Source organism: Acomys minous, assembly GCF_964271855.1.
Source record: "Acomys minous genome assembly, chromosome: 2".
Classification (NCBI taxonomy): domain Eukaryota; kingdom Metazoa; phylum Chordata; class Mammalia; order Rodentia; family Muridae; genus Acomys; species Acomys minous.
The window spans coordinates 405,925-550,103 of record NC_140484.1 but is presented as its reverse complement, the minus strand read 5'-3'; the positions used below and the strand labels follow the sequence as shown (position 1 = coordinate 550,103).

The window sequence follows — 144,179 nt, the reverse complement described above, 5'->3', positions numbered from 1 at the left end:
GGTGTTTTGCCTATATGAATGTCTCTGTTCTTGTGTCTGGATCCCCTAGAACTGGAGCTATGGACAGTTTTTCCCCCAGATGCTTTGTGGGTGCTGAGCATTGAACCTGGGTCCTCTGGAAGAGCAATCAGTGCTTTTAACCACTGAGCCATCTCTCCATCCCACTTTCTTAGTTTTCAACCTCAAAGTCCCCATTTTTCCCCCTAAAGCCCAGCAGATTATATCGAGTATCCCATCTGAAGACCGTGGACCATCACACCCCTGCGAGAGCATGAGACAAATCATGATTTCTGTGGACGATCTGAAACAGCCCTTGAAGTCAAGAAAAACTATGTGGTTTTTCATATACTAAAATTTCACACACAAGCACTAGGACCTGAGTTCAAATCCCCAGCACCCACATAGAAATCCAGACATGGCAGTGTGTACCTGAGGCTTGTAATCCCAGTGCGGGCATGCAGACAGGAAAATACCTGGGGCATTGTGGGAAGAGAGGCCTGTGACAGCAGGAATCTGTTTATGTGGGGAACATATTCTCAAGCCGAGGTGTGAGTGGAGAGGTTCTTTGGGCTGCCCTCTAGTCCCTCATGCTAGTGCCCCTAGCATCCATGATTCTATTCCTTAGCTCCATCCTGGTGTGGCCTTTCCTCTGTGGCTGTCATCTCCCCTATGGATCTTCGGAAAAGAGTCCTTGAGCACGCCTGTTTGGAGCTTTAAAAATCATATATTCCTTGGAATCCTCATATATGAATACAACGTATCTTAGTCATATGCATCTCCACTACCCCATCAGGGATTTTCTTAAAGCAGATTAACCAAGGTAGGAAGACCCGCCCTAAATGTGGGTGGTGCCATTTCTTGAGCTGGGACCTGACTAAATAAAAGAAAGAGAGCTGGGCACTAGCATTCATGTCTGCTTCCTGACTGGGTGCCATGTGACATCAGCTGCCTCAAGATCCGGCCACCATGGACTGTAACACTAAAACAACCCTTTCCTTACTTTAAGTTGCTTTTTCCAGGTTATTTTATTAAGGAAACAGGAAAAGAAACTAACAGACATACACCAACAAAATCAAAGAAGAGAGGAAGCAGGAAGGGAGGAAGGAAAAATAAGGAAAGGTGAGAGAGACAGTGAAAGAAGGAAAAGGGGGAAAAGGTAGGAAGGGAGAAAGGGATGAGGGAGAGGAAAGGAGAAAACAAGAAAAAGAGGCTTAAAAATCTGTTCATGCACTGGGTGGTGGTGCACACTTTAATCTGAGCACTTGGGAGGCAGAGGCAGGTGGATCTCTGTGAGTTCAAGGCCAGCCTGGTCTACAGAGTGAGCCCAGGACAGCCAGGACTACGCAGAGAAACTCCGCCCCCCCCCCCCCCCCCCCCCCCCCCCCCCCGTGCTGCACTTCAAATTGATCTCTGATTTGTCACTTTGTCTGCTCCTCAGTTAGATGTCATTGTTTGGGATTAAAGGTGTGTGCTACGGGCGTGTCTGTATTCCAGCCGGATCACACAAACCTAGGTCTTTGGATGTGATCCCTTGCCGTAGCATCCATGTTGCTAAATTAAAATTGCTCTACATCTTGGTAGTGTTATATTTACAGACAGGAGGGGAAAAAAAGTTTCTAATTTGCACAAGACACCCTTTCACTGGAGTGGTGCTGAATCTGAGCGAGAAAAAGCATTTCACACCCAGGGCTGGGGGTGTAGCTCAACTGACAGAGCACATGCCTAGCATGCATGGAGTTTTAGGTTCGATCCCCAGCACTGCACAAACCAGGTGTAATGGCTCTTGCCTCCTCTAATCCCAGGACTGAGAAAGTGGAGGCAGGAGGATTACAGGTTCAAGGACATCTTCATCTACATGGCCTGAGGTTACCCTGGGATACCTGAGCTACCTGAGACCCTATCTTTTTTTATTATTTAATTAATTTATTAGATCACAACTCAATCATTATCCCATCACATGCATCCTCCCGTTCCTCCCTCCCTCCCGCTTTCACGCTATTCCCCTCCCCTAGGTCTGAGATCCTATCTTTTTAACAAGTGTTTTACAATCATTGAAACTGACAGACTATATGGTGGTTTGTTTGTTTGTTTTTAATGTTGTCTTTTTCTTTAACATTAAGTCTCTTGCAGCTGGGTGCAGTGGCACATACCTTTAATCCCAGCACTAGGGAGGCAGAGGCAGACAGAGCTCTGTGAGTTTGAGGCCAGTCTGATTTACAAAGCGAGTCCAGGATAGCCAAGGCTACACAGAGAAATTCTATCTTGAAAAAAAAAAAAACAACTTATATCTGCATATTAGCCCAACGGGCATGTCCCACGAAAGCCTTCACTTACCAGGAAACTGCGACAGAGGAGAGGACATTCTAGTGGAACTCTAGATGAGAGAATCATGGGAGAAAGGCAAAGTAGAAGGACCCAGAGGGTCCTAGAAGCCTACAAGTAGAACATTATGATAGGCAGATTTGGGCACAGGGGTCCCGCTCAAACTAAGGCACCAGCCAAGGACAATATAGGTGGTAAACCTTAAGCCCCTACCCAGATCTAGCCAATGGACAGAACACTCTCCACAGTAGAGTGGAGAGTGGGATATTACTTTCTCACATACTCTGGTGCCTCACCTTTGACCATGTCCCCTGGAGGGGGAGACCTGGTGGCACTCAGAGGAAGGACAGCAGGTTACCAAGAAGAGACTTGATACCCTATGATCATATAGAGGGGGAAGTAATCCCCCTCAGGAACAGTCATAGGGGAGGGGAATAAGGGGAAATAGGGAGGGAGGGAAGAATGGGAGGATACAAGGGAAGGGATAACCATTGAGATGTAACAAGAATAAATTAATAAAGGAGGAAAAAAAACAAACAAAAAATATAAACAAACAAACAAAACACCTCTTGTATAACCATTTAGGAAAAGAGTGTCTGAGGCCAAAGATTGACAATTGAACTTCCTCTTGGATGCATGGTGACTTAGGATTTCTATTGCTGTGATAAAATACCATGACCAAAAGCAATTTGGAGAGAAAGGGTTTATTTCAGTCTGTACGCTACCATCCAGGGAAATCAGGGCAGGAACTGAAGCAGAGGCCATGGCAGGGGAGGCGGTTACTGCTCACTGACTTGCCCAGCCTGCTTTCTTAAAGCACCCAGGGCTACCAGCCCATGGATGTCACTGCCTACAGTGAGCCGGCCTCTCCCACATCAATCGTCACTCAAGAAAACGCACCACAGGCCTGCCAATTTGGTGGAGGCATTTTCTCAATTGAGGTTCTTTCTTCCCAAAATGACTCTGTGTCAAGTTGACATAAAACTAGCCAGCACACATGGCGATGTTGTTCAGCTGAGGTCTAATATTAGCACTTTCTCTTTCACCTACTTCCCACTCGGTTTGGGTAAAGCAACACGGGGAAAATTCAATGACGTTTTGAAGTAGGTGCACATATGCTGTTGAACAAGGCTGGCAAACAGCACCATCTTGGGGTGGCTCAAGTTACTGTTTCAGTAGCTGGCACATGACAGCCCAGGTCTCTGCTGGGAAAGGCAGACTAGGTGTGTCTGTGCATGACATTTAGCAGAGGACAGTTCTAACACACAAATGGAAGGCGGTATTATGGTATGCTGAGTGGGATCTGTGTGTCCAGGGCTTGGGCCTCAGACCGTGACACCATCGGCAGGTGGAAGAAACTTTAGAAATGAGATGTATGTAGCAAGGGGTCTTTTGGGTGTGTACCTTACAGGGGAAAGGAAGATCTCAGCAGCCTCTCCTCTTTCTCTCGGTTCCCTTTCCTGGCCTTGAAGGGAATGGTTTTACTTTATCACACATCTTCTCCGTGACACTTTACTTCATCACAGGCCCAGAAGTGACTGGGCCCCACCGATCATGAACTAGCACCTCCAAAACCAGCCAAATGGAATCTTTTCTCTTTATTAGTTGATTGTGTCAATGTTGTTACAGTGTGTAACGAAAAGCTGGTGTGTCCGTTATTTCTGTCATTGCTGTGACCAGATGCCAGGTGGGAAGCAAGCTAAGGGAGGAAGGGTTTATTTAGACTCAGCGTTGAGGAGATACTGCAGCATGGCAGAGAGACTGGACAGGAAGTGGGCTTGGCTGTGAAGCCTTAAGGCCCAGCCCAGGGAGGAGGGACCCACTTCTCCTAAAGATCCCAGTCTTCAAAAACAGCAAAGCCAGCTGAGGGCTCACTGTCACAGACACATAAGCCTGTGGGTGACATTTCACACCCATACCACAATAGCCAGTGATGCCCAGTGAGTTCCATTTCTTTTGCTACCAAGAATTCTCACAGAGCCTGCCCCAAAGTGTAGCCTCCGATGCTTGCTTCCCTGCTTTGCTTGTCAGATAAGCCCGGGGCTCGGCTGCCTCCCCTGTCTTCACCTTTGCTCACTGCATCTCGCAGCATCTGTCACTTTTTTGAAAGCAGTGTACTTGAGTCCTGACTCTACAGGAACTTCCTTCTGATGCTGCTGTGTGGTGCCACCATACCCCTCCCACGCACGCATGCACACACATACACGCATGCACACACACACACACACACACACACACACACACACACACACACACCAGTGACTGCTCTCATTCTCAAAAGTCTTTCCTTCCCTCACCGCCCTTGTCCTTGAACTTGACACCACCTCCTTTGCTTGGGCCTCCAATTTCTCTTTGACAGTCTCTGCCCACCTCCACCTACAGGTGGGACTGTGCTCATGAAACAGACACCATTCCCAAGGCCCTGTCAGCCCCAGCCTGTGCCTCTGTGTCACACACCTACCAGGTGACATCCATCATTTATCTCCCAAAGCAGGCTGCCACTGATGATTAAGGACAAAGGAAGCTGGCAGGCTGAGTTCAGGTGCCACCAGAGACAGTTTGGGTGACTCTCAGCACTGTGGTTCTGAATATAGGAGCCAGGAGCCAGGCAGTGAGAACCACTGCCGTGTGGAACCTCCCTGACTCCCCAGGGCTTGTCCTGTGGCCGGCTTTTCCACTTCCAGTGTGTGCACGTGTGGCGGTAACAAGTGTGAATTCATAAAAGAGTAACAGGAACACATAAGGATCCCAACCCTAGGGAGAAAGGACCAGGCCACTGTCACTCCTTCTCCAGGTAGCATCCATGCACGCACACCCTGCGGGCGGGGTTAGGAAGATGGCGCAAGGTCTCTCTCTCTCTTGTCACTTCCTCCTTGGTTCTTCTACCCCGAGATGGGCCAGAAGGGGAAGCCGGGCATGGTGGGTATGACTGTTATCTCTGTGTGCCCAAGAAGGAAAATGGGACCAAGTCTCACATAGCAGAAACCCTAACATGGCCTTGTGATAAAGACTGACATCTGATGTCACTCCCTAGGCAGGGATCCAGAGACAAAACATGGTCCCTTGATGTGGCCAGGTGAGGAAGTGGGGAAGAATGAGGGAGCGAGGTGAAACCGTGAGTTAGAAAAGACGGAGAGGCTAGGGCTAGTCCTAGAGGGAGTAAGCAAATGAGCAGGGACAAACACGGAGGGGAGTAGGTTTCGCGGATGGCTCCTCATCTACTCCTAGTGGTTTGTATGTGCCACCAAATTCAGGGAGGCCAGAGCTGGCCGCACATGAGGTCGTTCATACAAGCAGATGTTGTCTGGCGGAGGACTGCGCCAACCCACAACTAGCTCCTCGGAACAGCACCCAGGCAAAGGGAATCACTCTAGGCGTCCTCATCAGCCAGCATCGGTCCTGGCCGGGTTTTCGTCAATTTGAAACAAGCTAAAGCTATTTCGGCAGAAGAACTTCAGTTGAGAAATGCTCCCACCAGATTGCCTGTAGGTGATTCTGTACGGCATCTTCTTGATTAATGACTGATGTGAGGGGGTCCAGCCCACTGTAGATGGTGGTGCCTGTGGGCAGGTGGTCCAAAGTTGTTTAAGAAAGAGGCTGAGTAGCTGGGCGTGGTGGCGCAGGCCTTTATTCCCAGCACTTGGGAGGCAGAGGCAGGCAGATCGCTGTGAGTTCGAGGCCAGCCTGGTCTACAGAGTGAGTCCAGGACAGCCAAGGCTACACAGAGAAACCCTGTCTCAAAAGACCAAAAAAAGAAGAAGAAGAAGAAGAAGAAGAAGAAGAAGAAGAAGAAGAAGAAGAAGAAGAAGAAGAAGAAGAAGAAGAAGCTGGGTTAGCCATGAGGAGCAAGCCAGCAAGCAGCACTCCTCTACGGTTTCTGCTTAGGTTCCTGCCCTGAGTTACTGTTCTGACTTCCCTCGGTGATGGAGTGTGGCCTGAGAGCTGTACGCCGAAATAAACTCTTTCCTCCCCAAGTTGCTTTTGGTAATAGTATTTTAGCACAGCAGGGGAAACCCTAAGTAAGGCAATATGATTGGAGCCAGGCTCCTGTGTGGTTCTCAATATCCCTAAGGCTTCCCAGCCATAAAATTATTTTGTGCTACTCCATAACTGTAATCTTGCTACTGTTATGAATCATAAATGCAAATATATGATATCTGATATGTGACCTGAGTGGGGGGGTCACAACTCAAAGGTCGAGAACCAGTGCTCTAGACAAATTATTTCATATCTTTAAACCTCAGAACTTCTTTTGTCTGTAAAAATAGGATGTGAAACTCCCAAGGTCCTCTGGTACTTGATAGAACGTGTGTCAGTTGTTCCATCCGCTGCCTGGAGTATGGCCGGTGCTCATAGCACATAATAGGCTCCAATGGTTTGTGGTTAATCGCCACCACGGAAAATTCCAGGTGGGACTTCCAGGGGCTTGACCCTTGACTTTCAGAGGAGGAGGGAGACAAGGAGACATGGCTGCTGACACATAAGTACCCTCTAGCCTTTCCCTGACGTCACGGCACACACGTAGTTAGCTGTAGACTCTTCAAAGGCCTGCAACCAGATTGCCAGGCTTTTTGTTCCCTCTGGGAGGCGGAAGCACTAAGATGTCCATAGAAATCTCTGCGCTGCCGGACCTGGGAGCAGGCAGGAGGCATAACCGCTACCTCTTCCATCTACTACCCAAGGTTAGATGCCTGTGGCAGTCCTAGCGCTGCCTGGGCCTCCTCTCAGCCAGTGTCCTGACACCATTGGTGATGCCAGCCATAAGGCTGAGGCCAAGCCCTGCTCCTCACAGCCTTGCTGCTTGACCAGGTCACCCAGCCCTGGGTTGGCCCAGCAAGGACAAGATTCCTGTTTCCTTTCCACGCCTGCTGTTCCATTCATCACTCCACAGGCACTTGGCCTCGCTCAGATTTTCCTGTTTGGATAGATGTCACCTAGAGCCCCGTGTTCTTCTAGCCCTTTCCGGGCTCCCAGCCGCTGCTGCAAATGGTGGGTCCTGACAGCGGTCATTTGAGTGGCCTTGCTGAGACTGTGCCTGACTATACCTCTGCCCTCTCCCCCTTGTTACCTGGTATGACTATGGCCTGTCTTTTGACTTAAACTTGTCCCCCTTCTCTTCCCATACTCCTTCAGAGACTGCACACTGTGGCTGAGTACCTGGACAAAGTCTTGGTCACCACTTACTGCGGTCAGAGAGGAGCTAAAAGGAAACAGAGAGGACAAGAGGCTTGTGTCCCTTTGGTGAAAGTGCTGTTCGGGGTGGGGGTGGGGATCAGATTCAGTACAATACAAACATGACCCCCCCAAAAAAAAATAAAAGAAAAATAAAAAAGTGCATCTGTGTGCTGGACCGATGCTCAGCTCTTCCAATAGCAGCCTAGACTTTGGTTTCTAGCCACAGCTGATGGCTCACAGTGATCTAAACTGCAGGGAGATCCAACTCCTCTGGCCTCTGTGGGCGCCCACATGCATACGTAGAGAGACACACAGAGACACACACATGTACACAAAGCCAAAAATCAAAAACATTTTAGATTTATTATTCTGTGTATGAGCATCTTGCCTGAATGTATGTATTTGTACCTTGGGGGTGCTCGGTGCCCACGGAGAGCAGAAGAGGGCATTGGGTCCCCTGGAACTAGGGTTGCAGATGGCTGTGAGCTACCACGTGGGTGTCGAGAACTGAACCCAGACCCTCTGCACAACAAAACAGACAACAGACACAGATGCTCTTAACCCTGAGCTATCCCTCCAGCCCCTGAAATAAATGTTTGGAGAGAAAGAGAGAGAGAGAGAGAGAGAGAGAGAGAGAGAGAGAGAGAGAGAGAGAGAGAGAGAGATTGATTGATCCTGGCTGACTTCCAGGTTCAGATAACCTCCAGTAACTTTGGGTTCACTTCATTCTTGAAGCATCATCTGGATTTCCTTATCTGAGAATCTGCCAAATTTGGGGAATCTCCCCACAAGCAGCTCAGAAGTGACACAGGGGTCATTTCAAAGGTGAAGATTCAGTCTGGTCACTAGGAAGAGAAATATCTTTTCTAAGACACAGGAATGTTGAACCTCAAGAACACTACACATTTCCATCCAAAGGAGTAGGCTGAAGGAAAACCTGTTTTCTGTCAGGAAGAGACACATGGGCCAGTACCTACGGAAGGTGAGGCAGACTATTTTCATTAAAATTAGAGGCTCAGCTTCTAGCATTTCCTCTTCACTAGGCTGGGTCACAGGCTAAACGGCTGGGTGGGATTCTGAAATGATCAGCTTGGTTCTGTGAATGGCTGTTTGCCATGGCAACAGGCACTGTGCAGCAATTCTGAGCCTGCTCTAATAGGCGCCTGCTCTGACTGGCAGCTGCTGCCCAGGGACAGCTCAAAGCTCTTAACTGCAGGAACAGGCTGTTTCCAGGACGCCTCCTGGGATCCTGGACTGGAGAAAAGCCCCACACTCCTATCTCTCTCCTCAGGGTCCACTTTCCCTCCAGACAGCGTTCTTTTCTCCCGTCTTAGATCAGCGGACAGTGGGTGCGGAAAAGCAAACAAACTGGGCACAAAATCTGTCCAGAGCCACCTCACAGATTCCCTGGCCTCGGGTTCAGCCAGCAGAAGGCAGCAAGCTGGAAAATGTTATGTCTTTCTCCCTCCTTGCTGAGCCTCCAAGCATGGCTGCTTCTCCTAAGAGGTTCGCCCGGCCATGTATCTTTACATCCAATGCACTGGCAGCTTGAGCAGTGACAAAAACTGACAGGCTTTCCAGGGAGCAGTGGGAGGCCGCACTAGGTCTCCCTCTGGTGGTGGCGACCAGAATCCACCCCAGGCTCTCCTCCCTCCCATGTTGCTGAGATAGACATCTCTGTAGCTCACGACCCTCCCCACCCCGCAATCCCCACCCTAACACCAGGAGGCTTCCCAGATGTCAGCTTGCTCTGGAGATGGGTCTCCACTCAAGGGAACTCCCCGCTCAGCGATCCTTCCTGACAGCTCAGACTGGATGACCTTCTCACTCCATGTTGGAACTCCCTATTTTAGTTGTAAAATTATTGTAAAATTCCATGAGTGGTGAGGGTGAGAGGGCGGTGGTTATAAGCAATAGAATTGTATTTCCTGTAGCCTGGAAGCTAGAGTTCAGTCAAGCTCCTGAGAGTTCTGTCTGATGAGGGACTTCCTGCCTAGTGCTGACATTGCAGAAACTGGTCAGGGGTCTCTCTTGGGTCCTTTTATGTGGGGGGCTAAGGCTCCGCACCTATGACCAAATTACCTCTTCTCTCCTTGGGTTGAGGATTTCAGCACAGGAGTTTAGTTAGGGGTGAGAGACAGGCGTGTTCAGGACTCACTGGTGCTCCCAGTTCTGTGTACTGCTGTTTTTTTCTTTCCCTTCCCATACACATTCCTGCCATCATTGTTCAAGCTTAAAAGGCAATGGAAAGGAACCTAAGATTCAGACATTTCAACATATCTGATAAGAATCCAAAAGCCCTACCGAGACAGAGCTCTGCCTTATCAAAGAGACTTATCAAACAAGAAGGCTCAACGGGCAGAGAAGCACGTGCCACCAAGCCTGACATTGATCTCTAGGACCCACAAGGTGGCAGGAGAGAACTGACACCTGCAAGTTGACCTCTGACCTCTACATGCATGCTGTGACATGCCCTTACAAACGAATAAATGCCAAAACCACACACACACACACAGTGATACTCAAGGCTAGAATGTCTGTGACCTTGAGTTTAATTTCATCAGCACTCCTCTCTCATCTCTAAATCTAAAGAATACACCTCATTAATCTCCTTATAGAGCTACTGAGATGGTTCCGTTGATACAGTACTTGCCTTGTAAACACTGAGTTTGATCCCCAAAATCATGTTTTAAAAAAAAAAACAGGAATGGTGAATGATTACAATCCTGGCCCTGGGAAGGCACAGACAGGCAGGTCCTTGGCCAGCCAGCCCAGCCTACGTGGCAAGGGTCAGGATAGTGAGAGACCCTGTCTCAAAACATGGGGACTAAAAAGATGGCTCAGAAGGCAAAAGGACTTACTGTTCTATGAGAGGAGTGGAGTTCAGATGCCAGAACTCAGCTCTGGTCAGCTCACAAATGCCTCTAACTTCAGCTCTGAGAGACCTGGTAGCTGCCTCTGACCTTCATGGGCATCTCCATACACATGTGCACATACACAGTCACACGTAAAACAAGGAAGAGTCTGAAAACAACACCCCCGAGGTATTCTCTGACCTCCACATGCAGGACACACCTACACATGTGCAACCAAGAGATATTTCCTGAATCATCAAGAGGCAGGAAGGCCTTGGTAAAGCTAGGCAAGTGATATTAGCCACCTGAGCCCACTGTGGTGGCTGAAAGCTGTTTAAAAAAAGAAAACAGTAAAAAATAAATAAATAATAAGAAATTTAGTAATTTAAGAGTATTTGGCCCACACTGGGAAACTTGCCATGGTCAGGGCATCTTGTGGCTTACTTGGCCTCTTTCCTCTACTGCCCTGTGCCCACGCCTTCCTAGGAGCATTTTCACCCTCCGTTAGGCACCATCTGGAGGTGGTGTTGGAAGGCTGGAGAGCAGCCAGGAGCTGGCACAAACTGAGAGCAAAGATTATGGGCCTATGTGCTGGGCCTGCTCAGGGGACCTTGGCTCTCTCCTGATTTGATGGCTGGAGAAGACGCCAGCTGCATGAAGAGTGGCCTCCCAGAACTGACAGATGGGCAGCCCCGGGAGAAGCCACACGGCAGGGCTTGTTCTTAAATGCAGCTCATTAGATTTTACCCACAAGATGCTGCCGCCTTGACAGAGACACACCTGTCCCCAGCAGGAGCGACCCACAGTGGACTTCAGTGGGGGAGCAGAGTGCTGAGGCTTATCTCCCAGCCCTCAGCCCCTCTTTTCTTTTGGGGTGACCTCAGAGAAAACCTGAAGAGCATGTTGGCTACCGCACTAAGCCATGGAGCTTCATTTCCCAGCCTCCCCAGGGGGAAGTGGAGCAGCCAAGGCAGAAGCGAGGCCAGGTTTCTCTTCTGGCAGAGGCTGGACTCAGAAAACAACCACACCAGAGACCAAATAGCAAGCACTTTAGGCACTGTAAACCAAGACCCAACACATGAATACAGTGTCAGGATTTGAAATATTGAAAACATAACCATTTAAAACTTGTGAAAGCCATTCATAGGGTATATAGACAGCAGCCCACAGTTTTCCAAGTCCTGGGCTTTTCCTGGGTCAAGATGCTGTCAGAAAAGCACCTGTGGATCTTCTCTGAAGCTGTGCTCTCTCAAATGGGCACTATGAGGTCCTCTGGGGAGACCTGTGCACACCAGCCTCTGTCACAACACATGCGTTACTTCTCAATGCTGTGACTAAATGCCCAACCAGACAGTTTCACGGTAGAGAACCCATCAGTGGGACCAGAACCCCCTAAGTCTCAAACTGCAGAAATGAGTAAAAGGGTACATACAGCACAGGAGCCTCCAGCTGTGCTCAGTCTTGCTGTTGCCTCAACAGCTGTTACATGCTTCCAGATCTTCTGGTCAGTGCTATGCCCGCCCAGTTATCTTGGCATGACTCCACAGCCATTGGGAACTACTCCTAGGTGGGCCCCAGGCCCTAAGCCAGCCACATGTGCAGCCACTTAACGCTGTTCTGGGACTCTTGCCTACTAAATATTGTTACTCAGCCTTCCCATTCTTAGGAAAAACAGCACAAAGAGGCTTGAGTGAGACACCAGGTAAGCCGGCCAGAAATCTTGCCAGGGAGGCTCGGAGCCAGTCCCTCACCTCACTCAGCGCCATCATCCCCCTGTGAAAGGTGTGGCCACATGCCCAGCCCATGCTGCTTGTAGAAGTGGTTCAATTATACCCTGGCTCTGAGGTTATCCTCAGTGTCCTCTTAGGAAATTCACACATAAAATGCAGTGCAGAAACAGCCAGAGGTGTGGATGCATGAACAAAGGTTGCAGATGGTTGTGTATGTGGAAAAAAAGAACCGAGTAGCAGCATGAATTCATCACTGTTTTCATCACTGCTCTATTGTTGTGAAGAGACATCATGTCCAAAGCAGCTCTTATAAAAGGGAGCATTTACCTGCGGGCTGGCTTACAGTGTCAGAGGCTTCGTCTATTATCATGATGGCAGCAGGAAGCAGCTGAGAGCTATAACCTTATGTGAAAGCACAAAGAGGGGGTGGGCGAGAAGACTGGATCTGGCATTGGCTTTTGAAACCTCAAAGCCCACCCCCCAGTGACACGCTTTCTCCAACAAGGCCACACCTCCTAATCCTTTTCAAATAGTGCCACTCCCTTGTGACTACACATTCAAATATCCGAGCCCACGGGGTTGGGGGCATTATTAGTCAAACCGTCACAATTGCTCTCTGCTCCCCCAACTGCAGCTCCTACCATCACGACTTCCCTCACAACCGGACCATGCCTTAAACTGTAAGGCAGAACAGGCCTTTTCTCCCCTTAGGTTGCCCCTGTCAGAATGCCGCCATCACAGCATCAGAAAAAGTAACTAAAACAGAAGTGGTCGCTGGAAGAGTTGTAGGGTGAGAAAAACCTCTGACCTGCCACACGGTGAGACATCGAGACAACTGTTTCCAGGTGTCTTTACAGTCTGTTCCATGGCTGGCTGTGCGTGGACACCACTCTGTGGCTGTGTCTGGGCAAAGGCCTTCCTACCAGCCTAGCAGGAGGAATGCATGACCCAGTCCAGACTCTTCCTGAGACTCCTGTGACATGCCTAAGGTAACCCTCAAAACTTGACTGTGTGAGAGGATCTGCTCATTATTAACCACTTCTGCTGCCCGAGTGAAGCCTGGAGCTCGGAAGCATTTCAGAAGGCTTTTCCTGAAAAGGCACACAGAAGGGTTTTCACAGCAGCCTCGCTTACAACAGCCCAAACCACAGCTCAAATGTCTGCGAGCAGGAGGGAAAGCTGGCAGAGCACTCCCTCAGTAAAATGTCACTCCATACTGAGAATGAGCCTTTGGCATGCAGAACATCAGGGGTGTGCTTTGCCACCTTAAAAAGTGAGATTGGGAAGATTCATTCACTGTCCACCGAAGCCTGGATACTTCAGTCTCCGTGTACTTCTCTCTTAAGCCTCAATTAAAAGCGCATTATTCTCAGGCTGGTGAGACGGTTCAGTAGATAAAGGCATCTGCCACCCAGCCAGTGATAATTCACGTTTAATCCCTGGAATCCATATCACGGAGGGAGAGGACTATGGGGAGAGCTCCCTATAAGAGGATGGATGCTCTGGCCTCCACACGCATGCAACCACATGTACACAACTGCTGTAAAAACTTAAATGGGTTATTCTTTTTTAAAAAAATATGCTGTTAAGAGTTATTAAAGGAAGAGAACATCAGAACAACCCAAAAGGCATCCCTGCTGTGGTACTTGTCTCCAAGCAGAGTGACCAGACTGGAACAGGGCTGTAAGACCAGCCTTTGGTCACCTCTACTTCTGCCACTGGCCCAGGATGACTGGGGGTCTGGGCTTGGGAAGGAAGCAGTGTGCTGAAGCACCCGCCTTACCAGGAGTCGGCAGAACTGGGGAGATGTGTTCCCAGCCCATAACCAGGCAGCTGACAAACAACTACAGCTCCAGTTCCTGGGGGACCCAAAACCTTCTTCATACGTGTAGTAAACATAAACTCAAACAAGGAGAAACGCACACACTGTGTGTGTGTGTGTGTGTGTGTGTGTGTGTGTGTGTGTGTGTGTGGTGTGTGTGGGGGGAGGTGGTTGGTTTGCCCACATGTATGTCTGTGTACCATACGTATGCCTGTTCCCACAGAGGCCAGAAGAGGGCATCAGATCCCCCTGGAAGTGCAGATACAGATAAGCGTGAGCTGGCATGTGGGTTATGGGAATTTAACCCAGATCCTCTGGGTGAACATCTCTCCAGCCCCTACACATAAATTTTAAATCCTGGAAGTTGTTATCTAATTTGAATATTAAATGTTCCCACAGTCTTGAGTATTGAAAACTTCTTCTAGATATGATGGTGGGAAGATGGCGGAGACCTCAGGAGATGGGGTGCAGCTGAAGGAGTGGGGGCCACGAAGAGACTGACTTTTGGGGGTTGTAAAGAAGACCCTCTGCCTTACAATTCTGCTGCCATGATCTGACCAAGAACACAGGGCCAAGCAACCAAAGACTGACCTCTCTAAAAAAAGCAACCAAAATAAGTCTTCCATCATCATTTATAGTTTCTGTGTATGTTTGTTCATATAAAGCTGACTGACACGCGTCTCACATAACAAGAAGCACGTGGTGGGAGACTCAGGTGGGATCACATATCCATGATGCAATGGGGCTACTCTGGGCGTTTATTTCATTGGTCTGTTCTCTTGGGTTTAAGACAGCTGTTGCAGGCATCATTCCCCCACAAAACACTTGCATGCCTGACATGGAGAGAAACGCTTTCTCACCTGAATCAAGTTCTTCAAAGTACCATTGGCCAGAAATGGGTCACATGTCCAATCCTAAGGCAATCCTTGGCAAAGGAGGGATACCTGAGCCAGAGTTTACCCCATGCCCACCACACACACCAGGTACAATCGCCCTATACCAGACCACAGTTTGGAGTAAAGATGGTGGGAGTGACGTTGTGGTAGAAACCAATGGACATGTCAGACTTTATTGGAATTTTTTGCTTTTTAGACTCTAAATATGTCTAACTAGAGTGATTATACTGTCAAAACAAGTGAGTCATCATGCCCTTCTGACTGGAGTCTGGCGAATTAACGCTTCCATCCAAATTCCCAGGATACACAGATGAATGGACAGGACAAGGCAACGAAAACTCAGGCTGTCCTTGGAATGGCGGGTTGTTATTGTAGCAGGAGCTGAGAAACTGTGGTCACAGAGAGGAGCTGGGCTGGGGCTCCTTGCGTAAAGATTTTGTAATTAATGACTTTTATTCACCCACTCTGTGATGAGCACTCTGCTAAGACACAAAAGAAACAGTTCATAAAACACCTAGAGGAAAAACAAATTGGATTTTTCAAATGCTTCATGCATGGCTCCAACAGGGATGGGATGAGATTCTTCCTCTGGCTCAGCTGAGCACTGAAATGGTTCAGAAGCCTTAATGACAACAGAGCAGGAATAGGGAAATGGCAGCAGTTCAACTCTAGGTGAGTTAAAGCTCTGGTCCTCCAGTACTTCATTTATAAAATCAGCTTTGGTGATGGTGACAATGTTGGTGATTGATAATGATGGTGGTGGTGATGATGGTGGTGATGGTTGTGGTGATGATGGTGGTGGTGGTGATGATGGTGGTGGTGATGGTGGTGATGGTTGTGGTGATGATGGTGGTGGTGATCATGGTGGTGGTGATGGTGGTGGTGGTGGTGATGATGATGGTGGTGATGGTGATGATAGTGGTGGTGGTGATGGTGGTGATGATGGTGGTGGTGATGGTGGTGGTGGTGGTGATGGTGATGATGGTGGTGGTGGTGATGGTGGTGATGGTGGTGGTGATGATGGTGGTGGTGGTGATGATGGTGGTGGTGGTAGTGGTGGTGGTGGTGATGATGGTGGTGATGATGGTGGTGGTGATGGTGATGGTGGTGGTGGTGGTGGTGATGATGGTGGTGGTGATGATGGTGGTGGTGATGGTGATGATGGTGGTGGTGGTGATGGTGGTGATGGTGGTGGTGATGATGGTGGTGGTGATGGTGGTGGTGGTGATGGTGGTGGTGGTGGTGGTGGTGGTGATGGTGGCAATCATAAAGATGATGACAATGATCATGATTAACAATGCTTGGAATGATGACAGTGCTGATGACAATAATGTAATGATACTAGCACACCGAGTCTGCTGTGTGCTGTGCATTGGTACACTGGTAAGATGTTTTTAATTGCCTCAAGAACTATAAGCCACTTACCTTTAACAAATGAGGCAACATCTCACTTAATCCAGACTAGCCTCATATTCTTTGTGTGTTTGTTTGTTTTTTCTGTGTAGCCTTGGCTGACCTAGACTCACTTTGTAGACCAGGCTGGCCTCAAACTCACAGTGATCTGCCTGCCTCTGCCTCTCAAGTGCTGGCATTAAAGGCAAGCACCACCACACCTGGATTTAGCCTCATATTCTTGAGATAGCAAGTTTGTGCTACGATGCCAGTAAACTAGTTGCTTTTATTATTGCCATGTAACAGACACAACAACTGAGTTTAGCAAGGATCTTGGCTTGGATCATTTGCTATGAGCTACTTATGTGTCCCCTATCCTCAGCTCAACATCTGTATATTGAAGCCCTTATCCCCAGTGTGACTAATTCAAGACACAGCCTATGACATACTTAAGGTTATATAAAGTTGTAAGTGTAGGGCTCCAACTCAGTGTGCTTGGTATCCTTAAAAAAAGAGGAAGAGCCGCCGGAGAGATGGTTCAGTGGGTAAGAGTACTGACTGCTCTTGTAGAGGACCCAGATTTGACTCCCAGCACCCACATGGCAGCCTATAACTATCTGCAACTCTGGTCCCAAGGGACACAATGCTCTCTCCTGGCATCCACAGACACTGTGCACATATGATACACAGCTATCCACACAAGCAAAATGCCTATACACATATTTTTTTTAATTAAGAGGAAGAAACAACAGGAGAAGAAACATGTGTAGCTGTAGCAAGGTGACAGCCATCTGCAAGACAGAGATGTCAGAAGCAACCAATCCTGCCTACATTTCACCTTGGGCACCCTCAATATTTGTATGGAAGCTCCAGTTGACAAAAAAACCCAATGATAGAGCCAACATTAGAAGCAGATACCTGGGTCATGGTCATATTCCTAGAGACTTCATCATCTACAATGCAGGCCTTTGTTTGCAGGGATGAGGAGTAGGTATCTTTATGACTTGGGTAGGTGCGAAGCATTCAGATGGCCACTTCTCATCCCATTCCCTCCTTCCTTTATATGACGGGTAATAATCTATTCAGAAGTAGCCAAGGTCCATGTTTTGGATAGAAGTGGTCCCAGGGAAATAATGAGAGCAGTGGGTGGCTAGAACCATCTGGGTAATTTGCAGGGCTGGGTCGTGCCTCAAATGGCTGCAGGCACAGAAGAGATCTCAACAAGACATGGGCAACACTCTTACCATCTGCTCCCCATGAAGAGTCTTGGATACCATTCCAAGCAAACGGCTCTGAGTTTCACTCCTGCCTTCCTCGAGGTGTTGGGGCCTTGGGCAAGTCAATTCTGCCTCTGAGCCTGTCTCTCCATCTGCCACACAAAGAGAAGCATCTGACTCTGCAGGCCAGTGAGGATGAGAGCAAGTTGCTCCGTTAGAAGCTGTTTCACAGATGACCCCAGGGACCACCTAAATCTCCTTAATAGCATCAAAGCAAAAGTCATAGCTACAAATCCCCTAGCAGGCACCTCCAGTCCTTTCTGGAAAGAGCTAGGTATAAATTATATATCGCAGCTTCCTGGGTCAGCTGCAATTCTGGATCTTGCCCACCCACAGCTGGATCTCCTTGGAATGCTGTTCGTGGCTCTGGGGTCTCTACCTCTTGTTCCAGACCTCCTCCCCAAAGAACAAATGCTCCTTGCTCTAGTACTGGGAGAATGTCCTCCCATTGGCCACCAAGGCTTAGAACCCCAACACTTGAGCCCTACCCCCAAATCCACTGAGTATGCCCACTGTATCTGCTCCATCCTAGGGCAAAAACTCCATATCAGAAAATCCAGGAAGAGAAGCAGAATTTCTTTCCTTTCCTTTCTTTTTTTTTTTTTTTAGGGTTTTTGAGATAGTCCTGGCTGTCCTGGACTCACTTTTGTAGACCAGGCTGGCCTCAAACTCACAGCGGTCCACCTGCCTCTGTCCCCCGAGTGCTGGGATTAAAGGTGTACAATGCCACTGCCCAGCAGGTTGTGACAGTGAAGACTTCCTTAAATTTTATGCCTTGGACACCTTGATTACTTCAGTCCCACTCTAAAAAATGTGTACAGGTGACCTTGAGAGACATGAGAGATATGAAAAGGCTTTAATCACCTAACATTGGCCTTAGCCTCTAGAAGAATAGAAAGCAAGAATCAGTCTAGAGGAAGCACAGTTTCTGGCACCAACATGGTCTTCTCTGGGCATGTGCTCTCATCTTAAAAGCTCATAAGATTGGTCGCTCCTTACTATATCCATCACAGAACTATACGGAACCAAACAAGATATCAGAGGGAAAGGCTTCGTAGAACACTGTGGGCTCAACAACTCAAAAGGTGATGTTTATGAGAAAGGTTGCTACCTCTGAGTCCACTCACCACAGCCCAGCCTTGCTCCTGGCAAGGTTGAAGACACTCGAGCTGTTCAGGTCTCCATTAAAAACAGTCAGATGCCACTCTTGCTTCATATCTTTGTATTTGAAGTAAAGAAAATAAAGTTACCCAACATGAGAACTGCTGATGAGCTGCTCAATGGTAGGACACATCCATCTCTCTTCCAATCTAGTTTTTAAACCACTGCTACAAATTACCCATCACCACTGTCATTGAATGAAATTTTAAGAAAATTTAGGAAACAGCTCTGATTTTAATCAATGTTTGCCTTGACATAAATAAAGAGGCTCCTCTTTTGCCTGTCTCTAATCAGGAGTGTTAATTATCTCAGTTACACACTAGCAAATTAATTATGAGCTACTGAAGTTAAAGGAGGTCATTTGTTAAGGAAAACTGATCACGTATTGTTAACTCTGGGGGATTAAATGGAAAACCACTGTTAGGAAATGGTTTTAACAATCAGACCCAATATTTGATTTGTGCTATTGCCCAGTGGACAGGATGCATAACAAAGCCCTCCTCCTCCTCCTCCTCCTCCTCTTCTTCCTCCTCCTCCTCCTCCTCCATTCCACAGATCACAGAGGGCATCACTCTGGAACAGCATTTACATGCTGGGTTGTGAGACCTGACAGACAGTAACTCTAGAAATTCCCTTTCTTGGTATGCGTGTATTGATTGAGCTGGGGAGAATTTATTTGAGTGCATGAAAAAGACAGTTGAAGGGCTCAGGCAGTAACACGTTTGCCTTGAAAGCATAAAAGCCTGAGTTCAATTCCCCCAGTGCCACATGAAAAAGCTGGATACTGTGCTGTGTGCTTATAATCACCAACACGGGGGAGATGGAGACAAGCATTCCTGGGGCGCACTGGCCTACCAGTCTAGTCAAATCAGCAATTCCAAGCCAGTCTCAACCAGTAAAACAAGGTGATGTCATACTAAAGAATGACATAAAGACCGGCCTCTGGCTTCCACATGTACATGCACACACGTGCAGGCACAACTACAAAACACACAAACACATACTTGTGTTCATATATATGCCAAAAGATGGAAAGTGCACACAGAGAGTAAGTCAGGATGGAACACGAGCACCCTAGAACACACTGTAGCCTCCAGCCCAGCCCTAAGGCATGTATGAACCCAGCGTGGTGAGTGGAAACTGCCGTACTAGCTCAGGTTTCCAAAAGCTGAACCAGACACAGGATTTCTGGTTTAGCCAACAGCCTGTTATCCATTTGGGCGCACAAGGCAGCAGAGTTGAATGACATCTCTCCATGTCTCACAACATCATCTGTTGTGATGAGCCACGTCTGTGATGCAGAAAGAGGGGAGCAGATGCATTCTTCAGTGTGAATGTGTCCACGGATTCGACTGCCCTGCAGAGTCTTGCCTGCTGTGTCATCTTTCTCACTATTGTGATCGAATACCTGGAAGGTAAGAGTGAAAGTTCAGCTCTCAGCTGTGATGCATGTGTGGGTGCATGAGGCTTCTTGCTCAAGTCTGGGCAAATCAGAAAGAAAGAACAAGTCAGCAAGGGGGGCCAGGCTATCACCCTCAAGGCGTGTCCCCACTGACATACTTCCTCCAGTGAGACTCCACCTCCTAAAGGTCCCATGAGCTCCCGAAACAGCATCTTCCACCAGGAACTACGTGCTCAAACACATGGTGCGTATAAGGGGCATTTCACTGTTGAACCTCAAGGCCTGCCAATGCCCATCTTACTTGTTCTCAGTAGAACCTCCAGTTCAGTTAGAAAACTACAGGTGCCAACCAAGGACAATACGTGCAGTAAACATTGAATCCCTACCCAGATCTAGCCAATGGACAGGGCATTCTCCACAGTTGAGTGGAGAGTGGGGACTGACTTTCACATGAACTCTGGTGCCCCATATTTGATCACATCCCCTTATGGGGAGGCCCGGTGGCACTCAGGGGAAGGATAGCAGGCTACCAAGAAGAGACTTGATACCCTATGAGCATATACAGGGGGAGGAGGTCCCCCTCAGTCACAGTTATAGGGAAGGGGAGTAGAGGGAAAGCGGGAGGGAGGAATGGGAGAATACAAGGGATGGGATAACAATTGAGATGTAATATAAATGAATGAATGAGTGAATAAACAAATAAACTGTAAAAAAAAAAAAGAAAGAAAGAAAGAAAGAAAGAAAAGAAAAGAAAACTACAGATGTCCTGCTTTGACCTGAGCGATGACATCTCAGTCCTTGAAATATGGGCAGAGAAATGTAGCTAATTATGATTTCTGAAGAAAGTAGCTGATTTGTTTGTTTGTTTATGCTACCTTTTTCCCTGCCTGATTGTAGATGTAATGGCTGGAACTCTCACACTGCACAATTTGAGTAAGAGACAACCTTGAAGGTGAAAGCCACTCAGTCACTGATGTTAACAGTACAGAAAAAGAAAAACAGAACCCCCAGGGCTCCTGAGTGCTGTAGAGCCCTGTGCCAGCTGCACTTTCTTCAGCTGTGTTGCTGCATGGGAGGGAAAATACCTGATGTGATGTGTTTGCACCATGGCTCTTATTAGATGGTGTGGTGAGGCCCCTTGTTCTGCACTGAATGCTCTACGGCTCACACAATGAGGACCACCATCATCTGAGCAATGGCGGCAAGCATTTCCAAGAGACAACCGCTTATGAGGGGAAACTCTTGTGAAGGGGAAAATCCAGCCAGGGTGACCACCAAGTGCATTTTAGACATACTGGCCCTGCTATCCATCTTCAAATTGATTCAATAACATTCCGGCCCCTTTGGGGTTCTAACTCACCTTTGTGCTAGGAAAACAGACCTCCTTAGCCCTGGTGGATTGCTAGGGACTTGGCTTCCATCCATTGTGGTGGAGAAAGTGTGATAATTAGAGTAGCTCTGTCTGGGCATAGGGGTCTGTTCACATCGTGATGGATCAAGACGCAGAGAAAATGGAACCACAAGTGAGGCTGGGATATGATTGTTAGGGCCCGCGGGGCTGGAGTGTGATTGTTAGGGCCTGTGGGGCTGGGATATGATTGTTAGGGCCCGCGGGGCTGGGATGTGATTGTTAGGGCCCGCGGGGCTGGGATGTGATTGTTAGGGCCCGCGGGGCTGGAGTGTGATTGTTAGGGCCCGCGGGGCTGGAGTGTGATTGTTAGGGCCCGCGGGGATGGGATGTGATTGTTAGGGCCCGCGGGGCTGGAGTGTGATTGTTAGGGCCCGCGGGGCTGGAGTGTGATTGTTAGGGCCCGCGGGGCTGGAGTGTGATTGTTAGGGCCCGCGGGGCTGGAGTGTGATTGTTAGGGCCCGCGGGGCTGGAGTGTGATTGTTAGGGCCCGCGGGGCTGGAGTGTGATTGTTAGGGCCCGCGGGGCTGGAGTGTGATTGTTAGGGCCCGTGGGGCTGGGATGTGATTGTTAGGGCCCACGGGGCTGGAGTGTGATTGTTAGGGCCCGCGGGGCTGGAGTGTGATTGTTAGGGCCTGCGGGGCTGGAGTGTGACTGTTAGGGAGCAGCCTGAGGGTCCCACTTCTACTAGCCGTCCCTATAATACCCCAAGCAAGCCCCTCCTATTTGGTGACAAGGTGTTAAAATATGAACTTTGCCCCAGAAGCATTTTGGATGCAAATTTTAGCATTCTGCTCCAGCCTCCAAAGGTTCATGGCATCTCATACAAAAGGAGAAGAATAAAATTCAACCTCAAGAGACCCAGTAGTTTTGACAGTCCCAACACTTCAAAGTCCAAGGTTCAAAATCTCTTTGAACACCCACACCCACCTTGCCCAAAAATTTAAGAATACTTACGACCCTCTCCATATCCAATTCCATGTTACTCATTTCTCTCTGCTCTGTGTGTTTTGCTCTGGTTACTCAGTGTAAATCTGACTAAAAGCAGCAAGAAGCAACCATTCCACTGCTTGTCTGTTTTGCTGTCTTCAAATTTCTTTTGCCAAATAAATTAGTCCATTATTTTTAAACTCATCTTTACTCAGATTTTCCGTACAGGAGCAAAATGCAGCCATATTATTCGGCTGGATGAAATGGCTCTAGTTGATTCCAACTGGGACCGTTTCTCTCTGAAACCACCTGAGTGTGGTCTTTGCTATCTACAGTTCCACTGAGCCCCACCATAAAACGCCATTAATATCTTCTTAAAGCCCTCCAAACTCTTCCACAATCTGGTTCTGAAGGCCACGACCATATGGCCAGACACGTCACACAACAACCCCAGTCTTTGGTATCAATTTTCTGTATTAGTTACTTTTCTCATCGCTGTGACCAAATACAGAAGAGCAACTTAAGAAAGGAAGGCTTTATTTTGGCTCATGGTTTCAGGGAATCAAGTCATCATCAGTAAAGACATAGCAGCTGGAGTGGTTCCTCTGTGCTTGTGGAAACTCGCAGCACGGCTACTTCACATGTGGATAACGAAACAGAAAGGATAAGCCTGGAAATAAGCTACAATCCCCAAAGTCCCACAGCCAGGCCTAGGATAAACCTGGAGATAGGCTGGGCTACAATCCCCAAAGTCCCACAACCAGGCCTCACAACCTTCCAAAATAACACCACCAGTGGAGACCCAGGTATTTAAACAGATAGGCCTGGAGAGTTACACTTCAGCTCCAAACCATAATACTCATCTTCATCCAGATTTGATTTGAAAGCCCTCCATCCAAAGTGGGGCCATTGTGCTGCTCTCCTCAGACCCGCAGAGCTGCCCACACGACTCTGAGAACGAGGCCAGGAGAAAGATGGTTAGGAGCACCTGCTACTCACCATGGTAAAGAGGGGCTAGGAAAGCCTCGTGTCCAGCCGAGGCCTCAATGGTGACCTCACTCTTCCATGTCACATCAAGGAGAAACGTGGAGCCAAGAGTGACAGAGGAGTGTCCAGAGCCAGAGACCAGTCTAGATTCCTCTGGTCCCTCGTCACCTACCCTCACCTCAGGACACATTAATGAGCACCCTTAGTTACCCCTAAGTAACACAGGGCCTTGTTAACCCAAGGTTGGGAGCCTCTCCATGACACTTCTTCCCAGCTCACAGCATTACCTCAGCCATATTCTAGAAAGCCTGTCAACTAGACTGTGCATAAATCAAACTTTTCTAGTAGTTACATTAAGCAAGAGAAAATAGATTAAATTGATTTTTAACATTTTACTTAAATACACACTTTCAAAAATGGTGCCATTTGCTAACACCACTCTATATTTATCGTTAATGTCAGAGAGCATGGGTGCACATGTGGACACCAGAGGGTAATTTTTTGGACTTTATTCTCTCCTTCTGTCTTTATATAGATGACAGGGATTGAACTCCTGTTGTCAGGCTTGCATGGCAAGTGTTCGGTTTTTGTTTTTGCTTTTGTTTTAACCTGCTGAGCCATCTTGTCAAACCCAAATAGTGGCATTTTAACTCGTAACCTTATCAAAATATTGTGAGACATTTTTACATTACCTTTAAAGTCTGATATGTATTTTGTAGTTTCGGCACACCTCGGTTCTGACTGGCCACATTCCAATGCTTAACTAAAATACTTGTAGGAACACTGCACATGCTTTTTTTTTTTAAATACACTTTATGGAGACAAACACTCATTTACAAATCCCAGCCACATCTGAGAATGCCTTTTCCCCGCCTCCTCCCCATACCTGGAGGTGGAGTCTTTACAAAATTCCCCAAGTGTTTCTAAAAGAAATGTCGAAGTATATTTTAATACAGTGGGTCTCAAACTTCCTAACACTGTGACTCTTAAATACAGTCCCTCATGTTATGGGGACCCCAACCAATGAAACATTATTTTCATTGCTACTTAATAGCTGTAATTTTGCTACCGTTATGAATCATAATGTAAATATCTGATATTCAGGATATCTGATGTGTGACCTCCCAAAAGGGTTACAGCCCACAGGTTGAGAACCACTGTTTTAATGGGTTGATTTTTTTTTTCTTTCAAGACAGGGTTTTTCTATGTTATCTTGGCTGCTCCTGGACTCGATTTGTAGACCAGGCTGGCCTCAAACTCACAGCAATCCACCTGCCTCTGCCTCCCAGATGCTGGGATTAAAGGCGTGCACCACCACGCCCAGCTAATAGGTTGATTATTAAAGACAATTTTTGCTCTGCCAATTGTCTTAGCTGTATCCTTTGCTTGCTTTTAAGTATTTCTTTTATTTTTGTGTCTTACGTATGGGTATGAGTATGTGCACGAGTGGAGGGTCCCACAGAGTCAGAAGAGGGTATCAGATTCTCTGGACCTGAAGTTACATACAGTTGTGAGCCACCGGATGTGGCTGCTGGGAACCAAGCTGGATCCTCTGAAAGAGCAGTGTGGGCTTTAAACCACTGCACCATCTCTCCAGCCCCATCCTTTGCCTGTTCTAAAGACTGGAGTTTACTTTGTCCTCATTGAATTTATTAAATCTGTTAGTTCTTTGTTAGAAATTAAGCCTGTGCTTCTTTCTCTGTGTGTGGTACTCTGTGTCAGTCTGAGCCATTTTTAAACAGTCTAGTATGCCTGCCTCGCCGTTTATAGCATCTGGATTTCTTGACTTGCTGAAGAAGGCTTGCACCCCCCCCCCCCAAAGATGACAAAATACCAGCATATATTTTCTACAAAGACTATCCTGTTCCAGCTCTTGTTTCTTTAGTGCCATGTTCCATCTGAAGAGCATCGTCCTGTGCGTACAGCAATGAGATGCTAACCCTGATGCTTAGCTTGAGAGAAAGGACCTCTCCAGGAGACTGGAAACGATGAAAGAAGAGCTCTCCAGAAAGGACCAGAAACTACTGGTTCAGTGGCAAACGCAAAGGTACAGGAGGGAAGAGCTTCACTGGCTAAGCAGGGCAGGCAGAAGTCACAGCAATGACAGTGCCCAAGAGCCCAGCCTGAGACTCCTGGTACCGTCTCACCTCCCCTGTACCCACACCAGCCAGGAACTCAACCGAAGGCACATTTTTCTCGCCACTTGAAACTTTATCCCCAGTAAAATGGGGATCTGAACACCACCACATGGCATCGGAGTTGGGTCTAAACAGCTTCTCTGTGTCTTTGTTTCCTGTTCTCTGGAGGGTTCAGCCTGATGGGTCTGCTCTGATGATCACATCAGCCAATATTCAGGGGCTGCTGACACCTTTCCTGGCTTCGAGGTGCTGATCTGAAGTTCTCACCCTTGAAGTCAGAGGACACCTTGAGCTACAGTCATTTGAAGTCTTCTCTGAGCCAGACACCTACTCATCTAACATTGGAAGGGACCACGGGTGGGGCAAAGCTGCTTTAGGCAGGTGGAATTCTTACCTGAGCTATTGGACTCAAGGCCTACACCCTGGAAGCTCTAGTAAGGCAGGTTGGTTCATCTGTCTTCAATATTTAATAGGTCATTTTTTAAAAAAAGAAGGAAAACAAAAACAAGGTAATAATAGTAAAGAGCAGAAAGTGGAAATTTATTCAATATAGCCATATTAGGAGAAAGGGCAAAGGGGTCCAGTAACTCCTCACCCAAGTCCATCTTTAGAGTTCTGCCATGAGACCTATGTTTAAACGGAAGGCAAGAAATGTGCATAAACAGTTCAGTTTAAGTGTGGTCTACCCACCATCACTGTCTTGGCTCCAGTCTCGCCTGCAAAGTGATCGGATAAGTTGTCAGAACGGTGTAAAATCTCCTTCCAGGAGATAAGTTCCTCCTCTGTCTGGTACTAGGCCTTTCCTTCTCCCCATATGAAAATCTGAAGGAAATTCCAACTCCTTGGGGCCATCGTTTCAATAGTTTAACAGCCAAAGGGGAGCAAGTGTCTCTTTTGCATTATCACCATTCCTGCCAGGACAGTTATAGTCACCAAGAGTTTCTCTAAGAAAGTGACATTTGACCTAATGTCTGATTGGTAAAAAACACAAAGCTAGGGGAACCCTGTCTCCAGATGAGGGAACAGTTATGGTGTCCCTTAGACCAGGGAGTCCTGTCGCAGGTGGAAGTCCCATGGGCAAGTGAGCCAGACTGGCCAGGGTTCGGTGTAGCTGAGACTCTGCCTTAGAAGACAGTTGCCCAGAAGGAAAAATTACAACAAAAGGAGTGCACAGGAAGTCTGACTAGCTCAGCAGGAAGGTGAGATTGGAGCCAGAACTCTCCTTCTTCTGAGAGCTGTCCCCTTCAGGAGTCTGTGATAGCTCTCTCTCCCTTATTCGGGCTTTATTACTGCATTGTAACCACTTAGGTGCCGATTATAGCCAGACTTTCTTGGGCTACCAGTTCCCAGTGACATGAAGATATTATATATTTATTTCTTATGAAAGCTCGGCCTTAGCTTAGGCTTGTTCCCAGCCAGTTCTTGTCTTAAGTTATCCCATTTATACAATTCTACATTCTGCCACGTGGCCTGTTACCTCTCAATCTTAGTCCCAGCACTGTTTCTTCCTCCATGTCTGTCTGGAGACTCTTCTGCCTCTGATTTCTTCTCCCAGAGTTCCTGTCTCTGCCCAGAAGTCCCACTTTCCTGCCTTTGCTTCATTTTGTTTTATTTTCTTGTTTATTTTGAGACAGGGTTTCTCTGTTTAGCCTTGGATGTCCTGGATTCACTGTGTAGACCAGGCTGGCCTTGAACTCACAGCGATCCGCCTGCCTCTGCCTCCTAAGTGCTGGGATTAAGGGTGTGTGCCACCATGCCCAGTTTATGATGTTTTGGGTTTTTGTTTTGTTTTGTTTTCCTTTCCTGCCTTTGCTATCGGCCATTCTGTTCTTCACTAAGCCCCATCAGAAGGTGTTGGAGGGAGTGTTTACCAAATATGATGTAGCCAAAGAATAAAAATACCAAAGTCCAGCCTGTACCCAGCTCTCTGCAGGTACAGAAGTCGGCATTTGAATAATACAAAGACAACACTTATGCAATGTGTAGAAGACCAAACCCAGCACTGCATTGACACCAGCGACAAGACAGTGGCAACTTACGCCAGTAGAAATATCACAAGACAGACTACAAGACAGCCGGCCTTCTTTTATGAAGCAAGAAAACAGGCTATCAAAACACCCGTTGCTCTATTCCCTGTTCTTTGACATGAGCAGCTGCATACTGATGTAAGTTTACCCAGAAGATTAAAAATAATTTGCTAAGTAACAGTGGAGTTATTTCTGAGTGGCTTTGGTTATCACCGTGACATGCAGGAATCACATTCCCTGGGTAACTGCGAGGCACAGCTAGACAACAAAGAAGGTGCTGGAGACAAAACACACGTCAAGTAGACCTGTGCTATATTTCCATTAGGAGAAATCATAGCTTGGATTAGTGTGCTCTTTGTTGAAAAAAGTCTCTCTTTTATTTTGGTAAAGACGCATTAAATGCAGGGCCAGGAACTAGATGTTAATTCTTTGCAATGAAAACTAAAGACTATCCTGAGTCAGCAGTGAAGCTGGTTCTTTGGGGAAATTATAATGTTGAATTAAGACCCAGTTCCTGTCTTTGGGAGCTCAGAGTCTGTTGTGGAAGGTGAGGGGACAGATACATAAACAAGTATCTGATAGGAGGAAGCTCAACATCCCATGTACCCAGAGGAAGAAGGTTTTCAGAGAGGAAAGGCAAGATAGGGCTATGGAGCATGCAGTCTCTGAACTGGGGTTTAGTACAAATTTCTGGTTTGTTTATTTACTTGTTTGTTTGTTTTAAAATAATATATCAGAGAAGGGACTTGAAGATGTCCCAGTGGATAAAGTGCTTGTTAGGGAAACATGAAGACCTGAGTTTGATTCCTAGCATCATGTAAAAGAAGTCATGGGGCATGTCAGCAGTTCCGCAGTTGGGGAGAATAAACAGGAGAATCTCGGGAGCATGCTGGCCAACCAGTCTAGCCTAATTGGTGAGCTTCCAAGGCAATGAGAGACCTTGCCTCAAAAACTAAAGTGAAAAGCAACTGAGGCAGACATCTGACATCAACCTCTGGGATCCGTGCATACAGGCACATAGAGGTGCAAACACACAAGTACACACACACACACACACACACACACACACACACACACACACACACACATACACTCTGTCAGACGAAGCCAGGTACAAACTATGGCAACATACATTGCTAAACACTAGAACCAGAGCCAGAGGTGTCACAAGAAGGAATTCTGACTCAAGGATTCAAATTGATCCTGTTGTCACCTGGGTCCCCCAGAGAGCTTCTGGAACTACCCGCACCATAGTCTGCAAAGCTCCTACCCTAAATAGCCTGGGTTGAAGTGGCATAGTCACAGAGGTTGGAGCACCTAGGACGTGAGAAGGGGTTCTAACATGCAACCCCAAGCTACTCTCTAGCAAGACCTAAACTAGTAGTTGTCAGAGTAAAGGCCAGCATCACCTGGGGCTCAATGATAATCCAAATTCTCAGCCCACCACAGGGCTCCTGAATCAGAAACCTGGGATAGGGCAGAGGCAGGAAGGTGTAGCAAGCCCCCCAGATGACAGTGTAAAGGTCAGTCCTAAGATAATAAAATGCTGTCATTCACTGGACATTTGCTGTATGACTACTCCACACACTAACTCACTTTACTGACATTCTTTCAAGTAGATATTGTTATCACCCTACTGTACAGATGAAGAACTTGAGGCTCAAAACTATACGTCCTGCCAAGAGCCACACAACTAGTGCAGCTCCACAGCTGGAGCCAGGTCTCTCTGACATCACCTCAGGGTTGTTCTATTTTGCCCTGGGTCCTGGCTGAGCCGTAAATATTGTGTAGGTACCAGTATTGGTTAGAGCCTCATGCCTAGAGAGGATGTGAAAGCTTCCTGGTAGGAATAAAGTTTCCATTTGTGCCTGGAGTTCTCTCTGTATACGAATAAAGTGGTTAACTAGGAATAAATGCTAGTCCAGACTCTGCTGAGCCACCCCTAGCTCTTTAGAACTTAGGGGAACCACCTTCCTATGAGAAGAGTCTTTGTGGATTAAAACATCTCAAAAGATAAGCATGGAGACCACCAGGCAAATGTCGACATGACTTAACTCTGGCTGTGATCAAGCAGGAGAGCCAAGATTGAGGTAGTGAGTTCCAGGACAGCCAGAGTTACATAGTAAGACCCTGTCTCAAAAAAGGCCCAAATCGTGCTCGCACATATACTAAAATTAGAACAATACAGAGAAGATTAACATGGCCCCTGCACAAGGATGACACACAAATTCGTGAACCGTTCCATACTTTCAGAATTTTAAATGCACCAAGATAGGAAAAATGTTTTCTTCAAGGCTGTCAAGTACAAATAGCCAAATGTAACAATTATATAATCCCTGATTTTGTCATGGTTATTCTTGCTATAGGTAGTTTATTGTATATATGTGGAAAATATACAGGCTCAAATCATCATCATCATCCCCACCACCACTACCACCACCTTATAACACGAGTCTTTTCAGATAGAATTGAAGGGCATTTGAAGAGTGGTGTGAAAACCTAGTGCAGTGGAAACTTCCTAAAATAGAACCTAATGAAGTCTCCACATAATGAGATGGAGTCCCAAACAGTCATCTCTTGTCACCAAACAAAGCGTCCAGTACGGGGACTTGGTTACATCTAACTGAATTGCTGGCCAAAGGGCCCCCCTGGAAAGCCCCAAACAACCCAAGCCCTACTGCCAAGACAACAGGTTTCTCTCTACACACTGACCGCCAGGCTCCACTACTGAAGACAAAACCAACACAATTAATTTAACATGGAGAGGTCCAGCTAGTGCCTAAAAAAAACCCTTTACTCCTATATCCAACATCTTTGGTATGGAATGTACTCTGCAGGCTATCAAAAGAGAAACAGAAACACCAACCCAGCCACGAAACCTTTAGTCTATAATTCTGTCCTGCCTACACAATATGCTAGGGCAATGGTGACACAAATATTGTGGGAATAACCAACAAATGTCTTATTTGGTTTAAAGCCTGCTCTGTGAAAATAAACCCAAACCTGACACTGCTTGGGTGATCAAGAACCAGAGACTAGATAGCCCAGGGATCTGAGGTTTAAAAAAAAAGTGGTGATAAATGACTCCTAATGATATTCTGCTATACTCAAAAAACAGCACCTTATTTAGCCATCATCAGAGAAGTTTCCACAGCAAATGGGAACAATACAGAGAACCACACCAGGCATTATGCAGAGGAAGAAAGGGAAGGAGGGAGGGAGGGAGAGAAGAAGGGAGGGAGTGAGGGAGAGAAGAAGGGAGGGAGGAAGGGAGAGAGAGAGAGAGAGAGAGAGAGAGAGAGAGAGAGAGAGAGAGAGAGAAGAGAGAGAGAGCACACTTGGAACACACACATCTAAATGGAATGTCTCTATAAAATCCCTCCCCTCAGAGCTCAGGGAATCCCACAGAAGAGGAGCTGGAGGACACCAGGGGAACAAGGCCCTCTAAATCAACACAGCAAAGGTCACATGAACTCACAGAGGCGGAAGCAGCAAGCACAGAACCGACACATCTGTGTCCCATGTCCTCTGCATATCTATGATAGTTTTCAGTTTAGTATTTTCTTGGGATTCCTGAATGTGTAAATGAGTGGGTCTCTGATTCTCGTGCCTTCCCTTGGATCTTTTTTCCTTCTACTGATTTGCCATGTCCAGTTTTGATGTGATTGTCTTTGTTTTATCTTATTGCATTTTATGTTATTATGCTCTGCTATTGTCTCTTAGAAGCCTGTTCTTTTCTAATGAGAGGCATAAAGGAAATGGATCCAGATGTGGAGAGGAACTGGGAGGAACAGAGGGAAAGAAAACTGTAATCAGGATATATTGTATAAAAAAGAAATCTATTTTTAATAAAAATAAAAAATTAAAGAATGAAGGAAAATAAGTAAACAACATACAAGAAAATAAATAAATAAATAAATAAATAAATAGTATCTTTGTGTAACTCTAACCAAGCAAGAGAAAGACTTGTATGAAAAAAACTCCAGGTCTCTGAAGAAAGAATTTGAAGAAGATATCAAAAGATGGAAAGATCTCTATTGCTCGTGGATCAGGAGGATCAACATAATAAAAATTGGCCATCTTGACAAAAGCAACCTACAGATTCAATGCAATTCCTATCAAAATACTCACACAACTCTTTACAGGCTTTGAAAGATCAATTTTCAAATTCATATGGGAAAAAAAAAAAACAAGAATAGCTAAAACAATCCTGTACAATAAAAGATCTTCCGGAGAAATCTTCATCCCGGATCTCAAGCTGTACTATAGAGCAACTGCATAGTCCTGGCATAAAAATGAGCTGGTTGATCAACAGAATCGAATCAAAGACCTATAAATAAACTCGCATACCTATGGGCATCTTGTTTTTTTAAAAAGAAACCAAAACCATTCAATGGAAAGAAGATAGCATCTTCAACAAATTATGCTGGTCTAACTGGATGTCTACATGTGGAAAAATGCAAATAGATCCATATTTATTACCCTGCACAAAACTCAAGTCCAAGATGATTAAAGACCTCAACATGAAACCAGACATATTAAATTTGTTAGAAGAAAAAGTGAGCAACAGCCTTGAACTCCTTACACGGGAGACAACTTCCTGAACAGAACACCAACAGCTCAGGCTCTAAGATCAACAATTAGTAAATGGGAGCTCATGAAACTGAAAAGCTTCTGTAAGGCAAAGGACACCATCATCAGAACAAAACAACAGCTCACAGACTGGGAAAAGATCTTCACTAACCCTACATCTGACAGAGGGCTAATGGCAAAAATATATTGTACTTATGTGTAAAAATAAAAAACTATAAAAAATATAAATTAAAATTTAAAAATATAAATAAAGACATCAAGCTGGGCGGTGGTGGTGCACACCTTTAATCCCAGCACTTGGGAGGCAGAGGCATGCAGATCACTGTGGGTTCCAAGCCAGCCTGATCTACAAAGTGAGTCCAGGACAGCCAAGGCTACACAGAGAAACCCTGTCTTGAAAAACCAAAAATAAATAAATAAATAAATAAATTAAGAATAAATAAATAAATAAGAAATCAAGAAATTAAATACGAACAAACCAAACAATTCAATTAAAAAATGGGGTACAGAGTTAAACAGAAAATTCTCAACAGAGAACTATCAAACAGCCAAACACTTAAAGAAATCTTCACCGTCCCTAGTCATCAGGGAAATACTAATTAAAACAGCTCTGGGATTCTATCTTACACCTGTCAGGATGGCTATGATCAAAAACTTAAGTGACGGCACATGTTGGCGAGGATGTGGAGAAAGGGGAACATTCCTCCACTGTTGGTGGGAGTGCAAACTTGTAGAGCCACTCTGGAAACCAATCTGGCACTTTCTCAGAAAATGGAGAATAATTCTACCTTATAACCCAGCTATTCCACCCCTGGGCATGTACCCGAAAGATGCTCCACCATACAGCAAGGACATTTGTTCAGCTATGTTCATAGTAGCTTTATTTGTAATAGCCAGAATCTGGAAACAACCTAGATGTCCCTCAACCAAAGAATGGATAAAATGTGGTACATTTACACAATGCAATACTACTCAGATATTTAAAATGAAGAAATCTTGAAATCTGCAGGCAAATGGATGGAACTAGAAAAGATCATCCAGCGTGAGGTAACCCAGACCCTGAAAAACCTTCATGGTGTATACTCACTTACAAGTGGAAATTAGCCATTTAACTCAGGGGAGCCATACTACTATCCATAGACATAAAGAAGCTAAATAACAAGGAGGACCCTAGGCAGAAGGCTTGATTAGCATTCAGAAGGGCAGATAGAATAGACACCAGAAGCAGCTGAAGAGAAGGAACAGGATGGGAGCCCAACATAGAGGTCTCTGAAAGACTCCACCCTGCAGGGATCAAAACAGATGCTCACAGCCAAACTCTGGGCAGAGCACTGAGAGTCATATGGAAGAGTTGAGGGATAGAAGGACCCAGAAGGGACAGGAGCTCCATGAGGAGACCATCAAATCCAACAAATCTGGACCCAGAGGCCTGCACAAATGGTGAAGGGACAGGAGCTCCATGAGGAGACCATCAAATCCAACAAATCTGGACCCAGAGGCCTGCACAAATGGTTGTACCAACCAAGGACAATGCATGCAAAGAAACTCAACCCCCTGTTCATAGGTAGCCAATGGGCAGCCCATTCTCCACATGGATCCCCTAGTAAGAGGAGCAGGGACTACCTCTGACATGGACTGTGGTGCCCACAATTTGATCACTTCCCCTTGGATGCAGGCTATCCTAATGAGAATTGATAGGCTGGGATCAAATGGTAAGGGAAGAGGACCCCCTCCCCCATCAGAGGACCAGGGGAGGGAGAGAGGGCGAAGAGGGAAGCACTGTGGGAATGGGAGGATATGAGCGAGGGAGTGAACAACTTATAAAAAATTTTAAAAATTAAAAATTGAAGGAAAATAAACAATCTACAAGTAAATAATAAATAAATCTGATTAATGTCTACTCTGCAGGGTAGATAATTATCCCTAACAGGGATCAGAGAGTTAGATAGTTCTTTGCTCAAATTCTATCCACAGCCTACATTTTCTCAGACTACACTTATAAATGGCTTTGTTCTACAGGTGAACAAAGTTTTATGTGAAAGTAACGAAATAAGTTTCCAGAAGAAACAAACAAACACCTAAAGAGACAGCTCAGTGAGTAAAATGCTTACCATGCAAGTGTAAAGGACCTTAGTTCAAATCCCCAGAGCCCCCATAGCGTTGTCCATTGTAATATGTGTCCATGTTCTCAGCACTCCTACAAAGAAACAGGAGATGGAGACAGAGAATGCGCAGATGTTCACAGGCCAATAGGTCTGTATGGGCAGCCCTGACTCAAACAAATAGAAGGCGGAGACACCTGAAGCTGTCCTCTGTCCTCTACACACACATACACACTCACATGCACACATACAAACATAAGTGCATAGGCACACACTTGCACACAAAGATTATAAGATGACCACATCTGTGTTAAGCAATCTGAAAGTCTGGTTAACAAATTAGCACTTCCATGACTGTGGAGAAGCGGAATGTTGCGGGTTAAGGGCCAAAGCGTCATTGCCCTCTAGATCATCATTCATCATCGACCTCTTTGTGTGACTATTTCCTAAGATGAAATGAACCCTACTTATTCCAGACAGGGAGAAACAGGCCAAAATAAAAAAATGATTAGACCAAAGTCCGTCTTGACAAACCCTGAGTTTATTGAGCTTACTTGAAGAGTATGGGTAAAGGTTACTCACAGGAACACAGACACCCTCAGAGCAACTACACTACTGAAGTCTCACATGAATGAAAGACAGCCTCCTCATGGCTGCATCACATACAGCTGGACAAGAGGTGTAGACAGGAGTGGCTGGACTCCTGGTCAGCACTCCCTGACGCTTGCCACCCCTGCCACCTCTAGGAGGACATAAGCAGGCCCAACCTTGAAAGTCTTATGCAAGAAGTCACAGCTAATCTGATGAAGATGACAGTGGCTGCTGTGTCCAGAGAACAGCGTCCTATAAAAGTGACCTAGCATCCTGTAACTATCAGGTAAATCTTTTTTGCAATGTACAAAAAGATACCTTGATTTTTACCAACTCAAAGGCTAAGAATGTCATCAATCAGTGTTTAAAGCCTATAGCAGAGAATTGTCCTGCTTTGCAGTATGTCTACCAATATATCTGAAAAGTGCCTTGATATAAGACTTTTTGTTTTGATATTAGCCACGTAATACAGGATAACCAGACTACAAGACACAGACATAAAGAAGTTAAATAACAAGGAGGACCCTAGGGAGGATGCTTAATTCTCATTCAGAAGAGCAAACAGACACCAGAAGCAGTTGAAGGGAAGGAACAGGACAGAGCCTGCCATAGAGGTCTTCTGGAAGACTCTAACCAGGGGGCATCCAAGCAGATGCTGAGACTCACAGTCAAACTTCGAGGTAGAGCACAGGGAGGCTTATGAAAGAGTTGAAGGCCAGAAGGACATGGAGGGGACAGGAGCTCCACAAGGAGACCAATGGAGCCAACAAATCCAGGCATGGAATGGCAGGGCTGCAGAGACTCATGCACCAACCAAAGACCATGCATGGTGAGGACCTAGACCCTCTGCTCAGATGCAGTAGATAGGCAGCACAGCTCCTTGTGGGCCCCACAATACGGGAGTAGGGGCTGCCTCTGACATGGACTCTGGTGCCCACTTGTTGATCACTTCCTCCTGGCGGGGCAGCCTTGCCAGGTCACAGAGGAAGAGGATGCAGGCAGTCCAGATGAGACTTGATAGGCTGGGGTCAGATGATAGGGGAGAATGGCTTCCTTTTTCTGAGGACTAGGGGAGAGGGAGGGAGGGTGGGACCAGGAGGTGACAAGGGAGGGGCTACAATTGGGATGTAAAGTGAACAAACTTTTTTTAAAAGATTTTTTTTGTTTTGTAACTGTACAAATTTTATGAAACTGTTTCCATGTGGAGCATGGGATTGCGGAAACCTGAATCTGTGTTCCTGAGCCAGGGCCACTTGTATTTGCTAGACAGATAGTATAAACATCTGTCGTCAATGATCAGACAGCCAGTAGTTTACCTTTGTGATGCACACTTAGCTACATGCTGCAGCCTTCAGCATTACGTGGATAATCAAGCACGCTATGATGATAAAACCTTATAGACACTGAAAATCAATATTCAGATATTTATGTTACACAACATTCTTTTACTTTTCCTTCAGTTTTGTTTATTTAGAGACAAGCTATTACTATGTGGCCCAGGTTGGCCTCAAACTCATGAGTCCCTTGATTCAGACTCCCAAGAGCTGAGATTACGAGCATAAGCCACCACACTCAGTTTATGAACCATTTCGTATCCATAAAATCTTTCTTAGCTCAGGCTAACCTTGGCCCACAGGCCATGACATACTGAACCTTGCATTAACCCATCCACAAAGAACCAAGAGCCCAGGGGCTGGACCCCTCAAATCACTCTGTCCTTCCTCTTCTTGGTACTTGCCCAGCCCTAACCTCTTTGGTTCCTAGATTGACGCTAGTTCCTAGGACCAAAGACAGAGTCAGCACTGTCCTCTCACTCCCCTGGCGTAACAAGCCTCTCCCTGGAGGCCCACATGGCCCTTTCCCAGAGATCAGGTACCTCGATGATAACCCACATGGGAATTCAAAAGCAAGTATTGACTTCTCAAAGGGTCCTTGGGCTGGGCAAATGGCTCAGTGCATAGAGTATGTACCTAGCACTCATAAAGCCCTTGGTCCATCCCCAGTACCACATACCTTGAGATGTGGGCTTAAGAGTACATGCCTTCAGTCCCAGCACCTGGGAGACAGAGGCAGGAGGACCACGATGTCCAAGTTCTCCCTCAGTTCCACAATGAGTTCAAGGCCACCCTAGGCTACATGAGAGCCCATTTCAAAGAAGGAGGAAGAGAGAAAAGAAAAACCCAGCCTTGCTACCAGCTTGCAGCCCCTGGCCTAGCCACAGGTAATACTGCTAAGTCACCTCAAGTTGCACTGATGGGATGCTTTTTACAAATGGCCCTCTTTGCATTTCATCCTGATGTCCTCCTGACACCCAACTCTTTTCCAGTGGATTAGTTTTTAGCTGCCAGCCAGTTCTATAATCTTTATCCCCAGGGTCAAGTTCAAAGAGAATTCCAATGTGATTAAATAAACGTATGCAAGTCATAGATTTATGTACTACTGTGCTATTCTTTGTGATGTCGGCACTGGGGGCAGGGAGTCTTAAGAGCTCCAGAGGCTCTGTTGATTTCCTAAGATATTAACTCATCAGTCTCCACTGTGGATGAAAGCACATTGGGACATTTGAAATTCAAGTTACAGTGCTCTCAGTTGAAGAGGAGACCCGAACAGAGGATAACTAGCAAGAAAGGATGAATGCTGGCATGTGGCTCCTGGAGAGGGGTAGGTATTTCAGTCCATTGCCACTGTGAAATTGAACTGTAAATGGTACCTGGACCAGTGGGCAGGAACTGCCCCATGCAGGCAGTTAGTGGAAACCTGGAGAGGCTTTTCTTTTTCTTTTAACAAAGTACTTGAACAATTATCTCAGCATGCCCACAGAGCCAGGGACCAGCACTGGGCTACCCAGGCATTTAGAAGCAAAATAAATTCCTTGACAGCCTTTGTGAGCCAGATGTTCTGGTCCTGATTTGCCACTGGTAGAAAGCTTTATCTGGGGCCCAAAGTCCTCTGCAGCCACCCTGAAGCCTGCTCATGGGGTTCAAGTCACACCCCTTTCCCTGTGGAAGAGTCAATTGTCAGGAGGCATTATCACCACCTCACCTTCTACAAGCATGAACCCCATTTTACAGTTGACAAAACTGATGTTTGGGGGGCTACCAGGACAAAGCTAGGGGTAGAGTGAGTCATCTGACTGGATTCTTTCGTTTCACCACAGCAATAAGATGGACCCTTAGCATCCTGAAATAGTCTCAATCAAACCAGGCTCAAGCAAGCTTTGAGCGCAATCAAAATTCTCAGAGTGAGGATAGCCAGCAAGATGGCTCAGCGGGTACAGGCATTTGCTGCCCACCCTGAAAACTTGGGCTCAATCCCTGGAATCCACATGGTGGAAGGACAAGTAGGAGAAAATCAATTCCCACAAGCTGTCCTCTTTGATGTACACTGTGCCATGTGCAAGACCACCAGTATACAGGCATAAAAACAAATAATAAAGAAAATAAATAGTAAAAAAGAAATTTAGGATTAGAAAGAGGGATATGCAGTTAAGAGCTTATATTACTCTTCTAGAAGACCTGAATTCAGTTCAAAGCACTTTTGTCAGAAGGTTCACAATCACCCAACACTCCAGTTCTTGGGATCTGACACTTATTTCTGGTCTTTGAATGCAACCTCACATATATGGCATACCCATAGATAGATAGATAGATAGATAGATAGATAGATAGATAGGTAGATATATATGTATATTAAAATTAATAAATAAATTTACCAAAGATGGAGAAATAGATGGGCTTAGCCAAAAATAAAGAAATAGGAGGAAAAAGAAAACCAAAGCCAGCAAAGACTGGAGTCCCTCTCAGATCTATGCAGAGGCAAACAAGCGTGTCTGGTAACCTCACGTGTTTTTGCATGAAGGCCATGCTGTTCTGGAGAGGACCCAGGCCAAGGAAAGGCAGCCCAGGTGGAAGATGGTGGCCCAGGAAGCAGAACGTTAATAAGGAGAGAACTCAATGCAAAGACCTGTTATTTACGTTAGTTGCTTCCTGAGCTGGCCACTGTGGACTCATTGTGGGATTTTATAGGGAGCACAGGCCAGTAAGAGAAAAGTGGCTCAGTGTCTGCTCGTGAGCAGTTGGGTTGACCATAAGCCTAGGTCTCACCCTGTTGCTCTCTGCTATGACCTTGTGTACTTACCATTGTGGATAATAATTTTTCTGTTTTGGTGTTTCTAGACAGGGTTTCTCTGTAGCCCTGGCTGTCCTGGACTTACTTTTTATAGACCAGGCTGGTCTCGAACTCACAGAGATCCACGTGCCTCTGCCCTCCTAGTGCTGGGATTAAAGGTGTGTGCCACCACACCCGGCTATTATATTCTTTTTTAAAAGAATGATTCCATGATCAATCTTAGCTCCTCCCAAAGGAAAAAGCACATGAAGAAATCTATATATGAAGGAGTATATAGTAAAGACTATATACTAGTAAGATTCTGTAGGTGAATAAAATAACATTGTTTTCATTTGTTTTGGTTTCCAAACTCAAGAGACACATCAATATACCACACGTACAGCTTCGGTGAAATCCTAGCTCAGGGGTTAAGAGCATTCGCTGCTCTTGCAAAGGGTGTGGGTTCATTTCTAGTACCCACATGGTGACGGACAACCTCAAATCTAGTCCAGGGGATCCAGCACCCTCTTCTGGCCACTGTGAGAACTGCATGCACATGGTGTGCATACATTCATATAGACAAAACATGCATACATATTTTAAATAAAACAATTATATATGTATCACATATGTGGAAGTACTGAAAATCAAAAAATCACTTTGATTACATTTGTGAATGACAGTACTATTATGGATGTGTTTCTTTATAAACAAAGCCCTCATATTTACATACTTATCTCAGATGAATACCAAAATGTCTAAAAATAAAACGCATGTCAAGTATTTATGGGTGTCCAGTATTTATGGGTGTCCAAGGAGATCAGAAGAGCTGCTGAAACAGCAGGGGGTGAGTGTGGATCAGTTGCCAGCTGCCCAGCATGGATACCAGGAACTGAACTCAGGTCCTCTGGAAGAACAGCAGTCCATAACCAATCATTTGTATTTTTAAAAACAATTTATTAATGTATCTTATGTACATAGATACTTTGTTTGCATGTACATGTGTGTACCAGAATATTGCATCAGACAGTTGTGGGCTGTCATATGGGTGCTGGGAATTGAACTCTGGATCTTCAGAAGAGCAGTGAGTGTCCTTAACCACTGAGCCATCTCTCTAGCCCCTAAACATTTATTTTTATTTTATGTAAATTGGTGTTTTGACTGCATGTATACCTGTATGAAGGTGTCAGATCCCCCTGGAACAGGAGTTACAGGCAGTTGTGAGCTGCCATGTGGGTGTTGGGAATTGAACCCAGATCCTCTGGAAGACAATTCAGTGCGCTTAACCAGTGAGCCATCTCTCCATCTCCCCTAAACATTTTGTAAAGGAAGACTTGCAAATGGTCAGCAGATGTATGGACAATGCTCATGACCACGGATCCTCAGGGAAATGCAAATTATAACCACAACGTGACATCATTTCACACCTGCTGTATGGATGATTATGAAAAGGACAAAAAGGAGGTCCTGTTGAAGGTATACAAAAAATGGAACCCTTGTAAACTATGGAGGAGATTGTATATTTATACAGCCCTTACGGAAAACAATTTGGAAGGCCCTCCAAAAACCAAGAATACAATTCCCAAGTGGTTCATAAATTCTACTTCTAGGTATATAGCCGAAGAAATTGAGAGGGCAGCTGCACTTTCTTGTTCATTGGAATATTATTCACAATAACTAAACAGAGATGTACCCAAGACGCCCATCAATGTAGGAATGGATTTTTTGTTGTTTTGGTTTTGGTTTTTCAAGACAGGTTTTCTCTGTGTAGCCTTGGCTGTCCTGGACTAACTTTGTAGACCAGCCTGGCCTCGAATTCACAGCAATCCTCCTGTCTCTGCCTCCTGAGTGCTGGGATAAAAGGCGTGCGCCACCACCACCCAGTATGAATGGATTTTTTAAAAATGTGGCATATATACACAGCAGAATGTCAACCAGCATTCAGAAGGGACAGACTGTCATTTCCAACACCATAGAAGGGCACTGCACTAAGTGATATAATGCAGGGACAGAGACACAAATACTGCACAATGTCACTTAAATGTTGAATCTAAAGAACTTGAATCCATAGACGCAAAGGGCAGGATGATGGGTCCCAGAGGCTGAGGAAAGGGCAGATGTTTAGAAGGAGAAATATCAAAAGGATACAAATTGTCAGTAGGAAGGGAAAACAAGCTTAATAGATAATAATGCATTGTATATTTACAAATCGCTAAATTGTTCTGTGTTCTCCCACCAAAAAAAAAAAAGTGACAAGGATGGGGGCTGAAAGATAGCTCTATAGTCAGAGCACTCGTTTTGTGGTTGGCTTGGGTACTTACAAGGTGGCTCACAGCCATCTGTAACCCTGTTCTATGGGATCCGATGCCCTCTTCTGACTTCTGTGGGCACCAGGCACAAATGTGACTTATATACATACAAACAGGCAAAACACTCACACATAATTTCTTTTAATCTTTAAAAAATATGTGAGGCAATGTGCTTCTCAACTAACCTGATCTTATCATTCTACATGTTGTAAATACGTCAAAATATCATATTGTATCTTATAGACCTACAGACTTGTCAATTAAAACAAAAATAAGTAAAATTATATAAAATATTATTTAGAAATAAACAGTATGGAAGGAAACCTGATTGGTTAGGAGTTGATAACAAAAACATCAGATTCACTTTACTATCTTATATTTTACATATACTTAAATTTCTATTGTAAATAAGGCAGAAGAGAGGGTGACTAAGATGTCATACGTCGGTACCCAGGGCAGTGGGTGGCAGGTTAGTAAATCCCTAAAACCATTAGGACTTGGAAAACATAACATGGAATATTTTGTGAATCCCCCTGAAGTCTTCAGAGGTATGATGCTTTGTGACTCCTCAGACTTTTGATTCTACAACCAAACCCTAAATGTTGACCCCAAGAAGAAAGAACTCAGTAAGCTCTAATCTTCAGTGAGGGGTCATGGTGCCTGTAGACTCTAAGGTACCAAGGGACTCCTGGACAAAAGTGGCAGAGGCCTGGTGAGGAAAGACTTGATGTTTCTGGGCCCATCTTGAATTGCCTGTGTGACTTCGCTGAGGAGTTGGAAGTCCTACACGCAGGGGAATGCCAGGTTAAGTGGTATTATTTATGTTTATTCTTATATGTGCACAGACCAATGAAGGTAAAAAAGCCAGGTGGCTTATTATGACTCATGAAAAGGTAACAATGTCTTGAACCAACTGGAAAGGCTCGCAAGTACTCAATCCGTCAGCTTTCTGTGGGAAGAGACACCTAATGCCGCCTTCTACTTACAGTAATTTAAAACCAGCGTATTTCACTACTTCATGCCTGCGTAAAGTTCAGGGGGTCACAGAACATAGCCCCCCTCTTTCCTGAGGAAATATTCTTAATCCAGTTGTGCTCAACTTTTGGATAATATCAGAATCCTGAGTTGGAATTGCAGGTGTTGACAAGCTTCACACCAGACTTCTGAGGGCCAGCATAGGAGAACCACAGTCCTCAACAAACCCTTGGCCTTCCAGAACGTTCTGGTTTTCAAGATAAGGGGGGAGAGGCTTACTCCCTCCCTCCCCTTCCCACCGGTTCTAACTAAGGACATGCAAGACTGTTGGACCCTAGAGTCCAATTTGGGAAGGGGGTCCCCGTGAGAAACCACTCAAGTCACACAGGCTGGAGGTATATGTAAAATTTATTACTGACACATCAGAAGTCCCAATTGTCGATGTGTCAGGGTCCCTCAGCACTCGGGAGGTGAAGGACCCCAAGTAGCTGTTACAGGCTAGTTTTAAAGGCTAAAACCGCAAAGCAGGTGGGGTTGCTCATCAAGTTAGACCATATGGACATTAGGAGATCTGGCATTGGGAAGCTCCTTGTGGGGGCTTGGGTGTGGGTCTCTAGAGCGGTTACTGAAAGCCGTATGGGGACATCTGATATTTGGAAACTTACATGTAACTATTCTGGGAATGAGGGTGGAACTTTTGAAGTTAGCAATAACAAGAACTGGGAGAGGCGAGCAAGGCTGGACAAGCGAACAAGCATCTTGTATTTTACAATTTTACAGTTTCTCAAGACCACAGTGACCCTATCCTGTAAGGCAAATGCTTGCAATGTGCCTTCACAGTGCTTGTGATTCACAGAATAGACCGAAGAAGAAAGGTTCAAAAGATAAATACAGACCTAAAGATACAGGTTTAGGTTTACTTTTTTCATCACTGAGAAAGGTATTTGACAGAAGCAGCTTAAAGGAGAAGAGGTTTACGTTGGCTCATGGTTTGGGAGAGTTTCAGCTCACCATGCAGGTAGGCAAAGCGACAGGAGCCACTAATCCGTGCCTAGCTGGTGGGAGTATGTGGCCTCTCACATGGAGGCCAGATGGGGAAGCAAAGGAGACTGGAAGAAAATTTTGCCCAGCTAGAACCCTCAAGGGCCTGTTGTCAGGGAACCAAATACACCAGCCAGACTCACAAGCTCTTAAAACAGCGCCACCAGCTGGCGACTATATGCTTAAGCACATGCGCCATGGAGACATTTCATAGACAAACTGTGAAACTCATGCTTTGACTTTCCCTGTGATGATCTGACCAGCTCGCGTGGAGATTGCCATCTTTCCAATTGCTCTCTCTTCCTGTGGATCTAAGAAGAGGGAGGGCCAGGCCTGGCAGGTGGGGCTGGCTGCCTGGAGGACACCTTCTTTGAGCTCCAGACCTGGGGCAGAAAATAACCAAAGGAAAGAAGACCCACCCTGTGGCTAGCCCAACTCCACATACTCCCTTCCACCTTCCAGACTTTTCCATTTTCTTCAGAGCATCCCAGCCATCTCTACTCAGTCCTTCCCAGTCTCTCAACCTACTAATTCTTTTCCACCACTCGATTTCTTCTTTTCTTTTTAAAAATTTTATTTATTTTTATTTATTCACTTTACATCCCAATAGTAGTCCCCTTCGTCCTCTCCTACCAGTCCCTCCCTCCCTCCCTCCCTCCCTCCCTCCCTCCCTCCCTCCCTCCCTCCCTCTTGCCCCACTCCACCTCCCTAGCTCTCAGAAAAGAGGAGCCTCCCCCCCCTCCCAGCACATTAAGTCGCACCAGCACTGAGCACATCCTCTTCTGGTGGCCTGACACGGCAGCCCCAGCAGGGGGTAAGTGACTGAAAAACATGCAACAGAATCCTTGTCAGAAACAGCCCCAGCTGCCCTGACTAGGGGACCCACCTTGGGCTCCTCTTTGCCTCACCCTCCTCTTCTGCTTCATCTGGTCATCTGTCTATCCTACCACCCCTGCCTGGTCCACAAGCCTGGCCCCCTGGCCCCCTGCTCCTGTGGCTCCTTAGCCAGGAGCACCCTCTCTAGTCCATGGCCTCTTCTACCCTTCACAGAGTTTTCCTGGCACCTCCATCAAAATGAGCGTCTTTCTACCCAGTTCAGATCCGTTCTGTTATCAGCTCTGCACCATGCTGTCTGCATGTTGTTTTCCTACTAGACGGAATCTTCTTTCAGAAAATGCCTGGCTCCGTATGTATTTCATGATGGGTACTTACTTTGTTTGTTGACTGAACAAAGTGCCCTCTAATGTTTGGAAGATGAAATTTTGGTTTCTAAATAGGCCAGACACCACTAATGGCCAGTGTAGATAGGAAATCCTATCCTGGGTCATAAACTGTCTCCCAAGCAAAGGCTCACCTTCCTTAAGCAACTCAACTTCAGGCACTGGGGAGAGTGTCTAAGTCAGTTGCTATAGCAACATACAGTAGGCCAGGCAGCTTAGATACAACAGGAAGATGTTGCTTACAGACATAGAGGCTAGAGGCCCCAGATCAGGGCACCAGCATGCTTAGGTTCTTCAAGTGAAGGCATCCTTCTCGATTGCATAGTGAAGGCTTCTCCCTGAATTTTAACATGGTAAAGAGACAGTGAGAGAGAACTCTGGGTTCACAATGGATGCTGACCCATCCATGAAGTCTTCACCCGGCTAATTACCTCCCAAAGGCTCCACTTTCTAACTCTGTGTCACTGGTGCTATGACATCCACATGGAATGGGGGGGTCACTGGTGCTATGACATCCACATGGAATGGGGGGACCACAAACATTCTGCACATGGCACGGTAAAGATAGGAGAGCCTCTGTGCTACCCCATGAGCCCTCTTGACAATGGAGACTCCCTCTGAACTCTGAAAGAACTATGAAACTGCTATAGCCCCAGAGCCATGCTACTGTATAACACCTTTTTTTATTATTGTGACAGAATGCCTATGATAAATAATTTTAAAAGAGGAATAACAGTTCATATTGTTGAAGGTTTCAATCCATGGTTAGCTACTCCCAACCACTTTGGGCATGTGGTAAGATCATCACAGTAATCACGCAGAGTGAAGCAAAGCTGCCCACCTCACAGCAGCCAGGAATCAATGAGAGAATAAAAGGACATGGTTCCAAAACATGGAACGTTCCCCCTAGTGACCCACTTCTTCCAAACCTCCTAAACGTTCAACCATCTCCTGATAATGCTATCAGATGCCTATGAAGCCTTCAGTGTGAACTCTCACCAAGGAGATACTGGCCTCAAGTGGATACACACAGGCACAGCAGAGGTACAGTCTCTGCACCCATCAGTCCTGTAGAGGTCAAACCCCTATAGTCAGTCCACAGGCAGCAGGAGGCAGAGGGCTCTGCCCAGACTACACATCCAGCCAATCCTGGAGGAGACTGAACCAGCATGTCTTATTTCACATCCCAGTGAGTGACCAGGAAAGAGGTTCTATCCTTGGCCTTCATGGTCTCACATCTTAAAGAAATCACAACATAATTTGGGAGTAATGGGACCCATTCTATCACCCTGCAAGCCATAAATACTTTATGCATTTTCTCAAAAAAGATCCATTCCACAATGCTTGGTAAGATGCAAATTTTACCAACTCTTTGGTAGGAAGGCATTTTAGATTACATACCACAAGTAAAGCTTCATTTAAAAAAAAAATCACCGTTAACAATTCTCTGCCAGTGCCCTCCAGCCCTAGAGCTTGCTTGTCTCCTGTTAGGATCCATGTCCATTATGACCCTAAGGCCTCACATATTCTTGGTCCCTAGGGCAGCAATACTCAGAGGTGAGGCTTCTGAGAAACGATTGCATTATGGTGGTTCTGACCTAATCCATGGGTTAATCTACTGATGGTCTCATAATCTGGTGGCTTTAGGGGGTGATAGAAGCTAGGAGGTAGGGCTGAGCTGGTGGAAATAGGTCACCGGGGGTGTGCCCTGAGAAGGCTGTGTCTTATCCCTGCTTTCCCTGGTTCATGTTCTCTCTCTCTCTCTCTCTCTCTCTCTCTCTCTCTCTCTCTCTCTCTCCCTCCCTCCCTCCCTCCCTCCTTCCCTCCCTCCCTCCCTCCACCCTCCCCCTCTCCCTCTTGCTCCATCTTCCCCTCCCTCTCTCCCCTGTCTCTTGTCTGCCATAAGTTGTTCTATCACATGCTCCCTACCATAATATTTGTGTTCACTCAGGACCCAAAAGCCATGGAGCCAACTGACCTAGACAGAAACCTTTGATATTATGGTCCAAAATAAATCTATCCTCCTCTAAGTTGATGCCCTCAAATATTTTGTCATGGTGCATTAAGTCACTTCTCAAATTCTATCACCAGCGTGTGTGGTCCTTACCAGAGTCCCTAGTAAGCAGAAAGGGCACTAGTCATCTACTGCAGCTGACAGAACCGTGTGCTCACCCTCCAGCCACATCCCAGGTGTCTTACAATGTACTCTTCAATTCAACCCCTACCCCAAAAGTAGGTATCTTGGTGTGAGAAAGGATGTTATTAAGAGCACAAACTACTGTGTCATCTCCACAATGACACAGTAACAATATCATTGCTATTTCTTTCATGAATTGGGCACTTCTTTAGGCTCTGACGTGCACTGCCTCACAGGTTGCCTCCAGACCACCTGAAGTAGGTAGTTTTACTAATAAGATAACAAAGTCTAGTCCAGGAAAGGTTGAGCAGATACACCAAACACTAACAGAAGACAAATGTCCCGCTATTTTTGAATGAGCAAAGATTTGAGCAGCCATTTCTCAAAAGCATCAAGTGATCAATGAGCACAGGAATTTGTGCTCAAAGCATTAAGGTGATACAAATTAAAACAATGAAACGCCGCCTTAAACCCATTAGGATGGCTGTGACCTGAAAGAGCAATGCCAGTGAGGGTGTAGAAGATGTGGAAACCTCCTGCATCACTGGTGGCGCTGTAATGTGGTGCGGCCACTTGGTGAAGCAGTTAGGCAGCACCTCCACAAGCTAAACATAGTATTACCGTATGACTCAGTAAGTTTCATTTAAAGGCATGTGTGCTACAACATGGAAAACATACATGCAAAACCCAGTATCCACACTTTCATAGCAATACAACTCAAGACCAGAAACAACACACGAGCCCATGGAGAGACATGAGGCTGCATGAAAAGACAAAAGGCCCATTAATAGACTTTTACGCAGTGAAAATGAGGACCATGCTCCATGCTGTAGAACGAATAAGCCTCCAGAACACGATGCTAAACGGAGACTGTAAACACAAAAGGCTGCATAGAATGACATGACACGTCTGAAATAGATAAATAGAAATAGAAAACAAACCAGTGGCTGCTAGGGCTAAAGTGAGAGGCAGTGGGAAGTGTGTGCTGACGGGGTTTTATTTTTAGTGGTGATGAGATAATTTGAAATCAGATAGTGGTGGTAGTTGCAAAATTTTGTAGAGTATACCAAAAATTACCCAGCTGTATGCTTTCACAAGTGAATTTTGTTTTGTTTTTTTCAAGACAGAGTTTCTCTGTGTAGCCTTGGCTGTCCTGGACTTGCTTTGTAGACCAGGCTGGCCTTGAACTCACAGCGATCAGCCTGCCTCTGCCTCCCAAGTGCTGCGATTAAAGGCGTGCGCCACCACGCCTGGCTCTCAAGGGTGAATTTTGTAGTTTGCGAATTACATCTTTTTTTTTTTTTAAGTGGCTGATAAACACAGCGGCCAAAATGCTAAGTGAGCATTCAGGCGTCTGTCCTTCTCAGAGCTGGTCACAGTCAACCACTTATGAGGAATATTTTATTAACACAGTTTTGTGAGAGAGAAACTGGTTTGTTTGTTTTTTGTTTTGTTTTGTTTCTCAACACGGTTTCACAAAGCCCAGGCTCGCCTTGAACTTGCTGTGTAGCTAAAAATGACCTCCAACTGTTCTTCCTTTCAGCTTTACCTCCCAGGTGCTGGGACTGTAGGTGTGTGTCACCATGTCTGTCTGATTTATGTGGCACTAGGAACCAAACCTGATGATGCTTGTGTGCTGGGCAAGCAGTCCACACAGGAAGCTGCCTTTCCCCCACAGAAGCTGTCGTTCCTTCTTACCCCATGACTCTGGGAAGGAGCTCCTATACTTACAGCTAATTGCGTCAAAGCTGGGTCCGGAGCACCTACAGCCCGGTCAGAACTGGTTAGAACTTGTCAGAACTGGCTCAAGATGAGGGACCAGGCCAATCAGGTTCCCACTCTCCACATTCACCTTTTCTCTGGAATTTGAGACTGAGGATGAGGCATGGAAAGTCAGGGCCAAAGCAGAGCTGGGCCTGAGGACAGAGGACACGAGGAAGACCTGGATTCAAGTCAGCCTCCAGAGACAGAGAGCCAGCAAAACCCAGCAGCAACGAAGCAGCAATGACTGAGAAGCCAAGTGTGGAGCTAGAGGAGGAAGGAGAAGGCTGTAAGGGAGAGAGAGCCCCTCCTGGGGCGGGGGGCGGGGTGGTGGTGGGGTAGTGAGGGTCAGATGTGGTCCTTGTGCAGTCCTACTCTGCTGCTAGTATTCATAGAGCCCCAGCTGAGGTTCCCAGGAGCTCTTCATCTGGCTCCAGAGTGTTGGAGGTCGGTCTGATGTATTTTGGTGTTAATTACTGCTTGCTGTCTCTGCGACCCACCTGTACCTTGCCTAAGAGCCTAACCTGTTTGACCAATAAAAGGCCATCACACCTGGGCAGGGCAAATGGGCTAAGCGTGGCTAAGGCTCCAGGGCTGGGGGAGGAAGGAGACCAGAGGAGAAGGTTGCACAGTGATGTCTTAGGTGGAGGAGAAGCACATGGGCGGTGTGGATGGAACCTTGGCCCAGATAAAGAAGTGTTTGGGATTATGGGTGGGAGGTAGCTTGATAGAAATTATTAGAAGCAGATGGCATGGGATTGGGGCAGGATTCCATATCTGCCCCATTATGGGAAATAGTTTAAGGGATTAATATCTGCCCTGCCCCAGGTTAACTAAGGCTATTTTAAAATATAACAAGTGTCTGTGTCTTGATTGATTGCTAGCAGGTTAGAAAATACTGCCATAATAATAATTACAGGCCTAATAATAAACATTATTAGGTCATACTGGTAACTTAACTGCAACGCCAAAGCACACACCTGTTCTGTACTTGCGCTAGTGCAAACGGGATCTGCAGCCTGCACTGAAAAGAGCTCACCTAGGAACCACCCCCTTCCCACCAGCAGGCATTGGTAGCCTCCAACCTTGAGCTTCCTAAACTGGTGGTGCTGGGGAGACCCTCTTGGTGAGCCGGACCCCTTCACAGAGGACAGCAAATCACACAAGACATGGGAAAACAGCCAAGACAGCACGCGCAGCTGCCTAAAATTCAGGCTGAGCCCTGGGAGCAATAATTGGATGGGGGCTTTGGAACCTATGGGCCACGGCCTGCAGAGGGCAGGTGTCACCAGATGTAGGCTCTGGTTACCAGACGGGGGTGTGTTCCATACCTTCCCTTGGTTTTCTGACCCCATATGATTTAGTTGTTGCAATCCCTCCTCTGAGCAGAGAGTGAAAGCCAGTGTGGAATAACCACAGCAGTCAGATAGGACATCCCTAGGCTGACCTTGAACACATCCGTTTCCTTCAAAGTAGGAAGACATTTCATGTTTCACTGTTAATGAGAAGAGAGAAAGAACTGTTGCTGGAAATATTTACCTTCATCTCCTGTTCTGAGAGACTGGGAGATTTGTCGGCTTTGATCTCCTCTTGTTTAATTACCAGGAAATGGAGTCCGTCTGAGCCGGCAGGATCAGCAAGGCTCACTCTGCTGCAAAAGTGTGCAGTGGGGCACCCAGAAATCTGGCCTTTCATTTTCAAAGCTGAGCCAGCCCTAAGATGAAAGAGATTTTTGATAAAACGGTAGGGTCTTGGTTCTTCCGTCACGTCACCACCCACCTGAGGAAGGACCCACGCAGCTTACCCACACCAGGACTTACAAGCAGTCCCAGCACCCTGCACACCTGCCAACTTTGCCTTTACCAGTGGCTTCAGTGTCTGATTAGAACCTTCCAGCTATACTCTTAGGACCCCCTTCCTGAGCTTCCCCCACACAGCCCAGGCAGGAGTGGAAATACAATGCAGAAGATGGCTTTTCAGGGCCCAGGCTGCCTGGTATGAAGAGGCTGGGGTTTGACCTCTCAGAAAGTCAGGGATGCTGGGAACCATGGAAACAAGGACAGAAAGTATCTGGGGAGGGCACTGATGGGCATGTTTCAGAGCATCCATCCCTCCTTAATATGCTGATCTCTGAATGAGTGTTCAGCTAAAGACAGCCTAAAAGACTTAATGTGTGCCTTTATGGTTCTATGCACTGAGACACTTCCATAACCAGAATTGTGCTACTTAACAAAGGCACACGGGATGATGATGATGATGATGATGATGATGATGATGATGATGACGACGATGACCACTGTTTACTGAGCATTCACTCAGCCAAGTGCCATGTGACTTAATCCTCCCAAACACTTGGAGATCAATACTACCGTTATCCCTACCTGACAGATAAGGAGACCAAGACCAGAGAGGTTAAGTAACTCATTCAACTTCACATAGCTGCTAAGTGACAGAGCACAGCGTAAAGAATGCTATACTCCCCTTATGTTCCAACCAGAGAGAGAAGAAAAATCCTGCTGAAACAACAAAACACACCAATAAAAAGAACATGGCGCATACTTAAAATGCCCAGCTTTAGCAAAGAGTCAGAAACTTAAAGCCCTTGCACCAAACGCAGTGCACTGCCTGTTTCTGTCAATAAAGTTGGATTGGCACATAGCCACACTTATTTGTGACAGGTTGTCTAAAACCTCTTTTACAGAGACATATAAAATATTTATTCTCTGGCCCTTTAAATTTTGCCAAGCCTCTCTCTTATAGTGATCAATCAGCTGGGTTTGCCTGGGTCTGGCAGAGAGCTTGAAGCACAAGACTTCGTATTTTAAAAGCAGTGAAGGAAGGGCGGGACAAACAGATGTGTCATCCTTTCTGCCTGCGGGAGAGAGGCTGGATATAGAACTTGGATGTGCATGGTAGAACATCAAGAGCATTCCTGACAGAAAAGGCCAGTAGGAGTCTAGAAGAAGGCAAGCACAAGACAGTTAGTTGTGAGGGGTACAGTGCCTGCTGGGAAGCATCTACCAAAAACTCTACCAAAGTGACATTCATGCAACATTGGTGGCACCGCAAACTGGTCCCATCTGCTGGACATTCTGTAAATGCATGCCCAGATGTTGAGTGTTGAGGTGTATGTGCCTTTGGGGACGTGATTACACCAGCCTAAATCAATAGGACTGTGTTCCTCCATCACCCTGCTTTCTTGAGTAGGGCCTCGTGTAGCCCAAAATAGCCTCAAAGTCTTTGTAGCTGAGGATGACCTTCAAGTTTTGGCTCTCCTGCCTTTACCTCTTGAGTGCTGGGATTACAGATGTGCACCACCACTCAGCTCACGAAGTTCTGAGGGTCAAGCCCAAGCCCCCTGCATTCTAGGCAAGCACCCTGACAAATAAGTCCCTCCACAGCCCTACCCTTGCCTCTTGAAAGCTGACTTTGATGTTCTTCTCACCTTGATCACTTGATTTCAAATTCAGGTAAGCATTTTGACATGATCAAAATGATGTTGGCTGGCCTGACTCCTGCAGAAAACAAGATGGATGGCTCCTGAGGAACAACACCTATGTCTGACCTCTGGCCTCTTCGTGTACACACATGCACCTGCACACCCGTAAACATGTGCATACACACACACACACACACACACACACACACACATTTACACACATATACTGATGTTTAAGGTATAGATTATTTTTTGAAAACTTTGAGAGAGAAAACATCAACACTGATTTCTCTGAAGTCATGGATTCTTTATCCTATTCTGTATGGCTTGAATTGTAAAAATGTCTACATGCTGTCTTTACAAAAAACAAAATGGAAATGTCACCAAGGAAATGTATCTCTTTACATTTCCAAAGTGTGGCCTTCCCATCCTAGGAAAACCTCTCCCTCAATGGCCCTGCTATCAACCCTAGAATGGAATGCAACCTTGAGTTCCCCTTTGCACAGGCTCAGGAGATTTGATCCCATCTTAATTGGATCGAACGCATTCCATACAAACACTAGGGAAGAAATCCTCATTGCCGGGTGTGGTGGCGCACACCTTTAAGCCCAGCACTCGGGAGGCAGAGGCAGGAGGATCACTGTGAGTTTGAGGCCAGCCTGATCTACAAAGTGAGTCCAGGACAGCCAAGGCTACACAGAGAAACCATGTCTCAAAAAAAACCCCAAAATAAATAAATAATATTTATTTATACATACAAACACTAGGAAAGAAATCCTCTTTCCCAACTCTCTACAAACAAAGCAAGGAAATTAGCTGTGGAAACAACCCCAACTGTGTTTTTAGAAATCTTTCCATGCAAGTCATAATATTTTGGGAGTGATATTGACTTTAGAATATTTTAATAACTCTAGCACTGTGACTGGAAGTCCTTTGTAGCTGGTCTCAGGGGCCTTCCTGGGACGCTATACTTAATGAGGTTTATAATTCAATATAACTACATCTGCATCTTTAATTATGCCTAACATTTAATCTTCATTGCTCCACTTGAATTGGAAGAGCTAAAATTAGGCCTGCTGTAGTTTAATCTGATAATAAACATCCATGACATTTAGAGCAAAAATGTACTCATTTCATTAGAGTAGGTGACACATTTACCATTTGCCTGAGCTGAACAAACACTCTCACCACCCTCCTGGCTGTAGCAGAGATCACTGTTTTAAAGGATCTCCCTGTAGACTTCTGTACTCTGAGGTGGACAAGACCTTAGAGGTTAAGTATCCAACACTATCATTTTACAATTGAGGGCAGTGACTGAACTTTAAAGATGAAGCCACTGGTCTAAGGCGATATAGCCTTAGTTAGCAGGTAGATTGTATTACAGGAAATAAGATCCAGAATATATGTAGATGTGTGTGTATAAATTTTTCTTAAAAAATTGTATTTTTGAGACAATGTAGCTCTGGTTTATCTAGACCTTGCTATGTAGATCATGCTGGCTTAGAGCTCCCAGAGATCCACCTGTCTCTGCTAGGATCAAAGGCATACATCAGCATATCCAACAAGACCTTGAGTCTTTTTTTGGCCAATGTATCATTTGTATTTCTCTACTGTCACTATGGCACATATGGCCCAATAGAATCATATTTTGCTGGCCAAGCATCCGCCAGACATCACCATCTCCCTTTTCTTATGGAACACAGAAAAATGGCATCCAAGTATCTAAACTTGAGCTCTATAAACCATAGCAAAGTAGGGGGGGGTGTCCTCACTAAAAAAATAATATCTCTGTGAGCCAATCTCCCTGGACCCCCACCTCACCGCCATGTTAAGTTTCAAACCTGGGACAAATGACTGAGGTGCCTCTTTAAACATATCAAAGTGGACCTGGCCACCAAATTCTTCCTGCATCCCCCAAACCCTACCTATTACAAGGCCCTCCTGGCTGGCATACCCCACCCCTATACCACTAAACTCCCCAGACCAGGGGACTCGGCTGCTAATCTGACTATTTTGGTTGACCACTCTCTTTGTACCTTTGGGACTCCTGGCTGCTGTTCTCCCTTCTCCTCTGCCTCTCCCTACACGGCACAACTCAGTCTGATAATGACCACCCTGGATTCACCCACATGTCACTGACTCTATGCTTTCCCACAAATCTACAATAAACCTTCTCTTCCACCATTCCTAGGCACAGTCATGTTTCCTTTTTATTTTCCTTTTTATTTCCTTTTTTTTCTTCTTCATTCATTCCACACACCTCTTTTTTAAAAAAAAAAAATCATTAAGAAGGTTAAAGCTTTGGCCTGGATGGCTGCATGTCCAGGAGGAAGCAGAACTGGGTTTGGAGTTTTGTTTCTGTATGTGAGGAGCACAGTAAAGAAACCACCTAAAAGGCCACTCCACGTTTGAGGGGTGGGTTATTGTGGATGAGAGAGAGAGAGAGAGAGAGAGAGAGAGAGAGAGAGAGAGAGAGACAGACAGACAGACAGACAGACAGACAGAGAGAGAGAGAGAGACAGACAGACAGAGACAGAGACAGAGAGATGGAGAGGGGGGGGAGAGAGAGAGACAGAGAGACAGAGACACAGAAAGAGAGAGAGAGAGAGGGAGGGAGAGCGAAAGGGAGAGGGACAGAGAGAGAGAGAGACAGAGAGAGATAGAGAGAGAGAGACAGAGAGACAGAGACAGAGAGACAGAGAGAGGGACAGAGAGACAGAGAGAGAGAGAGACAGAGAGATTCCAGAAGCATCTGGAAGAGTCCAGAAGCAGATTAGACAAGTCCAGGGTTCTCTGCCAGAGGAGGGAGAGTGGCAGGGATCATGGAAATAGGGGGGAGGGGATTCTTGCTGTCATATGGGGAATGGAGGGGTGTCTGGGGGGAAGACTGTTGACTAAAACAGTCTAGGAGTTTAGGGTAGAAGGAGGGGACAGAGGGGCCAGGACGCTAGTGTGGACTCTGAGATGTATAACAAGTGCTTGTGTGTAGGGACTGAGGCAGGCTGGAGGCCAGCATGGGCTTTGGTATGCAAGCACAGGTATGTGTCAATGGAGAGCCATATCACCCTTCTGACAGAGGCAAGAGTTTCACAAGTTCCTGAGGAATGCTGGCTTTAATCTAACTACCAGCTTGAACTGGGCCAACACTTATTTCTGGGCATATGGACTTTCGGAGACAATAAACAATAGAAAGTCCCATTTAGGACAGAAGGTGGGAATCAGACTTACTGACTGAACGCTGGGGCAGTAGCTGAAAAGCATGTCTGGACAGGTCTAGAACTGTCATTTCTATGAGGAGAGGGTACAGACAGCATCCTCCAGCATATGGTGACCACATCACCTGCTCCCTGGGTGGCAGTGACTGTGGCATGCTTGTTACCTACCCACTGTAAGACCTGACTCTTTACCATGAGCCTTCATTTTGCCTCTATGCTGGTGGAAAGTTACTGCAAAATCACTTATGAGGGGAGAGTAAGAGGAGAGAGAGAGAGAGAGAGAGAGAGAGAGAGAGAGAGAGAAAGCAATGTAGAGGAATTTTAATCTAGCAACATGGCTGCTCTGACAAGGTCAGTGCAGTGCAGTTCAGCTGGATGCAGTTGAGTTTGTGCAGTCAGTGCAGTGCAGTGCAGTTTATGAAGTTCAGAGGCAGTTTTTCTAAGAAGAGCACTCAGTGAGAACCCTTGGAAGCCAGTTTGAGTCAGTCAGCTTTGAGAGGCGTTTTGAGCCAGAACAGCTGAATTGAACCAGCCAGTCAGAGTTCAGAAAGAACTAGAAAGGGTGAGCTTATTCAGCAGTAAATCTTGGAGGCCTGGGTTAGCAGAGGGAGGCCGGAAGCTGAAGCCTTCGAGGTCTGGGCTTGCAGAACATTAGGTTATACAGAGGTTAGAAGCTTCCAGGCCTAGGCCTAGGGAAACACTCTGGGCTTAGCTGTGTATTCTCTCAGCTTGGGTATGGCTTTCATCTCATCCATACATCAGAGAAAATAAAAACATTTACAATGCAAGACACTCAAGACGAGCCTGTCAACCAAGACCACTAAACAAAAAGAAAGGTGAAGAAAGACAGAAGGGATACCCGGGAGTGCTGCATGCTCACCACAAAATAAAAACAGTGGAGCAGTCTGAAAATGATTAGGAAATAAGTGTGGTAACAACCTTGAGAAGATGGCATTTATGAAAGAACAGGCTCTAACAAAATAAAAACAACCAACTACGAAACAAAATGGGCCATGTGATGGCAAAAGCTATTTCTTCAGGGCATGGGCGTGACATGGCCATTGGCCATTAAACATAGGTTGCTGTGGTGACCTACATAATGCTTGGCCCGGTAGTCATGGCAACAAAATAAGCAGAACAACACAGTGTTAGCTAGGGCTATGGTAATGACAATGGGGCTGTCAACACCTCCTAGTAGAAGGAGAGGGTCACCTGACCTTCACCTGGAATTCCACTCAGTACCCCCTTCTGCTCTTTGTGATCTTGAAAGATGAAAGGCTAACTGAAGATGTGAGTTTGTGATATAACTTTGGCGAGTAGTGAGCAGAACTTGTCAGTTCTGCAGCCGTTTCTGATTTACCAACACTCCTCTAAGTAACCCCTCACCCATGTTCCTGTAAGAAAGCTCAGTCAACTCACTGGTTCACCAAGTCAGGCTTGGATGGAATCATTATTTTGACATCAGTGACCTATCTGGGGTGAATACATGAAAGTTTACATCTCCCCAGGAACAGTAAGTACCACAGCAGACCACTTAAAAATGAAAACAAAAGCCAGAAATCCTGGAATGAAAAAAATAAAGCCGCTGAGGCCACTTGAGCAGATGTAAGCTTCAAGGGAAACTAGGAAAGGTATGTGGAACGTGCCCATGATGGACAAACTGAAGCCTCTAGGAGTCTATGCAGATGAGAGGCATCCTTCCCTGACTCTTGACTCCTGTTGCCACCCAACACTGAGCTTTGTACCTCAGGGCCATCCGCAGTATCAACTAAATACTCAGCAACCCAGGCAACTTCAGGCTACAAGAAGTTGAACAGAAGTCAATCTCCTGTTCCCGGGAATCAAAGAGAACCGACACTCTGTGTCAATGCATAAGAAAAGACATAGGCCAAGCTTTTGTTTTATTATTTATTTTACGCGTGTGGGTTTTTACGTGCACGTATGGCTGTGTACCACATTCCTGGTACCCACAGAGGTTAGAAGAGGACATCGGATCCCCTTGAGCTGGAGTTGCGGACAGTTGTGAGCCACCATGTGGGTGCTGGGAATAGAACCCGGGTCCCCTAGAACAGCACCCAGGGCTCCTCACCACTAAGCAGATCTCCAGGCCCAGGACCGCTTTTGTTAAGCATTAGCAAGATGAGAAAAGAAAGAAAGAAAGAAAGAAAGAAAGAAAGAAAGAAAGAAAGAAAGAAAGAAAGAAAGAAAGAAGCATTGAGAAAAAGCAAAGAAAGAAAGAGGATGGAAGGAAAAAGAGAATAGAAAAGCAGGAACCAAGGGCCCAGGGTGCAGCTCTAGAGAAACAAACCACTCAACAGACAGGAGGCCGCAGGCTCCCCCACGGCTCTGTAAAAGGAATTTTAAAAAAAGAAAAAAGAAAAAAAAGATGAGTGTACTCGGCAAGGAAATTCTACAAGTTCTTTTTACAAGAAAGAAACCTAATAAAAAATATCCATCCAATAAGATGAGGGTTGGGGAGAAAAGAAACACAAGCATTCCAGAACAGTACCCTCTCCCCCAGATAAGAGAAGCAAGGAGCAAAACTCACAGAGTTGGAGTGAAACCCTGGCCCAGAAGGAAGCCTGGAGACTACCCTGCTACCTCTGAAGAAACACAGTCCGCCCTAACATGAAGCTGACACTATGGTGGCCAGAAAAGAAAGAACGAACCAGGAGCTGGAAACGCAGCTTAGTCAGCAGAGTGCTTCCTGCAAATACCTGAGTCAGATTTCCAGCACCCAAGTTAAAAAAAAAATTCTGGGTGCAGCAGTGCACTGTAGTCCATGTACCCAGAAGTCAGAGACAGGTGGATCCAGGAGGTTCCCTGGCCAGCCAGTGTAATAGCACAGGCTAGCTCCGGACTTGGTGAGATCCTATCTCAAAAAAGTAATACCCAGTGTCAACATCTGGTCCACACACACACACACACACACACACACACACACACACACACACACACGGAGGAAGAAAAGTAGATGTTTCTGATGACTTCATGATGCTCAGTGTCACACAATCCTGAAGTCCAGGGCCCTGTGGACATCCACTCAGGCAATACCGTAAAGCTCCTTAAGACAGTCAACGTGATTTTACTGTTATTGTTACTGATTTTAGTCTGTGTTTGGTTTGGTTTTTTTGTTTGTTTGGTTTTTTTTGTTTGTTTGTTTTTTGAGACAGGATCTTTCTATGTAGCCCTCGCTGGCCTTGAACTTACTACATAGCTCAAGTTGGCTTCAAACTTCCTGTTTCCGCACTCCTAGTGCTAGGATTATAACCATGCCTCCCCACTCCTTGTTCATCGTAGCTTTAAAAAGACTCCTAGAGACTGCAGCATCCTGCCTCTCCATGCTCTACTCACCCAGCCGTCCTCAAATGACTGTCAGCCGGCTTACTAAACTTTATTGAATTGAACCCCAAGAGGCCTCCAGCTTCAGGGAAGTCTGTTACGGTGGTGCTGTGAGTCAGCCCTGGGAAGTGCAGGCGCCCAGCATGCAAGCCTCTCGCAAAGGAGTCTGGTCCTGACCCCTCCTCCTTTTCCTCCTGCAGGAAGGGCAGCTTTACTTTCGAAGCTGTGCACTCCCAATTGATTTCTAACTGCAGCAGCAGGTTCCAGCGCTGTTGCACGCTGCTTCTGGTTACTCACTTGGAATCACAACAGCCGAGAAGCTGGCATTAGCTTCATCAACCAGCATGAAGCAGAAACACACAGCAGGGCCTGGGCTTTCGGGTCTGGGATTTTTCTCATCTCTGTGAACATCCGTGCTCAGGGTGACCCAAGTCTATGTTACACAGTAATCTGGAAGTTTGAGTATTGAAGACTGTGGTGTCACCAACTTCTGTAAAAGAAAGGCAGACAGAAGAAGGAAGCTTCCAGGAGGACAAAGGGACAGCCATCCCGTTAGAAGTCACCACATTCACATCAGCTGGCAAGGGACATGGAGTTAATGACCCTGAGGCATGCATGCTACCACGTTGGCCACACTTTTTATCCTCTGTCTTTTATTAAGTTTTGACATCCTGGGTTTTGTTAATGCCGGAGAGCATGTCCCTTTGAGGGAAAGAGTTTTTAGAGCTAGTGAGGAGGTCTGGTTAAATAGGTCTAGCCGACTCCATGACAGAATTCAGCTTCTTGTGAGCTTGGAGCAGGCCTGAGCCTCCATTCAGAAATGAGCTCAGCAGTTACTGCGACTACCACAGATAACGGGCGGCCAATCTGAGACAGCCTAGCCACCTGACCTGAGGAAGATACGGTTTCTCAAGGTTAGTTTACTGCGGGTCTAGAAATCTCTTGTCTTATGATTAACTCAAGACTGCTGACTAAGGTTGCCTGCACCTTGCCGGCCTGCCCGTGCTTTTCCAGTTTGAATGCTCCAGTCAATCATATTAAATGTTACCAACCCCTCCCGTGGCACTCCCCTGAATGCCTTTTAAAAAGCGCTTGCTAGCTCACCTCGAGATTGCCATTTTGTCTTAATGGTGATCCCAGCATGCTGGACCTCTGCAGAAATAAAGGCCCCTTCCTTTTACACACGGCTTCGGACTCCTGGTAGTCTTCAGGGATCTAGTGATCTGCAAACACGTAGGTCATAGTTAGTTAGGGCTTCTATTGCTGTGATAAACCACAGCCAAAGCAACACGGGGAGAGAAGTGTTTGTTTCAGCTTGGAGCCCGTCATACAGTGGTGTCAGAGCAGGAACTCAAGGCAGGAACCTGGGGGTTCTGATGCAGAGCAACTATTCAGTGACCGTGCAGGAGTGCTATTTACTGACCTGCTCAGACTGTTTTCTTATACCATGCAGGACCATCTCCCCAGGGGTGGCATCACCCAGTGAACGGCTTTCCCACATTAATCATCAATCAAGAAGATGCACCAGAGGCCAATCTTCTGAAAGCATTTTCTCAATCATATTCCTTCTTCTCGGATATGATTAGGTTTGTGTGAACCGACCAGCACAGTGTCCTTTATATATAAACCAGCCAACCCAAAGCACATATACCTAACCATCTCCTTAACAGCATTCTCCATGCCTGAGATCAGCCCATAGCCAGGCACCCAGCAACTAGACACCACCTTTCTAGCCTAGAGACCCTGTGTTATGTAAACCTGCTCAAATTTGTCTTGCCTGCCTTCTTTATCCCTCCTCATAGATGCTCAGTGAGGATTCTGACCAAGGCTACACTCTAGCCTTGCCCCCTTTGCCTTCTCCCCCTGTGGCCCTGGGTGGTATAGCATGTCTGTTCCTCTCGGAAACCGCAGTATGCTCTTCTCTTAAGTTCCTTTTGTATTTGTCATCTTACTCTGTCTGATTAAAATAAAATCCTGGGTATATATAAAGGAAAAGCCAGCCAACTGTATGTGAGAAGGACAGGGATCAGAGGTCAATTAACTTGCCAATGCCAGTTCTGCCAACTGGTGACTAATTATGAGTTACGAATGTTACCACAGTCTTCTTTTTAAGGTCTGTAAGAAATTTTGAAGATGCTATGTGGTGGAAGAATTGAGTACTGTTGATCAAACATTAAATATGTTTTATTTTAGAAAAGAAACATAGGCCGAGCGGTGGTGCCACACACCTTTAATCCCAGCACTTGGGAGGCAGAGGCAGGTGGATCGCTGTGAGTTCGAGGCCAGCCTGGTCTACAAAGCGAGTCCAGGACAGCTAAGGCTACACAGAGAAACCCTGTCTTGAAAAACAAAAACAAAAAACAAAAATCAAAAAACAAAAAGAAGAAGAAGAAGAAAGAAAAAGAAAAATATTAGTGGAAATAAAACATGTTAAGTAAGCATATTCAAAATAGAAATTGCCAAAAATGGACAAAATAATTAGAAAGAGCTTGCCAATGTGAGGCATAAAAACCTTTCAGCTTCTACTTTCTCACACTCTCAAGTAAAGGTGAACCCGGCCATGATTCAGGCAGCTGGGGCAGAGTCCAGCTGAGGGCATCTCTCCATGGTGTTCCGGGTACAGGACACGATCCCCCCAGTGCACTAATGGCATAATGATGAAGTCCACAGAGGAAAAGTAAACGGGAATTATAGGAGAAGCAACATGTGGTCTTCTTGCTGCTCTTCAAAGCCTGGCCTGTGGACCAGAGAACCAGCATTGCGCAGGAGACTGTTAGGAATGCAGAACCTCAGGCCCACCCAGAACTACGGGTTCAGAACCTGTGAATGAGACCCCTGAAGGATCCCTGTGTACATTGCAGTTTGGACAGTTCTAGTTTTCTTAGGCCCACGCTTGAAATGGGGGGAAGGTGGAGAATAACTAGGGTGCAGGTACAGGGTGAAATCAGACACAGAGGGATATGTGGTCTTCATTGATGGCAATTAGCTTATCACGGCATTATTAATTTGACCTGGATAATTCTTTGTCAGGAGAAATGTCCTGTGCACTGTAGGGTATTTAATACTGGCCCTGGCCTCTATGCTAGATTCCAGAAGCATCTCCCTACTCTCTTCTTAGCCATAAACACTAATAACATCTCCAGACATTGCTAAATGTGTACAAAATCACCTCCTCCCTCCACTGAGAACCAGTGAGTTGGATAAGGCCGTTCATGACCTGACCCTGCACCATCTCTTCTGCCTTTGACCTCAGTCTATGTGGGAGAAAACCCCAGGCCTAGCATGGTGGAGTTTGACTTTGTGGTCAGGAATGAATTTGCTTCTGTAGAAGTACTATAGCTCTCTGCTCCCATAGAAGAAGAAGAAGAAGAAGAAGAAGAAGAAGAAGAAGAAGAAGAAGAAGAAGAAGAAGAAGAAGAAGAAGAAGAAGAAGAAAACCCCAAAAGGATGGAAGACAGGACAGGTCTCTGGTATGTTAGAGAGAAGCCAGGAAAAAGCCACCTGTCTGGGTTGTTTTCATCTGTTCTTTTTAGTGCCCTGTGTACCTGGAGTTAGAGGTGAGGAGGACCCTGGACCACAAGTTCTGAAACACAGGGCTCAGGGCCAGTATGGCACTTATGGCTACTTGCTTTCGAGTGAGTCTCCTTTTTCTCCACGGGCCTCAGTTTTTACTTCTGGGTTGGAGATAATATTTCCCTTCCAATCTGCCCGTTCAGTGAAGATCCTAGAAATGGTGAGAGGGTAAACTAGGATTCACCAACTTCGCAAGGCTGAATTCCCAACTGGGAAACAGATATAGATGAGAAGAGAGTCAGTTGATTGTCAGCTCCCAGCCCGGCTAAGAAGAGGCAAATAAGTCCTTAGAAAGCTCGTGAAGCTCAGAAGGGAGCTATCACTGTCATACAGGAAGTGGGCAGCTAATGCCCTCACCTGACAGGGAAATGATGACCAGCACTGATCCCAGACTCTTCTAGACTAGATATTTTGTGAGCCTCAGGTTTGTTCTAATTTTTTGCTAGAACCAAAATAAAACGGGCCTCTTTCAAGGTCTGTCTCAGCACTGGCCTCCATCCAAAGACATCCAAGTACAACTCCTTAAAGCTTTGGAAAGAAGCTGCTACACACCTCAAGAGGAAGCCACAGACAAGAAGCTTCCTGTGTTAACTACTTTTCCCAACACTGTGACAGGAGGACCTGATGGAAACGAGGCAGGAAGGATCTTATTTTGGCTCACAGTTTGAGTGAGAACAGTCCATCGTGGTGTGAAAAGCAGGCAGTACAACCAGCTCCTGTGGTGGGGTGGGTGGGTGGCGAGCATCTGGAGGCAAACGTGGAGCTGGTCAAGATCCCTCAAAGCATCACTCCTACATCCTATGTTTGCCAGCTAGCTTTGGTGTCAGAAAGGCTCCATGGCCTCTCAAAACAGCATCATTATTCCCCTCCCCCTACACACACACACACACACACACACACACACACACACACACACACACACACACACACACACTGCCACCCCAGCCTCTGGATTCTTTCAACACTGATCATTACCTGTGTAACCAGTGAGGTTGGAAATCACTCAGGGTGCAATTAGAAAGGAAAGTAAACCTGGAAAAACTAAATACAAATAACAATGACAAGGGTGAACTGGGAGGCACAAGGGTACCATGAAAGCACACTGCAGGACTGTGAGTGAGCCTAGCTGACTTGCAGGAAGCCCTGAGTTGAATCCTTAACACCACATAAACCTGTCATGACGACACATTCCTGTGTTCCCAATGTGCAGGAGGAGGATGAGAAGGAGGAGGGAAAAGATAAAGAAGATGAGAAGGGGGAAGAAGGAGATGTCTCATTACAAAGTGGGAGCCACCAAACTATTACACTAACCAAGGACATTACAAGTAGTAAACATCGAACCCCTACTCTGATCTAGCCAATGGACAGGACATCATCCTCCACAGTTATGTGGAGAGCAGGGACTAACTCTGACATGAGCTCTGGTGCCCCATATTTGATGACCTCCCCTTGGTAGGGAGCCCTGGTGGCACTCAAAGAAGGAATAGGCAGACTGCCAAGATAAGACTTGATAGCCTGCGACCATAAAGTGGGGGAGGAGATTCCCCCTCAGACATGGACCTAAGGGAGGGTAATAGGGTGGGGGTGGGAGGGTAGGAGGAACGGGAGGATACGAGTGATGGGAGAACAATTGAGTTGTAATCTGAATAAATTAATAATAATAATAAAAAATTTTTTTTAAAAACCAATTAAGATTTAAATAAACAAACAAAAACCAGAAAACCAACAAAGTGGGAGCCACACTAGAACTCATATGTACAAGTCTTTCTAAACTTGATGATGATCTACAGAAAAAGCTGTCACCCTGGTCCTGTGTAGGGCAAGAAGAGGGGAAACAGGACATGATGTTGACCTGCGTCTTGGAAAAGAGGAAGGAGCTGCAGAGAAGCCAGGAGACTAGAGTCAGTTGCTGCCCACACTAGGATTCTCAGGGCATCACTGACCTTCAGAATGTAAAACAATCTACCTGAAACTCTGCTTCTCTCTTCAAGATGTATGAATGATGTCTCTTGTGACCTAAACTGGCTCAGAAGCACACAGGAAGGAGAGTTCTGGGAATCAAGGCTCCAGTTCAGCCTAAATAAAGATATACAGAGCTACCAGAGATGGTATGGGCAGGCAGAAAGCATGGGATCAGGAAGAATCCCAAAGGCGTGCGCTTTGAAAAGTAAACAAAACAAATAATTCAAAATCTGTATGCATCAGTCTCCATAATTAAATACAATGAACCATGCAAAGAATAAGAACACTCACCAAAAATAAGGGAAATCAGTAACAAAAGAAGCAGATCCACATGACCTAATCATTAGAAATTAATGGACAGGAAATTTAAATCAGTATTACAAATATATTAAGTATGTCATAGGTCAAGATTAATAGTGATGGCTGGATAGTTAGCTTATTTCTACCTAAATGTAGAATTGAAGAATTAAATAGAAATTCTAGAACTTAAAATACTAACAATATAAATGGTCCCACTTAACAGATTTTCAATTTTGTAATGGTGAAAAGGCATATCCATATGGCGCTCAATATTGTACTCATTTAATTGTACAAGCTATTCAACACTCTTATTATAAGATAGACCTCATGTTGGATGGTTTTACTCAACCATAGCTTAATGGAAGTGTTCTGAACACATTAAAAGTAAATGAGGCTAAGCTGTGATATTCAGTAAGATAGGTAAATTAAAGGCATTTTTACTTATGATCTTCTTATGTTGGGTTGACCAGGATATAGCCCCATCATAAGTGGAGGAACATCTGTATATGGTTGGGTGCATAATAGTAACTATAACCGTAGCATAGAAGAGAGGGAAAAAGTTTTGTTCATGAATATAATACTATGACAAAGTATGGATTCATACTTGATCCTTAGAGAATAAAGCATAAAGGCATTAAAAAAATGTGACTGAAATTCACATAAAACATATTTAAAATTATAAAAAAATACATTTGTATGATCCAAAAGAAGACACACACTCATAAACCACAGAAAAGGACCTTGCTGGGGCTGGAGAGATAGCTAAGTTGGTACAGTGCTTGCACAGCATGTGTAAAGCTATGGGTTTGACCCCCAACACTACATAGACCAGGTGTGAGGGCACTTACCTCTAGTCTCAGCATGTGGAAGGTGGAGGCAGGAGGACCAGAAGTTCAAGTTCATGCTCAGTTACATAGTGAGCCAAGGCTAGCCTAATCTGTGTAAGACCCTGACACAATAGAAGAAAAAGAGAAAGTTAGTTAGTTGGTTGGTTGGTTAGTTAGTTTAATAACTTGCATTTCATCAAAATTGAAATCTTCCATTCCTTTGGAAAATATTCTTAAAAGCCATGGACTAGAAATATATATATCACATTTGATAAAAGACTTATACCTAGGCTACGTATAGTGTTGCACACCTTTAATCCCATAGGACTTGAAAGGTAGAGGCAGGTAGATCTCTGTGAGCTCAAGACGAGCCTAATCTACAGGGTGTTTCAGCTCAGCTAAGGCAACACTACTAACAACAGCAAAATGCTTTTTTTTGTTGTTTTGGTTTGGTTTTTGGTTTTTGTCTTTTCGAGACAGGGTTTCTCTGTGCAGCCTTGCCTGTCCTGGACTCACTTTGTAGACCAGGCTGGCCTCGAACTCACAGCAATCCGCCTGCCTCTGCCTCCAAAGTACTGGGATTAAAGGCGTGCGCCACCACCACCCAGTCCAACAAAATGTTTTTAAGACTTGTATCTAGAACATCAAAAGAATTGGCAACTCAAGCAGACAAGGAAAAAAAATCAAAGATTTGAACAGATGTTATATGTGTGTGTTAGGCATGCACATGAAAATACAGTCAACATTGTACTCATGGAAAAGTCAAGCAAATGTGACTCTCAGGAGCCACAGAATCTGTATCAAAGTGGATAAAATTAAAGATTATTGGGGCTAGAGAGATGGTTCAGTAGTAAAAAGCACTTGCTACTCCTGCAGAGGACCAGGTTCGGTTCACGGCATCTACATGGCAGCCACCCATCGCTCCAGTTCCAGGGAATCCAGTGCTCTCTTCAGAGCTCCTCAGACACCAGGCACATATGTGGTGCACAGACATACATGCATGCAAAATACTCCTACACATAGAGTAAAACAAATAAAAATTTAATTAAGAAAAATTAAATAAAGTTAAAATGATTGATAGCACTGTTTTGGTGATAATATGGAACAATTAGGACTCTCATTCATTAATGGTAGGAGTATAAAATGGTAAATCATTTTGAGAAATACTATAAAAGTTTCTTGTAAAGCTAAACATACAACCTAGTATTAGAGGTCCTAAGAGTTTATAAAAATGAAATGAAAGTACATAGATTTTTCCAGACACTTTACTCATAATAACCCTAAGCTGGAAACACTCTGGGTTGATGTACTATTCACCAGCTCACAAACAAATACATAAATTGTGGGTATATTCGTACAAAGAAATGTTATTCAGCTATGAATACAAAAGGCAGGGCCAGCAAGGTTGCTCAAACGGAAGAGGCCCTTACCACAGAAGCCTGATCACCTCAGTTTGATCCCCAGAATCCACATGAAAGTGAAAGGAGAGACTTGATTCCACAAAACTGACCTCTAACCTCCACATGTGTACCATGGCATGTGTACATGCGCCCTCATGCCCCCACACACATACACACAATAAAAACAAATAAAAGGAAAATCGCTGATACAACTTTGTGTGGAGTGTATATATCTGTGTATACGTGTGTGTGTGTGTGTGTGTGTGTGTATGTGTGTGTGTGTGTGTAAGCATGTGGAGCCTAGAGGTTGACATCAAGTGGGGTTTTTTCTCCATTGCTCGCTACCAGATTTTTGAGACAGAGTCCCTCACAAAACAAACATAGAGGCCATGGGTTTGGCTAGACTGGCTGGCCAGAATGCTCCAGGGATTGTGCAGCTTGTTTCCAGAGGCCCCAGCACTGAGGTTGCAGGTGCACACTGCCACGCCCAGCTTTCATAAGGGTGCTGCAGACCCAACTCAAATCCTGATGCTTGCACAGTAAGCACTTCAGTGACCGAGCCATCTCTCCAGCCCCTGATGCAATCCTTATGTAGATAAAACCCAAAAACAGAACGCTGGTTGAAAACCAATTATGCGCACAGTATAATTCTATTAATCTGAAGCGTACAGGGCTAGTAGTAAAGGTAGGTTTGCGGCTGTCTAGGCACAGGGACTGAGGGGAAGGATGAGGATGGGCCACAAGAGGCATCTGAAGGAATTCTCGAGAGAGAGGAAATGGTCATGTCGTGCTTGCGGTGGCCTTCTCGGGCACGCATGCTTGTGAAAACTCTTTGCAGTCTATGACAGAAGTAGATGCAATTTTTGAAAAATATAAGCAACCCACATTCACAATGGGCAAATCATACATGTAAGCATATGAATAGGCAACAAGCGCACAGTAGGGCTCCATGTCAACAGTCAGCTGGGAAGTGCAAAGGAAAACTGCAGTATATACCAGCAAAGTGCCCACCAACACGGTAAACTCAAAAATACCCATAATAGTAAACATTGCTGAGCGTATGAAGCAACTTCGCCCTCCTATGCTGCTGAAAAAGACTGTAAAATAAAATGGCTTTGAGAGGTCCCTTGGCAATTTCTTGTCAAGTACCCCTTCACCCACTGAGCCAACATTTCTATCCCTTAGAGAACTAAAAATGCTCTACAAGATTTATTCAACAATCATCACAGCAGCCTTATTTCTAGTATTCCTACCCAGAAACACCAATTGCCTGTCAACAGGAGAAGAGATACAAGATGATCTATCGCTGCAAGGAACCATCGCTTGGCAATAAAAAGGAATAAACAATAGTTTCAAGCAACAACATGAACAAATCTCACAGTGTGTGTTGAATGAAAGGAGCCAGACACCAAACTTATAGATGTGCTATAAAATTCCATCTCTATCAGTTCCAAGAACAGATACCATGCAGCCTGGTATGGTTTATAAGTTTGAGACCAACCTGGGATGCATAGAAGACCCTATTTCAAAAGGGGGAAGCAAAACTAACAGGTGCTATTGGTTGGTTCAAGCTTAGGAAGACTTCTAGGTTGGCCTGGGTTAGGGCAGGAAGAAAGGGTGCATCAGGAGACATAAGGAACTTTCTTGGACAATTAAAAAAAAATCCTTTGTCTCAAGTAGAGTGTGTACATTTGTCAAATTCCCTTGGGTCGTATAACTAAACTGTGCATATAAATTATATGCTTGACCCTATATCTATGGGATTTGTCTAATTGGATAAAAAATATTCTATAAAAGAGTTGGAGGTAAAGATCCATGACAAAGCACTTGCCTAGTGTGTGCAAGTCCCTTGATTTAACCCCTGGTACCACATACACACAAAGCACCAAATATTTTTCATCTCTTGAAGATGCACAGTCAGTTTTCTCGTTATTACTCCCCAGACAAACATCTTCACTGCATAAGTCAGCAAGTATGAGCAACCCAGAGATGAGCTCAGGTCTCAAGGATGGATACGTATAGTTTATGTGTGATTACAACACCCCTGGATTTCAGGGTCTAGAATTTCTATGAATTTTTACACCTGTGGGAGGGATACTGAAATCAAGATCAGTGAGGCCTGTCACACTTAGTTGTGAAAAAACAAAGGAAGTTAGATCCACCACTGCTTGGATCTTGTAACCAGAATTTAGTCACATGGTCACAGTGATTATAAGAGAGACTGAAAAAAGACTTCACTCCAAGCAACTATGGCCCCTTTTTCTTTAAATTTGGGTGTATTTTTACTATAGAAGCAGCAAAGACTTGATGAGGAGGGACAATTAAAAATGCCTGTCGCTGTCTTCCCTCTACAGGAGTTGGGCTCCAGGAAAGACTTTAAATACTTACTCCCCAATAGCTCTTCTAGTTTTCCTTTACCAGTGCTGCACGATGTAGTTTTCAGGGTTGGTTTTTCCCTGACTGCAATGAGGAGGGAAGGTCACTATTCCAACCTCGAGAATCTGCCAAGAACACACAAGTGGAAAGGGGCCTGAGCGAAGGAGGGCTGCAGGGCTGGGTTGGAAATGAAACAGCTCTCAACATGAGAATGAGAACGGAAACCTGCATGCACGCATGTGCACACACACACAAACATACACACACACACACACACACACACACACACACACACACACACATGTATGCCACCTGCGAGCCTTCAGGTGGAAAGAGCCACAGCCTTTGTGTTTAAAGCCCCACTTGGCTTCCCTTCAGGTGTACACAGGACTTGGGTCTAATCTCCCCCAACAGATGCAACAACCACAATGTTCTCCTAAAACCCTGGGTCCCTGTAAAGATGGTGCTAGTGACATTGGAGCTTCCTCTCAATACATATTTTTACATCCACTGTAATTTTCCTGTGGAGAATTTTATTCCCTTGCCAGGAAGTAAAGAGGCTTGTGATTTTTATTTTTCCTAAGAGCTGGCTATAAATATCATGGCTGCCACTAATCCCATACCTTGCATTTGTTTTCTCCCTCTCCATCACAATCAGTAAGACAACAAACATTTACAAAGTTTCCTGCTTTGCTTGGCAAGGGGCTCAAGTCTGGGAAAGCAGAGAAGGCTGGGAACTTAGCTTGGGCTAGGAGTTCACTCTTCCCCCCCTCCCCGCCCTCTCCCCACTGCCGCCCTCCCACCCCGCACTTGCCCACCCCTCCCCCTCTCCGATGCCTTCCACTTTCTGCTTTCATTGCCTTGGCATTGGTGTTAGCCAGCACCACACCCAAGAACCCTAAGGTTTGAGGCTCTAGGGATAAGCTTGTCTGCCTCCCCAGCCTGTCCCCCTCCGACTCCCCCACACTTGCCCTGCTGCCAGCCTGCTCTCGCTCTAGCCAAACACAAGCTCTTTCCAAATATAGGTGGATGAGAGATGAGAAGGGTGTTCTTGATGAAATTGGTCCATGGGCTGCCTCCAAGATCTGGCTGCAAGGAGAATGGACTGGAAATTGCACAGCCATTATCTTGGCTGACAGCCCCCTCCCCATCTTTTCTCTATAATGAATTGCATGGAAAGCTCAGCTGTCATGAAAGCTTTTGAATTCCAGCCCTCCCATCCTCCCGGACATCCTTAGAGGTTATCTCAGCAAGGCAGGTGGAAGAGGAAAGAGAAAAGCTTAACCCTATAAGAATAATTATGATATATTATTAGCAATTGATGGCAATCCAGTGCAGAATTTTCAATATAGATGCTACTGCCTGCAATTTTTCTCTGTCATATTACACTCACACAAAGGCTGCATTTAATGACTCCAAAGTTCAGGACAGTTTTTCAAAACTAAATTTAGTTTCTTAGAAGCATCATCTTATACAGGGAGTTTAAATGAAATAGAGATGCAGTTTGAATACTGAAGATACTTTCCAGAGTAGGAGGAAATGTTGTGATTAGTATGTTTTTATGGAAAGACCACTGGTTGGCATTGCTGTCAAGTTATATGGTCATATTAAGGGTACTGTACAGATGGGCCCTCAAAATGGCAGAACATCTTCCTGTTAGCTTGCTTGAAGGCAGGAAGTTCATCTTACTAGTTTCTTTGTCTTCAGTCCCTAGCACCAAGCTGGGCACAAGCAGAGGCTTGATAGTTTCTGGCTGGAAAGAGTGGATAGACCATTGGGTGGATCTATGGGTGTATAAACACAGATCTGCAGTGATGTGTAGAGAAACCAATCCTGTTATAAAGAGGCTAGAACGCTTGGAATGCAAGTTCAAAACAGTGTGTGTCAGTGGTATGCTTTGCATGGCTAAAACTTAACAGAATCTGTGCATATAAATTTCTTTTTCTTTTTGGCATCTATGCAAGTGCCATGTATGCGTGTGTGAATCCCGTGGAGGCCAGAGGAAAACCTTATGCTGTCTCCAGAAATGCTATCCAACTCCTTTAAGACAAGGTTTCTCACTGGGACCAAGGACTCGCTGATTAGGCTAACCCTACTGGCCAGCAAATCCCCAGGGTTCTTTCTGTCTCCACTTCTCCAGTGCTGGGAACATTACATCACATTACGTAGGTATTTACACAGGTTCCAGGAAATCAAACTTGAGTCTTCATGCTTAGGTCACAAGCACTTTACTGACTGAGCCATCTCCCCAGTCCCTGAAGAGACTGCGTCCAATTCTTCCTCTGGAGAACGGCGATAATTTCCTTCCAATTATCTCTGCTGGATGATGCCACCCCCTGGAATGAACGCTGGAGCAAGAACGCCAATGGCTTCCTTGTGAAGGAGCCCCTTACTAAATCTCAAAGCTGGAAATGTCCTTCATCACCTACAAGGTCGGTTGGTGAAGTTCTGAAGCCACTATACAATTCACTGTAGAGCAGTGGTTTTTAACCTGTGGATTGTGACCCCTTTGAGGGTTGAATGACCCTTTCACAGGGTTCAACATATCAGATATCCTGTATATCTGATATTTAAATTATGATTCATACCAGTAGCAAAATTGTAGTTATGAAGTGGCAACAAAAATAACTTTATGGTTGGGGTCACCACCACACGAGGAACCATATTACGGGGTCACAGCGTTAGGAAGGCTGAGAATCGCTACTGTAGAGTGGGAATAGAGAAAAGACAGTGTAGGCATGGAGTCTGCCTCAATTTCACCCTGAACTGAGGGCAGGTCTCATGGAGGCTCAATACTGTCCTTTCCAGTTAAGCAGGGTTCTGGACTTTTAAGGTTGGAGGGTAAATATGCTGATATTATCCCCGGGCATTCACATCTGGCCGACCTTGCCCTGAGGCTTAGCCTGGCCTTCTGAGAGATCTACCCCTAAATCTACAGTAAAAGTAAGTATTTAAATGGTCTTGAATCTTGCTCTCTACAACAGGGTTGGCTAGAACTAACAGGAATCTCAGGAGTAGGCAATATGGCCTTGAATAGGCAGAAGGCCACTCTTAGGAATACTCTAGAGCAGAGGTTAGGTGAAAAGATCCTGGAAAGATCGAAGTATAGGGCCTCCTGTGCTGTTCAGACAAGATGAACGTCTTCTATGTTGGGATTCACCTCAAAAAGGAACCCTAGAAAAGGACACACAATTTTTGGAAGGTTGAAAATAAATGAGTGGGAGACTGAGAGTATAAGATCGAGAAGGGAAGTCACCCCCAAACATGATATAGTTCCACCCAGTTAGCACTGCAGGCAAGATTAATGGCCTAGGGGGAGTTCTCAGAGGGAATTGCCCATTTGTGTCACGAGGGAGCAGGGATCGCTGGTGAGGGCCATGTGAATGGGGACATGCGTTCCCTGAGGCTTCCATCACTAGCACCATGGGCAATCAGAGCAGTCTTAATGCCAGAAATGCTCTCAGCTGCCGGCAGCTGGACGGGGAAATGAAGCAGGTCACCAGTGTCGCCATGTTTAAAGATCATCTGCTTCATTGACACAAACTGCTAAGGAGCCCACTCCAAAGCCCCTCAAGTTCCACCCACAGTTTCCCTCACTAATAAGGGACCATGTAAAATGACCTTCCTCTCTCTTCCCAAGGAAGGCTCTCTAACTTAACATTTCTGCAATTTCCACCTGCCAGTTTATGTCTCTCTTTCTCTAGCTTCCGCCGGATGCCAAGCAGCCACCTTCCTCTTTGCATGCACAATGGCAGTTCCTCACTCAGGCAAAATTGCAAAGCAACCCAGGGCATTTTAGAAAAAAAAAATTCCGTGAAGGACCTTTCAGACTCGGAGAGAGGAGCTGACCCATTCCAGAGTTCAAGTAATCACATGAGTCCTCTCTACCCTTCTCCCAAAAGGAAATGTCCATCATGTCATCGTGCTTGGGTGTACCAAGAGCTGCATGCATTTATCATAGAGTTCAAGGCTGATGTTCAATATAAAGATGAAAGCCAAACCAAGCCTCCCAGGAGACAAGGAGCTCTGCCTTCCTAAGCCTGTAGGAGAGAGCATTGCCTTTCAGCAAATAGTGCTTCTAATTTGATCCCACAAAGATTTCTGCAAAAAGGAAACCAGCGAGGTGTCAGGAGGATTGGCGTATGTGGGTATCTATACAGAATTTTTACCATGGTCACATTCTTCAGGATCTCAGCCATCAATTATTTGTGACAGGCGGTCAATTGCGTATCTTTCGAGAACTTCCCATTATGTATCTTCCCTGGACCGTGGTGGGCAAGACAGTCTATTTTCTCCTCCTCTTAAGCTTTCCCATTACTTTCTGCCCAACATCCCCATGGACTGTCCTGAAATGATAGGTTTTCTAAGGCTGTGAGACAATTACTGTGTACCCCTCGCTTGCTATTCACAAAAAGCTACCAGAGCCAGCACGGCTAGAGGAAAGTACCCCATCGTGTGTTGAAACAGATGTTCCTCTGCAATCCTCAGAGAATGAAAACATCTGGAGGCAACAACACCCCACTTTTGTTCAGAAAAGAGGCAAGCCTCTGCCGTGAAAATAATTTTTCCTTAAAGCACTAGCCTGAAATAATTGCATATTTGTTGAGGATTGACAGCAGACTTCCATGAATTCTGTTATCTTTGACAGTGGCAAATAAGTAGGTAGAGAAATGCACTCTCTCTCTCTCTCTCTCTCTCTCTCTCTCTCTCTCTCTCTCTCTCTCTCTCTCTCTCGGGGCTTTTAATAGAAGAAGAAAAAAATCACAGTTGGAAAATTTCACCAAAGAGCATGGCAATATTTTCATACTTTTCTGCACTTACAGGGATAAAATTGGCATTAAGGGTAAAAGGTCTGTTATTAAAAAGCAGTGGTTTTATTTTCAGGTCTTTCCTTTGCCAGAGCCTCAATACCCAGTCCCTAAAAGTGGAAGAATGCCAAACTGAACTTCTATCATATGCCTTGCAAACAATTGGATTTATTCTTAACAGGGTCTCACTACATTTTGGCATTACACAGCATGTAATTAGCCATTAAACAACTTAGGAAGGACTGACCCCAATTTGTTTGGCCAGTGCCCAGTTAATGATTTCATGGCACTCTTCTAGAGCCATATTGTAGTGAGTTGATTGCATAGTGGAGTCCAGGGGCCATAGAAGGGAAGGGAGGCTAAAGAGCTCCTAACCTGGGCTAACAATGTGCTGTTAACTAGAAACCTTTAACTAACCTACAGCCTCTGGGAAAGTTCAAGGCATTATAGCCAGTGCAAATCCAATCCCTGTAAATCCCACTTCGGCCTCTCTCAAGTCTTCCATGCCTCCAAATAGGAGACGCCAATATCTCCCCTTTCTGTAATAGAAGGAGACAGGTCTGAGAGTTGTCCGCAATAAACCTATTGAATTCCTGCCATATGCACGGGGAGCTGATGCTGGATGACAAGTCAATTGTTTGGGGGTAACAATCCATATATGAAGTATATGTTGCATATACCCCTACCTCCAGCTCCCTGTGACAGTGACTGTTCATCGTCAACTTGATGGGATTTAAATCCACCACGAGAGTGTGTCTTCTGAAAAGTCTAACAGGCTAGGAAAGCTCACCCCAGAGTTCCACCATTACCTGGGTTGGGGATGGAGAAAAGGAGCTGAGTGCCAGGCTTCACCTCTCTGCTTCCAGCCGCAGATGCAATGTGACCAGCTTCCTCACACATTTGCTGCTTTGAACCTTTTCTTCCTTAATTTGCTTTCTATCACATATTTTGCTAAGTAATGAGAAAAGTAACTAATATACTCCGCTTCCATGAAAGTAGTGAGAACAGCGTGCATCACAGCCCCCAAAGAAACCAGCATGTTCCCTCCCTGGCTGCTGTAGCCACATCAGCTCTTTGAGGGGAAACTGGTGGTTTTAAGTTCAGAGGGTGCTATCATCAGACAGTTGGTCAGGGAGGTGCTGCCTCTCTGAGGCTGAGAGGGAAAGGAAAGAGCCCTGGGCTTTAGATGGAGGACCACAGCACCCTGACATTGGAGGTTCCCTGGACCAGGACTGACTGGTACGGGGTGTGTGGACTGTGGCACAGAGGAATTGGCATGGAACTGGCCAGGTGAAGTATGTTGAAACCTCTCAAACTTGAGATATAAAATCCCACACTGAGACCAGCAGGAGTGGGATGGCACCTCCCTGTTTCTGTGCCTGCCTCAAACAGAGCGCATAAACCTGACCCCAACCAGGTCATAGTCACTCATGTAGTAGGCACCTGGATTTATTTTTATTTACTTATTTTTAATTTGTTTACCTTACATCCTGATTGCAGCCCCCTCCCTCACCACCTTCCAGTCCCACCCTCCCTCTCTCATACCCCCTCCCCCTCCCCAGGTCCTCAAAAAGGGGGGCCCTCCTCCCCTATCATCTGACCCCAGCCTGTCAAGTCTCATCTGGATGCCTGCATCCTCTTCCTCTGTGACCCAGCAAGGCTGCCCCGCCAGGAGGAAGTGATCAACGAGTGGGCACCAGAGTCCATGTCAGAGGCAGCCCCTGCTCCCGTATTGTGGGACCCACAGGAGACTGTGCTGCCTGTCTACTGCATCTGAGCAGAGGGTCTAGGCCCTCACCATGCATGGTCTTTGGTTGGTGCATTGCTGCCTATCTACTGCATCTGAGCAGAGGGTCTAGGCCCTCGCCATGCATGGTCTTTGGTTGGTGCATGAGTCTCTGCAGCCCTGCCATTCCATGCCTGGATTTGTTGGCTCCATTGGTCTCCTTGTGGAGCTCCTGTTCCCTCCATGTCCTTCTGGCCTTCAACTCTTTCATAAGCCTCCCTGTGCTCCACCTGGAAGTTTGGCTGTGAGTCACAGCATCTGCTTGTATCCCCCCTGGTTAGAATCTTCCAGAAGACCTCTATGTCAGGCTCTGTCCTGTTCCTTCTCTTCAACTGCTTCCAATATCTATTCTATTCACCCTTCTGAATGAGAATTAGGCATTCTCCCTAGGGTCCTCCTTGTTGTTTAGCTTCTTTATGTCTGTAGATTGTAGTATTGTTATCCTGTATTATGTGGCTAATATCTGCTTATAAGTGAGTATATACCATGTGTGTCTTTGTGGGTCTGGGTTAACTCAGCATGATCATTTCTAGTGCCATCCATTTGCCTGCAAATTTGAAGATTTCCTTGTTTTTAATAGCTAAGTAGTATTCCTTTGTGTAAATGTACCACAATCTCTGTATCCATTCTTCAATTGAGGGACAGCTAGACTGTTTCCAGATTCTGGCTATTACAAATAAAGGTTCTATGAACATAGTTGAGCAAATGTCCCTGTTGAATGGTGGAGCATCTTTCGGGTATATGCCCAGGAGTGATATAGCTGGGTCTTGAGGTAGAATTATTCCCTGTTTTCTGAGAAAGTGCCAGATTGATTTCCAGAGTGGTTGTACAAGTTTGCACTCCTACCAGCAATGGAGGAGTGTTCCCCTTTTTCCACATCCTCCCCAGCATGTGTTGTCACTTGAGTTTTTTTTTTTTATCTTAACCAATCTGACAGGTGTAAGATGGAATCTCAGAGTAATTTTGATTTGTATTTCCCTGATGACTAGAGATGTTGAGCATTTCTTTAAGTGTTTCTTGGCCATTCGATATTTCTTTGTTGAGAATTCTGTTTGGTTCTGTACCACATTTTTAAACTGGATTATTTGGTTTGGTGGTGTTTAATTTTTCTTTTTTTTTTTATGATTATACTTATTTTTAATAATGTCTTTTTTTTCCTTTGGTGTTTAATTTCTTGAGTTCTTTATATTTTGGATGTTAGCCCTTTGTCAGATGCAGGGTTGGTGAAGATATTTTCCCAGTCTATAGGCTGTCATTTTGTTCACAGTGTCCTTTGCCTTACACAAGCTTTTCAGCTTCATGAGGTCCCATTTATTAAGTGTTGATCTTAGAGCCTGAGCTGTTGGTGTTCTGTTCAGAAAGTTGTCTCCTGTGCCAAGGAGCTCAAGGCTCTTCCCCACTTTTTCTTCTAACAGATTTAGTGTGTCTGGTTTTATGTTGATGTCTTTAATCCACTTATAGTTTTGTGAAGGGTGATAAATAAGGGTCTATTTGCATTTTTCTACATGTAGCCATCCAGCTAGACCAGCACCATTTGCTAAAGATGCTATGTTTTTTCCATTGTTTGGTTTTGGCTTCTTTGTCAAAAATCAAGTGTCCACAGGTGTGTAGGTTTGTTTCTGAGTCTTCAGTTTGATTCCATTGATCCACCAGCCTATTTCTATTCCAGTTCCATGCAGTTTTGATTACTGTTGCCCTATAGTACAGCTTGGGATCAGGGATGGAGATTCCTCCAGAAGATCTTTTATTGTACAGGATTGTTTTTAGCTATTCTGGGTTTTTTGTTTTTCCATATGAAGTTGAGAATTGTTCTTTCAAGGTCTGTAAAGAATTGTGTTAGCATTTTTATGGGAATTGCATTTAATCTGTAATTACTTTTGGTAAAATGGCCATGAGCATGGGAGATAATTCCATTTTCTGATCTTCAATTTCTTTCTTCAGAGTCTTGAAGTGTGGGGAGCCAAGACCATGGCTGGCAAGCATCTCGGACCTTGGCATAATACATTGAGTGGACCTGGGGCAGGCTGCCTTGTGACCTCTTTCCCTCCTTGCCTCAGGGCACATTCCAGAAGGCTGCCTTGCTACTTCTTCCCCTGCCTCAAGGTACTCTCCAGCTGTTCTCAGTATTTCCGGAATTACAGAGGCCTTCAGAGGACGAGCGAAACAAAGTCTATAGATAACACCTTGTGGTTCCAGATGCCTAACAATTCCACCCAGCCTCACAACCACAGGGGCCCTCGCCCTGCCAAACTTCCTGACTTCCTGACATCTTGCGAAAACCGCCCACCTGGATCACCCCACTCAGCCTCCTGCTTCAATGGTATATAATTGCCTGTGAGAAAATAAAATTTAGTCAGCTTGATCAGACTCCTTGACTTGCTGTCCGTTCTTCGTGTCTCTTGTCCCCCATTCTCTCCCTAGGGGTCCGAGGGTCCCAGTTGATTGTCCGGCGGGCCCGGACATTGAAGTTTTTTTTCATACAAGTCTTTCACTTGCTTGGTTAGAATTACACCAAAATACTTCATGTTTTTTTGTGGCTATTATGAAGAGTATTATTTCCTTTATTTCTTTCTCAACTTATTTGTCTTTTGTATACAGGCGGGCTACTGATTTTTTTTTTAGTTGACTTTGTATCAGCCACTTTGCTGAAGGTGTCCATTAGCTGTAGAAGTTCCTTGGTAGAATTTTTGGGGTCACATATGTATATCATCTGTGAATAGTGATACTTTGACTTCCTTTCCCTTTGATCTCCTTTAGTTGTCTTATTGCTCTAGCTAGGACTTCAAGTACTATATTGAAGAGCTATGGAGAGAGTGGACAGCATTGTCATTTCCCTGATTTCAGTGGAATTGATTTCAGTTTCTCTCCACTTAGTTTGGTGTTGGCTGTAGGCTTGCTGTTTATAGCCTTTACTTTGCTTAGGTACATGCCTTGTATCGCCAATCTCTCCAAGACTTTTAACACGAATAGGTGTTGGATTTTGTTAAATACTTTTTCAGCATCTAAGGAGATGATCATGTGGGGTTTTTTTTCTTTCAGTTGGTTTATATGATGGATTACATTGATGGGTTTCCATATATTGAATCACCCCTGCATGCCTGGAATGAAGCCTACTTGGTCATGGTGAATATTGTTATGTGTTCTTGGATTCGATTTGCGAGTATTTTATCATTTTTGTGTCAATGTTCATGAGGGAAATTGGTCTGAAATTCTCTTTCTTTGCTGGGTGTTTGTGTGGTTTATGTATCAAGGTGACTCATGAGTTTGGCAATGTTCCTTCTGTTTCTATTTTGTGGAATAGTTTAAAGAGAATTGGTATTAGCTCTTCTTTGAAGGTCTGGTATAATTCTGCACTGAATCCATCCAGCCCTGGGCTCTTTTTGGTTGGCAGACTTTTTATGACAGCTTCTATTTCCTTAGGAGTTATAGGACTATTTAATTTGTTTACCTGATTTTGATTCAATTTTGGTAATTGGTAGCTATCAAGAAAATTGTCCATTTCATTTAGATCTTCAAATTCTGTGTCATATAGGCTTTTGAAGTAAGACCTATGATTCTTTAGATTTCCTCAGTGTCTGTTGTTATGTCTCCCTTTTCATTTCTGATTTTGTTGATTTCAATACTCTCCTGCTGCCTTTTAGTTAGTTTGGCTAAGGGTTTGCCTATCTTGTTGATTTTCTCAAAGAACCAGCTCTTGATTTTGTTGATTCTTTGAATTTTTTTTGTTTCTAACTTCTTTTTGTTTGGTTGTTGTTTGATTGTTTAGTTTTGATTTTTCAAGACAGGGTTTCTCTGTGTGTAGCCTTGCCTGTCCTGGGCTCACTTTGTAGACCACGCTGGCCTCGAACTCACAGAGATCCACTTGCCTCTGTCTCCCAAGTGCTGGGATTAAAGGTGTGGGCCACCACTGCTCAGCCTAACTTCTTTATTTTAGCCCTGAGTTTGGTTATTTTCATCCATCTACTCCTTTTGGGTGTGTCTGCTTCTTTTTGTTCTAGAACTTTTAGGTGTGCTGTTAAGTTGCTAGTATGGGATCTCTCCAATTTCTTTATAAAGGCATTTAGTGCTATGACCTTTCCTCTTAGCGCTGCTTTCATTGTGTCCTGTAAGTTTGGGTATGTTGTGCCTTTATTTTCATTGAATTCTAGGAAGCTTTTAATTTCTTTTTTTTTTATTTCATCCCTTACCCAGAGGTCATTGAGTAGGGAGTTGTTCAGTTTCTATGAGTTTGTAGGCTTCCCGTTGTTTCTGTTGTTGAGTTACAGTTTTAATCCATGGTGATCTGATACGATGCAAGGGGTTATTTTGATCTTCTTGTATCTGTTGAGGTTTGCTTTGTGACTGACTGTATGGTCAGTTTTGGAGAAGGTTCTGTGAGGTACTGAGAAGAAAGTATATTCTTTTATATTTGGGTGAAATGTTCTGTAAATATCTGTCATGGCTATTTGATTCATGACATCTACTAGTTTCATTATTTTTCTATTTAGTTTCTATCTTGATGATCTGTCCATTTGTGAGAGTAGAGTGTTGAAGTCTCCCACTATTAATGTGTAGGGTTCAATGTGTGATTTAAGCTTTAGTAATTTTTTGAGATATCCTCTTTGTGTATTTTTCCTTTGATGAGCATGAAGTATCTTTCCCTATCTCTTTTGGTTAGCTTTGGTTTAAAGTCTATTTTATTAGATATACTCTAGCTCCCTTCTTGGGTTCATTTGCTTGGAATACCTTTTTCCAGCCCTTAACTCTGAGGTAATGTCTTTCTTAATTGCTGAGGTGTATTTCTTGTATGTAGCAGAATGATAGGTCCTATTTTCCCCATCCATTTTGTTAATCCGTCTTTTTACTGGGGAGTTGAGACCATTGACGCTGTGAGATATTAATGATCAGTGGTTGTTAATTCCTGTTTTTTTAATGGTGGTAGTGGTAGAGTGTGTGTGTGTGTGTGTGTGTGTGTGTGTGTGTGTGTGTGTGTGTTTCCTTTCGTTTGGTTTTGCGGATGTGGGGCTATTTACCTCCTTTGTTTTCCTGGGTGTAGTTAGCCTCCTTGGGTTGGAGTTTTCCTTCTAGTATTTTCTGTAGGGATGGATTTGTGGCTAGGTACTGTTTAAACTTGGTTTTGTTATGGAATATCTTGTTTTCTCCATCTATGGTGATTGAAAGTTTTGCTGGGTATAACAGTCTGGGCTGGCACCTGTGGTCTCTTAGTGTTTGCATGACATCTGTCCAGGACCTTCTGTTGAGAAGCCAGGTGTAATTCTTATAGGTTTGCTTTTATATGTGACATGGCCCTTTTCTCTTGAAGCTTTTAATATTTTTTCTTTGTTCTGTACATTTAGTGCTTTGATTATTATGTGGAGGGAGGATTTTCTTTTCTGGTCCAATCTATTTGGAGCTCCAAGCCAGAGGTTGCTTGTTAGGACTCCCCAGAGGCCTCCTCAGGATGGCAGAAAATTAAGAGTTCTGTAGACTTCTTGTATGTTTATGGGCATTTTTTATTTTTAGGTTGGGGAAGTTTTCTTCTATGATTGTGTTTTCCAGGCAGTAGAGCTTGGAATCGTTTTCTTCATTCCTATTATTCTTAGATTTGGTCTTTTTATGGTGTCCCAGATTTTTTGGATGTTTTGTGTCAGGAACTTTTTAGTTTTAACATTTTCTTTGACTGATGTATTGATAACATAATCACATCGTCTACACTTGAGATTCTCTCTTCCATCTCTTACTGGTGATGCTATGTCTATGGTTCCTGTTCTCTTCCCTAGGTTTTCCAACTCCAGGATTGCCTCAGGTTGTGTTTTCCTTGTTGCTTCTAATTCTCTTCTTAGGTCCTGAATAGTTTTATTCATTTATTTCTTTCTCTTGTTTGAATTTTCCTTTCTTTATAGGATTTATTCAATTCCTTCATCTGTTTGAATGTATTTTCCTATATTTCTTTTTTTTTTTAAGATTTTATTATTATGTATACAGTGTTCTGCCTTCGTGCCAGAAGAGGGCCCCAGATCTCATTATAGATGGTTGTGAGCCACCACGTGGTTGCTGGGAATTGAACTCAGGACCTTTGGAAAAGCAGACAGTGCTCTTAACCTCTGAGCCATCTCTCTAGCCCTCCTATATTTCTTTGAGATATTCATTTTCCTCCTTCAAGGCTTCTATCATTTTTATCACTTCAGATTTAAAATTTTTCTTCTTGCACTTTGGGAGTGTTGGTATCACCAGGGCTTGCTGTGGTAGGGCCACTGGTTTCCGGTGGTATAATATAGCTCTGAGTTCTGTTGCTTGTGTTCTTGTGCTGGCCTCTAGCTATCTGGTTGTCTCTGGTGTTAGCAGGCCTGGCGGTTCCTCCAATGAAGTCACTGTCTGTGTCCCGGGTGGACCAGGCAGATTGGAAGGAGGGGAAGAGAGCTCCAAGCCAGAGGTTGCTTGTTAGGACTCCCCAGAGGCCTCCTCAGGATGGCAGAAAATTAAGAGTCTGTGCCCAGATCAGCTCTGCTGGATTTTCTGATTGTGTCCCAGTTGGGTCAGTCAGGAGAGGAGGAGGCTGAGAAAGGTCCAGGCTGAAAGCTGCTCGAGTGCCCCTCAGGCCTCCTTGGTATGGTGGGCAATGTGAGTAGCGGCCAATGCCCAATTCACCTTTGCTGGTTCACTGTCTGTGACCCAGATAGGCCAGGCCAGTGAGGATGGGGTGGAGATAGATCCAAGCCCAAAGTTGCTTGGGTGTCCCACAGGTCTCTTTGAGATGGCAGCTGATGTGGGTTGTAGCCTGTGCCCAACTCACTTTTGCTGGTATCTCTCTGTGTCCTAGATGGGCCAGGCCAGAGAGGAGCTGGCAGAGAGCTCCAAGCCCAAAACTGTTCTGGTGTCTCAAGGGCCTCCTCTCAGCACCTGGATTTAAATAGAGCATCGCTAGCATGCCAACCAATGGGAGATATTCACCTGCAAAACCCCTTTCCACTGCCTAAGGTTTACTAAGTCCCCGTTCACATAGAATAAAGACACATCATTATTTCACCAAAGATCTGGCTGTTTCTCTCGAGCTATAACACTTGGGAAGGAAAGCTTCCCTTCTCCCTCAAGTATTCCTCCCTGGACACGCCCCCCACTTGTCTGTCAGTCAGGCTGTCAAGCTGCCCTACTCACCTGGTCAGGTCTGGCTCCCACCAATGCCTGGCTCAGTTCTGGAGCTCCAAGCCCCTCCCCCCTTTGTCGCCTGGCTTTGGTGCGGGCAGCCCAGCTACATTGTACTGCAGAGAGGGTCTTTGCCTCCTGCATGCCTATGAGAGAGCACTAACACTTACACTCCTCCTGCATACCTATGAGAGAGCACTAACACTAACACTTTGCAGTGGAGAGGATCTTCCGCCGCACCCCGGTAGCACAGACTCCACTTGTGCTCCAATCCTGTCAGCCTGGAGTCGGTGGTGCCTCGATGTTCCAGGGAGCTGGGTATGCTTCCTCCCTCCTTACTCGGTGCCTGGTGGCGTCCGGGCACTCCAGGGAGAAGTGGGAACCACAGCCTGGGCCCTGGAACTCCCAGGGACAAGCACAGGCATCTAGGAAAGTGACAGAGGCCTGATCAGCCCGAGGTTCCTAGGATACACACTGAGCTCCAGCTAGGGGAAGGAACATCCGTCAGGACAGCAGTTCTTAGCAGGCCACAAGATTGAGCAACAGAGTCAGCATGCCCCTAGAGAGACAGCAGGCACTTGTCTACCTCCAGGCTTATAAGCAGCAGTCACGTCCTCAGCTGTTGGTCCTGACTGATGGGTTAGGGATGCTCACCTTCTGCGGACACCATTGCTACCACCTACACCAAGAGTCAAAGTTGACACAATAATGGTCATATCTGGGGTCTCTTTTGGCCCCTAGTCAGCATGGCTTAGAAGAACATACCACAATCCCCGACAGAACTGAAATGGAATAGAACCATTCCTAGATCCCACCACCTCTCACTCCTTTCCCCATGTGTTTAGGTAACTTCTCAGACAAGATTTTCACTCTTGCTGTGTTGTTTATTGGTTTGGTTCTGAGAGGAGAGTTTCATTGTGGAGCCCCACTAGCCCAGAACTCACTCTGTGAACAAAGCTGGTCTTCAACTTGCACGAACTCACTGCTTCTTTAGGGCCCCTGCCAACCTGGTCCCTCTCCAAGTGGTTCAACAGCTGCAGTTTGAGTCGTGACAAGCAATCCAAATGTCTCTTCCCAGGCCCTGCCCACTCAACGCTTATCTGGTCCCAGGACGCCTTGCAACATGAAACTTAGCCATACAAGGCTTAGCTACTTGTCGTAGGACTGCTATTGCTAACCTTCAGTCATGAAATACCTTGAACAAAAGCAAGTTGGGCGGGAAAGAGTTCATTTGGCTCGCACCCACATCACAGTCCATCACTAAAGGAAGCAGGACAGGAACTCAGAGCCCAAACCTGCATGCAGGAGTGGATGCAGAGGCCACAGAGGGGTGCTGCTTACTGCCTTGCTCCCCATGGCTCATTCAGCCTGCTTTCTTATAGAAGCCAGGACCACCAGCCCATGGATGGCACCACCCACAATGGGCTGGGCCCTCCCCCATCAGTCACTGATTAAGAATATGCCCTACAGCTGCATCTTATGGAGGTGTTTCCTCAACCCAGGTCTCCTCCTTTCAAATAGCTCTAGCGTGTGTCAAGTTGACATAAAAAGTGTCTGGACAGCTACTATCCTGGAATAGAAAGAGGGATGTACTAGTCACCATGAGAGAATAAAAGTTAGTATCTCAGTAAGCCATTAAATTACAAAATAATTAAAGAAAAACACAGTGCCAGGCACCTGCAGGCACACTCAAAGATCGGACTGGCCTGGGAACGCAGGCCTGAGCCAAGCAGCCCCGGGGAGATGGAAGACCAAACGCCATCATTGTTTCCAGCCTCTATGATCAGGGCTTTGAATTATGGTGCACGCTTCACAAACAGCCAGGAGAGAGCAAAAAAGCAATTTGTCAAAACATTTTGAAGACCCTCTAACCTTTAGTCCAGCAAGCTTACTTCACGGGGTACACCGATAGCGATGGTTTATAAAAAGCACAACAAGGAAACTAATAGGTTATAGTACCTGCTTTGTCAGAGGTTATTACAAGTAACTTACATGTCAGTTTTCTTCTCTAGTTTTTTACAAAGCTCAGAGACAAGTATTACTACCACTCTACAGGTGGCAAAAAGTAAAGCTCTAAGACTTTAAACATCTTTTTATACAGTAACAGAGGCAGGACACAAACATAGAGCCCATGTGTCAGTCGCTCCTTAATGCTGCTTCCCACAGAGCGCCACAGATCACTACCTACTACGTGGATCACAGGAGACATGCTCGTTCTCTGCCCAGTAAGGGCAGAGATGTAAGGATAACTAATTTATGTAAGTGCATAAATGGCATATAAATGTGAGGATAAGCTATGCCAGCTGGGAGACCCTCGCGCAGACTTGACACTGATGCAGATAAAGATTGTGTGATAATTCTGGCTGTGGAGGGTGGCAAGGAAGAAAGGACATCTACAGTGAGTCCACGTGATCTATAAAAACCATCAGGTTTACACTATTGTTTAATTTTAGAAATCTGTTCTTATAAAATTTAAAATATAAAAATACCAGGACCGGCCGGGCATGGTGGCGCACACCTTTAATCCCAGCACTCGGGAGGCAGAAGCAGGTGGATCTCTGTGAGTTTGAGGCCAGCTTGGTATACAAAGTGAGTCTAGGACAGCCAAGGCTAACACACCCTGTCTCGAAAAAAAAAAAAAAAAAAGAAACAAAATAAATAAATAAATAAAAATAAGAATATCAGGGCCTTGAGAGGTGAGATATAAGAAGGAACCAGAAAGAAGAAGAAGCCAGGCCATTCAGGGATGTGGGGTACTTAGGGTGTCCAGAAAGAAGTTGGCACTGCAGAGGAGGGCAGTGGTCCAGAAAACACAAGAAGGCATCTCTGACTGCAGACAAAACCTGGTGGGAAGGATCCCAGGCCACACAGGTGTGAGACTCGGTAGGACGTGCCACATAGGACTGGGGTTCTTGGTGAACCTAGACACACACACAGCAGGAGGGGAGGAGCACATACATATGTTTGTATGTACATGCAACATGGGAGTTAAACCTCAGCATCCGCAACTATGAACTGACACTGCTGAAGCAACTTGGATGAGGCATAATGTATCGATGGCTAATGAACAGCCCATGCTTGGCTTGAAGAGCACAAGCAAACCCCAAGACATTTAGAGAAGACACAGGGCCATGGTATGTGACCTTGTTCAGTCATTGGGCTCAACCAGTGGCAGGCCATTGTGGTTACCTGGTAATGTCAGAGACATGCACTTAGGTCACCACCACAACTAACTATCCTTCCTCAGCTTTTGCAGAGCAGTTTAGGGTTAACCCTAAAGTCATCGAACTCTTTCTGGCGGGGACGGCCACAAAGGATGTTAAGTCATCAATTAGTGCCCTTTAGGGCTCAGTCTTCTCCTCTGAAGTGTTCTTGTCATCACAACAGCAGTAGTGGCATTTGAAATGGCACTTAATGACCCAAGGCCAGCAGCATGTCTTTGGTGGAGTTGGAGTATCACTTTCACTAGGGCCACTGTGGTCCACTTGTCCCTGCGGAGTGGCCTTCCTCAAGGCTACACCTCATTTTCTTCTCATTCCTGTCCTGGAGACCCAGGCTGCTTCCTACTGTGCTCTCTGGCCTGAAAGGGGTTTGGAAAAAACTGTCTACCTCTGTCAGACCCATGTATAAAAGATCAGCACCATGGACCTGTGCACTATGGGTCTTCAGCCTTCATTCTCAAGATACTGGAGCAGGCAGAAGCTTGGAGGACCGCACAGCCTGAGGGAAGAGCAGAGCCCAGGGATAATAAACATCACCCACAATAGACAGACAGGCAGGGTACAAGGACCTCTGTTTCCTGACACCCAAGCCAGTGACCAAGGTGCATTCTTCGCTCTAGAACCTCCCTTAGCCCAAAACAGGAGGCTGGGGCTTTTTGGATCTTGGTATTGTTTGGCTGTTCATCACTCCACTTTGAGACGCTCCTAGAGAGAACCGCTCCAGAGAATGCTTCAGGGCTCCGGCTTCCAGCTGCTGTTCCAGGTTCCAGCAGCAACTTTGGTGGAATTGCTGGTCTGCTGAAATCCTGCTGACTATGCCAGAGGAATCGCTCCCAGGAACAGAGTCCAAAAAAGTCTACTTCTCCTGTTCCCATAAACCTCCTTCCTCTCCTATCTAGGGTAGGTGAGTTGGAAGGGAGATATAAGCATTAAAGAACCTCAAATAGAGTCGGTTTGGAAAAGGTCGAAGCCTACACCCCACTGTTCCCATTAGTTCAGCCCACCAACCAACAGTTACCCAGAACCCACTAAGTGGCCGGAACCATGCTTAGGCTCAAGGGCTTTGTTCCCAGAGGATCATGAAACAACAAGGAGACCACAGCTTCTCTACCTCCGGTGTGCTTTTAGGCCCTCCCTCACCACTTGCCAACACGTTTTCCCATCTTGAACACTAGCACTTGATAGTTATAAAAAGCTACGCTAGATGTTGTCCAAAGTCTCTTCACGCCCCACCCCTGCCCTTTTCTTCCTGCTCCTGAGCAAACAACTGAGGTTGGCTGAGAGGAGCATAGTTATAGGCTGAGAAGAAAGAAACCAACAAAGTGAAGCTCTTCTGACTTACAGAGGGACAAGCCTTCTCTCCCTCCCTCCCTGGTCACCACAGAGGACAAAGCCTGCAAGGGTCACATAGGCAGTCCTTTCTTTCTGGCCAAAGAGTCCCTGAATACTTGACACTTGCATGACTCCAAGGGGTGCCATCCATACTGGACTCAAGAAAAGGCTACCCAAGCTGTGTGCTGTGTAGCTCTGTGGCAAGATGTGGCTTCCTGGCCCTTGACATCAGAGGGTAAGCCCCAGAGCTTTTGACTTTGGAGCAGGAAGTCAGAAGAGGGACATGGAGACAGCCCAGGCAGGAGGTAAGAAGAACAGGAGCCTTCGACTCAGAGCACAGACAGCGCAATTTGGAGCCAGCTGTTTGAGCCCTGTCGAGTCTGCCTTGGCTGCTAATGAAGACAATGCGAGGAAGAGTGTTCACAGTGCTGGCTGAAGATGAAGGGGAAAATCAGTTCAGACAGCTTGCTTTAGATTTAATTGTTCCATTTCAAAGATCCGTCTGGTTGCTGGGCTAGAGACCATGGGGGTGGACTTTGGCAGGGGATGGTGGGGAGGGAGACTGTCACAAAACAGGCCATGATTGGATTATCACCTCTCCAAGTACTCAAGGCAGCAAACAACAGATCCTGCGCCCTGCCATGTCCCCCTGCACCACTGCTCCTGGCCCATACGGAAAACCTTCAGTTAATTTAATGACAGTTTGCAGCCCAGAAACCCCCGAATGGGACTGTGGCTGAATGTCTGGCTCAGTACTAACTTCCATTAGCCAGGGGCCCTAAGGAGAGGCAAAGGACAGAGAGGATTCAATTGGCTCTATGGAGTTCAGCTGAGGCTTTGCCATAGTTCTGGCTCTTTCTGGTAACTTATCAGGAATGTCCTCTGTCTTCCCTCACCAGATGGGGTCTTTCCTCACTAATGGAGCCTTGAAGGAATGGTTAGTCTCTCATTTTCCTCACGATTAATATAGTGAGGACACACATACCTCTTAAGTTGTTAATTTCTGGGTTTTGTTTTACTGAGGCAAAGTCTCATGTGCTTTGACTAGCCTTAAGCTCCCTTTGGCCCAGGATGGCCTAGAACTCTTATCTCTATTTTAGATTACAAGTCTATTCTGTTTTTCTCTGCTCTTCCCTTCTCCCCTACCACCAACTCTACTCTCTATTTTGAGACTAAAAAGGAAAACTTGACATGGACTGATATGAGTCCCTTTCCTTGCTTCTACAAACTCACGCCCTATAAGATATTACCCAGCAACTGGCTGCGCATTACCCCTAGGCCCACAGGCAGTCTTAGAACCCTGCAGCCAGGAGCAGAGAGTACTCAGCCATCACACCTTGCTCTTTTCACCGAGCCCATCAATGCTGAGCTCAGCTGCTGCCATTTCCCTCTCTAGGACTTCAGAACTCCCTCTCCCTGGGAATGGACCTCCCACAAAATCCTTGGACCACATTAGTCCCTCTTAAAATAGCTCTTTGGAATTTTTTTTTAAAGAACTCACAGATGAAACTACTCCACAAAGACCACTCCTATATCTCAAGAAGAAACTATAGTGAAAAGCATTGCACGTGAAATTTTGTGACCTCCCATCTCAAACAGAGACAAATGAAATTCCACATTGCCTACCTTCCTTTCCAACTGCCTCCCTTGCTTCCTTCCTTTAATACACAAATTCCTTTGATTTAGTTGTCCCCACTTGTGGTAGTTTAAATAGGAATGCCCTCCATAGACTCATGTATTTGAATGTTTGGCCATAGGAGGTAGCACTATTAGGAGGTGTGGCCTTGTTGGAAGAAGTGTGTCACTGTGGGAGCAGGCTTTGAGGTCTTACATGCTCAAGCCATGCCCAGTGTATGACCCAGTCTCCTTCTGCTAACTGTGGATCAAGGTGTACAGCTCTCAGCTAGCTCCGTGTCTACCTACATGCCACCATGCTTTCTGTCATGATGAAAATGTACTAAAACTCTGAAACTGTACATTAGCCCCAATTAAACGCTTTCCTTTATAGGAGTTGTCATGGTCATGGTGCATCTTCACAGCAATAGAAACCCTAAGACACCACTCCTCTGTCTCACAGAATCCATTGGATTTGCATCAGAATTACCATTACTCACCACCACTCAACCACCCCGTCACCACCACCTGTCACCCCCACCAGAATTGCTTATGTGAGGATCATCACTGACCTCCAGTCACTAAGTGCCAAAGGCATTTGTCAGTCTGTCTTTGCTGGTCATTTAGCAGCATTTGGCACAGTTGACTTTTTTTTTTTCCTCCTAGAAGTCTCACTGGCCATATTTGATGGCTGACTTCCTTGGAGTTTTATCACATCACACTCGATGATTTTATACTCTCCCCATCACAGCCCCAGTGATCCTTTGATTCTCCTGCCTCTTCCAAGACCTTTAATGTTCATCAACAGCCCATGACATCACTTGAGTTATACATACTGATGACTCACACACACACTGGTATCTGGCCTGGCCCTCTCCAGTGTATACTCTTGTGTGGAAGGCATGTGCTCCACAGCATATGGGACCTCAAATCCAAGCTTTCTCCCAGGACAGCCTACCTTCCTCCCTGTTCTCATATAATTATCGGCCTTTAGTCATCCAGAAAGGTAAAGCTCTAGATTCCTGCTTTCTTCAGCATACACCCCATCCTGTCAGATGCTGAACTTGGATTCCAATCTCTGCCTCTTCCAAGCCCTCCGCCCACTCTGGCCCTGAACCTGTGGTCTTCACCCAGGTCCCTGCGTCACGCAGGTTTTTTCCTCTGTCTCTGTATTAGTTACTTTTCTTGTTGCTGTGACCAAATACCTGAGAAAGGAAACATAGGAAGGATTTATCTTGACTCACAGTTGAAGATACATCACGCTGGGTAAGGTCTAGACACAAGTGCAGCTCCAGCTATGGTGAGAGAAGCATCGGGAATATAGCCACACTGCCTCCTCAGGAAGCAGAGAGAAATGAATGCCTCTTTTCGCCCTTTTGTTCGGTCCATGGGATGCTGTTCCTTCTATTCAGGCTGTGTTTTCTCTAGTTAAACATCTCACATATATGCCCAGAAGTATGTCTATACTTCTAGTGGGTGTTTCTAAATCTAGCAAAGTTGATGACAATGGAGATTAAACCATCACAGTCTTCCTCAAACTCAAGCCAGCCATCTTTTCAAACACCTAGTATCAACTCTGACCTTGACATGGTCTCAGGGTCTTACCTGTCTCTCCACCCTCTCCATTCTGCTCTCTGTCTTGACCTCAAGCTGAGTCTTGGTTTTATGTCTCTTACTGAATCTTCTCCTTGTGTTTCCTCCCTAATTCCTATAAGTCCTTTCAGTTGACTGATATGTACCTTTTCCTAGGGAACCATCTTCCCCTTAATTGACCCCAGGCTCTGAGTCAGATCTTTCTCCTATAGCCCATAAAATACTGGTGCCTCATTAAATTCTCTTAATAGTCCCTTTTGAAGACTTTGCAAATGTGTGGAAGCTTATGATCAGCAAAATGAACCAGATCCCTGTCTACACAGAGCCTACAGTGAACATAAAGCAGACACTGAAATAGCAAAGACCAGAATCATAGCAGCACACACCTGTAAGCTCAGCAGGAAGGACAAAGGTTTGAATCCAGCCTGGGTAGCACAGGGAGTTTAAGGTCAACACATATTTTACAGTTTAAAAGAAATCAAGAAAGAGGGGGGAGGGAGGGAGAAAGGATTTAAGGAAGTAGGGAAAGAAGGAAGGGAGGGAGGGAGGGAGGGAGGGATATGACAAGAGGGAAGGAGAAGAAAATAGGATGACGAGAAAGGGAGAGACAGAGGGCAGAAGGGTAGGAGAGGGGAGGGAGAGGAAACACATCAAAGGCCAAAGAGGAAGAAAGAAAGAAAAGTGAGGAGAGAAAGGAAAAGAATGAAGAGGAGGAAGAGTGGGGAGAAATGAGGCAGCAAAGGAGAATAAAAAAATTAAGCCACAAAGACCATAAATGTGTCTGCTTATAATGTGACAGTTGGTGAGGTGATGTCTTCTCTCCCAGCTGGTTGGGGCCCAGTATTCTCTAGCATAGGAATCTTAGATAGCATCCTTCTAGAACACTGTGCCAGAGAAAAATAATTTGCTTTATCTAAACACTTTTTTTCTATCCATTACACTAAAACACTGTCATATCATCTTTTTTTCTTGCTTGCCAGCCAGACCAGAACCAAATCTAGGCCTCCATCACAGACAATTAATTTCTGGCTTTTGTGCACACCTCTTCATTTCCTTGTACTTTTCTATTTTATCTTCATTTTCTTAGTGCCTCTTAATGCCTTCCAGGGTTGGTCTGAGCCAGCCATATGGGATCATACTAAAGAGGCCACAGGTAAAGCTCAAGAATTGAGCTAACTAGACTCTGAAATGCCACCTGGCTACTGACATGTGCTTCTCTGCATCCCAGTATCTCAATGGGAAAAGGCAGGTAGGCATTTGGTGGGTACTTTCTGGGAACTTCTAGAGTATACAGCTGCCAGTAAGCAGCTGCTGATCTCAATTAGATGGTGGTGGCATCTGAATAGAGTCCCTTACAAGCAAATGATGCCTTACAAAATATTGTCATACATTTGTGGTTCTATCCACTAGCCCTCATAGCAGCCTTGGGATATAGGCAGGGTAGACACCATCCCAACCTTACAGACAAGGAAACAGGCTCAAGGAGGCCAAGTGACTTGCCCAAATGAGAACTTGGTGCTTATTTCCAAGAGCAGAGACAGTATCCAGTTTGTGCCCTTGCAATGCCTGTACTCCTGCCCTGTGGGACCGTAATGAAGTGAGGCTGCTGTTACAGGCAAATAGGAGGCACATTCCACAGCCTTCTTCTCATTCCGCTCCACCCTGGAGTGTTGAGAACATATGCGCCATGCGTACTTGACAGCCCACCCTCTATCAGCTAGTAAAACCATCCTGCTGTTCCTTTGGGAAACCCATATTTCCGCACTTTACTTGGCTATTTTACCTCTTTAACACAAAAACATGCGAGACAAACTAGCCAGTCAGAACACTCAATCTTTCATTATCACCATTGGATTTGAGAAGGTCATATATCTTAACCTGGACCAATCAAAGACGTACCCAAGAGACTCTGAGACCAAACACCAGAACGGTGTTGCCATAAGTAGTCATAGTGGCGAAAGGGAATGTTGGCTTTTCTAAGGCGCTCCTGAGTCTGCGCTCTTAAAAGAACAGCCACTTTTTCTTAGGTAAAGACACAGAGGAGTCTGTACATAACTTCCAGAGCACCTCATCTCTTTGAATACTCAGGAAAACTGACATGCATCAACACATCAGAACATTTCTAGTGACTCCATTAATTTGTTTTTCTGTATCTATTATCATGGACAAAGTCTAAGGACCATGACTTTTACAGCAGTAAAGATGGCTTTAGTGGATAAATTCCTGGCCATATAAACATAGAGCCTGATTTTGATCCCCAGCATCCAAGCTTTAAAAAAATAAATAAACGAGATTACAGATGCCTGTAATCCCAGTGCTGGGCAGGTAGACAGGAGAATGCCTGGAGCTCGCTGTCCAACCAGTCTAGCTAAACCAATAAGCTCCAGGTTCAGAGGGAAACTCTGTCTCAAAAAATAAAACAAAGACTAAAAAGATATTTAACACTGACCTTTAGCCTTTATCCAAAAGCATGCGCGCGCGCACACACACACACACACACACACACACACACACACACACCAAAAACTAAAAATAGAAAAAGAAAACTGGAAGGAAACTTTAAGAACTCTTGAGCGAAAGTCCATAGCTGAACAGCAAAAAGTGATGCCCAGGTAGATGTTGAGTCTTCCTCAAATCAGTCATGGGTCATGAGCTGGGGTCAGGAAGTGAGCTTCTTTTCTCCTCCTCCTCTTCCTCCTCCTCCTCCTTTTTCTTCTTCTACATATTATTATTATTGTTATTATTATTATTGTGTTGTTGTTGTTGTTGTTATTATTATTATTATTATTATTATGTTTTTGGTTTTTTGAAACAGGGTTTCTCCATGTAGCCCTGGCTGTCCTGGAATTCACTCTGGAGACCAGGGTAGCCTTGAACTCAGGGATCCACATGCCTCTGCCTCCCAAGTGCTGGAATTAAAGGTGTGCACCACCACCGCCCAGCCTAAGTGAACACTTTAAATGAACATTTACTGACCACTTCTGCAGGTGAAGTATCAAGAGGAATCCAAGCAGGGAAGATGCCTTTCCACATTTATTCCAGCACAGAAGCAGGAAGAGTTATACAATGGTTTCCTCAAACTGTCTTTCAGCTAGAGTTCAAGATGTGATTCAAGTTCTACAGCCGCTCGGACCTTGATTCAAAACTGAAGTACCAAGAGAAAGAGGTGCATTCATTAGACTCTGACTTGGAGGAAGTTACACGGAGAGCAAAGCTGTGTGTCCATCTTACTGCTGTAGATCCTAGCAGAGATGGACGTACAACTCTGGAGACCACAGCTGGCACAGGTGCCTATTTGGTCAATAACTTTCTGACCAACAAAGGCTACTGTTGGTTGGCCCAGTTCTAGTTGTTATGGGAGCCTGTGTGTTCAACCATCTCAGCCACGGGATTCCTAAGTTCCCTAATAAATCACACCTACTTAAGCCAAATATTCTCTCTCTTTGCAATTATAAGCCGAATTACTAAAATTATGGTGCTGGCGAGAAGGCAAAGCAGTTAAAAGCAACTGCTGTTCTTCCAGAGGTTCTAAGTTCAATTCCCAGAACCCACAGGGAAGCTCACAACCATCTATAAATGCAGTTTCATAGGATCCAATGAATTACTAAAAGCACACATTAGCATTCAGATTAGTCTAGACTGTTCTCTCACAGGAGTTCAAGTTATAGGTGTTTGACCACGAGCATAGGCATTATATGAAATGCAAACCCAGGGATTCCTACCCTCCCCCCAAAAGTATAAATAGAATACCTGTGTTAATATTTGATGGATCATATGATATTAATGTCAATGTAATTTTGAAACTTTTTTTCAATCTCAAACCTAGCTTTAAATTTAAAAAAGTAATTTGGAGACGTCAATTCAAAATTTATCCATCAAGCCAGGCGGTGGTGTCGCACGCCTTTAATCCCAGCACTTGGGAGGCAGAGGCAGGGGGATTTCTGTGAGTTTGAGGCCAGCCTGGTCTACAAAGAGAGTTCCAGGACAGCCAAGGCTACACAGAGAAACCCTATCTCGAAAAATAAAATTATCCATCAAGATGAGTAGATACAAAAGAGTGATTTCCAGTGTTTCAGGACACCGCTGTTGGTGCGACCTGCACACTCTCCATGCGCCGTTCCTATTTTACTTACTTCTTGAACCTCACGATGGATGGGGCTGGCCCTTGGGAGGCCTGGGTGCCCAGGCTTGATTGGTAAGTCCTCTTCCTAGTCCTGACTCGAAGTTGAAGGTTCTACTGCTGGCTGCAGTGAACCATAGAGAAAGGGGCCTGTTTCAGCTGGGGAGGACACACTACAATGGCACACAGAAATTTTTCCTGAGGCTCTTAGGCGCTCTTATGCAGATGCCTTTTCAAAAATGTCATGAACTAATAAGGTGGGAGCAGTTCATAATGAATTGACAAAAAGAAAAAAAAAGAAAGAAAGAAAGAAAGAAAGAAAGAAAATATACAAAAGAGAGCTGCTAATCAGTGGGTGGAAAAGAAAGGTTTACAGAGGAGGGAACTCAAAACCCCTTGATCGCACTCTCAGAAGACAGTGGGAGTCACTGGCTGAAGGTGGACATTGTACACCCTGGTCAGAACTGCGTCTTCTTATTAAAGTGTCGTGCATTGTGTATAGAAAGGAGCTGAGATACTTGTGAAAAAAACAGGACAAAGAAGCTTTGGCCTAGGAGAGTTCAGGGAAAGAGCCGGAGAGAGCCGCCCAGGAACAAAAGCTCTGGAGGAACTGCAAGGGGAGGACACTCCATGGCGGCCCGAGTGGGAAGTGTAGGAAGTGTGCACACCGCTGGCAGCGTATGTGGCAGCAAAAGCTCCTCCCTCCTGCTTGAAGGGTGAGAGGGTGAAGAGAAGTGTGTCGTGTGTACACCATAAAGTACTGATCAGAAGAGGACTGTTCCATTAAAGGATGAAAGTCAATCATGATTGTTTTGTTTGCTTGGTTTGGTTTTGGTTTTGGTTTTGGTTTTTCGAGACAGGGTTTCTCAGTGTAGCCCTGGCTGTCCTGGACTCACTTTGTAGACCAGGCTGGCCTCGAACTTACAGAGATCCACCTGCCTCTGCCTCCCGAGTGCTGGGATTAAAGGGGTGCACCACCACCACCCAGCTAATCATGATTATTTTTAAGTAAAAACATTTACCATTTTGTCATAGAATGAAGAGAAAAAGCATGAGGTCAAAACATGGAAAATCAAATATTAGCTATGACCAGGCTGGCCTCGAACTTACAGAGATCCACCTGCCTCTGCCTCCCAAGTGCTGGGATTAAAGGTGTGCACCACCCCTGCGAGGCCAGAAACAGAATCTGTCTCGAAACACAGAGTGGATGGCACCTGAAGAATAACAGAGTCGGCTCTCTGGTCTGCACATGTGCACATGCAGGTGCGCACGCACACACACACCCAGAGTGAGACAGACAGACAGACAGACAGAGACAGAAACAGAGAGCATGAGAGAGAGAATAAAAACCTAATACCCAAAAGGTAAAATTCACATGTGTGGAATCTGTAGAAAATGAGCAGTTATAACAAAGAAACAGGAAAATACCCCCAGTTTGAGGAGAAAATAAGCCAGTTGGAATCTCCCAAGAATCAGCCCGTATAGTAACCTGTCAGGCAAGAACATTAAATCATTATTACCATTACACTCCTTATGCTTGAAAAGGAAGTAGAAACAGAAGCGATGAACCTCAAGCTAAGAGATTAAAATTACAGGTCTGAAATTTTGTGACACCACGTGCACATGTGTGTTGTGTGTGTGCAGGTATATGTATGTGCATGCTCATGTGGGAAGATGCATGTGAGTGTGTCAGCAAGTGTGGATCCAAAGATCAGCCACAGGCTCGGTTCCTCAAGAGCCATCCATGAAGTTTTTAGGGGAGAGCGTCTCTCACTGGGTCCCTCACCAATTAGGCTAGGCTAGATGACCAGTAAGCACCTAAGATTTTTTTTTTTTTTTGCCTGTCTGTGCCTCCCCAGTGCTGGAATTACAAGCACATGCCAGCACACTTAACTTCTTGGTTTGTGCTATTTTTTTAAACATATCTTCTGAAGCTTGAACTCAGTTCCTCAAATGTACTTTATTGATTGTGCAACCTCTCCAACCCAATTACCCAAGGATTTAAAAAATAAACTCAGTACAATCAATGGCAAACTAGACACCAGAGAAGACATAATAATGAAAAGCATTTTAAATAAAAAATAGGAAAAAAGAACTTTAAAAAAGCAATCAAAGTATCAGTAAAATGTGAGGCATTAAGCAACCTAATGTATGCAAAGGAGTTCCTGAAGATACAGGGAGTGAGGGTCAGGGAAAGACACAGTTGAAGGAAGACTGGCTAAAACTTTTCCAAATTTAACAAAAACTTTAGCTCATAGACAGAAAAGCACAAGAAACCCTAAGAAACATAAAGAAAACTATTCCCAGGCACATTATAGTCAAATTGGTCAAAATCAATTGTAAAGAAAAAATCTTACAGGTAGACAGTTTTAAATGACATACTACATACAAAAGAGCAAAGAGAAGAACTACGGTGAAATTTCCCTCAGAAAATACAAATAAAATGGAAGTGATGTGACTTTTTTTTATTGTTTGCTTGAGGCAGAATCTCACCTGTATTGCAGTGAGTCTTAACCACTATGCAGCAGAGGGTGGCTTTGAACTTCTGACCCTCCTGCTCCGTCCTCTTCGGTGCTGAGATTACAGGCATGCATAACACGTCTCCAAGCAAAGAGCATTACCAGGGATACATAAAAAAAATTCCATAATGAGGAAAGACCCTATTCTGAGGATAAAGCAATTCCAAATGCTTCTGTCTCAAGTTTTCCATTTTAATCATTAAATATGTTAGCTATAGGGTAGGTTTCTTTGTGGATCCCCCTTGTAAGTTTTTTGCAAAAAAAAAAATTGCAGAATTTCAAATTCAGAAAGGAACATATCTATAAGTCGAGTGAGCTATTGTAATAATCTCCTTTAACTATGGATCCAGCAGAGGTAATATCAAGCCACCAGGCCACACTGGCATTCAGGAGACTTTACAAGGCAGGACACAAGTACTACAGGTCCAGAAGATTCATTTGGCCACACCGTACTCAAGAGACTTCACAGAGCAGGATGTACACACTTTTGTGTGAGTACTCAACATTTACCAGAACAAGCAACAAGACCTCTCAAAATGGACTTTTTAAAATTGATCAGACAATACATACGATGGCTTTATATCTGGGGTAAATGATAATTACCCTGCACAGTGCTTTGATATCCAAAAACGGCTTAATATTTTTTAAATGAGTGAATTTAATCCACAATATTAATAAACTATAAATAGAAATGGATTATCTCAAAAAATTCAGGAAAGATATTTGGCAAAACTTTAACATCTACTTCTTATTTTTTAAAAGAGCTCCCAGGGCTGGAGAGGTGGCTCCATGGTTAAGAGTACACACTGCTCTTGCAGAGGACAGGACGTCTGCTCCCAGCACTTAGATCTTCCTGTAATCCACCTTCAGAGGACATGATGCCCTCTGCGGGCCTCTGCAGGCATTGTATGCATGTGCACAAACCCACACACGGACATAAACATAGGGTTTGGGTACACATAATTTTTAAATAAAAATAAAATTTTTAAATAAAAAGAACTACCCAGCAAGAAAGGAAACAGCCCCAAACTTACAAGGGGAATCTACAAACACTCTATAGCTAGCTAACATAATTAATGATTAAAACTAAAAGCCTAACTGAGGACGGTGGTGCACACCTGTAATCTCAACACTCAGAGTCCAAGGCAGGAAAATTGCAAGTTCAGGGACAGTCAAAACTAAATAGCATGACCCTGGCTCGATGGTGGTGATGATGATGATGATGATGATGATTATGATGACAATGATGATAAAAGAAGGCATGATGGCATGCGCCTTTAATCCCAACACTCAGGAGCCAGAGGCAGGTAGATATCTATGCATTCAAGGCCAGCCTGGTCTACATAAGGAATTCTAGGCCAGTCAGGGCTACTTAATGAGACCCTGTCTCAAACAAAACAACAGTAATCATCATCATATGAAATTCCTTCCCCCTAAGACAAGTGCTCATCACTTTCTACACTGTACTAGGGCTGTGGTGGTTTGATTGAGAATGGCCCCATATTTGAATGCTTGGTTCACAACTGGTAACTGTTTGGGAAGGATTAGCAGGTGTGGTCTTGCTGGAGTAGGTGTGTCACTGTGGGGTTGGTTTGGGGCTTTCAAACGATTCATGCAATTCCCAGTGCAATCCTCCCCCTCTCTGTCTGTCTGTCTGTCTGTCTGTCTGTCTGTCTGTCTGTCTCTCTCTCTCTCTCTCTCTCTCTCTCTCTCTCTCTCTCTCTCTCTCTCGCTCTCTCGCTCGCTCTCGCTGTCTGTCTCATGGCTACGGATCATATGAGCTCTCAGCTGTTCCTTTGCTCCATCATGGGCTCTCTGAAAACATAATTCAAATTAACCACTTTCTAAGATGCCTTGGCAATGGTGTCTTATCACAGCAATAGAAAGTAACTAAGACAGGGAGATATTTTGAAAAAATAGGTCAAAGTTGAAAAGGGCTACAGTGACCAAAACAGTGCTATGTTGACATAAAAATAAGCAAATATATAAACGAAACAGAATAGAGAGATGAAAAGACGACCTACCTATATTTAGACATATTCAACAAAGGCACTGGCAGTGGGACCGTGCTTTCAATACATAGTGCTGAAACAGGTGGTACCAACTACAAAGACATGTTTTGATCCATACTTTGCAATTCAGTCCGAGATTGTGGAAATATATGTTTTCCAGTGGCTGTGATCCACAGGCTGAGAACTGCTGCTCTATAGGGTACAACACCAAAGTCACAGTTAAAAATTAGACTTCATCCAAACTGAAACTAGCTTTTCAAAAGACTGAGGAGGGAAAATGAAGACATAAACACAGGGACTGGAGAGATGGCTCTTCCAGAGGTCCTGAGTTCAATTCCCAGCAACCACATGGTGGCTCACAGCCATCTATAATGAGATCTGGTGTCCCCTTCTAGTGTGCAGGTGCATATGCAGGCAGAACACTGTACATGTAATAAATAAATAAATCTTTTTTTAAAAAAAATAAAAGGCAAACACAGACTAGAAGATAATAGTAAACAAAAATATATCTGAAAAAAATCTTGGATATAGGTTATATTAAAAAAAACTTTCAAAATTCAACTGTAGGAATAAAAGCCTACTTATAAAAAAAAATGGATCAAAATATTTGTATACCACCAAAGGGTAATAAAGACATTGGGAAATAAACATATGAAAAGGATGTATAAAAAAGCCTATGAAATCCCATTGTTTTCATGAGCTAATTAAAAACATAGTTTTTAAAAAGGAATTTGAATACCCCTGCTGCCCACACCAATACATACACGAGTTATTAAATGAAGATCTCAGTGCCAAGTGGGCGATGCCCCTATGAATACTGATCACGGACCGAGACCTCAGAGGCATTACACACTGGCTGGAGACCATAGAAATCCAGACGGAACCTACTTGGGAACTTCCTCGCTGCTGGCTAGCTCCTTACAGTGTCAGAAGGTGCTACAAAGGCTGCTAAGGGAGAAAGGCCATCAGTGGACATAACCGCTGGTAGACCCTGCATGCTGTATTACCAACCTGCTAGGCAAGATGCGCTGACTGGTACAACAGTTATGTGGCTCTCATTGGGGTAACTGCTTCCTGCTTGGATTTATGACCCATTCCACAGGAAGGAATTCATACCTGGTCATGTAAATCTGGTCAATATTCCATAAAGGTGCAGGTTATAGACCCTACAGGGAAACCTACCATTGTTGTTTTGCTAAATGAATGTACTGTCAAACTGCCTTCTTTTCTTTCTTTCTTTTTTTCTGTCTGTCTTTCTCTTTCATTCATTCATTCATTCTGTCTTTTTCTTTTCTTTCTTTCTTCCTTCCTTCCTTTCATCTCTTTACAGCCTGATCCCATCCCTGTCATTCAGCATCCAGCAGGTGACCTGGGTTCCACGTCTGGTGGGTTGGTCCAGACACTGCTTACTTCCAGCCAAGAACAGACAGACCTTGAGATCAAAGTTCCCAAGGTCCCATTTCTCACTCAGGGTAGCCTAGAGTGCTCAGGGCAAGGCCTGAGGCCAGAGAGCTTGGCCGGGCTCTTGGTCTTATGGGGAAGGTGTTACAGTTTAGCTCTTTTAGAATGAGATGCCTGGTATATCAAATGGCAGACTCCAGAGCTCCACAAGCTGTGAGGATACCAACAGTGTTACAGCCCTTTGTCTAGCTGCTGTGCTAAGCACGGCAGAGGAAGCAGGTTGATGATTGAAACCAGTGAGACACAGGCCTGGGCAGGTGCTTTACTGGTGGTCAGCACCCAGCTGGCCAAGATGGAGCTGATTTCCTGGTTTCCATGGCAATTCTGCCATCACTGCCTGACCACCAGGCATCCAACGGCATCCAACAGCATCCAACGGCAGTTCTTCCCCAGAATAAACAAAGTCTCAGCCGCAAGCACATGAGAGCACCAGCATGCCAGCCAACCTTTATTTATAGACCTTGAGCAGTGGGGAGGGTTTGTGGGTGAATGTGTCTGATTCCCTGGGGCTAAGGGGCTAATCTACATGCAGTAGTACAATTTACATGCAGTAGCACAGGGTCCTGTCAAAAGAAGGAAAACACAGTACTTAATTATCCTATGGGAAAGGTCATTTGCTAGAGGCTAGGATCTCCTTAGCATAGGGTGGGGGTACTCCAGGTATCCCCAGGTGTTTGATAAACCCGTTTTCTTATCAGGAAAGAGTCTGGCCTGTAATCTTCCCTGAGGGCCATGTGACACTCCTTACAATATCTGAGGTTACCAGATCAGGTGGAGTGAGAATCCTGCTGACAAAAGGGAGTCCACCATCTTAGACTGAGTGCAAATGGCTATCTGGAGATGTCAGACTTCAACCGTATCCAGCAGAGTCCCACACAGCCCTTTCCCTCCTCTCCTCTCCTCTCAGTCCCAACCTCACACCTCCCTCCTTTCTCCCATTCCCCCTTCTCCTTCTCCTGCTCAAAGAAGGAGAGGCCCCAAGGGGTACCCAACCCACCCCAGGCCTTGCATGCTCTTTGGTTGTTGCTTAGTCTCTGTAGGTCTTCTTGTGGTGTCCTTGGCTCTTCTGGCATCCTCCGTCCTTCCTCCTACTCTTCCACAGAACTCCCCAAACTTGGCCTATTGTTTGGCTGTGGGTCTCTGCACCTGTTTCCATCAGCTGCTGGACTAAAGCCTCTCAGAAGACAATTATGCTGGGCTCCTACCTGCAAGCATATCAGAGCATCATTCATAGTGACAAGGGTTGGCTCTCTCCCGCGTAGTGGGTCTCAAGTTGGGCCAATCATTGGTCTGCCATTCCCTCGATCTCTGCTCCATCTTTATCCCTACACTTCTTGTAGGCAAGATAAACTTTGGGTCAAAGGTTTTATGGGTGGGTTGGTGTCCCTCTCCCTCCATTGGAAGTCCCACCTGGCTACAGGAAGTGGCAACTTCAGGTTCCATATCCCCCACTGCTAGGAGTCTTAGCTAAGGTCACCCCCCCATAGACTCCCAAGATCCTCCCCTGTCCCAGAGATGTCCCCCACCAGTTTCTGTTCTCTCTTCCAGGCCTCCTTCCTAACCCCCACTCTCCCCACACCTGATCCCCATGCCCGTTACCCTTCCCACCCTTCTCCCACCCAGTTCCTTCCCCCATCTATTTCGGATGTCTGTTTAATTTCCTCTTCTTGGGTCCTCCTTGGCTTCTTTAGGCCTATGGATTGTAGCATGGTTATCCTGTACTTTATGGCTAATATCCACTTATAAGTGAGTACATACCATGTGTGTCTTTCTGGATCTGGGTTACCTCACTCAGGATGAGCATTTCTAGTTCCATCCATTTGCATGCAAATTTCATGGTGTCTTTGGTCAAATTGCCTTCTAAACATTTGTTTACAGCCATAGATTAGTGCTGCTTTCAACTTTGGTTACAAAGCTTCTTTTTCAGTGAGCAGCAGTCAGTGCCTCAGAGACTCATAAATAGCCACAGTGCATTGAGTAAGTGACTGTTGAGTGCTAGTCCTAAATGGGACATTTGTATCAACTCCCCTAGGCACCCTACCACAAGAGTTAGGAAAAGGGGGTGGAAAGAATGTAAGAGCTGCCGGGTGCAGTGGCACATGTCTGTAATCCCAGCACTCAGGCAGGCAGAGGCAGGTGGATCGCTGTGACTTCAAGGCCAGCCTGGTCTACAAAGAGTCCAGGATAGCCAAGGCTACACAGAGAAACCCTGTCTCGAAAAGCAAATCAACAATAAAAAGAATGTAAGAGGCAAAAGAATGGAAGATTGCTATAAAATGCTGTCTTCAGGACATGACAGAACCATTCCAGTCATGAACTCACAGCAGCTGGTTACCTGTCAAGATAAAGCCGGTCAAAACCACAGCATGGAAAGGTGAAGTTTCATGAGCCTCCACCTCCAGCTAAGAAATTATTGGCCACTGACAGATGCTAGAGAATAGGGGACAATTTTTCTTCTGGAGTGTGGCTGACTGTAGCTGTCCATGCTTTAGTGAGTGTGGCTGACTGTAGCTGTCCATGCTTTAGTGAGTGTGGCTGACTGTAGCTGTCCATGCTTTAGTGAGTGTGGCTGACTGTAGCTGTCCATGCTTTAGTGAGTGTGGCTGACTGTAGCTGTCCATGCTTTAGTGAGTGTGGCTGACTGTAGCTGTCCATGCTTTAGTGAGTGTGGCTGACTGTAGCTGTCCATGCTTTAGTGAGTGTGGCTGACTGTAGCTGCCCATGCTTTAGTGAGTGTGGCTGACTGTAGCTGCCCATGCTTTAGTGAGTGTGGCTGACTGTAGCTGTCCATGCTTTAGTGAGTGTGGCTGACTGTAGCTGTCCATGCTTTAGTGAGTGTGGCTGACTGTAGCTGTCCATGCTTTAGTGAGTGTGGCTGACTGTAGCTGTCCATGCTTTAGTGAGTGTGGCTGACTGTAGCTATCCATGCTTTAGTGAGTGTGGCTGACTGTAGCTGCCCATGCTTTAGTGAGTGTGGCTGACTGTAGCTGTCCATGCTTTAGTGAGTGTGGCTGATTGTAGCTGTCCATGCTTTAGTGAGTGTGGCTGATTGTAGCTGCCCATGCTTTAGTGAGTGTGGCTGATTGTAGCTGTCCATGCTTTAGTGAGTGTGGCTGACTGTAGCTGTCCATGCTTTAGTGAGTGTGGCTGACTGTAGCTGTCCATGCTTTAGTGAGTGTGGCTGACTGTAGCTGTCCATGCTTTAGTGAGTGTGGCTGACTGTAGCTGTCCATGCTTTAGTGAGTGTGGCTGATTGTAGCTGTCCATGCTTTAGTGAGTGTGGCTGATGGCAGGCTGTCCATGCTTTAGTGAGTGTGGCTGATGGCAGGCTGTCCATGCTTTAGTGAGTGTCCCAGCACTCATGTATATCCAGACAGTACTAATGAAGCAACAACAACAACAACAACAACAAAAAAGCAGAGAAGAAGAGGAGAAGGAGATGAAGGCGGACTTAGTGTGGATATGATCACTAAACATTTATATATGTAAAGAACTTTTAAAACATAAGTTTAAAATATTTTAAAGAGTCTGCCTGAGACTAAACTGCCTCCCCAAAATGTCTCCATACATTAATAATACTCTAATGAGAACATTTACATTCAAATTTATACAAACGCCTCACCCAGGAGGAAAGCCTTGGGGAAGCTCACCCGCCTGGGGAATATGAAGGACAGAGGGAGAGGAATGTAGCGCCTGTGTTTTCCAAGGTGATTCAGTCCCACAGATCTGTCGACTGTCTCTATCACATAATCACAAACAAGGAGCCAGTTGCATAAATACCTGGGCACATGCATCATTGCTACAGGGGAAAAGATGGTTAAGTCCATCAAGCCTCTGCTTGGACAGCTCTGGCCAGTCTCCTTCTCCACGTCCCCTGTGACTTTAGTTCAGAATTTTCTGAGAGCAGGATCCAGAGCGTTCGTCCCATGTCTCTCTGCCTCATGTAAGATAAGTTTCCACTATCTCTGTGCACTCATAGGAGAAACAGAAGACCTGAGCACAGCATAGGTAGCTCCATCGGTAGCGCCATCCTCCACCACACCCATCGGCTGCTGTGCCAGCGACTGTATGTTGGTCACTTGCTCTGACCAGAGCTCCTCAGTCAACATTCCACACATTGCCTCATTTGGTGCTTGTTGCAAATCTCTGGGGCGCCCTTGGTATTGTCGCTTATAAAGAAACTGAATCTCAAGATCGGTCCATAGCTTCCCTAGGCCACATGGCTAACTCAAGCTCAAGAGAGAAGACGCGCTCAAATCCCCAAATCCAGATGTCAGGCTTTCAAACCAGCTACTGAACAAGGGGCAAGCAAAGGCATCTTTAAAAGGCCACCTATGGCTCCCACCATCAGAAGTCAGGGGGAAAACAGCTATAGCAGTCACAGAAGGAGAGCAACCAGTTCAGTACCACAAAACAGTACTGCATCAGGATCAACCTCAATTGGATCTTATACTTTCCCCACAACTTTCTATGCCTGTCTCTGGCAATTACAGCTTTTCACAGGAAATGAGAGTTCCCAGGATCTCTCAGTATACAAACAGGGACAGTCCTGTCACACTTGGGATGGCTGGCCTCCTCAATGTCTACCCTAATTCTGATACCACTGCAAGGCCAGGCAAAGGGAGAAAACTCAGTCAAGACATTCCCAAGTGGTTACCAAAAGGGTGACACGACGCCAGATTTTGTTACCTACTATTTGCCACCACATGGTGTGAAGTGAGCTACCTCCGGCACTTCCGGCAAAAGCCTGAGATGGAGCTAGGTAAAGGCTGATCGATCATTTGAAGCAACTCATAATTAATTCATGCTGCTTGAACTGCCCCACTAAGTCGGCCTCATCCATCACGTGGTTAATGAAAGGATTGATTTTTAAGAACATCTTTGATCATTATAAACATGATGAAAACTTCTTCCTCTCACCATGCTCTAGGAATGAGCAATGAATGTGTCTCCCCACAGCTGAACGCCCTCAGTTCTCCATATAAATGTGCACAGTGCAGCCTTGTGTTTAATTAGTCTCTTTCTTTGCGTGGAATAATTGTGTTCCTACTCTGGGTTTCACTCGTAAGATCACTTACTTTGGAAATAGCAGGCTTTTTATTGACTCACTCGCTCACGGCAGAGCCATATGGTTCACTCAGAATAGAGCAACAAAGCATAAGGTCTCCACCCAGCAGGGAACAGCCAACAGGTTGGTTCCAGGCAGCCAAGACTTTTAATTGACCACCTACAGGGTACTAGCAATGGCTGAGGCACTTGGGGTAGAGGGTGAGGCAGCTCCAAGGACAGATGCATCCTTCCTCTCAGCTATACCACTACTCAGATATCACTAACGAGACGCCAGATAAGAAGCAGTAGGTGGCTTCCCATCAGCTCCATCGCTCTGAGAACTGTCTAATGTGGGAAAGGCGGATGAGTTTTGGACACCTGCTAAGCCTGTGGCTTTGATTCTCCACTGAAATCCGCTAAGAAGAACGGAAGAGGAAGACCCTGGTCCCAGCATAAACTCTAACAAGACGCAGCCTAGCTCCAGGGCATGCTGGCAGTAAGAGGTCATTTGAATGTCACCCTGAAGGGTGGAGGTGATGAGGGCTACTTCAGTAACACAAAGGGTCTGACTCAAGAAAATCAAAAGAGCCCAGCATCCAAACACCGAGATTCTTGAGATATCTGACCCATTGTCCTGCTAGAAATAGTTTCATTACTCACCTGAACATCGGCTAACGAGGCAGCTAACTATGAGGCTTCCATTTGGGACACACACATTTATCATCTGATTAGGAAGTGATGATCTATTTTCAGATAAAACATATATCCCCTAACAGGGGTGGACAGTTATAAATAACTAGGAAAATTCTAGCCGATGCCCAAAACATCATGATTTAGGTTGAAAGAAAAAGCCTTTCTGATCACTGTCCTTTTGTCTCTCTCGGCACATTTTTCATGTTTAGTTGCTGTGGTCCCTGCTAAGTGATCACATTGGCTGTAACCCATCTCCTCCTGAGCTAAGGTGGCAGGGAGAACCATTACAATCAGACAGATAGAATTAATATCCAAAGGAGAAGAGGCAGGGGTCTGGGACTTTTGCCCTGTAATTGGTTAATTACTCCCAGTCCAATCTACATCTGGCAGATATTGATAGAACCGCAGGAACAGCTTCAAATCAGGCCTCCAGGGGCAAGAGAGACATCTCCATGAATGAAAGTCCTTACTGCTCCACAGAGAATCTGGGTTTGGTTCCCAGCTCCTGCATGTATGACAGCAAAACATTCAGACACAGGCCGGGCGTGGTGGCGCACGCCTTTAATCCCAGCACTCGGGAGGCAGAGATAGGCGGATCGCTGTGAGTTCGAGGCCAGCCTGGACTACAAAGCGAGTCTAGGACAGCCAAGACTACACAGAGAAACCCTGTCTCGAAAAACCAAAAAAAAAAAAAAAAAAAAAAAAATTCAGACACAAAGTAAAAGACAAATAAATACCAAACAGTTTTTTAAAAAATACTCAAAGTGCTGGGCATGGTGGCGCATGCCTTTAATCCCAGCACTCGGGAGGCAGAGGCAGGCGGATTGCTGTGAGTTCAAGGCCAGCCTGGTCTACAAAGTGAGTCCAGGATGTCCAAGACTATACAGAGAAACCCTGTCTCGGAAAAAAAAAAATACTCAAATTAGGCCTCTACTCAAGCTGTCTGATGGAAGAGGGACAACTTGATCTTAAATATTCCCAAAAAACCCACTAGTTGAAGGATTTATCCCCAAGCTAAAGCATGCTGGGAGGTGGTGAAACCTTTAAGAGGGAGACAAAGCTGGAGGGAGTGATGCCATTGGGATGGGTCCTTGAACAGGACATTCAGACCATGGGCCCTTCATTTTTCTCCTTTTTAAAAAGTTATATGATTTTATTATTTGGAGGATGTGAGGAGATTCCACATGTGCGTGGAGGACACATACATTTTCTCTCTTTCTCTCAACATATATCTAGAAACCCTACAATATAAAGAATGCATAGAAAGACCCCGAAGCATGGGGAAGGTACTAGTGTCACTTTTCTCATTGCTGCAACCAAATATCTGATAAAAAGTTCCTTGAGAGAGGAGGGATTTATTCCCATCCTAAAATGGAAGAATTGGAAACAAAGTAACACTGAAACCCAACAGAACAGACATGAAACACTGCAGTTCCACGCCCAGCATCTGGGGCTTTGTGATGGCCTCCTGTGTTTCAATGCGCAGTTCTGTTGTCTTAGACACATGTGGCCTTCCTCATCAGTCAGCCACACTGCATACCCAGAGCTTTCGTGGGTGCCCTGGTACCTCTAATGTCCTAAAGTTTCTACTACAACTTGGACTTTTCCTTTGAAGCTTCCTGCACAGCCCACTCGGGAGCTCCATGCAGGAAATCCAACCCTGATGGTGTCAGCGGCTTTCTGAAACCTTGGTGCAATCCTCTATAACCCTTGCATTTTGCATGCTTATAAAATCTGTACAAGTTCCGCTGCCAGCCGGAGATGCAGCCTGACCTCTTTTCACCATAGCCGCAGTGGCCTCTGAACCTGGAGGGACACTTGCTGCTTTGGAGCAGGGAACCCCTGTGGTGGTATTTTCAGTTCAGGCTCTCTCCTTCAGAATGAATTTGCATTGTTATGTTGGCGCCTTAGGTGACTGGAGTTTGCCTTCAGAGCACCTTTCCTGTCACCCCAGGGCAAAGCACAAGGTTTCTCCCCTTAAAGGTACCAAGCTTTTATCATGGCAGCCACCTTCGTCAGCGCCCTATCTGTCTGTGCTGCTCATAACTTAAATCCATCCACACTTTTTCCTTTCCCACACTACACATTTTTCAAATAGTCTTGCTTTGAATTCTAGTTACAAATACAATATAAACAGTGAATGATAACCATGCCACAGCCCGAATGTTACGCTGTCTTGAAATTTCTTCTGCCAAACATCTTGGTTCTATCTCCAGCACCTTATCCAAACCACACACAAAATCATGTTCTCTTTACTAACGGTCATCAAAGAACGAGCCTAGCAAGACAGAGAACTTTCAACCAACGGCCATGCTTATCTCGGAAAGTACCATAGTGAAAACTGCTCCCTGTGCCTCCAAAACCAGCAAGGGCAAAATGGAACTTCCTCTTTCATGAAACTGTACCAACCTTCTTGCTCAGACATGCCACAGAAGGCTAAGTAGGGAGCTGGGAACTTGATTCTATCCCTGCCAGGTGAAATGAACACTGTTCCTCACCCTACAGTGTCAGTGAAGGCCAGATAGGGAACCAGACCTGCTAACTAGCAGTGGTGAGGAGTCATCCATCCTGAGTGGCAGCAGAGGTCAGATGCAGAGCTGGGCTTCTCCACCGGGCAGGATCAGAGGATGGCTGCAGCTTTTCCTGCTGCACTGGGGCAAGAGAAACCCACTCAAATCAAAATGCTAACAAGTCCTCATAAGGTTTGGAGAAAGAAAATGGGAAAACAGAACACCTCACCAAAGTAATAAAATATACAAAGAATAGGCAAACAAAGACTTTGAAACTAGGCCATCTCACCGGCCCTAGTTTCAAAATCCTTGTTTGACTATTCTTTGTATATTTTATTTCTTTGGTGAGGTGTTCTGAGATGACTCAGAGGCTAAAGGCACTTGCTACCATGCCTCATTTGTGGGAGTTCAGTCCCAAAACCAACATGGCAAAAAGAGAAACAACTCACACATAGGATTAATTGATGCTTTTATTGAGATTAAAAAGTATATTTGAGACAAAGAGCTCAGTAGATGGGCTCCATAGCAAAATAGAGGGAGCAGAGGAAAAATCAGAATAGAATTATCCCAGGTAATAGACTGGTAGAAACCACACAAGCTGAACAAGGATCTGAAAGTACTAAAAGAAACAAAGGCTGAAAGTTCCCAAATTTAAACAAACAAACAAAAAAAGTCATAGACCTACAGCTTTAAAAAGCTGAGTAAGGGGCTAGAGAGATCGCTCAGCCATTAAGAGTAAATACTGCAGCCGGGCATGGTGGCGCACGCCTTTAATCCCAGCACTCGGGAGGCAGAGGCGGGCAGAACGCTGTGAGTTCGAGGCCAGCCTGGTCTACAAAGTGAGTCCAGGACAGCCAAGGCTACACAGAGAAACCTTGTCTCGAGAAAAAAAAAAAAAGAGTAAATACTGCTCTTGCAGAGGACAGGAGTTAAGTTCCTATCACACATAGCAGGCAGTTCATAACTTTTACTCTGGTTCCAGGGGATTTTATACCTCTTCTGGCCTTCTCAGTACATACACATGGGCACATAGTCAGAGGCACCACAGAAATAAATCTTTAATTTCTTTGTGTTTGGTTTTTGAAACAGGATCTCTATGTAGTCCTGGAACACACTATGTAGATGAGGCTGGCCTCAAACTCACAGAAATCCAGCTGCCTCTGTCTCTCAAGTGTTGAGACTAAAAGTGTGTGTCTCCATGCCCAGTTCAAATAAAAACATTTTTAAGTTGAATAAACTCTAAACTTATGACAAAATAAAGTCCCATGAATACTATGCTGGGTAGTTGTATGTCAACTTGACACAAACAAAGTCACCTGAGAAAAGAGAACCTCAATTAAGAAAATGCCTCCACGAATTCTAAGATCCGGCTCCACAAAAGCCTACAGAGCATTTTCTTAATTACCCATGAATGGGAAAACCCAGACCATTGTAGGTGATGCCACCCCTGAAATGGTAGTCCTGGCTCTAAAAGAAAGCATGCTGAGCAAGCTACGGGGGAGCAAGCTAGCAAGCAGCACCCTTCCACAGCCCCTGTGCCATCTCCTGCCTCCAGGTTGCTCCTCTGAGCTCTTTGGATGAAAAGTGATATGGAAGTGTAATCCAGATAAATTCTTTCCTCCCCAAATTGCTTTGGTCACAATGTTTCATTGCAGCAATAGAAACTCTAAGACACGCTGGCACCAGGAGTGGGCATTTCTATAATAGACCTGACCATGTCTTTGGGAGGGTTGTAGGACTTTAGAACTTTGGGCTAGAAAAGCCATTGAGGAGCAAGCTCAGTGGGATGTTCTGTAAAAGACTGGAAGATAAGAAGGTTGAAAGCAGTGCTGAAGATGAAGGCCACACCTGCAAAGTTTCAGAGTGAAGTTTAAGGACTCCATCCCAGTCATTTGCTATTTTGAATTAAGAGTCTGTCATTCTGGTCAGCTGGGGCCGGCACAATTGGAGCAAAGCCTTTGTGTTCCTGGGACAATTGATGCTGGTTTGCTGGAGCTAAGAGATTAGCAGTGATTAAAACGAGACTGGCATCACTGAAGAGAAATCTTCTGAAAAGTGTTTCCTTGGGGTCAGTACGTAGACGGCATGTTTTGAGGTCGTACCTTGTACTGAAAGCCAAACTGGTAGTATTAAGAGTCACGCAAAGCCGGGCGGTGGTGGCGCATGCCTTTGGTCCCAGCACTCAGGAGGCAGAGGCAGGTGGATCGCTGTGAGTTCGAGGCCAGCCTGATCTACAAAGTGAGTCCAGGACAGCCAAGGCTAACACAGAGGGACCCTGTCTCGAAAATAAAAACAAAAACAAAAACAAAAACAAAAGCAAAACCAACAACAACAACAAAACAAAACAGTCATCCAAATGACACTTACTGGTCTCGAAGGCATGAAGGGTTCATTGAGAACAGCTGAGGCTTGGCATTGTATGACAGAGCTGGAGTCACTGAAGAGAGCCCAAGAGAGGTTACAGGTGAAAGTGCAGCCTGGTTGTAGCAACGGCTGCAATTTTGGAGATGCAGGTGCCATGGGATGACCACCAAAAACAGCAGCAGCAGTGGTGTGGAGCCAGCTACAGCCTGGAAGACAAGCCGTGTGTGCTGCAGGGGGCAGAGCTGGAGACATGACTCACGTCCCTCAGAGGAGCCCAGAAGATCATGAGTGAAGCCCAGATACTGAACAGGGAGGCGTCTACACTGCTGGGGTTTGGTTCGGTTTGGTTCAGAGTGTGACTGTGCCCTGGTTCTTCCCTCTTGAAGTAAAGATCTATTTATTTTTTATTTTATAGGAATCCACAGTTAAGAGGCCTAATTTTAAGAGACTAAATTTTAAGAAAGACTGACTTTTAAAGGGTTTGAATTTGTAAAGACTGTGGGACTTACGACTGTAAGATGTTTTATATTGTGATATTGATATTAATGTGTCATCTTGGTGAGAAGCAAGAAAGGGAAGGTTGTGGCTTAATAGTGATGTGTGTGTCTAATTGACAAGGTGCCAATTATGCCGGATAGTTTATGTCAACTTGACCCAAACTGAAGTCATTTGAGAGAAAGAACCCTCAACCAAGAAAACACTTCCATAAAATCATAAGACCAGGCTGTAAGCAAACTTGTAAGGTGTTTTCTTAATTAGTGATTGATGGGGGACAGTCATTGTGGGTGGAGCCATCCCTGAGCTGGTGCACCTGGGTTCTACAAGAAAGCATGCTGAACAAACCACGGTGAGCAAGCCAGTAAGCAGCACCCTCCAAGGCCTCTGTATCAGCTCCTGCCTCCAGGTTCCTGCCCTGCTTGAGTTCCTGTCCTGACTTCCTTGGATGATGAATATGGAAATGTAATCCAAATAAACCCCTTCCTCCCCCAAATGCTTTGGTCATGGCATTCTGTCACAACAATAGAAACCCTTTAAAAATTAAAATTAAAATAAAAAATACAAAAAGAAACCCTAAGACAAATACACATCAAAATTAAATATGAATACATGTCATAATTAAACCTCTAAAATTAACAACAAGGAAACCCTAAAAAGAGCCAGAGAAAAATAACACCTTACCTTTGAGGGTAAAAAAAATCAGAATAAGAGTAGATTTCTCATTGAGGATTAGAAGGAAAATAGCACATTATTTTCTACGTGGAAAGGGAAAGGAGGGAGAGAAGGAAAAAGAGAGGGAAGGAGGGAGGGAGGAAGAAAGAGAGAAAGAGAGAGAGAAGGAAGGGAAGAATGGCTGGCAGCAAGGTGAGGGAAGGAGAAAAACTGTTAGTCCAGAACCCTATACCTAGCAAAAAATATCCTTCCAGAATAGAAGATCCAGGAATAGTGGTCCATTTCTATAATCTCAATATGAAAAAGAATGAGGCATAAGAACTGCAAATTCAAGACCAGTCTGAATTATACAGCAAATCATGGTCAAAAAAGACATACGAGGATGGGCACAGAAGAAATCAAGACATTTAGCATGCAAGGAAACTAAGAGAATGTTCCTCACCATAAATGAATGATTAAAAATGATAAGAGAGGAAGAAAGAAAGAAAGAAAGAAAGAAAGAAAGAAAGAAAGAAAGAAAGAAGAAACACTGGACACAAGAGGAAAGGAAGACATGGAAGGAGTTATAATAAGCAAAAATACTAATAAATACAACAGATTTTTACTTTGCATACAATGCCACACAGGCACATCAAAAGATGTTCAACATCATTAGTTTCTATGGAAATAAGTGAGAATTTGAAATGAGCTATTACTATGAACCTATCAAATGGCTTACATGAAAAAAAAAACCACTCTAAGTCTTTAAAAGGATGCAAGCAAAAAGAAGAGTATTGTGCACAGAGCCGTTGTACATAGGGATTTATTACAGCTTTAACCGTAGCAGCACTGAGTGGGAAACAACTCAGCTGGTCTTCAACGGACAGGTGGTTAAACACACAGATGCCTATTCCAGAGCACTAACTAGTAATAAAAGGAGTGCATTGTTAATATGTACAATATCATGCATGAGTCTCCAGAGACTTATTCTAAGTAAAAAATGGCCAGTCCCCAAAAAATGAATATTACTCACTACTACCTATATAAGAGTCTCTAAGTAATAAAAATATATAAACAGAAAACAAGTTCATGGTGTCTAAGTCAATGGACACAGGGAGGAGAAGGGAAGTAGATATGACTACAAAGGGGCAAAATGAAAGATCCTTGTGGCGGTGGAACTATTTTGTTATCTTGATCCATAATGTTAATATCTGGTTGTGATATGTAGTCTGTGTGTGTAGCAGCTGGGATGCTACAAAGCTCAAGCGACTACTTCATTCATGATTTTTTGCACCATTCTCTTGAATCCCTGCTACACACTAGGCCTTTCTGCACAGTATTGCAAGTTCCCACAACACCAGCAGGAATGATCACACCCACCCTGTGTGTGAAACCGAAGCCAGCTGTACCCATTACTTTTCTGTTGCTGTGATAGAACATTACCATCAAAGTGAGCTTGCAGAAGAAAAGGCTTATTTGACGTATGGTTCCAATGTGGTAGAAGTCCATGATGGGGAGCAGAGGTGCGGCAGCAAGCAGCATGAAAGGAAAAGGAGGCTGAGAGCTCCTAGAACTGTCAGAAAGAAGAAGAGAGAACACACTCGACATGTTGAGACTTTAAATTCTCAAAGCCCGGCATCAGTGACATACTTCCTCCAACAAGGCCACATCTGCTGAACTGCCACAAACAGTGCAAATGTCCAAGACTATGGGGCATTTCTCATTCAAACCACCGCACTAGCTAAAATCGAGCTACTTTTCCAAGAGCCCACAGGAAACTCAATTGTTTTGCCTGAGTTCTCCCTCCCTGTCCTTTGTCACAAGGCTCTTCATTATTGCCTGACCTGCATCTTTGACATTGCCTGGGTTTCAATTTGCTGTCCCTAATTGGAATCAAATATTTCTGACTCTGGAAATAAATACTGTTAAACAGCGACTCGTGCACAGAATAAATGAATGCCTGTTGCTAAGGAGACCTCAAGGAGGAAACGGAAGAATAGGAGGCAGAATCCAGCTTTACGGGCCCCATGAGTCAGAGCAAGGGCTAAATGGGTACAGGGCCCAGCCCCCAAAACCTAGGCTGAGCATCTGCCTCTCCCAACCCCCAACCCCCAAGCCCCAAGCCCCCAACCCCCCCCCCAGCCCCCAGCCCCGTGCAGGCCCTCAAGCCAGCTGCACTGTTCAGGGTGCGCTGCCACCTATGCAGCTCAGTTGGTAGAATGGTTGCCTGGCATGCATGGAGCCTCGAGTTCAATCCCCAGAACTTTATGAAACCAAGCATGGCGGTGCACAACTTTAACCCCAGGACTGGGGAGGTGAAAGCACAGCCAGAATGAGAAGAGCAAGACTGTACACAGCTGCATAGTGAGTTTAAGTGGAACTCTGTCTCCAAACTAAGTAAATAAATCATTCCACCAAAAAATTCCAGCAAGGATGTGTGTGTGTGTGTGTGTGTGTGTGTGTGTGTGTGTGTTTGGAAGATTATGTGTAGTGAAGGTAAATGTTGAGATCAGATTGTGTGTCTCTGAACCACAAATCCAACAAATGTCCTTATGTGTGTGTGTGTGAGAGAGAGAGACAGAGAGAGAGAGAGAGACAGAGAGAGAGAGAGAACAGAAGTCATGTGAGGACACAGGCAGAGGTTAGAGAGCACACACGAATGTCAAAGAACATCAAACATGCCAGCAATCCCAGAGGGTGCCAAGAGACTGGCATGGGACCCTCTCTCTCCTGGGACCTCCATAGGAGCTCACCCACTGCCATCATGATTGCAGATGCCTGGCCTGCTGCACTGTGGGGTATTACAGCTAAGTTGTGTGTGGTACGTTTATATTTCAGTCCCGGGAAACAAAAGCAGCAGTGAACTTGAATTTTTAATCACACTGAAAAAGCTAACAAAATCTACTTGGTGAGGTCTGTGTTACCAGTCAGTCATCTGGGGTCAAAAGTCACTTCTTTCCACATATACTTATCCAAAAACATGATGGTGCCTCTTCTCCAACAACTGTCCATGACCTGAGCCTCTTCTGAGCCCCAGAACTGCACCTGCAAAGTCAGCCATGAATCTTCACTGGCAAGACCTGTAGGCAGCTCCAACTCATGGTTTCCAGAGACTACTGCTTTCCGATCATTACTAAGATGACCTTGAACCACTCGTGCAATAAAACTTGTCAGCCCAGATCTCCACAGCCAGTTTCTAAATATGCCAGGATTTTTCCTGCTGCTAGCTGAATTTAAGTTCCTCGAAATAAGCTACAACAGGATCATTCATAAAAGTGAAATCTGCAAGTCCTACCAAGGAAAGGCTTATGTTTTGGAGTTGTGAACCAGCACACCCTACTCCAGCTTCCAGATAAGAACTGTCCCCACCCCTGCCAAGGGTTTTGCTCACAGCCCCCTAGCACACACCACACCCACTCCCACTAACTCCCTTCAGGTAAGCACGCTCTACCTGTCTCTTCTGCTCCCTCCTATGCCCAGGTCCTAACTGGGGTCTCATCATTCCTGCATTTGAATTTCTCTGCACAGTTCCAGTGTCAAACAAGAATGTTATTAACATCTAAACTGCTTTGCAGCTAAAGCACTGTTAGTTGGGCTCCTTTCCACTGAAGAGTGACAAGAACTCAGTTCACAAAAGGAACTTCTAATGAAGCTGATAACAGACAGATCAGGGCGCTGGCTCACTGGCTCAGCCTCTCTGCCAGGTTTCGTTTTCAGACGGGTTCTATTCCCACTGGACGCAGAATGGTCAGCAGGTGTCTTGAATAACATCCTTCTACACATGAGCTATATCACACAGTGGTGTGGCTCAACTCCCAGTCTTCAGTCTTCCCTGCATCTACGCTTTCTTCTTTGCAGCTCCTCACACTACCGGGGTGGAGTCTGTTGCTCTGTACCTTGAGTCTGAGTTTAGCCACATGACTTCCTCTGGCCAATGGGTGAGAGCACTGAGGTGCCAGAGAGCCTTGAGAAAGCAAAGAGCACTTCCACTTGGTGCTTTGACATGCCTGGGCTAGCCCACTGAGAATGCATGTGGCCTGATGCATTCTTACGTACCCTAGCCATCTCTGTCACAGCCAGCACTGATCAACAGACATACAGCTGGTATTCAGTCATATGTGCAAGCCTAAACAAAATCCACCATGTCCCAGTCTTGAAAGCTAGGTGACTTGGCAGTGTTATGTGCCACTGTGGTGTGTGCTTGCTTGTTGTGCAATTTTATTGTGGCATTAACTGACTGATACATTTAGCTAACTCCTGTGGGGAATGGGGGGGGGCAGGGAGGGAAGAGGACAGTGGTTAACTCTGCTTGTACCTCATGCTCAGCCACAGCAGAAGGGATCCCAAAGTCTATTGAACCAGCTAGGTTCCGGGAATATGGGTCACCATGACTGACAACCTGACAAAGACAAGGAAGGGAGGACAGAGCAGCATTCTCAGCTGTCATCCTCCCCTCCTTTATCCCCTGAACTCCTCCCAGGTGCACTCTGGAGATTGCATTCTTGACCACTTGCCCATCTCTAAACCATCATTTGTTTCTATCTCTTTACCTTTGCTCACACTGCTCCTCCTTCCTGGAAGACATTTCTGATCTCCAGACCTAGAAGGAGAGAAGATAGAGCCAAGCCAGAAGAAGCAAAGGACAGAGCATGGGGCACAGGGCTGGGTTACTTGGAGAGCCATCCTCAGCACTGTCCAGACCGCTAATCCCCGCGCTTCCCGGGACCCAGGTTAGGGACATGGACAAAAATTAAGATCTTGAGACAACTCCAAAGACCCACAGCTCATGGCAGGATGAGTTGGGGGACGGAACGGGGGTGGCAGGAGAACAGGCAAGCCCATGCCAAGAGGTAAGGAGGAAGCTGGTAAGGGATAGCAATTCTTCTGGGCCTCACGTTCACACTGGACAAAGGCTTTGAGACAGAATCACAATCCAATTGGCTGAAAGCAATGGGGAGTTATGAAGGTAGCAGCAACAACACTTTTCGAGCCCTTGGGGCACACAGAGATCTGAGCAAAGAGTTTATTCTCTTGGCTTCATTTGATTCTCACAAAACTTTTCCTGAGAAGACATGAGGACGTGTCTATACAGGGTTAGGAACATGACCCAGTAGGTACAGTTCTAGAACTGTGAGAACCAGAGCTGGGGTCCTCAGAGCCCATATAGAAGTTGGCAGGTGTTGGCATCCATCTAGAATCACAGCATTTGAGAGGCAGAGACAAGCGATCCCCAGAGCAAGCTGGCAGGGTTTGGTGAGTTTCAATGTAACAGAGAACATGCCTCTATAAAGTGAGGAGACCAAGGAAGACACCTGACATGAACAGCATGCCTCCATGCACACCTGCACCTACACACACACACACACACACACACACACACACACACACACACACACACACATGAATTTAGGCATGCATACCATATACACAGACACATGAAAACAAATCTAGAAATGCCTATTTGCCCCAGACAAGGTACCAACAGACCAAAGAAAGGAGTTGAGTCCAGCTTGATTGAACCAGTGAATTTACTGGGGTTCCTTAGAGGAGCATGGATGACTAAGCTACAGTACTGAGAAGTCCCCTGGGCAACTTAAGGCAGCTATATCTCCACAGGGCTCCATCACAGTGAACTGCTTGCCTCCCAAACAAGGCTCATGAGTTCTATGAGGTTCCTTTCCCGCCATACACACTAAGGAATGTCAATAAGCCCAATCCTCTGAGAGCCTCTTGCAGGTCACCTCAGATGTTCTGACTGAAGTCTGAAATAGTCACACCCAACTCAAATGAAACGGGTAACAGCCAGTTCAACTATCCTTCCCATTACACAGAGGAGGTGAGGCAGGCATCAGGGGTGGCCTCCCCTACAGCAGAGCAAGGACCCAAGTCTCGGCTCCAGAGTCCACCTTAACCTCTGCACTTTCTGTCTCAGTGGATTTACCAAGGCTGCACCTTGTAACTAATTCTACCAGCTCCACCTCCTGATCCCACTTAGGTCTCTGTCTGCAGATGGGTGTTCTAGAGATGGTGAATCTGATTTAATACACAGCTTTTCAAGAACTGCTGGGAGTCCTCTCCTCCGAGAAGACTGCCAGCCTCCATAGTCAAAGTCCTCAGACATCTATCCCACCTTGTGGCTAGCGTTACCGTCTCGCCAGCAAGAACGACGCTGCACACACACACAGGATCTTTCTGCAGTAAAGCTTTAATGCATCTTGAGAGGGAGAGCATAAGCTTACAACAAGTAAAATGGAGACAGAGAGACCAAACAGCAGAAACCCATCCCTTATATAGGAAACTGTCCTCCGCTTAGGATGTGTCAGTCCCTGATTGGCTGTTGCTCATCGGGCGAGATGACGCCACGGGAGAGGCAGAGCACAACGAGTGGAAAATCCCTTCGTACATGCGCAGATTAGTTGTTTGTCAGCATGGGACACAGGATGTCAGCGCCATCTTGTAATGGCGGATGTGAGCGCGGCTTCCCACACCACCTCCTGGCTCCAGGGTGACATCTATCCTGACCTCTCACCCCACAGCTAAGTCATCAGAGGAAGGCTGACCATCAACTGGTTTGGAGTCCCCAACACTTGGCCTTGGCATCATATGTTAAATTCTTTCTTGTTGAACTGAACGTGTGTTGGTATTCGCCAACCAGAATCCAGGAAAATTGTCAAAGGAAGCCATTTTCTACCAATGACCAGATCCTGTGAACCACCAGGGTGAGACAAGTAGAAATTCACAACTGAGGTGAGCTACAGCCCACAGGACCAGACCTCTGTGGCCCCAGACTGATGATCATCATCCCTGTCTTAAGTTTGGGCCCTTTCTCCAGCCCAGATGCAAGAGTTCCTTGGAGGTGCTTGGCTCCTCACAGCCCTCTTGCAGAGGGAAAAGCCTAAACACTTCTCCCACTATGTAGGAGCTGTGCTGAAGGAGGTTACTTTGCCGGTGCCGCCCGCAAACTAGAGCCACAATTACACTGAGACTTAACCGGGTTAGTCAACCACACATATCTCTGCATACAGGCCAGAGGTTGACAGCAGAGGTTAAGAGAATAATTTCCAACCCTGTAGACCTCTCCCTCACACAGCTGGTGACTGAACAGTGGATCCTGGGATATACTGGAAATTCAGAGAGGCAGCAAAAACATCTCAGTATTAGTAGCAGTGTGCCCTGTGTCATATTTGGGGCACACTTAGGCTAAAATGTTTAGTGGAGCTTGTTGCCATTTTATTTGACAGATAGAGTCATGCTAACTTGGGCCAGATCTTAGGATGCTGAAACCCAGGACTACTGAACTGCTTTTGTGAAGGATCCTTACAGATGACAGAAAATCATCTGGGCTCTGTGCAGGTTCATAACTGAATGTCCAAACTCATGGCACAAAAAGTCTGTTCCAATACTTCAATGCTATTCACAAAATATATATATATATTTTTTTTCAAGGATATAATAGCTTGAATAAAGCCCGTTAGTAGACTTAAATTAATTCTGCATTTGGCATAATAACACACTGCTCTCCCCGGGGGAAATATTTGGCCACTTACATCAATCTCCTGCTTGAATGCTCCAGAGACCAACCATGTGGCAGTTATTGATTTTTGATGAACAACAATGTTCTCTCTCTCTCTCTCTCTCTCTCTCTCTCTCTCTCTCTCTCTCTCTCTCTCCTTGGTGATCACTTCTTTGTTTTCAGTCGTTATTTAATGTTTGATGATTTTTTATATTTGGGTCATTATTATTGTTGTTGTTGTTGTTGTTATTCCTTCCCAAAGATATTAATGCAGACTGTTTATTCTCCAAAAGCTGTAAACAGAGCTTGTGGGTCTGGTTTCCATGGTAACCCACTTGATGCAGCAAAAGCTAGACTATCTCTAATCACAGACATGAAGTTTAAATTGCACATTCTGAACAAACAGTGCTCTGTTGACCTTTTATTGAAAAATGGAATACCAGGTGATTAGCATAATGCATTACATAAAAGGAAAACTGTATTGGTGGGCATTATGTGCTGGCAATTAGCTGCACTGCTAGTCTTTAACAAACTGCTTGCCAGGATGGAGAGCTTAGGAAATTAAAATTTACCATCTATCATTTTCAAATTCAGTAAAATCTGCAGCAATAATTGCACAGAACAGTTTGAAAATACAATGTATGACTGTTTCTCTTACTTATTCAATCAAGTCTTCTAGCAGGGGAGCAAGGAAGGAGAGGCAAATTTTACCCATTGTGCACACAAAAGTAATAATTGTTGGCTCCAACAGCTTGAAACAATCTCTGCCTCTTCATCCCCTCACATATAATTCCTGATGGAAGTCGGAGGTCTTGTGTACTGTGGCAGCAACAACCACCAGTCTTTAGTGGTGCAGTATAGTGTAGTCCTGGGTGATTTGCCAGAGGTGGGGTCTAGGCAGGATCTGCCCACTACGTCCTAGAGCCAAGTTCTAGGATCATGTTAACTACCAAATGAAGAGGTATAAAGTCTGGGCTACAGCCCCTAGCTTTATACCTAACCTCCTTATGGCGTTGGTCAAATCACTTAGCCTCTCCCAGGCCTGGTTTCTTTTTCCACCTTATGAAATTAGAGTGACAATAGATGTTTCATAAGATCATTGTCAGGGCAAAGGGAAGTGTTCCCAAGAGTTAGGAGGCCATCCCACAGTGGCATATCTTCATTGTTTAGAGATTAGGGTCTGTTATATTCCCATGAGGTCCTCTGAACAAGACTTGGTCAAACATGACTTTAGAGTGCTATGTGGAACGTGGAAAAAAAATCTGCTTATTCCCTTGACCACAGTTACTGAGTGTCAACATCATAGGAATACAACACACTGAATGCAAGGCCAAGCAGCCAGACAGGGCACCAGCGCTCTTGGCTCTGTGACTTTGGCCACGTCATCTAGCTCTGAAACATAAAATACATGTCACTTGATCCTTAGAACAACCAAAGTCAAGGCAACTGTCCTTATCAAACCCACTTCACAAATGGATAAACTGAGACTTAGGGTCAGTAAGAGGCGGCTAGTGGGATGCACTGGAGTTTGCCAAAGCACTTCTCATGGGTTCTTCACCTGACCCCAGGGTTCTGTGCCACCTTATTAGTGCATAGAACCAGTAAGCTCACATCTCGCTGGTTCTCAGTCATGACCCTCAGTGTCTCCATCATCTTACGTACCACTGCCAAAGTACTCCTGGGTGTCTCAGGCACAGAGGTCACCTCTTCCACTCTGGCCTTCCCACTGCTACCCACAATCTTCTGACAGACAGGCTTCCCTGACCTTTGCGAGGGTGCTAAGGCCTGTAGTGGGTGTAAACATGTTTTTGTTTTCATCCCAAGAGTGGGATGTGAAACAGGCTTGGGTGAGGATACACAGTGTTTGTCTGTTAGAAACAGACTTGTGAGGGGACTTGGTGTTTTTCCACTAGAAGAAGAACTGTCTCTTGCAGAAGGGAATCAAGAGGCTCTGCTTTTTTGGTCTTGCCATTGTTTCCTGTTGTTTGGCTGTTCATGGCTCTGCTTCAAGATGCTCCAAGAGAGAAACACTCCAGAGAATGCTTTGAGGTTCCAGGTTCCAGCTGCTGCTCCAGATTTCGGCTGCTGCAATTGCAGTCACCTTTGCTGAATAGCTGGTTTGCTGTTTATCGGGTCTGCTGGAATTCTTCTGACTACACCAGGAGAATCTCTCCAAGGAACTGAGTCTAAAAAGCTCTACTCCTCCTGTTCCCATGAACCTCTTTTCTCTCCTATCTAGGGTAGGTGGGTTTGAAGGGAGGTATAAGCATTAAAGAACCCCAAAATAAAGTAGGTTTGAAAAAGTTCAAAGTCTGCAGGAGTCGCCCAACATACCCAGAAGTACCTGGACCACAAGACCCACCAGGCTTCAGACAGCCTGGATTCCTTGGCCCTGGCCAGTCCAACCTTTGGGAATATGAAGACTATTTCAGTCATGGTTCCATGCTGTCCCCAGGCAGCTGTCTGAGCCCCAAGTCTTATAACATCTGTTGAGGTAGCTACTGTTTTCTGTTTGTAAAGGGCTGAAATCTACCCTTGGAGCTGAGAACGGGAAGACAGACAACACAGTCCGTCCTGCCAAGTCTTTCTTTTTCTCTGCCTCGGCAGGCACACTTCCACAAACCTTGTTTCTCCCGTCCCACCCAATAGAAAACATCCTTCACCCACACATTTTAAAGTTCTCCTTCCTAATGACATGAAAACCAGACAACCCTCAGGCCACCAGGCCACATGATACTATTATTCCCCACTTCTCAGAAGAGTCACCAGGCTCGGGAGGTCACCTGACTGGCTCAAGGTCACACCAAAGTAATACAAATTCATCTAAGGTCTCACCCCACCCTAACTCCAATTTTCTCTTTCTACCCTGTCAACTGAAGCATATTGAGAACTGATGTGCTTGACATCAGGGAGTTCAAGACATGTACAAACTCCTAATTTATCAGACTGCCAAGCACAGTTACTTTTCTACAGGCTGGCTTCCTGTAAACACCTGGGGTCTTACTTACTCAATCGATTACCCTTCAGAATATAACTGCAAAGAACCCAAATGAGTAATTCTCAAATAGTGTGACTTCCAGGGCAACCATAGGACAAAGAGATTGACAGGATTTTTCAAATACCAAACGGTGACAGTGCTGGGATCAGAGGCGCTGCTCCCTACCCCAAACAGTGAACTTCCCACTCAGGTCGCTACACCACCCACTTGTCTCAGTAGAGATGCCTGTGTCTTCCCAACACACTAGAGGCTACTGGCTACAGTCATTCACCAGATCCTGCGCGTGAACGAAGATGCTCACCTCTAGGAGGAAGGTGTGGATCACATCTGGCTTTGACCCAGTTTCCTCAAATACATACAAGATGTGTATAGCCTGAGCCCAAATCAGCTGCAACCAAAACCAAACTGAGTTAGGGAACAGTTGGGAATTCGTCATCTGAGGATCTTCTAGACAGAGGCTGCAACAAATAAACCAGAGGAATCCATAGCAAATTGAGAGGCTGATATGCTATGCAACACCTGGATGTGTCTCCCTTTCTTTTTTTTTTTTTTTTTAGTTTCTTTTTTTTTCCTTTATTAATTTATTCTTGTTACATCTCAATGGTTATCCCATCCCTTCTATCCTCCCATTCTTCCCTCCCTCCTCTTTTCCTCTTTTTCCCCTCCCCTATGACAGTTCCTGAGGGGGATTACCTCCCCCTCTATATGATCATAGGGTATCAAGTCTCTTCTTGGTAACCTGCTGTCCTTCCTCTGAGTGCCACCAGGTTTCCCCCTCCAGGGGACATGGTCAAAGGTGAGGCACCAGAGTATGTGAGAAAGTAATATCCCACTCTCCACTCTACTGTGGAGAATGTTCTGTCCATTGGCTAGATCTGGGTAGGGGTTTAAGGTTTACCGCCTGTATTGTCCTTGGCTGGTGCCTTAGTTTGAGTGGGGTGTCTCCCTTTCTTGTATCTTAGGCCAGGGGCTCCATCTTCTGTTAGTCTGGTTTGATAAGGTCATGTGCGCTCTGGTAAGTATACTCGTTTCTGAACTCCTGATTCAAATCACTAAGTTCACAGATGGTGCCTTTTTTTAAATTAATGTAAAGAAGTCCTCTTCTCTGTCAATCTACGCTTGTAGTTATCCCAGGCAGAGGGTGGCTGTTAATTGGCACAAATAAGATGCCTCATCCTGCTGTGTTAACATTTGTACTCAAATGGGACAGCTCAACTGGACTAACTCAAAGAAAAAGTGAACCGATCCCAGCACTGGGGATGCAGAAGCCAGTAAATACCTTAAGCTCACTGGCTGACCAGCCCAGCTTAATCAATGAGATCCTGTCTCAAAAAGACAGGTGGGGCTGGGCAGTGGTACATGCCTTTAATCCCAGCATTTGGCCAGCATGAGGCTAGCTTTGTCTACACAGTGAGTTCTAGGACAGACAGTTATGTAGAGAACCAGTGTTATTTTGAACTATATGCCAGTCACTTGGAGGAATTTCTAAAAGTGCGTCCAGCTACAGAAGTGTGTATGAGGGCAATAAGAAAAGCACCATGTAAAGGGGGGTCCCATTGTCAAGTAGTCAGAGAAACACTGCGCTAAGTTACATAGGCTTCTATTTTGCTGGACTAGTCAGGGCCTTGATGTTCTAATGTGCCCTAAAGAGGATACAGGAGCAGCTATCCCACACCAATGTGACCACAGAACCCTCTTCTCAAAGCTGCTGGTGGGACTTGTTCCTGTTGAATACAGTTTGGAAACTCCTGCAAGGGAAGGTACAGTGATAAAAGAGAAAAGGACCTTGCCTTCTGGGGTGCATTTGCCTCCCTGCAGGATCATCTCCAAACACTTGAGACCCAGAGGCCTGCATGGTATGTGCACGGATGATGCTTTCTCATTGACCCCAGACCCTGGGGAGCTCCAGGTAACCTGAGATGCCAAGACGTGAGAGTCTGAGATTCCCTAACAGCTATAATTGAGGATCTATAACTCACATCTCAATAAAATCAATATTTTATCTAACCTACTGATCACCATGCAGAGTGACCCCAGTTCACAGCATCCCCCAGAGATGCTGTGCAGGAAAAGGGGCATGTCCAGTGTTCCTCACATGGATTCAAGGCCCTAACCCTGAGAGGGAGGGATGAGCTCTGTGCCCTCTGCTCTGCCCACAGATAACCATCTTCTTTTCCCATCTTTACTGCTTTCTTCAATGTCCCTAAGGATCTGAGCATGTTCCTTAAAATCCATAATCCAACATCTCAGACAGGGTTTCATGGACCATCATATATGTCATGTACCATACAACTTTCAAGCAGGGACACCACACAAAAAGGATTATAATATTTCGAGTTGTTCTAGCTCAACTGAGGCCTAGCCCAGGTTCCTTGGGAGCTAACCCCCCTTGAACTTGCCTTCAGGGCTCCTTCACACAGCCATGACCACCTTAGGCAGACTCTACCTCAGAGCCTGGAGGCCTACCATTGATGGCAGGTTGGTGGGAAACCCAGCCCCATGCCTGGAGCTGCCTATGATGAGCCCCATCTCCACCAGGCTCTGCAGGGCTATTATTCACATAGGGCTCAGTACTGGAACTTTTGCACTGGGAGGAAATGGCACTACTGGAAGCTAATGAAATCCTAACCTGTACCAGAAACATCTCCTATGTTGGATCTCCCAAGCATTAAGTCATCATCAGAAGTGTTAAGCCATCAAGACGTTTTTAGCCATGTGGCTTGTCAATAAGATGAAGGAGAGAGTCCTCTCACTCTGGAGAATGACTAGGCCAGATCAGGGTAACAGAACTGCCTGGTGGTTGGTCCATCCAGAATGTCTGACCATCATTAATAAACCTATGTGTTGGGAGCCTTTGGAAATTCTTTGCACACATGGCCTCCCTTAAACCTCACAGCACTTGGAGGTTGGCACTGTTACTGAACCCAGTTTAAAGATAAGAAAATGGGACAAAATGGAGGAAGTAGGGGGAAAGATGGAAGAAAAGAGCGGGGAAGGGAAAAGAGGGAGGAACTAGGGAGAGAAAGGGAACAGGAGGATTTAAAGGATGGGAGGGAGGGATGAGGAAGGGAGAAAGAAGTGAGGAAAGGGGGAGGGAAGGCAGAAAGAAGGAAGAAGAGTTAACCATAGTGGCCGAGATCACCAGCCAGGAAGCTAGATCTGTCCTGGCCTCCCAGCACAGGTGAGCCTTTGCCCCTCAGGGCAAACGTGCTACGTGAGTGTTTGCCAGGAGCCTGTCTGTCCCCTTAGTGCAGAGTCGAGCCAGTTACACAGACACTGGACTTGCCCAAAGCTAAGGGGTCAGAGGAAGTACACAGCAGAGTGTGTGGCAGAAAGTTCTTCCATCTTGGCTTTAGGGGAAGTTTCTCCCAGGAACTGCTGGGATGGGGGAAAGATGGCTGTTTTGGGGACAGGGACAGTATGAAGAGGGAAGAAAAAATGGAGTGGCTCCAAGACATTGAAAAGAATCCAATCCACGTTCAAAATGGAGTAGTGACTGGAAAATTCCATTCACATAAAATTCTAGAAAATACAAGCTAATTATATGTCCATGGTTTCCTAGGATGAGAGCTGGGACACAAAGACATTTTAGGGCTTTAGGGTAATCAGTTTATTATCTTGGCAAGGTGACGATGGCATGGGTGCCAACACCAAACAGCACACTTTACAGGCAGCTTTCCTATGACACTCTTGTGATGTTAATTTTCTCAACTTGACAGGACCTGGAATCACCGTGGAAATACACCTCTGACCGTGTCTGTGGTGGAGTTTTTAGAGTAGGTTAATTGAGATGGGAGGACCTGCCCCAACTGAGGGTCCTGAATGAATAAAAAGCAAGCAAGCTGAGCACCAGCATTCAGCTCACTCTTCTTCCTACTCTGGATCCACTGTGACCAGCTGCCTCACACTCCTGTTGCCACGTCTTTCCCACCATGATGGGCAGTCCCCTCGATCTCTCTTAAGCTGCCTTTATTGGGTATTATTTTTACAGCAACAAGAAAAGTAACTAATAAAGCCTTCATACTCCAGAAAGATCGGATCTTTATCAATTTTGGCAGAACCCATGGTCTTTCATCACCTGTGGGAAAATAAAACCAAAACCTCTTCCTCAATGTAACATATTCCCTGACTTCCATTCTGAGGCTAAAACATCTTTAAAGTGTACAGGTTGATCTAAGTCAGCAGTCTTCCCCTACAATCCAGTGTCTTTCAGCTAATCTTATTTCCCTTTTCTGTTTACACAAAGTACAATTAGATCTTTATGAATCCACACATAAGCTACACATTAAGAATCTGTCTATATAATTAAAATTGTCTTTTGGATTGGCTTACTGTGACTTGCTGTGAGAGGCTCCTGTGTCATTCCTTACTCTGGGCTCGAGGCTCCGGCAGCTCTGGAGTCTCCCAAGTCTCTCTGAGTGTCCTGCCAAGCTCAAGGAACTGATGTTCATCTGGAGGGTAATGGAAGTGACAGGAGCTCAGGCTTGATGCATCCCAGCCACGGCTCCCAAATCCTCTCTTCAAGAAGCCAAGAAGGAAACAGCATGACTGTATCCACATGCTTTGCTTACAGCTGCCCAATTTCAAGCTCCCTATCTCTATTTGGAACTTGTACACATTTATGGGCTGGAATATGTTTCACTAAAGTTCTTATGTTAAATTCCTGATGCCCAACTCCCCAAAATGTAATTTTATTTGGAAACCAAGTCTTTGAAGAGGTATTATGGTTTACTGAGGTTCTTGAGGTGGGACCTAATACAATGTAACTAGAGTTCTTATAAAACAAGTGTAGGGAGGATTCTGGGAAGATGACAAAGTAGGAACCGACAGTTGTCTTTCTTCTCCACCTAAACAACCTCGCACTCAGAACCAGTCTATTTGGGATCTCTGTGGCCATTTCTAAGGGAAATTACAATTGATTTAAATCAGTCTTGGTTCTCAGTGCAGTAGCCGCTACCTGCTCTGACGAGGGCCCGTTCTCCCCTCCCTCCCCCCCCACCCCTCCATATCCCCCAGCCCCCCCACCTCCAACACACTCACTCTGGGAGTGACCTGCATGTAGTTTGTGGGAGTCAGGAGAGGCAAATATGAGCCGTCCTTCGAGCCTCAGGGACAGGGATCTGTGCCCTGATGCTGGGGGCCTCTTCTGGTCACATAGCTGTCAGCCATTGTCTACTGCAAGCGTCTTCTCTGGCACAAGCCCCTCCTCCTGACTGAAGAGTGACTTCCAGAGGCCTAAAAGGGACAACATTTTTTGCTCCATTTTCCTCTGTCTCCCGTTTGGTACTCACACACCAGAGACTAGAACATGCAAAGGCAAGCACACATCTGGAGACACATAGAAAGCAACCACAGATGCTCAAGAAAAGGAAGGAGAAAAAAGAAGAAAGAAAAAAAAAGGAAGAAACACAGAAAAGCTCTGAGAGAAGGCCTGTGTTTATAACTCAAGCTAACCCTTGGAACCAAGGCTTCAGTCAAAAAACAAAATGTAAATTATAGTGAACAGCAAACCCTGAGGAAGAGGAGAATTTTATTCCCAGGGTTATTATATTATATATAAACATATAATACACATGAATATATTAGCCCCAGAATTTGGGGCTAGAAAAGTGGCTCAGAAGTTAAGAGCACTTGCTGCTTTTGCAGAAGATCTGGGTCCAGTTCCTAGCACCAGCATGGCTGCTCACAGCCATCTGTAACTACATTTCCAGAGGATCTAACACCCTCTTCTGTCCTCCATAAATACTGTACACATGAGGCACACACATGCATGCAGTCTAAACACTTACATATATAATATTGAAATAAATTTTTACAATTATTTTTAAAGAGTTCCTTTTTCAGGGGAAAGTTCCAAACCAGGTGTGATCAAGCTAAGTTCAAGGGCAGTCTGGGCTACAGAGTGAGTTTTCACTTTTCTCTTTTTTTCTCCTTTTAAGATCTATATATAGCCGGGCGTGGTGGTGCACACCTTTAATCCCAGGACTTGGGAGGCAGAGGCAGGTGGATCTCTGTGAGTTCGAGGCCAGCCTGGTCTACAAAAAGAGTCCAGGGCAGTCAGAGCTATTACACAGAGAAACCTTGTCTAGAAAAAAAAATCTATGTATTAAAGTTGGGGACCCACATTTTATTTTATTTTAAGTAAAAACTGTTGGGCTGGAGAGATGGCTCAGAGGTTGGGAGCACTGACTGCTCTTCCAAAGATCCTGAGTTCAATTCCCAGCAACCACATGGTGGCTCACAACCATCTGTAATGTGATCTGATGCCCTCTTCTGGCCTGCAGGAGTACGTGCATACAGAGCACTGTATACATAGTAAGTAAATATTTTTTTAAAAACACACACACAACTGTTTATTTTAAAGATAGAATTTTAACATAATTTTTCTATTTTTTAGTAAGCTAACACATATATATTTTTTCTTTTTATTGTTTGAGAATTTCACATGCATGCATATTATGCATATTGACCAAATTCATTCCCCCTTCCCTCTCCTCCAACGTCTCCCCTATCCTTCCTCCCTACTATTCCTTCCCAACTTCATGTGCTGGTTTCTTAGTCCCGAGCCCACTTAGTATGGCAGGAGTAATTAGCCTCTCAAGGGTTATATCTCTGAGGAAAACTGGCTGTCCCTCCCCCAGCAGCCATGAATTGCGAATATCTCCGCAACTCGGCAGAAGGAAATGGGAGTTCATGAGTCCAGCCCCTCTCCGTTCTGAGATTTTGGCTGGCTTGCTCTTGTGCATGTACTCATAACTGCTTTGAGTTTATATATGCATGAACCCTGTCATGTTCATCAAATTCTGTCTTACCTCAGATGTCCACACACTGTCTCTGGCTCTTCTTCCATGATAATCCCTGAGCCTTGTGGGTAGGATGTGATACAAATGTCCGGTTTAGATCTGAGCGACCACGGTCCCTTAGTCTCTGCATGTTGACCACCTGTGCTCTGAATTAATTGCCTTGTCCTGCAGAAGAGCCCGCTCTGATGAGGGCTGAGAGATGCTCTGATCTGTCTGCCAAGGGAGCTGTATAGACCAAGAAGTGCAGCGGTGTCGCTAACGTATGCTTTACCATATTCACCCCTGCTTCCTTCTCGTACAGAGATAGGATTTTATGAAAGGGAAGAACGGAGCTGTGAGGGAGCAGAGCTTCCTTGTGTGACTGAAGTAAAGCTGGTATAAATCTACCACAGAATGTGATAACTCGGGGTGTTAAATGTAATCCCCACACTAGTCACAAGTTAAGGGTCCTAACATATACCCAAAGGGAATGAGAAAGGAACTCAAAAAATTTTTTTACCAAAAAAAAAATCAAGTAACTACAATAATGTAGGAAATCAGGGAAACAGCAACAAAAATCAACTATGAGGCATATAGAAAACAAATAGCAAATTATTTTTTAAAAGTCCCTCCATAAGCAATTGCTTCATCTTTTTAAAATGAGCTTTATTTCTTTAAATGAGCTTACAAAGCGACAGATTCCCTTAATATAGTCATAAATTCTCCTCATAGTTAGTTGTCCCTTACTTCCTCCCCGTTTCCCCAGCACACGCTTCTGCCTCCTGCCTTCCACTCTGATATCACACATGCCCTCCTTGTCTTCTCCAGGCCTTTTCTTAAAGCTTCTTTTTTTCTTCTTCCATATCTCACTAGCCCCTTCCTAGCTTCCTGGCCTTTAGCCACACTTACTCCTACCCTGACAGACATATTTAACAACCAGAAACTACGGTCCACACATGAGAGAGAATGTACAGTTTTCCAGATCCAGCCATTAACCTGCACATTTCATGAATTCATTTTTCTTTACTGCTAAGTAAAATTCCATATGTATGTGTTATTTTAAATAAAACCCCAAATGTTCTATTTTACCAATAAAGACTCAGGATCCAGATGCTGGGGTGAAAACCTGCTAGCTCAGAGAGGCAGAGAAAGAACCCAGCTGACCTTCCTACTCAGCTCATATCCAGACAAAAAAGGCCCAAAAGGCTCGCTAGCTCAGCTGACAGCTCAGGAGGAAAAGACCAAAAATCAAACAAACAAAAATCCAAGGCCAAAGGCTCAAAGCTCAAAATCCAAAAAGCCAAAGGCCAAGGAGCTAAAGAGCTAAAAGCTAAAATCTCAAGAGCTCCTTCTACTTCCACAGGCTGTCTTAAATACCCCTCAACTCAAAGTCCCTCCTACTCTTTTTCCCTGGCTGGTTTCTTGCTCCACCTCTTGACCTAGAGTTAACTTTATTAAATCCTGTATATAGAAAGCTCTTGGATTAAAGGTGTGTGCTAGGGCTCAATTGCACCAAGCAAAAGACAGGTTTTTACAGTTCACAGTCTCAGGGATCACAATGGGATCAAATACCCTGCAACATGTATATGTACATTTTCACTATCCGTTAATCTGTTGATGGACATCTATACTGATTCCATTTACTACTATTGTGAAATAAGCAGCTGTACACATGGGTGTGCAGGTCTCTCTGTGGGAGGATGCCCTGCCCTCTGGGTATGTGGCTGGGAGTGGTACTGCTGGCTCCTACAACAGCTCTGTTCCTTGTCTGGTTGGTGACTGTTTCGCTGGGGCTTTCGTTGTCATGGTTTGCCTGCTTGGTTGTTTTTTTTAAGACAGGGCCTCACGATGTTGCCCTGGCTGGCATGGAACGATGTAGGCCAGGTTTGTCTCTGAACATTTTTCTAAATACTTGTTAGCATTTGTATTTCTCTCGAGAGCTGATGTGGAGGTGCACGCCATTAATCCTAGCACTCATGGAGGCAGAAGCAGGTGGATCATTGTGAGTCTGAGGCCAGCCTGGTCTACAGAATGAGTTCCAGGACAGTCAAGGCTACACAGAGAAACCCTCTCTCAAAAAAACTAAACAAGATAAAAACAAACAAACAAACAAACAAGCAAAAAAGCTATCTGTTTTGTGCATTGGTCCATTTATTGGCTTAGTGTTTGGTTTGGTGTTTAGTTTTACAGTTCTCTACACATTATAGATATTAACTTCTTATCTAAACTATATCTGGCAAAGATTTTCCCCATCCTTATATTAATGTTTATTCTTTTGATAATTTTATTTGATATGAAGCTTTTTCCTTTTTCAAATATGAAGCTTTTTCATTTCATGTAATCCCATACTTCAGTTCTTGAGGCTGTTTCTTGTGCTGATATTGGGTTCTACTTAGACACTTCTTGCCTGTACCTATGTCCTGAAGTGTTTACCTTGTGTTCTCCTTTAGCCATTTCAGTTCCCAAACTGTATCCTTCTGCAGAGAGATATCCAGTTTTTCCAGCACCATTTACTTTAAAGAATGTCTTCTTTTGCAATGCATACTTTTTACTTTGGCAAATTTTGACTATTCATAGCTATGTGGGTTTATATCTGGGTTCTGGGTCTTCCACAATGCTCCATTTGTCCACATGTCTGTTTTTGTGCCAGTTTGGTGACATCTTTGTCACTACAGCTCTGTGGTATAGTTTGAGGTCAGATAATATAATGCCTCTGGCTGTGGCTACTCATGATCTTTTGTATCCACATAAATTCTATGAATGTTTTCTCTAGTTCTGTAAAAACTGTCATTGCAGTTTTGACGGAGATTTCATTAAGTATGTAAATTGCTTTCAGTTGTATAACATCTTCACAATATTAATTCTCAAGGACTAACATTCTTCTCTGTAAGATATACATCTGCTCTGAGAGAACAAACACTCATGTTCTTCTTAAGTGTGCAAGGGACATTTTTCAGGATAGAACATGTTAGGGTACAAATAAAAATCTGAATAGATTTTTAAATATATATATATATATATTACAAAGCTTTGAGGTGTAAATCAATAATATGACTAAAGTAATAAAGTCCCCATATCTGTAAAAATTAAATAACATGCTTCTTTTTATATCCTGATGATAAACCTAGGCCCCCAGGAATGCCAGACAAAAGCTTTATCCCACTGAGCTAGATCCCAGTCCTCAGCAACATACTCTTGACAAGTGGATCAAAGAATTCACAAGGGAAGTTAGAAAGTGCTTAGAGGAAAATGAAGAAAAAAAGAAAAGGGAAATATGCAGCTATACAGAAAGACTAGGAGAAAGGGGAAGAGGGAGGCAGAGAGAGAGGGGGCTAATCAATGGCCTAACTTTATAAACTCAAGGAACAGGAAAAAAAAAAAGAATAAACCCAAACACCAGCAGAAGAAAGAAAATAATGATTAGAGCAGAGAAAAAGTAGGTCAGAAATTTTAAAAATAGAAAAAAATCAATGAAAACAAAGGTCATTCTTTGAAAAGATCAATATAATTGATAAACCTAAAGTAGACAGCCCCCCCCCCCAAAAAATGGCAGAAGAAGGTCTCTTAGAAGAAAGGAAAGGGAAAGCTTCATGTCATGGGGCTTAACGATTATTTTTTTTTAGTGAAACAAAACACACAGAACAACAACAAAAGAAACCTAGACAAACTGAATTTTGTGAAAATTAAAAATGTCTGGGCACGGGCTGATGCAATGGCTCAGTGAGTAGAAACACTTGCTGCACAAGCACGAGGACCTGAGTTCAGATCCCCCACACCCCAGTAAAAATGGAAAGCCACGGTGTGCGTCTGAGACCCCAGCAGGGAGGGTGGGCAAGACTGAGAGACAGGGTGCTGTCTGGGCCCCTGGACAGCAGAACTGGACAACCAACAGGCCCCAGGTTCAGAAGAGATCCTGTCGTGGGGAGAGGTAAGGGGTTGAAGTGGAGGGAGTGGGGAGACGATCAAAACACACAATATGCATCTACAAAATTATCAAACAATATAAAAACACACAATACACATGCACAAAATTATCAAAAAATAAATAAAGGCCCTGTCTGAAGAGACTAAGATAAAGAGCAATAGAGGAAAATACCCAATATCCTCCTCGCTCGAGCCTCCCCATAGGTGCATCCCTGCACACACACACACACACACACACACACACACACACACTCTGCAGCAAAAGATGGTATCAGCTGGGTGTGGTGGCACACGCCTTTAATCCCAGCACTCGGGAGGCAGAGGCTGGAGGATCAATGTGAGTTCAAGGCCTGCCTGGTCTACAAAGTGAGTCCAGGACAGGCAAGGCAACACAGAGAGACCCTGTCTCAAAAAACAAAAAACAAACAAACAAACAAACAAAAAAGATGGTATCAACAGAGCAAAAAAGTCAACATATATGATGGAAAAAAAGTATTTGCCTGCCATATATCTGACAATAGATTTTTATCCAAGTTGTCTAAGAAAGTCCTAAAATTTCACAAAACCTTGGTTCAAAATGGACAAAGGACTTGAATAGGCATTTCTTCCACAGAGCCTCAATAGGCCTCCGCCCTGGCCCATGGCCACACCTGCTGTCAGGGTCACCTGCTAAATTGTTAGCATACGCTGTGCGACCTCAGGGTTTGGAGAGGACTCTGGGAAGTTTACATCTGGTTTCCTCTGTTCTTCATCCCACATCCTTTGGACGTTGCTATCTTACTGGCAAACTTTTGCTATAGTTAAGTCCCACCCATGGGTGTGATTTAGGTTGAGTCCTGTGAATCCTTGAGGTAAATCACCAACTCTGAAAGGCCATTTGACAACCAGCATACCCACCCACCACCACTCCCACACATACCCAACAGTCCCCTCCATGCTCCACTCTTTAAGGAGTGGAGTGTTTTTCTCACAATGTAACCCCAGAGCTTTATCCCAGTGCCAGTTCTAAGCTACAAGTAAAGGAGCCACTAAGAAAGCTTTCTAACCACGCAGGCTCTCTCGTACACACCTTGGATTCAGTGGTGCGTCGGGGGTGAGCAAGCCAGGGTACATAATTGTTAATTAATCCCTCTGAAGGCTTTGGTGCTTAGTCAGGCTTGAGGGCATCAAGTTAAAACAAGACCTCTCACATCTAGAGGTCTGGACTGCTAAGGATGGACATCCGTTTAGACAGTGAGGAGCTCTCGGGCATGCCTTCTCCTCAGGGTCCTGTGCCCTTCCACCACCAATGAAAGGACATAGTCCACATTCAAGATTCTTAGTGGTTTTGCAATTATGGGTCCCTTCAAGAATCTGATTAAAATAATGCATGCCCTTCCTAGAGAAAGCATGTGCATGCATGTGTGCGCGAGCAAGCGCACGTACACACACACACACACACACACACACACACACACATACACACTGCGGTTTTACCTACAACCTAGGTGCTTTCACTATCCCTATGTGCAGATCCCATGTTTGGTTCAGCAATAAGGCCCTCTGACTCTCACACTATACAACTCTATCAACAGCCCAACTGGGCCATGAGCTGAGTTCTGTCACTTCAAACTCTCCACCTCATGAGTCTTGTTGTTTGCACCAGTCTCTTAATATCTGTAAAATTAAAAACACCAAGACTAATTTTCTCTCTGCAACACTACAGACAGAGATAGAGAGTTGCATCCAGTACAGTTATTAAATTTCCATATTTAGATGTGCAAAACCAGGCTCTTCTCAGGCCCTTGGAAGCCATTCAGTTCCCAGTAATTAGATCAGCAGCTGTGGCCGTAACTCGTTCAGGTGGGCGGGAGACTCAGTGAGGCCCTGGGTGCACGAGGCCCTGGTGGATTGCTGGGTGGAGTTAGAGGCCCTCGTTCAGTCTCTGCCCTAAGTCATCCACAGGTCTTGGCAACCCACAAACCCATGCAAAAAGATATCAAACCAGATGAGATGTCATCTCCTCTGTGAAGCTCTTCCTGGCCCCCAAGTCACACCGAACCCTTTGATCTCCAGCATGGGTGAGCTATTTGTCTACTCTCTAAAGTCTGAACCAGCCAAGATCCAAGTCATATATTCAGGCTTACATGCAGCCCAATATTATGGAGGCATTTTCTTAATTGGGGTTTTCTCACCTCAGATGACTCTAGCCTGTGTAAAGTTGACATAAAATTAACCATCCCAGGAACTATTCGTAGTGTGGGACCTATGACCTGTTTTTATGGTGCTGGTTGTTGTTGAGTAAGTAATCCTAGGACAGTCTCCTTCATTTTGGGGCTAACATTTTTACAAAATATTAGTGTGTAATTTTACTGTACTGATCCTGTGAACCTGGTCTGTGCATGTCAGCTCTTTATTGCATAATACATATAGTAGATGTTTTTGTTGTTGCTGCTGCGGTGACTACACGATGCAATGTGAACAATTTAAGACAGGAGGGGCTTACTTGGATTCACCACTTCCATTCATCATAGTGAGGATGGTGCGATGTAGCAGCTTAGTCTACAGCAGCAGGAGCATGTGGCTGAGGCCCCTCACAGCGTGGTGGACCAGGAACCAAAGACAGTAACAGGAACCAGGGACTGGGCCATAACTTTCAGAGGCCCAGCTCTACTGATCTCCCATTTCCCAGCCCCTAAAAGAGCACTGGGACTACCAGCTGGGGGCAATGCATTCTGAATATGAGATGTTTCACTGGCTGCTTACTGGCTTGCTACATCCAAACTGCGGCATTGGCTCTTGCTTTGGGCTAGTTAGTGATCCGTTTTTATAAATAGTCCACGAACAGTTGAAAACTACGCAGTTTAATGACATGTGGCCTAGGACTCCTCTACACAGCCACCTAATTGATCTTTTACCTCTAAACAATCTTGCTGACCCTTCCCTTCTTTTCTGTGTATTTTATAAAAATCTTTATATCCTCGGTGCCTTGGAGCAAATGTTTGTTTTTCTGAACCTTGTCAGTTTTGAAAGCACCGTCTACATTTATTCGCTCACGTCCTACAAGGATGGGCCTGCAGTGTTTCATCAGCGTGGCACCCGTGAGTCACACACCATCATGCCTACGGGGTATGTGAAAGGGGCAGTAGCCAGCAGCATCTGAAGCTTGTCTTTCTGAGAATATTTGCTCCCTTAAACCCACATTCTGGGTACCTCACAAGACACAATCCTGGCGCCATGATTATGCACCTGTGTGCTGGGTTTGCAGAGAGAGGTCTGTGTTCATGGTCATTCAAATTCACAGCTCTTTGTTTGTTTAATTTGGTTCTGGTTTTGTTATTTTGACACAGGGTCTCGCTGTATAGCCCTGGTTGACCTGAACTCACTCTGTAGACCAGGCTAGTTTCAAACTCATGGAGATCCACGTGCCTCTGCCTCCTGAGTGCTAGGAATAAAGGCGTGCACCACTCAAGCTGATGCGAGTCAAGGGAAGGAAGAACCTCAAGGAGTATTGAGATTTTACAGATGCTTTATTAGTCACACACTCATCACTCTTCACTCAGACTTCCAGAAACCTCTCTAAGTCTGCTAAGTACAGCTGGAGCCTGGTCAATGGCTTCACAGGTCAGGCTCGCAATCTGTCCCAGTGCACTGAGTGGTCCACAGCGGGCTTCCTTCTCTAGTTTGGGGCCCCGGTCTGGTCTGGTCTGGTCTGGTCGCTGGTGGGTCTTTGGACTTGGGGACATGTGTCCAACTTGATCAGTACAGTGGCGTGGTCTTAGTAGACATCACGGCCAGCCTGAGTGGTCTTGTCCTCAGCTTATATACTCATCTATTGGGAGCAGTTGTGCCTCCTCTCAACCAATGAGGTATCGGGTTATGTCCCTCATTTTACACTATGCTCATCGTCACGCTCAGGAGGATAACTTATCTCATTTCTTATCATAACAAGCATATGGTTTCACTTATCACTACCAACACATGTTCTTTTTCTATACGTTCTCCTTTTTTTTTAACACGCTTGAATCCAATTCTTTTCTCTTTCTTTCTTTCTTTTTTTTTTTTTTTTTTTTTTTTTTTTTTTTGAGACAGGGTTTCTCTGTGTAGTCCTGGCTGTCCTAGACTCGCTTTGTAGACCAGGATGGCCTTGAATTTACAGAGATCCACCTGCCTCTGCCTCCTGAGTGCTGGGATTACAGGCATGCACACCACACCTGGCTTAACTCCAACTCTTAACCCTATTTGTAGATATACCTTTTTTCCCCATCAGAAACCAGTGCTGCACACTGTCTCTAAAATGACTCTAATAAAATGCAATCTTCTGATCTGTGAATATTCAAATGAAAATAAACATGTGCAATTTAAAATTTTAAAAAGAAACCAAATTCTAAAATGCTGTTACAAATGTGTGGAATGTGAGAGTAAATAGGCTTCTAGAAAGCAGCTGCCCCTCTGCATAAAGAAGTTCAGCCAGGGCGTGGTGGCACATGCCATTAATCCCAGCACTCAGAAGGCAGAGGCAGGCTGATTTCTGTGAGTTGAGGCTAGTCTGGTCTACAAAGGGAGTCCCAAGACAGCCAGGGCTATTACACAAAGAAACCCTGTCTCACAAAACAAAAGAGGAAGAAGAGGAGGAGGAAGAAGAGGAGAAGGAGGAGGAGGAGGAGGAGGAGGAGGAGGAGGAGGAAGAAGAAGAAGAAGAAGAAGAAGAAGAAGAAGAAGAAGAAGAAGAAGAAGAAGAAGAAGAAGAAGAAGTTGTTGTTGTTGTTGTTGCTCAGCCAGGTGCAGTGGCCACACCTTTAATCTCAGCACTCGGGAAGCAGAGGCAAGTGGGCCCCTATGAGTTTTGAGACCAGCCTGGTCAACATAGTGAGCTCAGGCCAGCCAGAACTACATAATGAGATCCTTTCTCAAACAAAACAAAACACTGCAGCTGGAGCTGTAACTCCAGCCCTTTCACTATTGCCTCCTTTCCAGCTTCCCCCTAGACAGCCATTGTTTGTGGGGTCACACCCCTAGAAAAGTGGCCAGTGCTGGGCTCATCTGAGTAACTCCCAACATGGAGAGTGTGCTGGAGGGTGCAGTAATTTGCAGATGTGTGTGATTATCTGGATTGTCATTTCACTTAGTCTTTTTCTAGAAACAAGAGACTTCCACTGGTCAAATTCAAATTCCTGTCACTGGGTTCTCATTCCTTCGCGTGAAGCCAAGCTAAAAAGGAGCTCCCTCAGCACAGCCAACTCTGTGCTCTCTTGTTTCTCTTTTCTCCTCAGTGCTAGATGCTGACTACAAGGCCTTGGGCATAATGCACAAGTGCTGTCACCCAGTCCTTGTGGTATCCCAAGCCCTATGATTGTCCTAGGATTTTCATCCCTCCCTTTGTTCCCACGCTCATTCTGCAGCCCCTAGATTTCCTCCCCAAATAGACATTTGTTCCAAGATTCTCAAAGGCCAGAATTGGTACTAAGAGTCCCCCTGCTGGGTGTGGTGGTGCACGCCTTTAATCCCAGCACTTGGGAGGCAGAGGCAGGCGGATCTCTGTGAGTTCGAGGCCAGCCTGCTCTACAGAGCAAGTTCCAGGACAGCCAAGGGTACACACAGAGAAACTCTTGTCTTTAACAAACAAACAAACAAACAAGAAAAGAGTCTCCTGCATCAGCTCTTCCTGTGACTACCAGGTAGCAAGAGCGAAATCCTTAAGACTAAGAAAAGAAAGTGGCCAGTTCCACTATGTATGAAAAAAAAGGGAAAGTTCCTGGGAGCATTTAAGCTGAGCTTTAAAAGGTAACAAAGAGACAAGCAGTGGTGGCACATGCCTTTTAATTCCAGCACTCCAAAGGCAGAAACAAGTGCAACGGCAAGTGGATCTCTGAGTTCAAGGCCAGCCTGGTCTACAGAGCAAGTTCCATGACTGCCAAAGCTACATGGAGAAACCTCGTCTTGAAAAACCAAGTGAAAATAAAAAAATTTTAAAAGACAACAAGGAAGAAGGAAAGAATATTTGTAGCAAATGAAACAACTTGTATAAAGGCAAAAATGACATGAGTATGCACAGTGGACAGACAGTAAGAGCAGATTACAACATCCCTTTGGTACCCAATTACCATCACAGCCCCAGTAGGACCAGAAGAGGACCCAGGAATCCATGGGAAGTGTAGCTGACTCCAAAGAGCCTCAGTCCTCCCTTAAGATTCAGAAACTCAAGAGTCCTAAGCCCCAAGGATGGTCCACCCAAGGAACAAACATCCTAAAACATGGGGCTGCCTGGAGGAGGCAGCAGCTACAGACCAACAACCCACCCTATGCATACCTTATTTGTGTGGCTCAGCCAAACCGCTGGCCAAACAGATAAAATAGGCCCAGGCTAGATTTATAGACAAGAGTATAATGTGGCCAGGCCCAAAGATTCAAAGATTGACATGGTAGTGAAAACAAAAAACATCAACTGGCTTCTCTAGTGTGCACAGTGCTGTGCTCCATCAGCAAGAGGTTCCTCCCCCCAACACACACCCCGGCCAGTCCTATCAAGAGAGATGGGACACTGGTCAGCGCCCCTTAAATAAACTATGGCTCATCTTTACAGCAGTAAAAGAATGTGGTAGTTCTATTTATATAGATCTGGAAAGATTCTAAGACATGCAACGAAATCAGGCAAATTGCAGCATATGTGGGAACCTCAACTACAGTAAACTAAAAAAAAAAGTGTGTGTGTGTGTGTGTGTGTGTGTGTGCACGCGCGCACGTGAGTGTATGAATGCTTGTAAAAGCCCTAACCCCATGCAGTAGCATTGACCCACTAAATGCTCTGTGAAGTCATCTAACTTGACCACATGGTCCATACACTCAAGAATTGGAATATAATAACAATTGATTGGATTTATGTAGAATATTTTAAACAGTGAGATAATAAGCATCAACTCATTACTTGGTTCCATCACCAGCCCACCATCCAAACCTCACAATTGAATCCCTATCCTTCAAATCTATACCAATTCCAGGCCAGCCTGCTCTACACTGTAAGACCTTGTCTAAATAAATAAAGTTCCTGCCCTTTGTAGTGCTTGTGTCCTATGAGTCACTATTGGAGAGGGAATGACACAGATGGGCAAGATCAGAAGAAAAATATTAATTCTATGCATATTTTTAATTTTAATAGCATGAATGAATCTACTATTTGAATAATTTAAAGGTTTTTTATTTTTGAGTTTTCATTAAAAAGTACCTTTGGGGCTGAAGAGATGATTCAACAGTTACGAGCATATACTCAGCCCAGTGAGGTCACACACGCCTGTTATCCTACCACTTGGGGAGGCAGAGGCAGGTAGATCTCAGTGAGCGTGAGGCCAGGCTGGTCTACAAAGTGAGTCTAAGACAGCCAACACTACACAGAGAAACCCTGTCTCAAAAAACCAAAATAATAATGATGATGATCATGATGATCATGATAACAAGAAGAAGGAGGAGGAGAAGAGGAGGAGGTGGAGGAGGAGGAGGAGGAGGAGGAGGAGGAGGAGGATTGATTCCCATACCAGGTGGCTCACAACTACCTACCTATAACTCCAGCTCCTGGGTATCTGATGCCTCTGGTCTCCATGGACACCTTCTACATATGAACATGTGAACACACACACACACACACACACTTAAAAATAAAATAAATATTTTTTAAAAAGATACCTTTGCCTTTGAGGTATTGACTCTCCTACCAAGCAATTGTTTATTTAAATGATTTTAAAGGTGTATGTGCAAAGAGCTAGAAGAAAGGAGTTTGAATGTTCTCAGCGAACATAAACGATAGATGGGGGGCTGGAGAGATGGCTCAGAGGTTAAGAGCACTGACTGCTCTTCCAGAGGTCCTAAATTCAATTCCCACCGACCACATGGTGGCTCACAACCATCTGTAATAAGATCTGGTGCCCTCTTCTAGCATGCAGATGTACATACAGGCAGAACACTGTACACATAATAAATAAATCTTTTTCAAATAAAGAAATGATAGATGTATGGGAGAATGGACAGGTTTTAATAGCACTGATTTATATACTGTATACATATGAACATGTAACCCATAAACATGCATAATCTTTATGTTTTATGTATCAATACAAAGTTCTAATTAATTTCTCTTTTAAAAAAAATACAGACACTGTGGAGGAGAACTTGCTATGTTCTGTCACTAGATCCTCACAACTATACCAAGAGGTAAGAACTTCAGTTGTTTTAGAGAGGCCTCACTCAGGGATGACTTCACCTAAAAGGGACAAGTGGCAGATACTGGAGAGAAGAAAACAGTCACTCTTGACAAACAGCCTCTGGATACTGTTAGAGTTCTGCAACGTGGAGGACAGTCGGACTAAAAGACAGCCAAGAATGGTCCACCCAAAACTCCCAAGTGCTGAGATGGGGAAGAGCCTATTACAGATGAAGTCACCCAGACAGCACAGGAGGAAGAAGAACGGCCATCAAACCTGCAAGTACATTACCTGCCATGGCAAAGGGGAGGAAATCAAGTTGGAAATGGGGTTAAGGTTCCTGGTCCATTGACCAAGTAAAGAAATGGGTGTGGACTAACCAGGTAGACCCAGTGTGACCATTAAGAAAGGGGGGAGGGTCTGTGTTACAATACTACTGGGGATGGTCAAGACCCACTGCTGACCTCCAAGGTGAGCAAATGTGTGGACCCCCCAAACCTGGCTTTTGACCACTATTCTAGAAGAGGGGGTAAGTCTAATCACCCAGCCCAGGAAGCACATCTGGTAATATGTTAGAATGATACCTGTGGTGGTTTGAATAAAAATGCCCCCCAGGCCCACAGGGAGTGGCACTATTAGCAGGTCCTGGCCTTGGTGGAGTAGGCGTGGCCTTGCTAGAGGAAGTGTGTTCACTGGGGGTGGGCTTTGAGGTTTCAGATGTTCAAGCCAGGCCATGTCCACCTCTCTTCCTGCTGCCTGCCAATTCAGATGTAGAACCCTTCAGCACCATGTCTGTCTGTCTGCCATGCTTCCCACTATGACAATAACGGACTAGACCTCTGAACTATGTAAGCGGGCCCTCATTAAACGTTGTCCTTTATAAGAGTTGCTGTGGTCACGGTGTCTCTTCACAGCAATAAAACCCTAAGATCCCCAGGGTCGTTTTGACTTTGTTCTGAGGGGTGTGTGTGTGTGTGTGTGTGTGTGAGAGAGAGAGAGAGAGAGAGAGAGAGAGAGAGAGACAGACAGACAGACAGACAGACAGACAGACAGACAGAGGGACAGAGAGAGACAGAGAGAGGGAGGGAGGGAGGGTGGGAGGGAGGGAGGGAGGGAGGGAGGGAGGGAGAGGAGTTTTAATCTCGGAACCCAGGCTCTTGTACTCTCTAGGCACTCTACTGTTCTACCGACTGAGTAGCAACCAAGCACCCTTCTCTCTTCTCTAGAGATGTGTGTGTCTGCCATCCTTAAGCAGCACTTTGTTTTGTGTTTTAGAGTAAAAAAGGACATTTTTCCTTGGCTGTGTTGGCACACATCTTTAATCCCAGTACTTTGAAGATAGAGACAAGCACTTCCCTGTGAGCTCCAGGCCTACTGGGGCTACATAGTGAGACCCTTTCCAGAAAGAAAAAAAGAAAGAAAGAAGAGAGCGAGGGAAGGAAAAGAGAGAAAGGAGAGAGGAAGGGAGGGAGGGAAGGAACTTTTTCCTAGGCCAACTATGTTGAGTAGTGTGTATTTAAGTAAAACCAGAGGTGATTCTGAGACCATCCACCAACATCAGACAGCTATTACAGGAAAACAAAGGTAAGACACAGAAAATAAATTACCTGGCTATGATCTCCTCAATCAACCTGTCAGTTGGTTACAGATTAACTAGTTGTTTACAACTTAGTTAATTGGTTACTAGAGCTCCTGCAATCACCCAAAACCCTATTACTGCCATTAAAAATCTTCTTTACCAGTTTGGTATGTTGGGCCCAGAGCAGATGTCCAAGGCAAATTGAAGGCCACCTACAAACTATTTGTTAACATTATCTTAGCAAAATGGAAATGCCACGCAGTTCACTCTTCTCCAATTATATTTCTGTCATTTCCCTTATGTTCCTGGTGCCACCTTTTCTCATGTCACTATAATTGACTCATTAATACTGCTCAACAGGATCCACTGAATAAACATATCAGATCTTATCCATTCTACTGCTTATGAACATTTAAGCTGTTTACTGTTTGGGGCAATTAAAAATGCTGCTGTTCCAGGGTGGGCTAATACTCCTAGGGGGCCTCCCCTTCTCTGGGAAGAAAAGAGGGCAATGGTAGGAGAGGGGCATAAGGGTAGGGCTGGTAGGGGAAGAGGGAGGGCTGGGATCAGGCTGTAAAGAGATAGATAGATAGATAGATAGATAGATAGATAGATAGATAGACAGACAGAGAGAGATAGACAGATAGATAGATAGATAGATAGATAGATAGAGATAGACAGAGATAGATAGACAGACAGAGATAGACAGACAGATAGATAGATATAGATAGACAGAGATAGACAGATAGATAGATAGATAGATAGATAGAGATAGACAGAGATAGATAGACAGACAGAGATAGACAGACAGATAGATAGATATAGATAGACAGAGATAGACAGATAGATAGATAGATAGATAGATAGATAGACAGATAGATAGATAGACAGACAGAGATAGATAGATAGATAGATAGATAGATAGATAGATAGATAGATAGATAGAAAATAATGCTGCTGTGAACAACTGTAACAACCTTATTGGGGTGTGATGCGTATCACCATAAAATTTACCCAATAAATGGGTTACAAATTCATACAGTTGTGCAAACCTCACCACCACTGAG

The 144,179-nt window shown here is 45.2% G+C and overlaps 1 long non-coding RNA gene across 3 annotated transcripts; it reads right to left on the bottom strand.

Moving 5' to 3' along the window:
- Window positions 1-43,944: 43,944 nt before the first annotated feature.
- LOC311581861 lies at window positions 43,945-127,887 on the bottom strand. Of its 3 annotated transcripts, XR_014773897.1 has the most exons (9): window positions 127,697-127,887; window positions 126,989-127,107; window positions 59,459-59,577; window positions 58,652-58,844; window positions 49,961-50,072; window positions 49,690-49,853; window positions 48,329-48,513; window positions 44,704-44,798; window positions 43,945-44,062 (listed from the first exon to the last, which is right to left on the bottom strand). It is a non-coding gene; the product is annotated as an uncharacterized lncRNA (long non-coding RNA). The 3 variants fall into 3 exon arrangements; XR_014773899.1 differs by having other exon boundaries at window positions 43,991-44,798; XR_014773898.1 differs by lacking the exon at window positions 49,690-49,853 and having other exon boundaries at window positions 43,991-44,798; window positions 49,898-50,072.
- Between the last annotated feature and the right edge of the window lie 16,292 nt (window positions 127,888-144,179).